Source organism: Glycine soja, chromosome 7 (genome assembly GCF_004193775.1).
Source record: "Glycine soja cultivar W05 chromosome 7, ASM419377v2, whole genome shotgun sequence".
Lineage (NCBI taxonomy): Eukaryota > Viridiplantae > Streptophyta > Magnoliopsida > Fabales > Fabaceae > Glycine > Glycine soja.
The window spans coordinates 42329354-42463739 of NC_041008.1; the positions used below are offsets into that span (position 1 = coordinate 42329354).

The 134386-nt window shown below is 33.0% G+C and overlaps 10 protein-coding genes, 1 long non-coding RNA gene and 2 pseudogenes across 16 annotated transcripts; 8 read left to right on the forward strand and 5 right to left on the reverse strand.

Annotated features, from left to right (window-relative positions):
* Positions 1 to 2394: 2394 nt before the first annotated feature.
* LOC114419821 (glucosidase 2 subunit beta-like) lies at positions 2395 to 13723 on the forward strand. The gene is made up of 18 exons (XM_028385618.1): positions 2395 to 2542; positions 2703 to 2799; positions 2922 to 3038; positions 3154 to 3249; positions 3985 to 4224; positions 5035 to 5261; positions 5750 to 5848; positions 5983 to 6075; positions 11192 to 11531; positions 11628 to 11717; positions 11803 to 11904; positions 12008 to 12065; positions 12197 to 12265; positions 12408 to 12495; positions 12915 to 12976; positions 13084 to 13135; positions 13208 to 13293; positions 13368 to 13723. Exons 2-17 carry the CDS (start codon positions 2706 to 2708, stop codon positions 13268 to 13270), a joined length of 1890 nt encoding a protein of 629 aa, XP_028241419.1. The 5' UTR covers positions 2395 to 2542; positions 2703 to 2705; the 3' UTR covers positions 13271 to 13293; positions 13368 to 13723.
* An 8660-nt stretch (positions 13724 to 22383) lies between these two features.
* On the forward strand, positions 22384 to 28313 carry LOC114419822 (protein FAR1-RELATED SEQUENCE 6-like). 3 transcript variants are annotated; one of them, XR_003668308.1, is made up of 3 exons: positions 22384 to 22518; positions 22734 to 23107; positions 26090 to 28313. XR_003668308.1 is itself a non-coding variant. In XM_028385620.1 (2 exons), the coding sequence occupies exon 2, from the start codon at positions 26636 to 26638 to the stop codon at positions 27413 to 27415; it is 780 nt and encodes a 259-aa protein (XP_028241421.1). In that variant the 5' UTR covers positions 22384 to 22518; positions 26090 to 26635; the 3' UTR covers positions 27416 to 28313. The 3 variants fall into 3 exon arrangements, 1 of the variants encoding a protein (XP_028241421.1); XR_003668309.1 differs by having other exon boundaries at positions 22945 to 23107; XM_028385620.1 differs by lacking the exon at positions 22734 to 23107.
* A 5138-nt stretch (positions 28314 to 33451) lies between these two features.
* LOC114419823 (pyruvate kinase, cytosolic isozyme) lies at positions 33452 to 36877 on the forward strand. Its single transcript, XM_028385621.1, has 4 exons — positions 33452 to 33571; positions 33652 to 33892; positions 34768 to 35229; positions 35740 to 36877. The coding sequence occupies exons 2-4, from the start codon at positions 33662 to 33664 to the stop codon at positions 36550 to 36552; spliced, it is 1506 nt and encodes a 501-aa protein (XP_028241422.1). The 5' UTR covers positions 33452 to 33571; positions 33652 to 33661; the 3' UTR covers positions 36553 to 36877.
* On the reverse strand, positions 35148 to 35796 carry LOC114419824. Its single transcript, XR_003668310.1, has 2 exons — positions 35692 to 35796; positions 35148 to 35278 (listed from the first exon to the last, which is right to left on the reverse strand). It is a non-coding gene; the product is annotated as an uncharacterized LOC114419824 (long non-coding RNA).
* Positions 36878 to 38005: 1128 nt separating the features above from the next.
* On the reverse strand, positions 38006 to 44460 carry LOC114419825. The gene is made up of 5 exons (XM_028385622.1): positions 43933 to 44460; positions 43616 to 43809; positions 41621 to 41939; positions 39560 to 39652; positions 38006 to 38611 (listed from the first exon to the last, which is right to left on the reverse strand). Exons 1-5 carry the CDS (start codon positions 44038 to 44040, stop codon positions 38573 to 38575), a joined length of 753 nt encoding a protein of 250 aa, XP_028241423.1. The 5' UTR covers positions 44041 to 44460; the 3' UTR covers positions 38006 to 38572.
* Positions 44461 to 48879: 4419 nt separating this feature from the next.
* Positions 48880 to 57702, forward strand: LOC114419826 (RGS1-HXK1-interacting protein 1-like). The gene is made up of 8 exons (XM_028385623.1): positions 48880 to 49127; positions 51873 to 51939; positions 54368 to 54445; positions 56072 to 56124; positions 56321 to 56457; positions 56547 to 56611; positions 57228 to 57286; positions 57376 to 57702. The coding sequence occupies exons 1-8, from the start codon at positions 48981 to 48983 to the stop codon at positions 57463 to 57465; spliced, it is 696 nt and encodes a 231-aa protein (XP_028241424.1). The 5' UTR covers positions 48880 to 48980; the 3' UTR covers positions 57466 to 57702.
* A 3156-nt stretch (positions 57703 to 60858) lies between these two features.
* LOC114419827 (transcription factor Pur-alpha 1-like) lies at positions 60859 to 66112 on the forward strand. The gene is made up of 5 exons (XM_028385624.1): positions 60859 to 61531; positions 61618 to 61665; positions 65045 to 65185; positions 65292 to 65534; positions 65628 to 66112. Exons 1-5 carry the CDS (start codon positions 61265 to 61267, stop codon positions 65778 to 65780), a joined length of 852 nt encoding a protein of 283 aa, XP_028241425.1. The 5' UTR covers positions 60859 to 61264; the 3' UTR covers positions 65781 to 66112.
* Positions 66113 to 75486: 9374 nt separating this feature from the next.
* LOC114419828 (L-ascorbate oxidase homolog) lies at positions 75487 to 77644 on the reverse strand. The gene is made up of 3 exons (XM_028385626.1): positions 77192 to 77644; positions 76096 to 77102; positions 75487 to 75996 (listed from the first exon to the last, which is right to left on the reverse strand). The coding sequence occupies exons 1-3, from the start codon at positions 77534 to 77536 to the stop codon at positions 75696 to 75698; spliced, it is 1653 nt and encodes a 550-aa protein (XP_028241427.1). The 5' UTR covers positions 77537 to 77644; the 3' UTR covers positions 75487 to 75695.
* Positions 77645 to 84758: 7114 nt separating this feature from the next.
* On the forward strand, positions 84759 to 87248 carry LOC114419830 (L-ascorbate oxidase homolog). Its single transcript, XM_028385628.1, has 3 exons — positions 84759 to 85052; positions 85450 to 86559; positions 86681 to 87248. The coding sequence occupies exons 1-3, from the start codon at positions 84802 to 84804 to the stop codon at positions 86976 to 86978; spliced, it is 1659 nt and encodes a 552-aa protein (XP_028241429.1). The 5' UTR covers positions 84759 to 84801; the 3' UTR covers positions 86979 to 87248.
* Positions 87249 to 93979: 6731 nt separating this feature from the next.
* On the forward strand, positions 93980 to 98259 carry LOC114419831 (annotated as a pseudogene). Its single transcript, XR_003668311.1, has 9 exons — positions 93980 to 94094; positions 94694 to 94869; positions 95440 to 95746; positions 95881 to 96119; positions 96208 to 96358; positions 96476 to 96597; positions 96692 to 96757; positions 97374 to 97428; positions 97716 to 98259. The product of XR_003668311.1 is annotated as a putative G3BP-like protein (transcript).
* A 2589-nt stretch (positions 98260 to 100848) lies between these two features.
* LOC114419832 (erlin-2-B-like) lies at positions 100849 to 104464 on the reverse strand. Of its 3 annotated transcripts, none has more exons than XR_003668312.1 (9): positions 104241 to 104464; positions 103132 to 103255; positions 102986 to 103053; positions 102838 to 102897; positions 102609 to 102767; positions 102136 to 102282; positions 101615 to 101829; positions 101391 to 101489; positions 100849 to 101316 (listed from the first exon to the last, which is right to left on the reverse strand). XR_003668312.1 is itself a non-coding variant. In XM_028385629.1 (9 exons), the coding sequence occupies exons 1-9, from the start codon at positions 104358 to 104360 to the stop codon at positions 101224 to 101226; spliced, it is 1095 nt and encodes a 364-aa protein (XP_028241430.1). In that variant the 5' UTR covers positions 104361 to 104460; the 3' UTR covers positions 100849 to 101223. The 3 variants fall into 3 exon arrangements, 2 of the variants coding, with proteins under 2 accessions (XP_028241430.1, XP_028241431.1); XM_028385629.1 differs by having other exon boundaries at positions 101391 to 101499; positions 104241 to 104460; XM_028385630.1 differs by lacking the exon at positions 102609 to 102767 and having other exon boundaries at positions 101391 to 101499; positions 104241 to 104460.
* Positions 104465 to 108860: 4396 nt separating this feature from the next.
* Positions 108861 to 114878, forward strand: LOC114417794 (annotated as a pseudogene).
* Positions 114879 to 118840: 3962 nt separating this feature from the next.
* LOC114419834 (PLASMODESMATA CALLOSE-BINDING PROTEIN 4-like) lies at positions 118841 to 121172 on the reverse strand. Its single transcript, XM_028385631.1, has 4 exons — positions 120989 to 121172; positions 120359 to 120598; positions 120226 to 120262; positions 118841 to 119407 (listed from the first exon to the last, which is right to left on the reverse strand). Exons 1-4 carry the CDS (start codon positions 121038 to 121040, stop codon positions 119185 to 119187), a joined length of 552 nt encoding a protein of 183 aa, XP_028241432.1. The 5' UTR covers positions 121041 to 121172; the 3' UTR covers positions 118841 to 119184.
* Positions 121173 to 134386: the final 13214 nt, after the last annotated feature.

Below are 134386 nucleotides of genomic sequence, written 5' to 3' on the forward strand. Positions count from 1 at the left end.
GTGTCATATGTGCTACCAAAGCATGTTCCACAAAGTCTAAGTTTGATGTTTCAAATGGTAATAATGATATGATACAACATTAGAGTTGACATTTAAGATTTTATTTAATATTTTGTGTTTGAGATCTATTTTGCAAAAACATTCTCCTAGAATCTGTCAAATCCTATGAAGAATAAATGAAATCAAGTTTTGAAATTCTTCAATCGCCATCAAAAGAAGAGCTCTACTGCAGAAACTTGTTCTGACACAAAAGGAAGTGGTTTCCTACTGTAGTGTTCAACGCGCCAACAACAAAGAATGATTTCCCAACATAAAGAAGTGTGTGCATTTAATGCACATATTTAATGTCCCAACGACCACATTCTTCATACGCAAGCTTAAGAGAGAAAATATGTCCGATTTAAAGATAACAAATACTTGATTGAAGGAGGCCTATAAATACCAAAGGCTTTGAAGGCATGAAGAAGGAACAAAAACATTCATTATTCAAATTCTTTGTATCACAAACTCTTTGTGTAAATTCTTGTAAAGTTTAGAAAAGCTCTCAAAACACTTTGTGCATTTTGAGAGAGAAGACCAAGTGTTGAATTTGTTTATCCATTTGTAAGACAATAGAGTGTTAGCCATTGTGCAATCAAACCAATAAATCTTCTAATTTGTGTTAAAGCCAACAGTGGTGTGGTAGGACAAATAATATTGATTGTAACAAGCTTGGAGTAAAGCTTGAGTTAAAGAGTCATAAGTGATAGTGGCAAATACATGCAACTTGTTGAAGTTAGTAGAACTTGGTGATTTGCCAAGAACTGAACGTAATCTCGATGGTTGAGACAAACTAGTATAAGTTTCATGTGTCTTATTCTTATTATTTTCTCTTCTGCTATTTGAACTAGCCTAGGATTTGAATTTGATCTTTGCGTTTGAAAAACTTTGTTTTTTTACAAAGATTTTAAACTATCGTCTGATTCACTTTGCAAAAGTCTAATATTTGTTTTCTTAAGTCTTACTTCATCAGACGATAACTTTGTTGTTTATGAAAAGGACTTAAATTTAGTGAAAATCATAATTGAAGCCCATTTCTTGTGATATTTTCCTTTACAATTTGGTATCAGAGCTCGGTCTCTTAAAGGTTGAGCACCTAACAATGTCTAGAGGAAAAGATCATGATGACATATAACAACAACAACAACAACAACAACAACAACAATCAGTTCATTGTTGAGGGAGCATCCCTCACGAGGCCACCAGGTTTCATAGGAGAAGACTATCCTTACTGGTAAGACAAAATGAAATGTACATCAAGTCCAACCACTATAGACTCTAGCTAATCATCACAAATGGAAATATACCTATTCCCAGACCTAAAGCAGAATGGACAGATGTAGACCTTCCCATAATGAAGCTAAACACAAAAACTAGTTATACTCAAACATGCGTTCTATCAAGGAATTAGTACAACAAGATATGCAGACTTAAGACAACCAAAGAGATTTGAGACTCACTAAGCATCAACTATGAAGGAACAAAAGATGTTCAACTTAGAAAGCCTGCAACTCTAACACATCAATATGAAAGTTTCTCCATGAAAGAAGGAGAATATGCGGATGACATGTTTGGAAGAGTTCAAGTGCTTCTGAATGGCCTTAAAGCTCTAGGACACACATTCACCAAAGGTCAAATAAATTTGAAGATTCAAGACAGTTTTCCCAAGGTGTGGAAACCAAAAACAAGTCATCCAGGAAGCTAGAAATATGAAAACTCTAGCATAGGATGAATTGTTAGGTATCCTAAGAGTTCATGAAGTTCACCATCAGAACTAAAATCATCTGCCTAAGAGAGACTATGCTACCCTCAAAACTGGACAAGTCAACTCCAGACAAGAAGAAAAGAAACACTCTTCTAAAGCTCTAAAAATACATATGGCTGAGTCGGATAGCTCAAATAATAGTTTTGAGGGATCCATAAATGATGAAGTGGCTCTCTTGTCCAAAAATTTCAAACAAATTAAATAATGAGCAAAAAGGAAACAACAGTAGTCCATGTGGCCCTCGTTGGCGGCCAATGTATGACGTTTGGAGAGAGAGGTTTAGAGAAGGAGGCATATATGAAAAAAGAAAAATACATGAGATAATGAAAAGTCAGAAAATAAGAATAATATTGTATTTTTACTTTTGTTAGACACAAAATAAAAAGTTGTACGAAATTTGATAAGTTACAAATTTTTTGATATTTTTTCAGTCCATCATTATTTATTTTATATCATTCCTTAGTCATTTTTTAAATCAAACGTTAAACACAAGGAATGCACGTCGGAAGTGAGTCTTGGTGAACCAAAAATACCATTAAGTCACGTACTTGATTTTACTAAAACTTCCCCACGTTAAAATTAAAATTTCCCAACAAAAAGTAAGTTAGTTCGGGTTGGGCTGGCCCGTCTTGAATTAACAGTAGCTTCTCGAATCTCATTTTCACACTAATCATCACGCGTCACTAGCAATCGCTAGTCGGAAAACCGCAAGGTCGCTCCGCTCGCGTCGTTGCACTCGTATGTACATTTACTCACTCCGATCACACTCCACTCCGCATAACGCAATTTTCAATTTTCACAACCACCATTTAACACTTCACAAACTTCACCTTGATCTAACTCCTCACTCATTATTATTCGCGTTTTCAATTTTCAATTCTCTTTCTTCCTCTGCCAGAACATGAAGCTGCTCATTGCTCTGCTTCTGGTGTTGTGCGCGCCGTTTTCATCTTCTTCCAAACCCAAAGACCCGTTCCTCGGAATCTCCCCCGAAGGTACCTCTCCCCTTAGCTCCACGCAACATTTATTATTATCGTTTTTAATTTTGTTTATATCTTTACAGTTTTGTGATTGTTTATATTTCAATTGAAGAAATGCGCGTTGCTATTTCTCGCAGATGACAAGTATTACAAGGCTTCCGATGTAATAAGGTGTAAAGATGGATCCGGAAAATTCACCAAGGCGCAGCTCAACGACGATTTCTGTGATTGCGCTGATGGCACCGATGAACCTGGTTTTTATTTTAATTATTAATTAATTAAGAATATCTTGTTTATTTTATTTGTTTCATATTGGATCATTTGCTGTTCCTGAAATTCTTTGTGTGTGTGTGTGTTTGTTGGGGGCAGGCACATCGGCATGTCCGGGTGGAAAATTTTATTGTCGGAATGCAGGACATTCTCCTGTTTACTTGTTTTCATCTAGAGTGAACGATGGAATTTGTGGTGAGCGCGACATGTTTATCTTTTTAATTTTTATGATTGCATTGTGTAATTCCTATGGTATGGTTAGAATTAGTGGTTAAGCTGAAAAGTTGAAACAACAAAAAAAAGGGGGAAATTGAAAGAAGAAGAATATCCTAACTGGATAGATATACATGGACAAGGTCCTATTAGTACAGATTTAGAAGGATCTGTTGACTATGATTATGCATTTATTTGTTACTTTTCAGTGTTCCATTTGATATATAAGCTAAACATTTTGGATCTGGTGGACATGTTTTGAACTTACAGGAATGCTTTTGTTTTATCTTGTTACTCTCACTGGTATTATTCGTGGAGTTTATGATATAGATATGTGGCATAGTGATTGGAGAAGCTGGTGGAATAATGCTGGCACTTGATCTAGATGGAAATTTTTTTGGACATTGCCATTACAGTTATTCCTTCTATATTTTATAAGTTCAATATGGATTCTAAGTTCTGTTACCATGTAACAAAATTGATGAGTATGGAGAGTGCACTTTATGTTTTGATCCTTTTCACTAACATTGTGCATTTGCACATCATTTCTGAAAGTGATTTCCTTTCTTTTAAATAATGGCATTCAAATTGTCTGTGTTATAAAGTTAAAGTGCTGTTATCCAATAAATTACTTGTCTGTAGTTTGGATTATTGGTAGACTTGTGAGTTTTGTTAGCTCTGAAGTAATTTGTTTTGCTTTCCTGCCATAATTTGTAGATTGCTGTGATGGAACTGATGAATATGATGGTCAAGTAAAGTGTCCAAATACCTGCTGGGAGGCTGGTAAAGTTGCTCGAGATAGACTGGAAAAAAAGATTGCCACTTATCAAGAGGGCGTCAAATTGCGAAAGCTAGAAATGGAACAAGCTAAAGTAGCTATGGAGAAGGATGAGGCAGAACTTTCAAAACTGAAAAAGGAAGAAAGTATACTTAAAGGGATTGTGAAACAGCTAAAGGGTATCACTTTTTGGTTGTCCTGTTCTTGTGAATGTTTTACTTAATATACATAAACTACATGGAACTTTGGTTTAAGGATTTTGATCATAAAAATGGTCATCCACACAAAGACAAAATGGAAAGGCAATGTGTCAAATCTACTTTTGACTAATTTAAACATGCTACTAATAGGTTTATTTTTCATTGGTAAGAGGATCTAGTGAATGCATGGAGAAATCTGGTTAGGGATGCAGGAATGCATTTAGTGTTATGTTCAGTTTGAAGTGTTAGATGCCTTCATTGGTTTTGCAAAAAGCCTTTTTAATGTATAAATTAGGGATTAGGGATGCAGGAATGTGTTTAGTGTTACGTTCAGTTTGAAGTGTTAGATGCCTATACCGGTTTAGCTAAAAACCTTTTGAATATATAAATTGAGTACAAATTGGCAAGTGTGCAAGGTATTCTGAATGGTCTGTTTAATTACACATATGACCACAAGCAACTTCTTGCAGTTGATGAGTGACATATGATGAAGTCAGATCATCATTATCAGCCTATTTAGCATGTGGAAGTTGAAGATTCTTCTTTTGACATTTTTCAAATTGTATAATTGAGGAGGGGACAGCATTTTACATGTTCTGAAAAGCAAACATGATAAAACATGTTTGGCTGTTAAGTTTACAGATTTCATGCTATGTTGTAAAGTATATGGAATTTTGATCAGGGAGAAAAAGGAATATACAATTTTTTTGTAAGTTTTTTGCTTGTGTAGTAATTTTCTATCCTAGCAATGGAATATTCTTTGACAAATTCATTTTGCTTCCATTGCAGATCATAAGGAACAAATAGAGAAGGCAGAGGAGAAGGAGCGTTTACAGAAAGAAAAAGAAGAGAAGCAGAAAAAGGAGTCTGAGGAGAAAGCTAATGAAGCAAAAGATAAAGCTGATGAAGATACAGGGCATAGAAATGAAGCTGAAAAGCATTCAGATGTTGAAGACAATTCTGTAGAAAATAACCATGATAAAATAGAAAATCTAGAGGGTTCTCCTGCCGATCAGGTTTGATTGCAGTTGCCATTAAGGTTGCAGAACTTGACTGTACAATCATAATGCGCCATACTGAAGAATTTTAGTTTAACTTTTGAATGCATGAATCTGGTAAATGGTCAATGTGAGGTGACAATATATGTGTGTGAGAGAGGTTTTCCTGATCTTTCATTAACCCTGTATCATCCTTAGGTTAATTAATGCTAGGATAAAAAGAGTACTACCTTGTCATGTTTCTTGATGCAGTGAAATGCTCTACCAAATAACATGTGAATAATGAATATTTTTTTGCAAGAAAAATTATTTTTTTTTGCTATTAATATGTTTACCTGTACTTGCAAGCACTGGTAGAAAAACAACTAATAATGACTATTTTCCATCCCACTGTGAAGCAGATTGCTTTGTCTTTCCTACACATTATTCCTTCACTTGTGTGTGTACACGACTTCATGTGGTAGTAGTCTAATTCTTCTATTTTAACATTCCATGCTTTCTTACAGGATGAAGCAGGGGACAAATTAGAAGATGTACTTGATAACGATGATGAAGCCAGTGATAGTCCTGGGAGTGAAGGATCTTTGCATAATAAAGTGGAAGAGGTGAATTTTTTATTTTTATTTTTTTGCATTTATCTTCTTTTCTGAATTTTTGTTAGTTGAAATGGCATTTTCTGCCAAACACATAAGATTTAAGACTTGCTTAACATTTTAGTTTGGTTTTTCACGCAATGTAGAATGCAAAAGAAGCTGAGGAAGAACCTATTGTGAAATCTGAAACTGATATAAAGGTCGGAAACAAAGAGTCTTCTGCTGAAATCATCAATAAGGTATCTCTCTAGCCCATACTCAATCTCTCATGGTATGATTGGAGTTTACTCTTATTTTACATTCATGTCATAGTTAAATACTTCAATTGATGTATACTGCTTGTTAAATTCATTATGAATAATAAAAAATAGCATATACTACTAACAAGGCTTATAAAAGCACAAATTCATGATCAATAACTAAAAACATAAATCTAGGAGCATTATTATAACATTAAAAAGCACATCAAAAGTCAAACCATATATATAGTGTGGAAAGAGAAACATGTGTAGTTGTAGACAGTGACCAGAACCCAAAGTAAAATAATGTGGAAAGAGAAACACACAAAGAATGATGGGGGAGAGGCAAAGAAGAGAACAAGAAAAGGCAAAAGAGATGAACATGAAGAATGGACCCACCCTGGGTCTGATTGGAGGGAATTTCTCTCTTTTCCTCTATTTGTTTGGAAAAGAAAACTAGTTTTTAGGGTTTCCAGAATTGGGTCAGGCATGACCTGACCCAGCTAGATGTGTGACTCATTGCAATAGAATCGTGTGATTCAGCCTCAAAACCACATTTCTTGCAATTCAAGCACCAAAACATGTCAGCTTTCAATTTGCATTGCCAGCTGCTTGAATCGTATCGTGAATCGTGTGATACTAATAACAATGCACTCAACTACTTGCAAAAAGGGTCACTTGCAGCTTGCAGCACTTAAAGAATGTCAATAAAGAAGCCGCAACTCTTATAGATGCAAAAGAAGTTGCAGGTACCAAGCTTTCACTTATAGCACCAAGGTTTAGGGCAGCCATTGTTCCAAGACAACTCCCAGGCTCAAGTCTCACATCACAGCAACACAATAGTGGTCACAGGTCTATTAGGTAATGGCTTGGGGCTGGGTTTTCATCCCTGTTCCCCATTCTACCAACTGGGAAATTGGGACCAAGCATCTATAGAAGGATCTCATGATCTCACTCAATCCTGCCAATTTTATTTCAAACATGGGAATATAATGCTTCAGCTTCCGAAACACCTTGACATTGATTGTTATCCTTCTTTTTCTTTCTTCCTCAACAATCCAGTTAATTGGAGGTGGAAAACCATAATGCCTTTTTGAATCTACTTACTACTACCTTCATTGAGATCCCTATCAAATGGCACATGAAATCATTTGGCATAGAAGTACATCAACCACTAAAGTCAACAACAATGGGCATGTTTGGGTAAACTTGTCTATAAGCACTAATAGGAGAAGAAAATAAGAAGAAAAAATGAAATAAGTTGCTAAAATTAGCTTATTCATAAGCTAATTTGTAGAAGCTTTCTCATATTAGCTTCTCCAAAAGTTCATTTTTAACTTGTGCATAAGCAAATTTTAGCTAACAAAGAAGCTTATTTCATTTTTCCTTCTTTTTTCTTCTCCTATAAGTGCCTATGGAGAACTTTATACAAACAAGCCCAATGAGAATAAAGGTCCTTTTTCCTAACTTCCCACTTCTCATGAAACTGATAGTTTAGCTTACCATATACAATCACATAAAAACTTGCAGTTAAGTGAAGTTAGCAACCCACCTGTGAAGCACGGAAGACCTCTTTGGTTTCTTGAGAACTTTATTTGATCCACCATGACTCACCCAATCACGAGCTGTCTCAAAGCCCCACTTAATAACTGAACCACATTTTTGTCTTCTTTGAAGTTTGAGCATCATTCTCCACCTCATTCACTATTTGAGCTCATGAACCAATTGATGGAATCCTAATTCATGGATCTAATTTTTGGCATCAACAAACTGGAGAACCTATTTGAGACTCTCTGAAATTGAATAAAATAAAGGAAAAAAAAATTAGAAAAAAAGATGGAAAGAACAACACCACAATCATAAAAGATTGATCAATTGAGGATGATTCGCCACAAAGAATAAAATTCTTTGATAAAAACCTAAGGTTTTACACAAGAACCGAGACACTCTCTGTGTTTAATCTGAAATTTCATGAAAAACTGTCAACAAAGTGTCTAAGGAGTCTATTGATACTCATACTAATAATCTTAAATTAGGACCAAGACCCAATAACTAATCTAATAACTAAAAGACGTGAAAATAACAATAAAAGGTAACGACAACCCATTACTAGTCCGAAAATAGACCTAAAATACAATTAAAAACGAAAATAAATCCTATCCTAGAAGTTGACTAAAATTCATGAGTTTCGCACTTCTTCTCTTTTTCCCATGAGAGAATTTCAAGCTCTTCTTGAAATCTATTATCCTTACTCTAGTGATCGGTTCATCCTTGTTGAGCCCACCCAAGTCAAACTCTTCCTCGTTAGATAGTCCTCCATCATTCTCTCCTTCTTGGGAAGAATTCGCCATTGAATTGATGTCGTAGGTACCTACATCATAAAGAGTCAAGTCAATAACATTAAAAGTGATGCTCACACCATAGTCAAGTGGTAAATCAATTTTATATGCAGCGTTCCGAAACTTTAAAAGGATCATCTCCCCTTTCTTGAGGTTTAGATGTTCTTTTGGAAGGAAGCTTATTTTTCCTCAAGTAAATCCAAACCCAACCCCCAGTTTGAAAACCATCTTCTTTTTATTCTTATTGGCATATCTAACATATTGTTCAACCTTTTTCTCAATTGGTGCTTTCATCTTTTCATGTAAACTCTTAAAAAAGTTGACTTTAGAAAGTTCATCCCTATTCATCACAGAAAAAGTGTTAGGGAAAGGTAACAAATTAAGAGGGGACAATGGATTAAAATCTTAAACCACTCAAAAGGAGAATAAGAAGTAGTAGAGTTTACTACCCTATTATAAGCAAATTCAGCATGGGTGGGCATTCCTCCCAAGTTTTCAAATTCATACCTACCAAGTACCTTAGGAGTTGAGATAGAGTTTGATTTACCAGGATGACGGGCATAACACATGGACTCAAACTTTCTTTCACCCATCTTTTTTTTGTCAAGCTCTCCACTAGTTTTGGCTCTCTTTTGTCTCTTCCGGATTACTTCTATATGCTGGCCTATTTGGTATGGAAACTTCTGGCATGAAATCAATTTGGTGTTCTATCCCTCTCAAAGGAGGCAACCTATGAGGGGTGTCTTTGGGGAAGACATCCCCAAACTTCTTCAATAATTCTTCCACACTTCCCTACCTAGAGGCAAAGAACTAGCAATAGAAGACAAATAGTAATCATGAGACATTAGTAAATACATAGGTTGTCTAGCTAACATCACTCTCTTCATCTCTTTTTCTCTCATGAACAAGTTCTGTATTTTTTTTTTTCTCCTCTTGATTTTCATCTTTTTTACAGTTTTACTCTTTTTTTATCTCCACTCTGTTCTTTCTTTTCTTTCCTTTCATGTTTCTTTCTCTTTTTATCACTTTTGATTTTTTCTTCTTTTCTCTCTTGTTCTCTTTTCACTCTCATTTATTGTTGATCTTGACAAACCTTACTTGGAGACAAAGGTGTAAGGGTAACCTTTTGTCTTTTATGTACAAATGAAAATTTATTTGTGACACCATTATGGATTACATCCCTGTCATACTGTCAAGGCCTTCCAAGTAAAAGATGATTAGTCTCTATAGGGACATCAAACAATATCTCATTAACATTTTTCAATGGACAAGTATATCAAAACTTGTCTATCTACAGCTAGCTCCCCATTCTCACTCGATCATTGTAGTTTGTAAGACCTAAGGTGAGGGGAAGTTTTCAAAACAAGCTTTTCAATCTAACTTTGGCTAGCTACATTAGTGCAACTACCCCATCAATAATCAAAGAGCATATTTTCCCCGTGACCACGCACCTAGTATGAAAAATGTTCTCCTTTTGAGTTTCATCTCTATCCTTACACACACTATCCATTAACCTCTTCACCATCAACGAGCCGTACATCACATTCACTTTCACTCTCATTAGAAGAACTAGAAGAGCTAGAAGAAGATGCCCTAGTGATATTCCCATTACCCAACACAACCATAGTCCTTTTGTTAGGACATTGGGAGACAATGTGACCCTTTCGCAAACACTTAAAACATTTAGTAGAACTTGTTTTTGAAGAAGTTGGAGTAGGGTTACAATTATTTTTACTAAGTGCAACACCTTTCCAAGGCCCAATAAATTGGGGAACTTAGTTCTAACCAATTGATGGAACCCTAATTTATGGATCTAATTACAAACTGGGAAACCTATCTGAGACTCTCTGAAATTGAAAAAAATAAAGAAGAAAAAAAAAAAGAATTAGAAAAGGAGATGGAAAGAAGAATGTCACAATCTTGGAAGATTGATGAGTTGAGGATGATTCGTCACAAAGAATAAAATTCTTTGATAAGAACCTAAGGTTTTATACAAGAACCAAGAGAGACACCCTCTTAAATGTGTTTAATCTGAAATTTCATGAAAAAACTGCCAACAAAGTGTACAAGGAGTCTATTTATACTCCTACTAATAACCCTAAATTAGACTAAGGCCAAATAACTAATCTAATAATTAAAAGACTTGAAAATAACAATAAAAGATTGTGGCAGCCTGTTACAAGTCCGAAAATAGGCCCAAAATACAATTAAAAAATAAAATAAATCCTATTATAAAAGTTGGCTAAAATTTATGAACTCCGCTTCTTCTCTTTCCTACACGAGAGAATTTAGTCTCTCGCCAATCTCTTCTTGAAATCTCTTACTCCGTGCACTAGTTATTAATTCATGTTGAGTTCACCCAAACCAAAAACTTCCTCCTTGGATAGTCCTCTATCAATGTTACAGGAGTCTGAGTGATTTTGCATCTAGACAATTGTGATGGCGAGAGTTCATGGGTTCAGTTCATGGGTTCTCTGGTATTTAACAATCCTAGCTGTTTGTGTCATTGCACTTATTTTTGTAGTCATTGGCACTGAATACAATCACCATCAGCCTTGAAGGTGGTTATTTCCAACAATATACTGTATGTTATGTGCCCTTTTGAATTCTTCAGGCTTCAGCTCTTACTATATCTCCTGCTCTGATGAGATTGTTTTCTATCTCATACAAACTGATAGTTATGGGTGATATTTTAGCTAAGAAATATCTTCAACTTCGCAGTTTTCTTCCGCTTGTCTTTTCTGTCTGTTATTTTCTCTTTGTTGGCATATCTGTAGGGGAATGATGCATCTGAAAATACCGAGGGATTATCAAGGGAAGAGTTGGGCCGGCTTGTTGCTTCACGCTGGACAGGAGAAAATACTGATAAGTCAAGTGCTGAACCTGATACGACATTAGACAATGAAGATCACGAAGATCTTCCAAAGGGGACAAATAATGAGGAATATGAAGGCTATGCTTCTGAAACTGATGATGACATTGACAGCAACAAATATGATGATGACAGTCACAAATATGACGATGAAGATGAAGTTGATGAAGAGTATCGAGAGGATGAGCATGATGACCTTACTTCCTCCTACAAATCTGATTCTGATAATGAACCAGACTTGTCAGGTTTGTTATAGACATTACATAATCTTTATCCAAGTTTGGTATATAGATGGAGTTGTGATGAGATAATTTAAAAGAGCTCATATGGTACCACAACAGATAATCCTTCTTGGTTAGAGAAAATACAGAGAACTGTGCGGAATATTTTTCAGGCTGTTAATTTATTCCAGGCTCCAGTGAACCAGTCAGGTAGACGTTTAACACTTTATTACCTGTCTTTTATATCCATGTAGGTATAACTTAAGAGTTAAGCCTTTCTCTTTGGGTTCTTTAGATGCTGCTCGTGTTCGCAAGGAATATGATGAATCAAGTGCCAAGTTGTCTAAAATACAGTCTAGAATATCAAGTCTGAAGCAAAAGCTAAAACATGATTTTGGTTAGTATGCTGCTAGTAACATTTGTAACCATTATAGCATGAGTTGTAAAAATAAGTTATGGAATTGACTTGAATAAACTGAAGTAGAACTTAAATATTACAGGTCCAGCAAAGGAGTTTTATTCATTCTATGATCATTGCTTTGAGGGCAAGGAGAACAAGTTACGTTATATCTCCGTACCAGTTTACTTTCTGTTGTATTTGGCTTTCTTCTCTTCTTTTTTTTTCCTTCCGTATCTGCGGTTTGATAGTCCTGTTCATCTCACTTTCTGGTGATGGAAATTTTGTTCAGGTACACTTACAAAGTCTGCCCCTATAAACAGGCTTCTCAGGAGGAGGGCTATTCCAACACCCGTTTGGGGTAAGGTTTTAGTAACTAGTTGATAATTTTTGTTAGGGTGCTTTTCTTCAGTATAAAAAAGTGCAAGCGTCAATTGGTGAAAACAAAGTTCTATTTCCCCCCTCTAAAAAGGCAAATAATTCGATTTCCTTCTTTTTTACAGGAGCTGGGACAAATTTGAGGATTCATACAGAGTAATGGTGTTTTCTAATGGTGATAAATGCTGGAATGGTCCTGATAGGAGTTTGAAGGTTATATTTTTCAAATTTTAAAAATGATATGCTGTCATTTCTTACAATTTTGGCTAGATTATTGTCTCTATTCATTCTATAATGATTAAATAAACTGTCTGGTTAGATGTAGCAAGTGTACTTTCATTAGATGTAGAAGTATAATATAAAATTTAATTTATTCCATAAGAGCATGTTAATAGATAAATAGTGCCTTCTGGGTTTGGGACGGGAAACAGGTGCAATCCAAATCCTAACGCTGCAAGTTTTTCAAACTAAACTAACAATTTATTTTTTATAATAAAAACCATAGTAACCCAGTGGTGGAAATTCTCTGCAGTTGTATTATAGTAGTTGGAGTAGTTGCACGTGGAAATAAGAACTTGAAAGGTTCCAATTTGTCGACCCCCTGTGATTTAATGGCTTTGTGCTTTTAACAGGTCAAGCTAAGATGTGGGTTGAAAAACGAGATTACTGATGTAGATGAACCAAGCCGTTGCGAGTAGGGAGTCTTGTTTTCCTCTGCTGCTACCGCTCTTCTCTTTTTTGTCAAATTTTTCTGTCATACTCTCCATTTTTCTCATTGTTGTCTCACTGGCCTCATGGCAGATATGTAGCAGTATTATCTACCCCAGCCCTTTGTCAAGAGGAAAGGCTGAAGGTACTATAATTACATGATAACAAATGTCGTCCTTTCGATATGGTATTTAATTTTAACCGTGGAACTTTACAGGAGTTACAACACAAGCTAGACTTGTTGAATTCGGAAATACCATCAAACCATGATGAGTTGTGAACAACCGGGATGGAGTTTAACAGGTAATTTTACTAGGCTGTGATTCTTTTTCGCTTAAGACTTGAGTCCTGAGTTGATCAAATTTTATTTTGAACAGGTAGTATGATGGTTATAAAGCAACTGAGGAAGTGGTGCCCTAAGTTTTGTATGCTAGAGCTTACACAAATATAATATTGGGGGAGGTTAGGGAGAGGCTAGAAACTGATTCGACTTGGGATTGATAATCCTTATGGTTGTCCGAGTTTGCAACATTCTAATATGCTTATCCCATTGCACATTTTTCCTTTATTGAACTCAATTACGAAATGGTCTGTGTGCCTCTCCTAGAAATTGTCCATTCCATTACCAAAAGGCGGATATTTATACTATGCAAGATACTGGACAGTCAGAATTTCTTGAGCCAAATTTTTTTGTTAAAATGAGTTCACGTTATTATTGATTTTTAGATGGATATGTGGTGTGTGGAATTTTCATATTTTGTTTGCTTGGCCTCTTGAGGAGACTAAATAGAGATATATGGTTTACCAGACAAAAAATTCACAGGAGAAAGCCCAAAGGAAGGATACATTTGATCTGAAAAAATTGAAAGTTGATCAATCGATAACGAAAAGGGTGATGTTAGGTGCACTCAACATTATTACGAGTGCACCCAACATTTTAAGTGAATGGGCGAAAATGTATCCGTGTGAAAACTTTGTGTATTTACACTGAGACTACCTATCAACTCTTTGATGAGTAAAACCCGAAAGAGCAAATCATCTTTTTACTTTCTAAATCTAAAATTAGACTTGAACTTTTTTTTTAGTTTATGTTTGTGTACCTTGCCTCAAGTAGATGTTTTTATGTATAATGTTAAAGAGATATGGATTTGATTAGTTTTTCAAAGAAAAAATGAAATATTATATTTAAAATAATTTAATATCTCTTTATCTTTATAAAAAAAATATCTCATATCTTTTATTTTAAGAAGCTTCTTATATAAAATAAAAATAATTCACAATTAATTGCATGACTAGTTATGATAATTAATCTCATGATTTGATTCAATAGAATATTACTCTTATTTTATGGACAACTTCCATAGTTATAAAATAATACTTCCTTTTTTATATTAATTATATTTTTGGTACTGGCAAAAAATACAATAATATTTCACTAAAATAATTATTTGATTAAATTAAATTTTTTAATTTAATTATCAAATAAATTATTTTCTTTTGTTAAGATTGGAATACTCATTTGTGTGTGATCATGTGAGTTCAACATGTTAGAGAGAAGTCTTAAATTCAGTTAGTTTTCAGTTAGTTGTGAAAACTGTTTGTGGTTACTATTAGGTGTCTCTTCTTAGTTAGTTAGTATGTTGTGATTCTGTTAGTTACTAACAGAATCAGTCAGTAATTGTTAGAGTCAGAGTTAGGCCTCATTGTGAACTCTGCTCTATATATAGACCTTTGTTGTAATCATCAAATCAATAATGAAAACACAATTATGATTTCTATCAGTTCTCTATCTCTCTCTAAATGTAACATGGTATCAAGAGCCTTCTGATTCTTCCACAAGCGTGGCAAGATCCTCCATTTCTTTCCTCTCTCCTCTGAATCTTCCCTTCTTCAATGGATTCCCAACCTCACACACCTCGTACACCACCAATCTTGGCGACACCCAACTCAACAATCACACCTCTATCTTCTTTCAACTACAAGATTTCTGTCAAATTAGATGCAACAAACTATCTTGTATGGCTGCAACAGATTGAACCAGTCCTAAGGGTTCATCGCCTTCATCGTTTATGTGTCACTCCTGAGATACCTCCTCAATACGCTTCGGAACACGATCGCCTTGCCAATATTGAAAACCCAGCTTTCAGCAACTGGGAATTACAGGACCAGCTCCTCTTAGCATGGCTGCAATCATCTCTTTCCCCTGCCATTCTTCCTTCTGTCATTGGTTGCAAGCACACATTCCAACTCTGGGAAAATATCCACCAATCCTTTCAATCGAAAACCAAGGCTTACGCGCGACAATTGCGAACTCAGCTACGCACCACGAAGAAAGGATCATCTTCAATCTCTGAATTCTTGGCAAAAATCAAACACATTTCAGATTCGTTGACATCAATTGGTGAGTCTGTTTCCCTTCAAGATCAACTTGATGTGATTCTTGAAGGTCTTCCTAATGAATTTGAAAGTCTCGTAACCCTAATCAACTCAAAGATCGAATGGTTCGATTTAGAGGAAATTAGGGCCCTTCTTCTGGCTCATGAGCAGCGATTGGATAAGGCACGTATCACTGAAGAAGCTGCATCCCTCAATTTTACTCAATCTCAGCCAAATTCAAAAACCCCCAATTCTGTGAACCCTAATTCTGCGACAGAAACCCAGATTGCTCCTCAAGCCAATTGGACAACTGGGAACTCAAATTCAGGCAATTACGACTCTCAAAACAACAATTTCAAGAACAACAATCAATCTAGAGGCCGTGGAGGAAGAAATGGCCGTGGCAATCGTGGTGGTCGTGGGGGTCGTTCCACTGTTCAGTGTCAAGTCTGTCATCGCACAGGCCATGATGCTTCCTACTGTTATCACAGGTTTAATGCTGCTTATGGAAGCAATCAACCTTATGTTCATGGCAACCCTTATCAGTATGTAAGGAACACTACACCAAATAACAACAATTGGGCTCAAAGTAACCCTCAGTGGCAGCAAGCAGCACCTCAGGCCAACTTCACTGGATATGCACCTCAGACCAATTTCACTGGTTATGCTATGCACCCTACCATGAACAACAATCTTGACACAGCTGCTACTCAGCATGTTACTCTCATGCAACCTCCTCCAGGCTCTGCTCCTCCTCCTTCTCACCTTGAGCACATATTCCTTGGCAATAATCAAGGTTTGCGTGTCACTGGAATTTCCTCTTATGCTTTTCCTTCACCTTCTCATCCTCATCATACATTGCATTTAAATAATGTTTTGCATGTTCCTAGCATCAACAAAAATCTGATCAGTGTTTCAAAATTTGCATCTGATAATAATGCATACATTCAATTTCATCCATCTCACTTTGTCATGAAATCTCAGGACAATGATCAAATCTTGCTTCAAGGAAAATTGGAAAAGGCTGGACTTTATCCCATTCACTCTCAGTCATCAACTACTTCTAGTCTTTCTTCTAGACACCATTCTGTTCATTCTATTGTAACTAGTCACAATGACTTGTATTTTCAATGGCATCACAGGCTAGGCCATACAAATCTAAACACTATGAATAATGTCTTGAAATCATGTAATATGCCTACATTCAATAAAAACAAAACTGATTTTTGTATCTCTTGTTGTCTGGGCAAGTCACACAGATTGCCTTCCCAACTGTCTCAAAGCACTTATAATTCTCCTCTTGAGTTAATTTATTGTGATTTATGGGGTCCAGCCCCCATGCAGTCCTCTATGGGCTACAAATACTACATCTCATTCATTGATGCTTTTAGCAAATATATTTGGGTCTATTTTCTTCATGACAAATCAGAAACACTTACTATTTTCAAACAATTCAAAGCATTAGCTGAATTACAGCTTAACACTAAGATAAAAGCCATTCAATCTGACTGGGGGGGTGAATTCAGAAGTTTTACATCATATCTCAGTCAGTTAGGAATCATTCATCGCATTATCTGCCCTCACACCCACCATCAGAATGGTGTGGTCGAAAGAAAGCATAGGCACATTGTGGAGATGGGCCTCTCCTTACTCTCCCACTCCTCTCTCCCTTATCATTATTGGGACCATGCTTTTCATACTGCTGTGTACATCATAAACAGACTCCCTGCATCTCATAATCATTGCATTCCCCTCAAAGTTCTATTCAATAATGTTCCTGATTATAACTTCCTCAGAGCCTTTGGTTGTGCTTGTTATCCTCTTCTAACCCCTTACAACAATCCTAAGTTCCAATACAGGTTAAAAGAATGCATCTTTCTGGGCTATTCTACTTCTCACAGGGGTTACAAGTGTCTTGACAATAAGTCTGGCCGCATCTATATCTCCAAGGATGTGTTGTTTAATGAGAAGCACTTCCCTTATCAAATCACTCCACCTACCACCTGCTCTCCTAACCAAACAGTCACATCAGCAGCTCCCCTTGGAGTTGTCAACCATATTCCCCTACAAACTCCTCACACACCAAACAATCTCACACCAAACAACCAACCTACTCCTCACACACCAACTACCTTTCCCAGCCACACATCTTCACCATACATCAGTGCCTCTGCCTCTCCAACTCCAACCTTACCCTCCACAGCTTCCTCCACCATTGATCCTAACTCCACTCCCACTTCCTCTCCTTCACCTACAAGCAACACCCATCATATGCTTACAAGATCCAAAACTGGCCATCTCAAACCTCCTCTCTTTCCCACAATCAATCTAACAACCACTGAACCAACCACTGTGCAGCAAACTCTTTCATCTATCCACCGGACTGAAGCTATGCAACAAGAGTATCAAGCTCTTCAAGCTAACAAAACATGGAGCTTGGTACCTCTTCCTCCTCATAAAAGAGCCATCGGGTGCAAATGGATTTTCAGGATCAAAGAGAACCTGGATGGTACCATAAACAAATATAAAGCACGCTTGGTCGCCAAAGGATTCAACCAGAAATATGGTCAAGATTACAGTGACACCTACTCTCCAGTGGTGAAACCAATCACAGTGAGAACTGTCCTCACCATTGCTCTTACTTCCAAATGGCCCCTTATTCAACTTGATGTCAACAATGCCTTTCTTAATGGGCAACTCCATGAAGATGTCTACATGCAATAGCCTCAAGGCTTTATTCAGGGTGAATCCACTCTTGTATGCAAACTTCACAAGGCAATATATGGTTTAAAACAAGCCCCAAGGGCTTGGTATGAGAGTTTGACAAATACTCTCATCTCCTTTGGTTTTCAAAAATCCAAGTGTGATCCCTCTCTTCTCATATTCAACAAACATGGCTGCTGCCTGCTTATTCTCATTTATGTAGATGATATAATCATCACGGGTTCCTCCAACACTGCTATTAACCTCATTGTGAACAAGTTGAATGCTACCTTTTCTCTTAAGCAGCTTGGCACTCTTGAGTACTTTCTGGGCATAGAATGCAAGCTTACTCCATCTGGTGCTCTTCATTTATCTCAAGCTAAATACATTAGAGATATACTTCACAGAGCAGGCATGGAAGACTGCAAAGGGATTTCCACTCCTTTACCTGCAAATCTTAAGTTGTCCAAAACTGGTGCTGACCCTTTTGACAACCCCACTCTGTACAGAAGCATTGTAGGAGCCCTGCAGTATGCTACAATTACCAGACCTGAACTTGGATACTCAATCAGCAAGGTGTGTCAGTTTTTCGCTCAGCCACTGGTCTCTCATTGGAGTGCAGTCAAAAGGATCTTAAGATACTTAAAGGGCTCCATTGATCATGGTCTCACCCTTCTGCCTGCCACCACCAGTGCCCCTCTCAGCATTAATGCTTTCTGTGATGCAGATTGGGCCTCTGATATTGATGATAGGAGGTCCACTTCAGGTGCTTGTATCTTTTTTGGTCCTAATCTTGTGTCCTGGTGGTCTAAAAAGCAAACTCTGGTTGCTAAATCTAGTGCAGAGGCCGAATACAGGAGCCTAGCACATGCTGCATCTGAAGTTCTATGGCTCCAGTCTCTTCTCCATGAGCTCAAAGTTCCCATCCCTCCTCCAGTTATCTATTGTGACAACCAAAGTGTTGTTGCTATTAGTCACAACCCTGTGCTTCACTCCAGAACGAAACACATGGAATTAGACATTTTTTTTGTGAGGGAAAAGGTTTTGAACAAGTCTTTGGTTGTTTCCTACATTCCTGCACAACTCCAAGTTGCTGACATACTTACCAAATCACTCAGCAAGCATTTGTTCTACAACTTCCGCTCCAAACTCAGAGTACTTAGTACTGCTGAGCTTGTGGGGGGAGTGTTAGAGAGAAGTCTTAAATTCAGTTAGTTTTCAGTTAGTTGTAAAAACTGTTTGTGGTTACTATTAGTTGTCTCTTCTTAGTTAGTTAGTATGCTGTGATTCTGTTAGTTACTAACAGAATCAGTTAGTAATTGTTAGAGTCAGAGTTAGGCCTCATTGTGAACTCTGCTCTATATATAGACCTTTGTTGTAATCATCAAATCAATAATGAAAACACAATTATGATTTCTATCAGTTCTTTATCTCTCTCTAAATGTAACACAACACTAAAGCAATAGTAAATTAATCATAATTAATTTACTAATCAAGGTAGGGATTTAACAAAGCTCCTTAACGTAACATCAATCTTTTCTTTCTTCCAAGAATCAATAGAAGAATAGTAATGTAATATTTCCTTCCATTATTTATAGCTTAAGGTTAACTCTAGAGTATAGTATTATTGTCAAATTCTACTAAGCTAACATATTTAATCAATTAATGACTTAAGAAATTCTTTCCTTCTTTCATTCAATTGGTTTCGCCAAGGTCTTAATTCTATTATCGAGTTCAAACTTATTACTTATAGTTGATGAATTCTTTCTTGATTCATCATTAATTCTACAACTATTTAATCATATCCAATATTCATTCAAGTAATTCCCTAAGACATTAGGTGTCAGAAATTAAAATATAACAAATAACTTGTTAATTATTATGATAATCTCATGTCAAAGGAAATTATTATATTTTTTCTTAAGAACTTCCTATTGACTTAGCAAAGAAATATTAACTATTATAAATCCTCAATTAAGTCACTTCAATGATAACATCCACATATACATCATCTATATATGCAATTTAATAAATGATATCTATTAATCTTTATCCAATAAAGACTATTACATATATATTGATCTATCCGGATTATTGATGACCTATCCATAATAATCTTACAATGAAGAACAATTTAGATTAAAATTATAAAGGACTATTTTTTTTTAAGAACTTCCTATTGACTTAGCAAAGAAATATTAACTATTAGAAATCCTCAATTAAGTCACTTCAATGATGACATCCACATATACATCATCTATATATGCAATTTAATAAATGATATCTATTAATATTTATCCAATAAAGACTATTACATATATATTGATCTATCCGGATTATTGATGACCTATCCACAATAATCCTACAATTAAGAACAATTTAGATTAAAATTATAAAGGACTTGTTTCTCATTATGGTAATTTCTATCATGATAATAAGTCACTAATTTTAATTAAGGACTTGTCAAATTAACAATTTAATAAAACAATAAATATGATAATAAAATAAAGAACAATTCTTTACTAAAATTGATAACATGATGGATTGGATCTTAGACATACATATTTATCCCTAACATATTTAACTCTTTAAGACATAATTTTTTTTAAAATAAAAAATCATAATAAACTTTAATAAGCTTAATATTTTTTATGACAAAAATTGCTCAATTAAAAATATAATCAGTTCCTTCCTCAATTTTAATATAATTATATTTAATATGCTACTTGATATTTTAAAAATTAATATAATTATCTAATAATTTTATTTTAATATAGAAAGTAGAAGTGGACCGCGAGGTCGTGGGTTTCATGTAGGGGTGTTAGTGGTGCGATTTAGTTTTGTTTTTAGACAAAATGTCATTTGAACCAAACATAAAATAAAGATGTGGTTTTCTTTGGTTTAGTTCGATTTCAAGGTCTTTTTTATTTTTTAAATTCATTATCATAATTTAAATCTATGAACTAAACTTACATAATTATAATATATATATATATATATATATATATATATATATATATATATATATATTATCATGATAATTTGTGTATCACTTGATATTTAATAATATTTTTCTACAATATTAGTACATAATTTTTTAACATATGAAAGTAAAATATACATATTGATTATAAAGTAAAGGAAAAATAATAAATTATTTAATATTTATTATTAAATATAACAATAAAAATCAATATAATTATAGTATACAATTTGTTTGGTCTGATTCAATTTTTTATAACAAGGTCTAAAAATCAAACCAAACCACAAAAAAATGCGATTTTTAATTTTTTTTTGTTTTCGTAAGTTTTGATTATTTTGGATTGATTTAGTGGTTTAGAAATGGTTTGAATCAGTTTTGAACACTCTTACTTTTGTGCATCATGATGATCAGTTGTAGAGTTAGACTCTAGGTTTAGTTTCTCACCACCACAAGACTGCACCAACAACCACCATAGATCAAATGAGATAGTGTAAGAGAGCAAGGGAACTAGAGCAATGCCCCACAGGGAGGGGAAGAGGGAGAGCGTGAAGGGAGGGGTAAAAACATAAAAAAAGAATCTATAAACCAATTTTTATTGTTTTTCATGAGGGGTGTAAGACGGTTTTAAAATGATGTAAAAAACCAATCCGGTCTAATTTTTACCAAATACATTTCCATTTCAAAATTATATTTTAAAACATAAAATTGAAAATTGACAATCACTCCAGATGGACCTAAGTTACTCACATGACTGATTTTTATTAAATAACTCATTTACCTTCAATTAAATTAAGGAGAAAATAGTACTTCCACTCTCCATTTATTTATTTATTTTTATACAACTCCTTCTAGTTTCTTAAAGAAATACTTATTATTTAGTTAAGTGACATACATCTCTTATTTTATATTATTATATAAGTTTAATAATCATGCAAATAATATAAAACTTTTTATATTATTAATGTACTTTTTTCTTCTCTTATTATATTTAATCATTTAACTTCTATTAATTTTTTTTATCACATTATTTATTATTTATTATTTTTTTTTCTTTCTTTATTTATTTTTTCTCATTATCTCTCCCTCTCTCTCTTTCTTAAGTAGCATATCTAGAAGTAAGTATCTTTTAAAAATAACAAATGCTAAGTGCTAACCAATGTTTTAGATTAAAAAATTAAAAATTAGCATGAATGCAAATCTACTTTAAAAATTAGAGTGTGTGAATGTGATTCAATATCAACTGAGGTGAGTTAATGGCAAATTTCCCTTAAAATTAAATTACTAATACATATAATAAGTCGAAGTGAAAAAAAAAAAAACATGGTGGCTGTGGGAGTGAGAAGTGATGCCCATGCTTATTTTGCTTTTGCCACCGTCAAGGGGAGTAAGGACTAAGGAGCAGCATTGACCTGTCCACAGCCTACAAGAGTGTGATGCGCGTAATACCCAAACTTTCACCAAAATAGGTATCTTTTCAATTCAACTGCTTATAATGTTTAATGTTCACTCTCTCAATTTTCCTTCACGTGTCTCAATCTCAAATTTCACCCTTGTAAATTGTTTGTTCATATACAATCGAATAATCTTCTTCGGTATGTATGTATATGTAATGTGTGCATCTGCAAAAGCGAAACTACCCGAGTATGGTTTGTTATTATAATAATTGCCCTTGCTTTTACAGGGGAGGCTGTTGTTCTTGTCTTGATTGAAACTTAAAAGGTTGTTTCTCATTCACCAGTGGATTTTTTTTTTTCTTTTTTGAATTTTCTGATGGCTGTACTGTACACTGGGAAAATTAGGATCTAGGTTCACTAATCAAACGGTTTAGGTTTTGATGATAAAATGCAAACATAGGCATAATAAACTTACCACCTTCACTTTTTGACTACAAGTTCCAAATTCTGATGGCTCCTCGCATTGCAAAGGTAGGGGGAAGGTTATTGTACGCGGCCTCCCCCTTGCATATGCAAAGAGACTGCTTCTGGATTCGAACCCATGACCGACCAGTCACAATTGGCAACTTTAGGGTTGCGCTAGGGCTCGCCCTCACACCAGGTATAATAAATTACAGTAAAAAAAAATGTTCATCATGTGTTTTTTTAACCCTTGAAACAGTCACGGTGGTAAGTTGTCATTGCAAGTTAGCTACCAAATACCTGCATTTTGGCTCTTCAGCATAGAATTGTAAACAAAATTGGTTGTATTTTTACTTTTTCAATGTACATTGCAATGAATGAGGTTCCTGCCATTATATAGTAGGAGAGGTTTAGATGTATATAACCTTACCTCATCCCCTTATTTTCCATTGAGTACTCAACATTTGTGTAGTTAATGAGTCTCCTTTATATTTAATGGAGTATTATTCTCTTCTTTTCTTTTGCCAGAAACAAAACCCTTCTTTTCCTCCTGTATGTTTTGCTGATTGTCAAGACATACAATATTGAGATTGGCTAAATCTCTGTCATTGCCCTTCCTTGCAATATTATTGACTTTTCATTCCATCCTATAAAGTGGACACACCATTTTGGTATGTGGTGTGGCATGGCGGACACAATAATTGATAACACATGTTCACCATGCAAGTGACAAGTCCACTTGAAAAGAAAATATTCTGCTCCTACACGGCGAAGACACAGTTGGACACAACCATTAAAAATTAAAAGAAGAAGAAAAAATGGTTTGGTTTGTGTAAAACTTTTAAGAAACTTTAAATAATAGAAAAGAATAAGGCAGGAGTGCCTTTTGCTTTCCCCAACTTTTTTGCTTCATTTTTTCACATATGGCATAAATTAAGATATTTTGAATCTAAAACCTTAAATAAATGATATTATGAACTGTGGAACTTTTTCCTTAAATTTTCAAGGATGCACACAAATATAGAATTTGGAATGTCCCTGTGTTTGTGCCCCATAGGTTCCATCTTATCTCCCTAGATTGTTGGATGAGTTTTGACAATACTATATTATCATGTGGTTACCTTATTTTCACGCTATCTGTATTATATAATTGAAATTTTAGTGGCCAAACATGTCACTGTTATGGCCAATAGCATGTTGTGAAAGCTCTGTATCTGCCTTATTCTGATCTTTGAGATTTTTTTAATTGATAAGTATTGTGTTAGATTTTGTACTGAACCAAAACCAGAAGAAGAGTGATTTTAGCCCTTCCACTTTTGGAAACACGTATGTAGATCTCAGCAATCTTTGTACATGTTTTATTATGCATACACTGGTGTTAGCTTACATGGTTCTGTGTCCTTAAGTGATTAAATTGTAGATTCCCTGTATTTATTTTGCGTGAACTGGATTTATTATACACACTTTGTATCCTCTTAAATCTTCATTATAAAAAAGCCAAAAATAGCACCTACATACATCAATATTATCAATTGCGGATGGCAGTCAATGGCGAAAAGCCAAAAATCCATCATACAACATGGCTGATGACATTGCGGACAAATAGTGGAAGCATGACAGAAGAATTAAAAAAAATATATGTATATGCAATACACATACACACACATATCTGCTAAATAGTATATACAATAAATTATAAAAAATAATAGCATATATGAAGATAAAAAAAATTTAGAAATATATCCTATGAAATAAAATTCATCAAAGTCATAAACTAACAAGAATAGATAAACACTGCACAACTAAAAATGTCCTAGAAGTTGGAGGGAGACGATGAAGTAAAAAAAAGGTGGGTGGATCATGAAAATGAGAAAAACAGAAAAAAGAAGGAAAAAAGATGATGAAAAAGATGGTGACAAAAACAAAGGAAAAAAAGAAACTTGAAGAGACTGAAGAAAAAAGAGCAAATGAAGAATTGAGAAGAAATGAAAAGAAAAACAGAAAAAAGGAAAGAAGAGATTTAACTTTCACAGTGGTTGCCGGAGTTTGGGTTGTTGTAGCTGGAATTGCTGGTGGGTGGTGGAGGGAAAGGATGAGTGACAATTGCCCCAGGAAAGAGTGGGAGAAGATAACACACAGGACAGGAGAGTGAAGGAAGGCTTTAAAAACCCCCTTTGAAACTCTTCAAAATACAACTAAAAAAAGGGTCCATGTCTGCCATGGATGACAGCCGCAAAACATGAAATGGCAGAAGACAGCATCAAGGCAGGTGGCCAATGATGGTTGTTCAGAACTTCCCACTATTCTGTTATGGTGGGGTCATACCACCATTTAACAACTATGACACATGCAACACATATTTGTATGTATGTTAATGGGGAAATATTATTGATTAGGAAACACAAGCAGTGTTCATATCTGAATCCGTGGGTATGCATATATGTGCAATAAGTCAATAGCAAAGAACTGACTCATTCTCTTTGACAAACCGATCAGGAAGTCCCAAAGCTCTCTCTAAGATCAAGTAATTTATTTGAACAGTGATACTTAACAGAATTAATACAAATGACATATTCACAGGTCTCACAATTCCCTTTCTACAATCTACAAGATGTATGTTGTGTGTGGGTCTAGTTTGGAAACATTAGGTCCCTTCATTCTTGTTTTGTCAGGTGCTCATTTTCCTTGAGAACAACCTTTTCAAGGTTTTGGGTGAGCATTGGTTGTGTGTCTGCCATCCTAACTGTATAGTAGTTTCTGATGACTCATTTAAAGATTTTGGTAAAAGATATTAGGCTAAAGTTTGCTGGCAAGATGTAGTTGATACAGTCCTTTTTTCTGGCTGAATGGTTACATTTTTAAGGGTGTCTTTCCTCTTCAACATGTTTGAGGATATGGTTATGCTTTTGTTTCTGGAGTTTTGCTCACAGCTGTTTCAAATGAGGTGTTATTTAGTGTTCAACCTTGTTTTAGTCAAGTTTTTTGTGGTTCCCTATTCTACTTTTTTTTTTTCTTTTTAAGAGGATTTCTTAATTTCCCCTATTTGTACTTTCCCCTGTTGACAGTTTTTCTTTATCAATACAAAAGATTTGTTATGCATTACTTCCAAAGGCTGTATATGGTATAGTAGCAGCCTTTATTGATGTGTTGTTTTCTTTAATTCTTTTAATTTTTCTTTTAGATGGAAGAAGTTTGTCTGAATAGTGAGCCACTTTTTGATGAACGCAATGAGGTTGATGTTGAGGGGAACTCTTCTATCGCAGAACATGATCTTGAATCTTTAAACTCACAAACGAATAACTCTCCACTTCCAACTGTGGGTCTGGAGTTTGATTCCTTTGATGAAGTTTACAACTTCTACAATATCTATGCAAAGGAATAAGGCTTTGGTATCAGAGTGAGCAATTCATGGTTTAGATCGGAAAAAAAAAGAGTGCTATAGAGCAAAACTTAGCTGCAGTAGTGCTGGTTTTAAGAAAAAAAGTGAAGCCAATAATCCAAGACCAAAAACAAGAACTGGTTGTCCTGCAATGATAGTGATTAGAATGGTTGAGTCCAAGAGATGGAGAATAGTGGAAGTTGAGCTTCAACACGACCATCAAGTGAGTCCACAGAGCAAACGGTTTTACAAGTCACATAAGGAAATGATTCTTGAAGCCAGCAAATCACGACCACTGCCAGAGCCTGTAACAGAAGTACACACCATTAGGTTGTATAAACCACTTTCATGGATGTTGATTACAATGGTTACTCAAATTTTGAAGAAAGTCATGACACCAATTTTGATAAATTGAAATATTTGGAACATAGAGAAGGGGATGGCAGAGCTATATATAATTATTTTTGCCGGATGAAGTTGACCGATCCAAATTTATTTTACTTGTTTGATATTGATGATGATGGGCATCTAAAAAATGTTTTCTGGGCTGATTCCAGGCCAAGGATTGCTTATAATTACTTTAATGACACAGTTACAATAGACACAAATTGTTTGGCAAACAAATATGAGATCCCTTTGATGTCATTTGTTGGTATAAACCATCATGGACATTCTGTTCTATTGGGATGTGGCTTCCTTGGACATGAATCAGTGGATTATTTTGTATGGATATTCAAGGCATGGCTTCAGTGTATGCTTGGTCGTCCTCCACATGTTATTACTGACCAGTGCAAGCCATTGCAAATTGCAGTTGCTCGGGTTTTCCCTCATGCTCGTCATTGTTATTCTTTGCAGTATATCATGCAAAGAGTTCCAGAAAAGTTGGGAGGGTTGCAAGGATATGGACCAATCAGAAGAAAGCTGTATAATGCTGTCTATGAGTCATTAAAGATAGTTGAGTTTGAATCTTCTTGGGCTGATATGATTAAATGTCATGGACTGGTAGATAACAAGTGGCTTCAGACATTGTATAAAGATAGGCATCTATGGGTTCCTGTTTATCTAAAAGATGCTTTTTTTATAGGACTGATCCCAACTAAAGAAAACAGGGCCTTACGACGTTTTTGATGGATATGTGCATAAATACACATCCTTTAAGGAATTTCTTGACAAGTATGACTTGGCTCTGCACAGGAAGCACTTGAAAGAAGCCATGGCGGATTTGGAGTCTAGAAAAGTAAGCTTTGAATTGAAAACGAGATGTAATTTTGAGGTCCAGCTTGCAAAGGGGTTTACAAAAGAAATCTTTCAAAAGTTTCAATCTGAGGTTGATGGCATGTACTCTTGCTTCAACACAAGACAGGTAAGTGTCAATGGATCTATAATAACATACATTGTGAAAGAAAGTGTTGAAGTTGAGGGGAATGAGAAGGGAGTTAAAAGTTTTGAAGACTTATACGAGACTACAGAATTGGATATTCGTTGCATTTGCAGTTTGTTCAATTACAAAGGATATCTGTGCAAGCATGCATTGAATGTTCTCAATTATAACAGCATTGAGGAAATCCCATCTCAGTACATCCTGAACCGTTGGAGAAGGGATTTCAAGCAAACGTTTAATCAATTCCATGTCTCTGATAACATTGATACCTACAACCCTGTGGACTTGTATACTCATCTGTTCAACAGTGCTCTTCCAGTGTTAGAAGTAGGGGCACAGTCACGGGAACATTATATGGTTGCTGTATAAGAACTGGAGGAGTTGTTAGGCAAGTTTGATATAGAGGACTATAACTTATTGTAAACAATTAATACAAGATCCCCATCCCCTAGTTATAATGATGTTACTTCTAATTGACTGTTTATAACTCTCCCGTGGTTGGTTTATTCCAAGTTTTTGTGCTACAGGTGATTGTATAAAACGAAATGCCAGTGGCTCAGTGCCAATTACATAACATTTTTCTTTTAAATGATTTGGACTGTGTTGATACTAATACATTTGCAAGAGTTCTAGCTTTTCACCTTCCTTTAAATTGTATCAGGCATTGTTACTATGATTCCATTAAGTGATTCCATTTCAGATTAAAGCTTGCAATGGCCTTTAATGGATAAAATGGTAATCAAAACCAGAATGGCCTTTATGCTGAGCACTATGTTCTGTTTCAAAGTAATTTACCCAACTACTACTATTGCATATTCAGTGAGTTGGTGAAACACTAAGATGTGTTTGAATAACTGTTTGCACACGCGCTTCAATGTATCCAAACGGAAAAACTTCTCTCTGTATGGATTGAAATGAACGGACGCTTGAGGTGTTGGAAAGGAAATCCAAACACACTATAATATGCTCACAAACGTTATACGATCAATGCACCGTTTGAGAAAATGAGATTCACTTTGTTCACAAACGTTATACGGTCAGTGCACTGTTTGAATTTTACTTAAGGAAGTTTACTATTTTTATTTAAATAAAAAAAATTCCTATTAAGATTTTTTTTTATTAAAGTTATGCTAAAATCAAAGTATGTTAAATATTATTATGCTTGAGATTAAAATATCAGAAAAAAGGAAGTTAGTTGACATGTTTGGTCACGGGATAATATGTTATATTATCATTAGAAGAAGAAAAAAAGCTTTTTAACAAAAACAATTCCAAAAAAGAATAATTCTAGCAAGACGCTTATGAGTTATGATTTTTTTTAACACACTTTATTATTAATTAAAATATGTGAGTCCTATTAAATAAAGGATGAGACTCATATAATTTAATTAGAGACTTAAGTTTTACCTAATAATAAAAGAGTTTGTTGGAAGTGTCGTGTCAAAAAGTGTGCAGTGTCTTTTTTTTTTTTTTAACGAAAAAATTGTTAACAATACATCTTTTATCATGGGTTAAAATTTAAAGCAGTCAGTTTTAAGACTTTATACATCTAATCAATTAGAAATCACTAAGTATATTTTTAAAAAATAATAATATAAAAATAAATAACTTTTAATTATATGACAATTTATTATTAGATAACAATTAAAAAATTTACAATGTCAATACATTTTACTAATTAAATTCTTTATCATAGCTACCCTTATATTATAAATTAGAGTCCTCGTTCATGTATAAAATAAATAAATATATTATTCATGAAAAAATGAAATAATTTTTTTTTCCTTAAGCTAAAATTAACTTATGTAAAAGTTAAGAATAAGCATTTTAAGAAAGTTTTGGAGAAGCTAGAATGAGAGTTTTTATAAATTAACTTATAAAAAAGGACTCAAATATGGAAAAGTTATTTTTATTTTCCTTCTTATTTTATTTAATAGGATTCACATATCTTTCGTAAAAAAAAAAAGAATCACAAATCTTAATTAGTATTAAAGTGTGTTAAACAAATTATCATAACTCAAGCATTTGGTTTTATTTTTTTATTGTTTTCAAAAACTATTTCTTAAATCTAACTTAAATTTAAACTTGATATAGATGTTATGTGATTTATGCTTAGATATATTTTTTAATTATAAAAACAAGTTAGCAATAAAACCTAATATATATCTTTCTATCCAATGCAAAAACTAGTTAGTGTGTGTGTTTGGATGGATGGTGGCAAAATTGATTTGGAATATAATTAATTTTCTTTAAAATCGATTTTAAAATAATGCAATTTTATGTTTGGATGCTTTTATTTTAAAATGAAGTTAAAAGTAAAATTCAATATAAAATTTTGAATAACAAAAAAAATTACTCAAAGTTGCTTCCATAGTCAATTTTAAACCCAAAATCAATTTAATTTTTTTCTCCAAATATAAAATCAAACGCATCAAAATTTATTCAAAATCAATTCTGAATACAAGATTAATTGTCCAACATGAAACCAAACATGCACTTAAAGTTGTTTTAACTGAATCAATTTTAGATCCAAAATCAATTCCTCAACTTAAAATTAAACATATGAAAATATATCCAAAATCACATAAATTAATATTTCAACGTGATTTTAGAGAATCAACTAAAAGCATGCTTGGTTACACGTTTGCAACCATAAAACGTGGGTCCCAGCTCATAGTAACGTGATTTGATCAAATTAGAGATATTTGGAAACAAATTTCAGACTTAGTCCAAATGAAAAACGTGAGTTCAACTTGAAGCAAGAAATAGTAGCTTCTGCATCCATTCAGAATTGATTTTGTGTTTAAATATGTTAGGTTCTCATTTTTATCATCCTCTCTCTATACTCTATGTTAGAAAAATAGAGAAAAACACACTAAAAAAACAAAACAAAAGAAAACTGATTGAAAGTTTATTGTGTCCTGGAAATTAATATCCTGAAAGCAAAATCCGACTGAATCTCGTGTTGCAATTCAAATTGTGGACGGTTCTCTAAGATTAACACAACAAGCCTATGAATGGGTGTACTCGTGGCCTTGGACCATGGAAATCACAGAACAAAGGCCAAAATTATTGAGTTGTGAAAAACAGGAAAAATTGAATAGAACAGCAAAACAAATGAACAAATGAGTGTGAAATCGGTTCCCCTTATTTTTCTCTAACACTCTACACTCACCGAATACTACACTTCTTACGGGTAATGCAATGCCCCTATTTGGTTTTTTAATTGCAAATATTAATGCAGTGTGTTATTTTGATCATATCAAACCTTTTTGGTTTTTTTCTTAGTGTTAATAATCAATACGTCTTATTGATTTTAATTAAGTTTCATTTTGTAAATATTTTAATTATTTATTTTACTGTAACAAATATTGCCAACTTAACTATTTATTTTTAAATTATTAATGTATATACTAATAATAATATAATTATTACAATAAAAAAGTTTACCTAAAAACTATATATAAATATTAAAAACCATTTTAGTAATTATAAATCCAAAATCATTTTTTATTGTACGGCATCACGTAATTGTTGTACTTTTATATATTTATAAACTAAATTAAAATTTTCGTTATTTTGAGGAGTTAAATTGTCATCTTCTTGTATATTAAGGATCATATCTTTTAAATATAATTTATTATTATTGACTAAATTTATTAAGAATCATAAAATGGTGAGTCTCACATCCAATTTTAGGAGTTTTACATATCAAATTTAACTTACAAGACTTAAATATATTTTTGTCTATATAAGTTGATTTTTTTTCATTCTTAGTTCCTATAAATTTATAAATTTTTAATTTTAATCCTTTTGAAATTTTAAACTTTTATTTTTATGTTTAGTCCTTATAAATTCACGCTTATCAGGACCAAAATTAAAAAAATGAAAAGTTAGAGGGACTAATTCATGGTATCCTTATTTCAAATAATACTTATAAAAAAATAATAGTAATTATCCAAAATTAGAGAAAAAAGACATATATTTGATTGAAAAGAACGAAATGATCTTGTTTTGTTTGTCAGTTGAAAAGAAATGTCTTGATCAATCCAAGAAGCACTTTTGATAAACAGATTTGATCTTTATTTATATATTAATATTATAATAAAATGAAATAGAAATATATCAAAAGATACTAATTATAAGAAGTTGAAAGTGAAATTATAAAGTTATTAAATGATTATAATATAGATAAAAAAACATATTTGAAATGAGTTTAAATATGTTTTTTATCCATATAAGTTCATTCTTTTTAATTTTGGTCTTGTAATTTGTTTTTCATTTTTATTTTTTTAGGTATACATTTTTTTTTTTACTTTTTGCTTATGTAATATATTTTGTTATTTTTAGTTTCAAGTAAATTTATATTTTTTCAATATTGATCCCTATAAATGTGAACTTATGAGGATCATAAATGAAAAAATTAAAATGTTAAAGAGATTACAATTAAAAAAATTTAAATATGTTTTTGTCTCTAAAAATTAATACTTTTTCATTTTTGGTGTCTTTCAATTCATTTTTTTAATTTTAGTTGTTATAAGTTTATGTTTTTTTTAATTTGATTTCTGTAAGATATTTTGTTTATTTTTAGTTTATGTAAATTTGTGCTTTTTTAATTTTGGTTATGTAAATATAAATTTATGAGGACTATAAATAAAAAATTAAAATCTTAAAACGACTAAAATTAAAAAAATACAAACTTACATATACTAAAAATGAACAAAAACACTGACTTACATGAACCAAAACATATTTCGGTCAATTAAAAAACCACAAACTTATGATAACTAAAAATATAAAAAAAAACAAACAAAAAAAAACTTACACCTCTTGGTTATAAAAAAAAACTTACAAAAATCAAAATTAAAAAAAACGTGAACTTAAAAAAATTAAAATTAGAAAAATAAACTTAAAGAATAACAAATAATAATAAAAATACTAACTTACTATATTAAAAATATTTAAACCTTAAAAAAGTGAGAATCCTATTCCCAAAAAGAGTGAAACGTTCTTTTTTTTAAAAAGTTAGATAGCGACAGTGAATGGCATCGCAGTTATCATAACTAATACGAGCCGCATGACAATTAACAATCTTTTGTATTTGTTTACTTTTTTATTCCCTCAAAATATTTTAGAATGTTAGTTTTAGTATTGATATATCATTTGAAGCATAGTATTGAGTAAAACGAAACTCTATATCTTTTAAGTTAATTTTCGTGTGAGTCACATGCATGAATGAATGAATGAAAAAAAATATGATTAAAAGTAAAATATCATTATAAGTTGAGAGAAAAAAAATATGATTTTTTAGTTTTTATAATTTTTTTATCATTTTTAATTCCTAATTTATTTTTATTTGTCAAAATTAATCTTTCTTACAGACTAATTTTGATCTATTTTTAGTCTTTCATAAACTAATATTAATGAATGAAACTATGTGAGACTAACATTGGTCAAAAAATTTATATGAATTAAAAAAGCAGACATGTAAAATTTTGATTAACCCTATCTCTAATATAACGAGCTTTACATATGAAATTCAACTAATGTGGCACAAAATTTTAATAGCACCAATAAAGAAATGTGTGGATCCTATTCCTAAAATAATGTTAAATCCTCCTATTATATGTTTTATTATCTTTTATGATAAATATTGAATGAAAAGTAAAAATATTTATTATCACAAAAGTATAAAATAGATTTAAAATTTTCCAGAAAAAATAATAGGATGATTTGCAGAAAGATTAAAAATTATTTTTGACACAATTTTTTTTTTATTATTTAAAAAAAAGGTGAATAGGTCAGTGAATGGGCAGAGGCAGAGCATAACAACACAAGAGTCGCATCTCAAGCTTTTGTCTTTCTCTACTTTTCTTCTTCTTTCTGTGTATCGTATCGTATTGGTAGGTTGAAAAACAAAGAGTGTGTGTTGTTGTTGTGTGGTTTGGTTTTCACTTTTGTTCATCGTTTGCGAGACACACAGGAGAGAAGAGATGGCGACGAGGGTGGTGGCGGAACAGAAGCCGAAGACGAAGATTGTGTGCACGCTGGGGCCCGCATCGCGCTCTGTCCCAATGATCGAGAAGCTTCTGCGGGCGGGCATGAACGTGGCTCGCTTCAACTTCTCCCATGGGTCCCACGAGTACCACCAGGAAACCCTCGACAACCTCCGCGCCGCCATGGAGAACACCGGTATTCTCTGCGCCGTCATGCTCGACACCAAGGCACGCCCCACCAGATCTGTTTTTCATATTCTCTCCCCTTTTTGTTTGATTTGTGTTTATATTTATATTCTCATCGCCGATTTTGTTTTCTTTGTTTATAAATCTTATGTTCTAATTGCTAATGTTTATGATTATTTATTGGATTAGGTTATAAGCGGTTGTTATTATTATTATCTAATTAATTCTAACCTAACTATGTTTGTGTGTGTGTGGGAGTGAAATGTTGAAATTTGAGTACTTACTTGTGTGAAGAATCTAATCTTGAATTTGGATGTTGGAGAATCGAGGTTACCTGGTATGATACGCTTGATTTATGTATGTATACATACGGATTTCAATTATGGTATGCGGTTTAGTCGAGATCTTTGATATTGTAGAAAATTGTGAACAAATGTTACTGAGACTTCATATTGTAAAGATAATAAGAAATGAGAATTTTTTGAGGTCACTCTATACCCATCATCATGCCTAGAAATGAAGAGAAATGGGTATTCACCTAATCAATATCTCGAATCAATGATGGATTCCATTTTATGGCTAAACCCTTGGCCTTGTTTTGTTCCTTAAGATGGATTAGACATCGATTTCTTACTAAGATAAACTCTCTTGATTACAAGATGGACTCCTGAAAATGAAAAAAAAATATGCATCATGTAAACATGGTGCTCTATCCAACTGAGCTATTGTCCTCGGGCTTTTGATACGTATTTTATCACAGTATGTATATAATTTCATTTCAAGATGAATATGCATGATCAATTATTTGGATTGATATTGTGTTGGTATTGCTTCTTGGACCATGTGGACCAGTTTTTAAAAACTTCCATACAATTAAGATTATCTTTCATTTTATGTGACTATTTCCATTGCTGTAGGGGCCTGAGATTCGAACTGGGTTTCTCAAGGACAGTAAGCCTATCCAACTGAAACAAGGTAATGAAATAACCATTTCCACTGACTATGACCTAAAGGGTGATGAGAAGACGATTTGTATGAGCTACAAAAAGCTGCCTGAGGATGTGAGGCCTGGGATGGTCATACTCTGCGCGGATGGCACCATATCATTTACAGTTTTATCATGTGACAAACAAGCGGGTTTGGTTCAATGCCGATGCGAGAACTCTGCCACTCTTGGTGAGAGGAAGAATGTTAATTTGCCTGGAGTGATAGTGGATCTCCCAACTTTGACAGACAAAGACAAGGAAGATATCTTGGCCTGGGGAGTTCCCAATAAAATTGACATGATTGCTCTTTCTTTTGTTCGAAAAGGTTCTGACCTGGTGGAAGTCAGGAAAGTTCTGGGAAAACATGCCAAGAACATTATGCTCATGTCTAAGGTATGTCGTGTTGCGTTCTCTTTTATGGAAAAGATAAGTGATTCTGGATCTGGTTAAAAAATGTTAGTGTTCTGAATTAGTTGTGATATCCTTGAGATGCTAACCTTTTACATCTCCACTAGTGCATGTTATAGGATATCATGTAACAAATCTGTGATGTTCTTTTAAGAAACTATCTTGTGTGTTTCTAATAATATTTGCTATCTCTAATATAATGTTATATTTAAGAGGAATGCTGACAACATTATTTAGTCCTATTAAATGTAGTTTTCACTTATTTAAATGATGTATCCTTAATCTATACAACTTTTTAACACACTATTATTGGGTGAAATCAATGTGGGTCCTATTAAATGATGTGGTTTTCACTTCTTATTTAACAGGTCCACTCCTTTATTTACTGGGTCTCAGATTTAAAAGTATTTTGAAAAAAGTGTGTTGCTATCATATCTTTGTATTTACCTGTTTCTGGTCACTTATTCTGTCTGTTACTTCAAATGTATGTGGCAGGTTGAAAACCAAGAAGGGGTTGCAAATTTTGATGAAATCCTTGCAAATTCAGATGCATTTATGGTGGCACGTGGTGACCTTGGAATGGAAATTCCAATAGAGAAGATATTTCTTGCACAGAAAGTGATGATTTACAAGTGCAACATCCAAGGAAAACCAGTTGTCACTGCAACCCAGATGTTGGAGTCAATGATCAAATCTCCCAGGCCAACCAGGGCTGAAGCTACTGATGTTGCCAATGCAGTTCTGGATGGCACAGACTGTGTGATGCTTAGTGGTGAAACCGCTGCTGGAGCCTATCCAGACCTTGCTGTTCGAACAATGGCTAAAATATGCATTGAAGCAGAGAGCACCCTTGACTATGGAGATGTGTTCAAAAGGATTATGGAGCACTCACCAGTACCCATGAGCCCATTGGAGAGTCTAGCTTCTTCTGCTGTTAGAACAGCCAACTCGGCTAGAGCGGCTCTTATCTTGGTTTTAACTAGAGGAGGGAGTACTGCAAAATTGGTGGCTAAATACAGGCCAGGCATGCCAATTCTTTCTGTGGTTGTTCCCGAGCTTAAGACCGATACCTTTGACTGGGCATGCAGTGATGAGGCCCCTGCAAGACATAGCCTTATATTCCGCGGGTTGGTTCCCGTATTGAGTGCAGCTTCTGCTAGAGCTTCTCATGCTGAAACAACAGAAGAAGCAATAGAATTCGCCATGCAACATGCCAAGTCCAAGGGTCTCTGCCACAATGGGGATTCGGTTGTGGCACTTCATCGTGTGGGCACTGCGTCTGTCATCAAGATCTTGACTGTGAAATGATCACCCCATTACAGGGAATTCTTCTGCTGTTTTTGGCAAATTTTTTAGATGGTGCAAAAGAGGTCTCGTTATACCTCTTCATATCTACATTGGATGCAAACTTCAATCAAAAGCATTTATCAGGATGGGTTACCTGTTTTTCACATATCTTATATTACTGTTTTTTTTTGTTACATTTGCCTTATCATTGTGGCGAGCAGCCACCTGCTTTCATTTGTTAAGATTTTGTATGAGGCTTTTGGTGAACCAAAAAACTAGCCACTTCTGGATTTTGAATTCTACGGTCTAAAGTTGTTTTAATTGAGAAGTGTATGCCTTTTCGTAGCATTGGCAAAGCGGGTTATTCCTTTTTTTTTTTTCCTTTTTTCAACCGTGAGTTGATACTAGATAAAGCTAACCCATTCGAATTACGACGGGTCGGGAAATAAACTTATTTTTTAAAAAAATAAAAAATAGAAATTAAACAGGCAAAACAAGAGGGGGAAAAAAAGAAATACACAGGATGAGAAATGATGAGAACTGCTGGCCTCGGGATTTGTCATTGGGGAATAAAATAGGGGTTTTTTCATCTTTTTTTCTATGAAAATTGTTCCAACATACTGCTTTTCAGCCCTCCTTCCTATTTCCCGGTATTCTATATGTGAATGACATGACCTTTTTGAATTCTTATGAATATATATGATGTCAATGATTAGTGGAAAAACTCTTCTGCATCTGCTTTTCTAATTTGCAGCACATTATCTTCGGGGTCTTTAAGTTAAAGGTATTTTTGCAATTAGCATACTTGTTAATTGCATGGGGGATACAAACCAAATTAAACCATGTTAAAGTTCAGTTTGACCAGATATAAATTATATTTTTAGCTTGCGACTCGCGTCATGTAAAGATATGAATTAGTTTTGGTTTCAAATTAAGTTCACGAACCTTTCATTTAAGCTTTATGTAAACCATGTCACGAGGACTAATGAGATAATACAATGAGATAATACGAAACTCATGAACATGTTCAATAACTTCATAAATGTAAAAAACCCTAAAAGATCAATTTAGTAGGAAGGACCTCCTCACTGTTTTTAGCAGCGTAAGGCTTAGATTGTTTTTTGGGTAAAATGTGTAAATTTAATTCTGGTGGATTTTATTGCTAGAACATTTGATTTAGTCTTCAAACCTCAATATTGGAGTCACGAAGCAGCAATAGTAACGGAAAATGTGGATTGAGTACGACCACAGTTACTTTAATACTCATACCCTCAAAGCAGGTTATCATGTGACCTAAGTAATAACTAATAACACAATCATATGTTGAAGCAATGCTCCCGCGAAGTATCAAGTTACAAGGCTTTTGTGTTAGTCAATATAAATTCTACATTTTTGTTTTTTTAGTTCTCGTTGATCGATGTTTTACAGTTCTACTTGATCAGTTAGTGTTGAAGAATCTACAATAGTTCACATGTTGCTCAGTTCAATTACAATATGAACACTAAATGATTTCAAAGCATCTTTAATACCGTATATACTCATGGTCTAGTTTTTTTTTAATAAAAAATTGAAATGGAAAAAATATTTTGCTTGTATTTCCTTAGTAACTGACCTCCTAATCAATCATTGCAAAAGAAAAAACAAAAAGAAAAATAGAACCCTGGAAAAAAGATAATATATCCCCAGGCCTCTTTTCCACCTATAGACTCAACATGCAAAGCTAGAGTGCAGTATGCTAAACTGCTTGCCCATTTGCAGATTTGTGGGTAATGTGAAACCCTAATCTTTTGACTAGTAACCAGAATGGCTTCCTTAGCTCAATTTCAGACATATTCAAGTACTGCTTCAAGGAAAAACAGGATATCATTCTTGTCATATGATGTACCAGTCAATGTGCCTCTCCTTTCCGCCAAGGTTCACAATGAGAAAGTTGTCAACAAATTGCATATGGTACAAGACTCACTCCCATACAGATTGCTGTATAATGAAAAAGAAACTTGTACCAAAACAGGAGTGAGAAGAATGTTTTTGGGGATCTATTTCAAACGATTTCCTTCTTGATGATTAACCCATTCTCTTCCTGCAAGATGATTAGAATTTGAAAGATAACCAGATCATGTTCAAAATAAGGAATTTAAACATCAAATAGATAGTTTGATTTTGGTGGATCAGGAGTAGACATCAAAATGAGAAGCATAAAATCAAAACTCGAGTAAACAAAGAAGCAAATTTAAACATCGCCTCCTTTCTTTGCAGTAAGAAACAAAAATATTGCGGGCAATGAGGTAATTCAATTGAAACTGTATTTGTGTGGAGAAAAAAATATATGCAGTACTGGAAAACAATACTAGAGAGGCTTGAATAAATACTGCTTTAATTGTTCAATTGTAACTTGATTATTCCCTGTTAAGATAAGAAAAATAATATAAGACAAATGCAACAATTGGAGGATGGAACACCAATAAAAGACAGAATGATCAGCTTCAGTATAAGTCTAAGTCTTGAACAACAGTGATCAAGTGGCCAAACCAAGCTCAAGGGAGCTGTTTTAAGTCAGAGTTACAGAGTCTGCACACCAATCCAAACTAATCTAAACTCCCAAAAACAAAACCAGGTGGTTCTCCATACAAACTCCCTCCTATAAAAATCACTGTGCAAGAAGACATTTGTATGTCAAGTTAATGACAATGCAATTGGGATGACAGTTAAATTATTCCTCAGTAAGTATCCTAATAGGCCCTCCTAATCTTACTATATTTACCATAAAAATATCTACACTAAATAAATAAAATCTCTAAACTAACCATTGTTTATGTTCCAAAAACCCAATAAAAACATTACACCCGTCTGCACCATTCTGTATAACACTTACCTGACCGAAATTCTTGGTAAACTGTTTTAAATCTAGTTCCTTGCAACTATGTGATCAGAGTAAATGACTAAATGAGGTTCTAGACAAACTAAATACAAATTGATGATGTTGTAAAAGGTTAATAGACTACAAAAGGACATATAACTAGATACTTACATCCGCTGCCTGGAAAGATCTTCCCATGGTTGACTTGAGAGAAACTTCAGCAGATGATGTTGACTCATTCTGGGTAGTGCCATGATTTTGCATCTACAACCAAATGAAATGAGACAAAAATCTTAATAAGGTTTATCCAAAATGAGAATGAATAGATAACAGAATATGATGATAAGATATGAAATCAAAGTCTTCCCTATAATTAAGGATCCTTCTTATAATTTGGGTTTTAAGACCTAACTCCATCTCAAAAAATCGATTCGTATGGGGAGGACTGCCATTGGGTTTTAAGACCTAACTACATTGGCTATATCTCTAGTCAATGTGAGACTAAACACACCCCCTCACACCTTGCACAATGTAGGAGTTGGAAACTGCAACGAAGGCAACACAAAGAGGCCAAATTAAGGTGACCAAGGGTGAATGCAATTAAGGAGACTTTTCAGCACACCCCTTTGCTCCTAGGGCTATGGACCTGGAGAGTGGCAATGCGGGTGACCTAACAATAGATCTAGGATAGACTTTAATACCATATTAGAATTTGGGATTGCTATTTAACTCAACCCTACAAAATCGGTTTGTAAGGTGACGACTGCCCAAGCTTTATAAGGATTACATTAGCCATATCTCTAGTTGATGTAAGACTAAACAACCCCTCACACCTTGCACAATGAAGGTGCTAGAGGCTACAATGAAGGCAACCCAAAGAGGCCAAAATTAAGTGGACAAGGGGTGACCACAATTAAAGCGACTTTCCAACACACCTGAAAATAAAATCCAAGAGATATCAAACTCTTCCATAGTGAAAACTTAAAACTGTTGGTGGGAGCACAGTGCATCTCTGAAACATGACACAAACTGGACTAGTAACAATAAATGAAGTCCCCTTGTCACAAATCTTACAATAGCGAGGGAAGCACAGAGTTAAAGTATGAAATATTGAAATTTCATCACTTGGATGCATAATATTTGTCTATTTGACCACAAGCTGAGGAATAAATAAAAATTAATTGGTTTGACAAAATGGACACAAACAAAGAAGGCTATTGGGAACACTGAACACCAATGGTTGAACTGCTGTTAAGCTGGTGATAGTTAAATATATTTTTGATATTAAAAAATCTATTAATTATAACTCACAAAGGGGAGCCTAGACCAGTTGACCCTAGATGCAACAGTTAGAGTTGTTGCCAAGTGACTAGGCAGTCACAAGTTCAAGTTGTGGAATCAGGCTCTTGTAAGTGCAAGGTAAAACAGCCTAAAATAGAACTATAATGAGTCCAATCCTTTCCTGGACTCCACCATGGCAGGAGCTTTTTAGCACCAGGTTGCCATTTTTATTAAGTAAAATTAAAATCACAAGAAATCTAGTTAAAATTTTAAATTAATATAAAAGAACAATGTTAACAACAAATAACAATAGGCTATAATATATATAATAGCAATCCACATGTGGACCTTTATTTGTCAATTTTTTTTCAAGCAATTAAAAAATAAAAGAAAAAGGAATTGAAAGCTTTTTTAAAAAATCAAACTGATTTTAGTTGTTTTAGACTAGTGCAATTCAACCGATTTTTGACCATTTTTTTTGCTCCTCTAGTTTGATGAAAATTGTGAACCATGCTGATCTGAACAGTTCTTCAGTTTTCCGCTGGATTGACCAGTCCTATTTTTTTAATCCTTGAAAATATCCATAATTATAAAGTACCAAATGTATCACTCTGCAAGAATTCTGTACTAGGTTAGTTATCTGAACAATTCACAAAAGGACCAAGAATGACTTTGTACACAGATTCTTTTGTATCATAAAAAAAATATAACAAGAATGATATTCTACGTAGTAAAAAAAGTTAACAGTGCCCAAAGTGCACCAGTTCTCTGCCCTGTTGGCAATTTATTGACCATTGAATTGTGCACCAAGATTCAATTCAATAGTAAATAAAGCTGCTAACAATTAGATGACAGGTTGACCTAGTACTGCAGAAGAAAAATTGCACAGTGCCTAATTGATACCGACTCAAAAGTAATCATGGCTATGGTTTTGGGCAAAGTTAAGCCTACCTCAGATGAATATTTGTTTTCTTGACCATCTTCAAATAGGGATGAGTAGTATGATGGATCATAGATAGAGCCTCCAAGAATCTCATTGGAATTAGAGCATTGCCTTACTACTGCAGGTGCCATGGGACTCAAAAAACTAATCCTCGAGTCAGAATCTGCTACTCGAGAAGCTGCGTCCACATAGGAAGCACCCAACCTATAAATTTGAATCCATAACAACGAGGATGATAGCCTCACTGTAAAACCAACAATTTGCATGGCCAGGGTAAGTTTCACTGAAAACGTGAAAAATGCTGTGTAATCCTTGGTAGAAATGGTCCTGCAAACAAACATAATGCTCTTCATCAGATATGAATGAAAAACACAGTCATGATAACATGTTTGATTCTTAAGAGTACAGAAAATTGGTTCATATGAATCTCTTCGCTGCATACAGCAGTGACTTCATATTGTTAAATTGATAAATAATACTAAATGTGGGATGCATGCTGTTGAAATTAGACTTTAGGTAACGAACAAGGGAAAGAGAGAATAAAGACTGAAAATATTCTATTTGATTGATATGATGTGTAATAATGTGATAAATATTAAATCAACGGTTCCATTTATACTAATGATGATTAGGCATTACTAGCACAAGAAACCCACAAATACAATAACACAACTAAGTGATCTAACAATAATTAAATAAGGAAATAAATCAAGAAATTTAATGAAATCCAGAATTAACTCTGAAGATTGCTTCCTCAATTAGATGACATCCACAATATATTCTAAGATGTTGCAAATATATTTTGAAGATTTTTTAAGATACTCCAACTAAAATCAATATCTATATATTCTAACACTCCCCCTCAAATTAAAGTTTACCGAGCTTTAAGCTTGGTACAAATAAACAATTTAAAAATGAAAATAAGCTTGATGCATTCAGCAGCCTCCATGAAACATGGGTGAAATAACAACTCAAGGATGCAGTAGATGTCAAAGAGATGAGCATTGCAGGAAAGATAAGTTAGAAAGACAGATGAAATGATCACAGCCTAAAAGAGTTGGTAGTAACATCAGTGTGACCAAGTAATAGGACACTTCATTGAAAACTTGCTCAATGGAAATTCCCTAGCAAGCAATTATACACTATGGGGACAAAAACCTCTCCAAGTTCAAGAAACATCATCTAAAACATAGGAAATTAAATTCTGGAATAAAATCTAGGGAAAATGGACAAACAAAATGAAACAAAGCAAGCAAGTGGTTTCAAACTCGGCTTTAACAAGAAGTTCAGTCACGTGAAAGAGGCATATCTCATCTCACCCATTATGGGGCAAAAGAATAGTCCATGACAAAACATAAATGCAATTCTATAGGTGCTTTTAGTGTTGTTTTCTTATCAAAATTTGAGTTCCGTCTCAGTAATCCGCATAATAAAAGGTTTTTGCATTAACGATTAACATAGATTACCAAGATGAAACTTCAATTCTGATGGAAAAACAACACCAAAACAAGCACAAAGTAACTGACTGTATGTGTGCAAGTTTTGTCCCAATCCATATTTGCTCTTTATAACTCAAGGTCACATAATACAAAAAAGACAAATGCCATAGTCAATGTCCCCTCCTTAGATGCAGCTCTATAGGCGCTTTTAGTACTCTTTTCCAATCAAAATTAGAGTTTCATCCGCGTAATAAAAGTTTACATTATTGAGGTGAAACTTCAATTCTGATTAAACAACAGCACGAAAAACACCTAAGGAACTGCATGTAAATTTTGTCACAATCCATATTTGCACTTTATATATAACCTTAGGTCACATAATAATACAAAAAAGACAATGTCATAGTCAATTCACCTTCCTTAGGGGCAAGAATCATTACACAAGCAAGCGAAAACTCAATCACTTGGTCTCAACAACATAGTCCATAGCGGTACATGAAAAGTAAATTACAATATATTATATCAAATAAAAAAGAAAGAAACGAAAGAAACTGCTGGACGCACCAAATTTCGTTGGAGAAAAGAATGAACCAAGAAATGTCGAGCAAGATGGCACAGAAGAGAAGAAAAGCGTAGGTGCGGCCAAGGCTCTGACTACTACTCTCAATTGCGACCAAAGCGAACAACGCGATTGCCAGATTTATGAGCGACAAGCCATTGTACGATGCTCCCAGAGATCCAATTAACGCGCATCCAATCTTTGCATCATTTTCCAAATTTTCACATGCACGCACGCACGCATTAATTCAACAATTCAATACAATACAATAATAATGCAAATTAAAATTCATTAACTAACAACAATGCAATTAACAACGAACCTGAAGGTAAATGAGGATGACCGCGAAAGACTGGAGCCTATCGTAGTCGCGAATCCATGGCTGTATTCGATCTCGCAAATTCAAACAGAATGAACCACAAAGCATCATAAAAGCCTCTCGCCGGTGATTAAGCTCTTTTTTTTTTTCTCAATCTGAATCAATCGGAGCAAAAGCGTGTAGTGAAAAATAATGCATCGTCCCCTTCTTCTTCCTCTCTGAGATTTTTTTTCTTTTAAGAGCTGCGATGATGTTGTTGTTGTGTTTTGTCGTTCACATTCACACTCTCGTTTTGCATTTTCTTTTTCTTTTCTTCTGTTTGTTTTTGTGTGTCCTTGCTGGCGACTAGCGAGCAATTGCCATTTTGAGGGAAAATCCGCACAGCGAAAGAAACAGTGCTTTGGTTTGGGGTGGCGATTGTTTGGAACTTTATATTTGTGCCCCCTTTTTCTTTCGCACTCCTGTAATAAACTTTTTTCTCTCTATGCTCTGTCGCTCCGCTCCAATTCAATTATTTCATTTCCCTGCTTTCGATGCATATCAGCAGCATATGTACTGACAAAATGTTTTTGTTGGTAAGAATGAATTTTTAGTTTGGTAATTAGCCGATTTTTTTATTTTTAAATATATAAAAAATATGATAAATTAATCTTATAACTAAATTATAATCTACAAGAATTAATTTAATAATAAATTATAAAATTTAAAAACTAATTTATTATTAAATTATCTGTGAAACTAATAAATCATATTTTTACATATTCAAAAATTTAATTAAAATTTTCATTTTTTTAGTTTTACTACTTTTACTGTTTTAAAGGAGTTTACTTCGATTTTTATATGCCGAACAAATATTAAACGAGGAATTCTTTGTACCTGCTGCGAGAATTAACCCATTTTTCAGCAATTTAATTGTTTGTCTAGGCTTCAATAGGTGCTTGGAGGATGTAGCACCCTTATATGCCAAGGGTAATTTGATTATGGTCACTCTCATGATTAGTTTGGCTACGGAGAAGTACCAGGGAAACTGAGAAAAAAATTTAAAAATAGGATTTAAGATTCACACACCTCTTTTTTTATTTTAATTTAAATATTTCTTATTATTTTTTTTATTTTCTCTTCTCTCCAATCAAATCAACCATTAAGCATGTTTTAACTCATAAAATTGATACAATGATATAAGATTTTATTATATATAGGAGTTTGATTTTTTTGTATGTAAAATTTTCTTAGGATAGTAATAGTCATCAATCGCAAGTGAAATTAATTTATAACCAATATGTTGAAAGACATATCCAATCTCTCTCTCAGGACCAGAAATAGTTGATCGATAGTTAAACTGCATGAACATTGATAAGCAACAAAATAAATTAAATATTGTGTATATATATTATATGAGGTATCTAATTGACCATCTTGTAGTTGAGTGTCAGGTTGCTATTTCAAACCTTTTCGGCGTCATTCTTTTTTTTTTCCTAAAGCAAATCACAATCATCAAGTACCACAAGAGTGTAAGTCCCAAGCACAACACACATGCAAGAGAGAAAATAAAAAGAAAAAGAAAATATAGTAGGGTGGTGGTGGAGGTGATGTTGTCATGATTATTGATGTCATTATGCTCTAGTGCTAAGAATTAGTAAGAATGAGATAATAGAACCTTAGAAGGCAACTAAGATCTAACTAGAGACTAAGACCACCTATGTGTTATAAGAAAGGAGTGTGGGAGGAAGTCTAGATTTAGTCGTCATGTAATAGAAAAAAAAATGAATAGGAGGAAATCGTGAGACCTGTCATGGTTGTTTGCATCCCTTACTGTGGGAAACTTATTTCAAGGTAAAGGGAATGGGTTATCTCCTGTAGGTATGGACTTGAATTTTGGGTAGTGAGATTGGTCTTAGACCCATAGGATTGCATTATGTCTATGATTCTTTAAATTTCTTGAATAGGTTGTGAATACCCAAAACACTTTGTTGATTTTATTAAGTTAGGATGTTTGGTTGTTCATGAGGTTTTACACCTTTTCATGTTCTTGAAAAATTAGGAATTTAGATATTTGGGATTGAATGATGGATTAGCTATTTTGTGTTTAAAATCAATTAGAAACATGTAGGACTTAATATTTAGTTTTTGTGTATTAAAGTTTTGGCCAATTGAGGAGTAATGGAAACCCAAATTATGTATAAAATCACAAAAAACATAATGTTGCCATACCTCTCCAGGCTAAGCATGGGAATTGTCTAGCTTAGCATGAAAAGGGTAGTAAGCACCCTTGCTCTCTGGCTTCTCCAAGTTAGGCATGGGAATTTCTTGGATTAGTGCGTGAAGGGCAGTAAACACTTATGCTCTCTAATCTCTCCAAGTTAAATGTGAAATGACTTGTGCTAAGTGCGGCTTGCTTGGCAAATTATTCATGCTTTTATTAATGTTTTGACCTTGTAATTATGTTATGTTCATGTGCCATGTGCTTTCTTAATTAAACGAAGTTGTAAGTTGTAATTAGGGAACTACATGTTGAAGTTTAACATGAGTTGTTTTCCTCATCGTTAAGTTTACGAAATGTTATGAATGTCAATTTTGTAAAGTTGTACGTGATGGTTATACATATGGAATATGGCTGGAGAGATGCCATGGTACATGAGTAAGCTTTGAAATGTTAAGAGAACCTGGTCCATGTGGGATAGAATTCTCCAGGTGATATGTTAAGTAGAGCCATGTGCATCCTATGTGACCATGCATCATGAATATGCATATATTTTTTTTTCTCAGAATATGGTTTTTTAGCTTAATAGGAGAGTCATGAATGAGTTGAAGTATGACTTTAGCCTTAGTGGTGTTATTCGATTTGGAATCTCCATGTGGCTCATGTTGATTCCATAGGTTGGAGTATCCTTGTAAGGCTAGACAACCCCGATCACTACTAAAAAATAATGATTTAACATCGCACGATTGACATCGGTTTTTTAAAAACCGATGTTAAGAAAAGCACGGTGGCAGTTATTTAAATAACTGATGATATGCAATTCAGGTAACATCGGTTATTTTGAAAAAATCGTTGTTGTTCTTTTCATAAATTAAAACACAAAATGATTTTGGCCCCTCGTGCTCAGACCTTAGCCGTTTCTCCTTTGTCCTCTTTCTTCTTGCTACCACTGCCATTGAAGCTGCGCTGAAGGTACCATTGCCATTGAAGCTGCGACTACCGCAAAGGACTTCATCTCTGCCGCGATTGTCATTGCAACCTGTGTGTCTTTCCATTCACTCTCAGTCATTACGATTGAGGTACGTCTCTGCCACAATTCTTCAAATGTTTGTGTCACTATGTTTTGACCTAAAATATTGTTCACTGTGTTTTGAGAGAATGGTTGCCCACGAAAATGCTGTTAGTTCCGAAAAAAAGTAGCTTTGTTCACGTGGTTACACAGAATGATCACTTTAGAGGGTTTCCATAACACTATTTTATTATTCTATTGTTTTTTTGGCTAGTAATGTGAAACTGTGATGGTAGTGTTTATTTTTACTGCCTTTGATTTTGATTTTGCTTCATTTTTGTTTCTATTTTGAAAACATGTCTGCGATGGAGTGTTTTGATGGTAGTGTGTGTGCGAACGTGAAGGAGGTCTATGCTCTTCATTAGGGAAATCACCTTATCATTCCTGTTAGTGTATAATCAGTTTAACTTTTTAAGGTCTATGAAATGTTTTCATTGCTATTTCACTCTCATAGTGTATTTCGTTCCTTTCATATCCTACTCCTCTAAACCATTCTTCCTCACAAATGGCTACTACCCTTTCTTTTATCAGTTTTGTACCCTTTTGCATGCATTTCTCATTGTGTGTCTCACTAGTCCTGCTTATGTTTCTTCACTCCCTCCTTTATTGAGAAGGCAAGCTTCAATCCTTTTTTCTATGAAGCAACGTTTTATGGCCAAGTCTGATTGTCCAATTGCTTGTTTGGCAGCATTTTTTTGTGCCTAGCCTGGCATATTCCTACAACCCACTAATTGCTTTTAACCCTCTGCTTATTCACACATACTTTATGTTTATTTAGTTTGGTCAATTCTTATTTTCTGCTCCCTTATCTGTTGGCTTGATTCATAAATGTTGCAGTTATTTTTTTTTGGTGCAGTACATTAAAGTTCATAGTCCTCTAAATTTGTTCTCATGAGTCATGACTCCTCTCCCCCCTCCTTTTTTGCAACTTGACTATTATTTTCATTAACTTATTTAGTTTTGGCAGTTGTAACCACTGCTTTTGAGATTGTTTAAATTTTAAACATTTGTAGGTTGTATTAATTATTTATCTTGTATCCTTAATCTTCAATATAACAACCATTTCACTATCCTGCTGTAGCATTTTTGGGGTTGACTGCTTTGTATTGCTATTAAGTTACAACTATGGTTCTATTAAGGAATGCTCCTAAAATAAGAGTATGAAATGAGACAGGATGATAAAATAATACATCATAGCATTAGTGTGCACGAATGATGTCTTCTGCTAGAGTAAAATTTAGATTCCAATGTAAGACAACAATCTGTAAGTCAATGTATATTTCCTCATTTTGTTCTGACTTTTGAAACCCTTATAGACATTGTTTATGTTGCCAATTTCTGTGAGTCAATGTATAGCTCTAAATACCATGTAGAAACACTAAGAATGAGTTTGAATAGAGTAATTTAACTAGATAATATATTAAATAGTTAATAAACATATTATGGATAAAGGGTGTTACATTTATTAGTATTAAATGAATTCTATTCTTCCAACTTTTTAAGATGAACGGCTGATTTGTTTTTAACTTTTTTTTCTTAAACTTCATTAAATCCTTATAAATATTTTTTAAATTTAATTATATGAAAAACAAATATTTATTCTTTTGGTTTTTTTTATACTAATTTTTAGTCAATAAAACAAATATTTATTGCAATACACACTAAATGGACTAAATCACAGCCCAAAGATTCAAAGAATGAAGTTGGTTTGGTAAGGTATTCTGGTTGTTTTTATTCGGGGTCAGCCAACCGAGTGCAGTGCAGTGCAACCATCGGACAATAATGGCAGAGGCAGATTCGTCCTCCTCCTCTTCAGATGGAGAACCCTCGCCATCGCTGGCGTCGATTGCGGAGAATCTTCAGCGTTCCGCCATTCAATCTGCTCGAACTGTGCAACATAGCACTACAAATCATTTCCGTGCCTTTCAGGTTTCCCCATCCTCTTCTCTTCTCATATCTTGATCTTGTATATTATTTGCATTATCCCCTTTTTGCTGGATTTATGTTTTAGTTGGTTAGAAGTTGAATGTGGAATTGGGGATTTCCATTCCTCTGTTGTTCTAATTAGGTGAAAAAATTAATCTATGAAAATTTCGCGGGTTTTCATAATTAATTTTATAATTTTTTTTTGTCGGGGTGCAGTGACCCTTGGATTATTTTGTAGTTCTGCCACTGCCCCATTATATGATACCAATACTATTTTTTTTATCCGCAAATGATAGTGGTTAGTTTTTTGTTAGAAGATAGAACAGAATATTTTAGTGAGAATTTAGAGAATGGGAATGCTGTATTATTCAAGATAATGCAGTAGTTTACAGGTTCTGTATATCATACATACATATCACTGCTGTTGCATCCACGTCTATAGTTCTATATTGTCCCTCTACTAGTGCCAAAATACACCAAGCATGGTAGCCTTTGCCACTGCCACCATCAACCCTGCTTCTCATGTTTGTTGCCACAACCATCAATATTATTTTGACTATCATGGTCTTTGTTGTGTGAATGATATGAACCTTCATTGCACAAAGGCTGACTTAGGATCGTCTAGGATTAAACCTTGATGGAAAATGCGGAAATTGATTAAGGAAAAGATGAAAAATTGACAAGATTTAAGGGTTGGGCAGTGGCTAATTTCGTGGGCCTTAATAAGGTAGTTCTTGGCATAAAATGGAAGAATGAGATGATAAAAAGTAGGTTAAGTGGTGGCTGGACAGAAATATAGAAATGACAATAACTCAAGCTACAGGGCTCCAAATGAGGTGATTCCAAAACGAGGTGAAAGTTCTTGTTTTGAAATTCAATTTAGGCTCAAGAATCACTTAATTTGAGCGCATAAAACGGGAGTTATGGCCCCGAGATAATTCTGGGCAGAAGTGGATTTTCTGGAATTGTGGTTTGAAAGAATAAGGTTGAAGATGAAAGGAATGAAATAATCACTCTTTTCGGCGAGGACAACACACAAAGGATGTGAAAGTCCTTTGATATAGTCAGGGTGTTCTTGAATCACTCAAGAACTTAGGAGAATCACTCTCACTAAGATAAAAGAGATAAACTCTAATTTTCTGAATAAAACTCAACTTGTGTTTATTGATAAAATGACTGATGCCTAGGTTGCCAATTGGGCCCTTATTACAACTTGAACTAAACCAAACTAAAGCCCTTTTAGTTGATTAACCTAAAACATATTTTTGGTCAGCCAACTTTACTAGGATTGGGTCATTATTTAGACAAACTAAACACTCTAAAATTGAGATAAAGTGGTGTCATTGGTGTCATTTAGTCCTCCTCCATTCGGAGGAGGATGCAGTACACCTTTTCTTCAATTGCAGTAAGGTTCTCCCCTTGTGGTGGGAGACACTTTCATGGGTCAAATCAGTGGGTGCTTTCCCGAAAGAACCGAAAGACCACTTCATGCAACACAGCAGAAGGAATGCTACACGAACAAAAGATATGAGATGGAGATGTTGGTGGATAGCCCTCACAAGGACCATATGGCAACATAGAAACAAGTTGGTCTTTGATAACCAAACTTTTAATGCAAGCAAGCTGATGGATGAAGCGCTTTTTCTACTCTGGTCCTGGCTCAAAGCTATTGAAAAAGATTTTGATACACATTTTAATCAGTGGTCTTCCAATTTGACAGATGTCTTTGTGTAATTAGAAAGGGAGGGTAAAGGCTGAGACCTCTTCCAAGAAGTGCAGCATATATGTAATTAAGTTTGGGGTGTAGCTGGGCCATAATAGCTAAATTCTTCTGTACCAGCTATGCTTTAAATTATACCTGTACCTACAGTACCTCTGGTACTATTTTATATATATAATATATATTTTTGCTGAAAAAAAAAACAACTCACAACCTTGAACTTTTCTTCTTGAAACTTGGGCTTGTATTCAAATAGTATGGACAACACTTGTTGAAAAGCTTCCTTGACTTTCCTTGTTCTAGTCCTTGTCATAGGTCCTCCAAGTGGATCTTTGTCCTTGCTCTTGGTCATGTCCTCATCAGTGAACCACGACTGCCACCTTATCTCTGTGTCCATCATAAAAATATTAGTATGTTATTTATATCTATTTAGTTTTAAAATATAGCAACTATATTGTAGAATTGTTTTTTTTAAAACATCTAGATTATTCGCTCAAACATTAGAATTAGACTTGTAATTTCATTTCCTGATTCTTTGTATAGTCATGTGGAAACTTTGAAGCTCTGAACTAATTTGAAGCTTTAATAATGTTATCATATGATTTAACCTGCTAAACCTGTCTAAAGTAATGAAGCATGTTTCTTTTTTTCGATATCATATAAGGCCTGCATCATTAACAATATATAAGAAAATAGTAAACAAAGTCAAATAATTATAAAGATCAAGTCTAAGTTATTTTCATTATATTTTTGAAATATTGTACATAAGCTGAAGACTCTATTTTGCATTTCTTTATTTTCTTTTATAAGAGGTTGGTGGGATATTTTTATATGCTTTCCTACTCTTGTTTATAGAAAATAACCACTCTTCTAATGCCATATCATCTTTTCCCATCCTCTGATTTTTTTTCCACGTTCAATCTTATATGAATTTGGGAAATTCCTGACCATGTGTAATCCCATTTTTATCCCTCGATATAATATGAATGGCTCCAAAGCTCATCTGGTTATGTATGATTCTTTTGCAGAATTTTTTACCAGAAGCAGTACCACAGTATAGAACATATGAGGATGCTTTCGTCAATAAAGTTAAAGGTGATTAAAAATTGATAGTATTGATCTTGTGAGTGTTGGTTGTGTCCTTCAACTTTTATGATCTTTTTGTTGGTATAGTATAAAGGTTTTGGCAAAAGTAAGGTTAAATTTTTATGGCAGTGTGTAACTTATGTGATAATTTTAAAAAATTGGTAGGAAATGCTTGTATTTCTTCAGATTGCTATTTGTACCTATACCTGTTATGTCATAGGTTATGTTTATGGCTTCTATTTGGTGTTCAATTCATAATTGTTTCTTCAAGGATTTTCACTTACTGATTTCGCTAGGAACCCAAAATAGAAAATAGAAGAAAGGAAAGAAAGATGGAATTTCTTGATTGTAAAAGAACAAAAAATAGGAGAGAGAACTCTCCTCCAAGGATTTCCCCTTCACAAAGGATTTATCCTTTCACAAAGAGCTAATGGCTCAATTTACAATGACAATAAATCTCCTTTTCTCCTATCATTCTTCCCCTATTTATATCTAATAAACCCCTCTAACTAACTAACTCACTGACTATCTCATTAATAGTCTAATGATCGTAACTAACTCTCCCTTCTCCTTATATCCTAACAATACACCCCTCCTAAAAATCAACCTTGTCCTCAAGGTTGAAATTTGAAAACTGGAATTGCAAAATGAAACTTCCTCAAGTTTTTTCTGATTACTGGTAGACAATTGCACCCCCTTGTTGCTTAACTGGGAACGACCTACTGCCCCTGCATGCAAACTCAGGTCTGGCAGCTTTGGTGATGTGGGGGGGACAAGGGTGGACTCCATATAACTTTAATCACCATGACTACCTCAGTACATTCCTTATGCCTTAGCTCCGTATCTAAGCTATCAGCCATAGATGCAACAAAGTTTAATGCTAAAGGATCACCCAGCAAGTTGAAATTCCAAGATTTCAATGCCATTGATGTTCCAACCACCTTCATGATCGAATTTGGGTTCAACAGTGATTTCTGTTTCATCATAACAATCTTTTTAAGAAAATCTGGATTTTGAAAATAATAAGTCTAGGTTGCATTGCCCCTTTCAACTTGCATTCTTCACTCTGTTTATGTGTTTCTCCCTCTTCATCGAAGAATCAACTTCCTCCATCATAACTTTTTCAATCTTTGTTTCTCTTGCTAATATTGCTTCATCATTTTCTCCACCATAAAGTGTGTGGTTATTGATTATTGAACCTTCTTTACTTTTATTTTCTGATTTCAAGAATTGGAATGGATCATCATCACACTAAAAAATGCTACCCTTCAAGTTAGTTCCCTGTTTTGTGCTTCCATCAAAGGTTGGTACACCTTTCTTGTCCAAGAGGCTTTTGCTTCACTGCATTCAGACCCACTTCCCTCCATGCTATTTTTTCTTGCTCAGTTGACTGAGGATCAGCCTCTTCATTCAATAACTTGTGCAGCATGTGTTTCAGTTCTAAAATGTTGGTCCTCTCTTTCAAGAACACTATGGAACTCTCCCTTTTTTGGATGTGGGTTTCCGTGTCAATTTGTTCTTCTTGCTTCAAGATACTCAATCTTTTAAAGACTTACCATAGTGATCTCTGAATCTTTTAAAGCTGTGGAAAATGACTCCCAATCTGAATCTGGGTTCTTTTGGCTCCAAATGTAGAACCAATGCATCGCAGCACCCTCCATGCTCATGAATGCATATTGTAGCTTATGGAATGAAGGAATTTCTTGTACCTCTGAATTTTCTGCCGTAGCAATCCAACAAATTGGGTCTTCCCCACAAATGCTGGCAGCTTCCCCTTACCCCAAATTTGTGCTTCCTCCATCTCTAACACTGACTCTCCTTCAAAGATCTGGCAGGTCAGACCAATTGTTAGGAACCCAAATTAGAATATAGAAGAAAGGAAAGAAAGATGAAATTTCTTGATAGTAAAAGAACAAAAATTAGGAGAGATAACTCTCCTCCAAGGGTTTCTCCTTCACAAAGGATTTCTCTTTTCACAGGGAGCTAATGCTCAATTTACAATGACAACAAATCTCCTCTTCTATCTTTCTTCCCCTATTTATATCTAATAAACCCTTCCAACTTACTTACTCATTAATAGTCTAACTATCTTAACTAACTCTCCCTTCTCCTTATATCCTAACAGATTTGCTGAAAGATCTTTCTATATTTGATGAGCGTTTTCATGATTTTATTTTATTTTGTTTTTTTCTTACCCTAGTAGTAAAGGACTCTCGAGTCTTGTCTAGCATGCAGAGGAATGATGATATCTTGCTGAATTTTATTTTTTCCATAAGGAATGAATGTTATCAATCTTTAAAATTCTTTTTCTTAGATGAATTAACACTGAATGTTATCAATCCTCAAAAAAGTTGATGGACATAGAAATAGCAGAGTTGTTTCTGCTTTCTGGTAATCTTTTATATATAGCACTGGTTTATATTCTTACCTTTTACAGATGGATTGATGATTGCAAAGGAGAATCCAGCTTTAAGTGCTGGTTTAGCTGTTTCTGGTGCCCTTCTGGCCATGCGAGGTAAATGTTTTTCGGTATCATTTGCACATACAAGTAACAAATTTTAATTTGGCAGCTCAGTTTTTCTTAAAGGCTCAATTCAATATTTCTGTATGTTAAATTCTCTTGTGATAGGCAATTTAGTTTTAAATATGTTATCATAATACAAATTATTATATCGAGGCCAAACTTTGGAAACTAATGCAGGCTCACTGCTCTTTTTTTTATGTATTCTGAGTTATTTCCTTGTTTTCCTTTTGGTTTTGTTTTTCATGTAGTTTCCCTTGTACTAACTAGTCACTGGTTAGCATTTGAACTTTTAATGACTGGAAAGCTGGGTTTAGATGTGACTAATGTAATTTGGCTTGGACTTGGTAATATGCAATTCACCTGGTATAAATAGCCCTTAGGACTTTGTATTTCATCTTTCATATATATTTTCCCAACTTTTAGCTGTAATTCTGTTACGAAGCTGCTATTTTCTACTTTCCTTGCATCAAATGGTACTAAAGACGTGGTGAGGGAGTAGAATTGGATTTGTCTTGGCATATGCTTGAAGATTTGTCATGTGTAACACACACCTCACAGTGACAAGCATCATGTGGGGAGTCTGCACGGAAAATAAACAAGCCACTTGTAGGCAGTCCGGAAAGTAGTCTAGAGTAAAACATCATTGTATGAGGGACTTCTCCACCAATCTATAATATCCCGATGAATCATAGATCCTCAAAAGGCACTTGATTTACCACATGAAGACTTCAATGAATAAATTGTTTTTTAGTTGATACAATCAAGAAATCACAAAACAAATGGAAGATAATATACCAAATCAAAGATAAAAAATTATTCATAATGTATTCCAGAAAATTTTCCTATTGAAAAAAATTCAATAGTATAATACGAGTTTTTAGGCATCTGAACAATTAGAATTTTCTGTATTAGAAAATATTGATTTATTGAGTCACATATCAATCTATTAATGGTGCTAGTGGAAGGGATCTTAATTGCTCAAATTTGGACGTCAAGCCACAAAATAATTTCATGGTTTTCAAATATTCAAAATATCTATGAATATGGAGTGGAAGACTTCAAGCCCGAGCTAAAAATTGAAGTGAAGGGGAGCTGATGTAAGACAATAGGGGTCAATTATAAGACCTGAGAAAACTGTAGAAGAAACCATTAAAAAATAACTTTGCTTGAATTGGTTTTATATAGCCTAATGGCATTGATTGATCTGTGTCGCTGCCCCTTATAGCAAGGTCAAAATATCTATGAATATGGAGTGGAAGACTTCAAGCCCGAGCTAAAAATTGAAGTGAAGGGGAGCTGATGTAAGACAATAGGGGTCAATTATAAGACCTGAGAAAACTGTAGAAGAAACCATTAAAAAATAACTTTGCTTGAATTGGTTTTATATAGCCCAATGGCATTGATTGATCTGTGTCGCTGCCCCTTATAGCAAGGTCAAGGTATAACATGTATTTGTTTTTGTTGCATATCTTTCATGGAAAATGTGATTAGTCATTATGACTCTTCTGTACTATATTGCTTGTGATTGAAACCAGTTTTTTCTATGCCATTTTCTGTATATCAGGTCTCTACTGAGTTTGTATTTGTTTTAAGCTGAAGTATTTTTTGGTTTTGCAGCTCCAAGAAGGTTTCTGTTTCGTCATACATTGGGTCGATTCCAAAGTGAGGAGGTATTACTCAGTTGAACAATCAAGATGCATCCCTTACCTATGTTCTTACGTACTGCTCCTCTCTATTTGTGATGCATAACCTGCTCTTTCCTTATTTTGTAACTTGATTTCTTAAGATCTTGTATTAAAAGTTGTAATATTTCTCCAGTGCATGTTCTGTTATTTCTTTCACCTTTTCACATGAATGCTTATGAAGGTACGGTATGCTAGAACTGAGAAGAATGTAAAGGACTTGGGCCTTTCGGTGGATTTACTGAAGAAGGAGAGTGTAAAATTGCTTCAAAGGACAGCTCTTGCTGAGAAGGAAATGAAATATGGGCATACCGAACTAGTGTATGTAATTATCAGTTAATGAAAGGATATGACTTATTTGATTACTGCTGAAGTATGCCTGAAGTTTGTTAATTTCAATAAATATATAGGAGCGCTGGAACCCAATTTCAACAGCTGGCAAAATCAGCTTACAAGGTTGAAACCCGAGCTGCTGGTATGCTATCTTTTTTTCTCTGTTTTTCTTTTAAGTAAGTTAATAACAATATCAAATTTAATTAGAATATATTGATAATGTAACTGTCATCCAATCCTGGATCACAAATTTGTTAACTTTTGTAATAATTACTTTAGAGGAGGGATCAAGTTACTCAAAGATTAACTCAAAATGTTACTCTTCATCCTCAACCTTCATTTTCTCTTAAAAGGTAAGTTACTTATTAGAACCGTTAGATTAAAAAAAAATGAAGGGTGGGGATGAGGAACTTGATCCCTCCTCATTACTTTCACAGCCATATCGAAGATAATTTTTAATTGGTTGATAGCGTAAAACTTATTAGCGGATGATATAACAAAATTAAACTCATACACAATTAACAATCTTTTTATCCAAAAACAACAACAAAGCATTATCTTACTAGGGGAGGTTGGTTACATGGATCACACAATAGCATTTGGTTTGGTTAAATTTTTACATTCCATGTTTTGTTTTTTTCTTTTAAAAAAGAAGAAAATCAGGAGCTCCTTTTGTGATTCTCCCTTTCTTATTTGCTTTGGGTATTGTGTGATATATATTGTAACCTTAGAATTTACCCTCTTTTATCATGCTTCAGATTTGCTTGACAAGCTGCGGTATATACCTAGTCGTGAAGCTCTGGTACTTCGAGCTGAGGCAAGCTAACTTTGTCTTACTGCGTGTTTCTCAAAAGTTCAGTAATATTCATTTCTCATTGTTTTCTCTCTTCGTCAAACACGTGACAGGTTGCTTCTATGGCTTCAAATTTGAAGCGTCAGAGATCTTCACTGAACAAACGGATAATGAAGATCAACGAGTTAGGGGTTCCTGTGTGATTGAATTAATGGACAAGTTGTGGACCTTCTCTTGATGCACACCCATCACCCCAGTTTTCCTGAATAAATTCTCCTGTTAAAGTAGATAGCTCTAAGTATAATGCAGACCCATGCCCCGGGGCATCTTTTTTGTTTTTTTCAAATGTTCAGTCTCTTTCATGCAATCTACATTTTTTATATATGTAACTTTCACGCAATATACTATTTTTTAAAACAATCTACTTATGTATTACTTTACATTATTTTTTTTAAAAAAATTCCTATAACTTGTTAGAAAAATAAAGTAAAATAAAAAAATAAATAAAAGAAAATGCAAAGCTTTAAACTAAATAACAAAATAACATTTACAAAGTAACTTAAGAATATAACAGAAAATAGATTAATAATGTAATATAACATACAATAAGTAAAAAAAAAATTAAGGGAGAAATTTTAAATAGCAAAGTGGACAAACGTTATTCTTTAAAGAGAAAACATATGTTACACTCTCGTGGTAGGAAATTTAATTATGCTATTCTCCCAAAAAATGTGAAAGGATCCTTGAATCTTTTGAACATCTCTAAAAAATATTTTTTTTATAAAAAAAGGAAGAGATAAAATTTAGAAAAAAAAGTTAAATTATTTTTCTACTGTGTGTCTTGACTAAAGGAGAAAAGAGATATATATATAAGTGTAAACTCTTTTATGCAAACCGAACATTGGAAACTAACTTGCTGAAAAAAAAACATAATAAACACTTAACAAACCAAATTGACCCAATTTTACATAACAAATTATAAAATAAATATTTTATTTTATAAAAATAGAATTAATATAAATAATATATGTTTTTATAAATTTTAAATTATAAAACAAATATTTACTAACATAACTGTCCTAATTTTGTTTTTTTCATGTCAAATACTTCAAATTCAAATGATGAAATAATTTTGAAAAGGCAAGGGAACAAAAAGGACATAAACTTTTGATTAGAATAAATGTCGGTCAGAGCATATATGTTGTACGCTAGATTTCTCCCTGAAAACATATGATAAAGTCCAGTGTTTCACTTTGGACGCATGATAAATTAAAGTGCATTTTGCGTCCAAATTAAAGTGTCTTATAATACTTAATAAACCTCATTAATTTATCAAATTTTAGTAACTTAATTAACATTAAAACTATAAAAGGGATTAGATATTATCCACGTCTTTGGTTCTAAAATAATAAACCTGACAATAAGTTAAAGGAAGCAAAGGCAATGGAATAAAGTACACCTTATGCTAAAATAAGAGAAAATGTGTTTATGAATGTAGCAATAATGCAGTGACCAACATATAATGCAAAGAGAATGACATGAGGGGAGGCGAACAGGATAAATTCCAAATAATATTCAATCAAACCGATTCTTCCATACCCATAAAACATTTTTTTTCAAACATACCCATAAAACATAAAAAAAAGATAAATAATAAACAAGATACTTATGTGAAAAATTTTGGTTTTATGTGAGTTTAGATTATCAGCCTCGTAATTTGTGAGTCTTGGTTCTGTATGTAAAGCTCAAAACATGTCCCCTATTTTTGTTGAGTCCATAATTCTCTCATTGTATGGTCTCTTGAACACCCTGTGTTATTTGTTTCTTTTTCACTATTTACGTTCATCCACCCACTTCAGCTTGCTTGTGAGGCTTTATCTTTGAATTTTAATTCTATCACTAGCCAAAAAAAATTAAATCTCGTAATTGCCGTGAAGATAGAAACATGAAGTGAACCAACATGATATACAACCCTGCAGATTAAGTGATCTGTTTGATTTACAAACTGAGAAAAATACTAGAATTAAGTGTCAAGTTTTGGAATCCTTATAAAAAAAACACTAGAGTTTCCATAATCTACATACCAAAGGAGCAAGTAAATGCATAAATTTTAAGTGGGGTTGAGTATCTTTTCAGAACAAATGATAGTATTGTAATCCAACTAAACCAATATAAGGAGTGACCCAAGAGATAAATGTCAACTAAGTTATCTACGAACACTAAAAGGTATTGTTTTAAGAGCTTCTCTACTCGAAAAAGTTTTAAACATTTAGTAGAAAACTGTTATGAGTTCCTCTAACTTGTATCTAAACAATCTCTTTGTGTGAATGGCAAATCCCTCTCAAACTGTAAAGGCTGTTTAATTACTACGAAATCATAATTTAAATAAATTAAAAAAAATTGTTAGACAAAGGGACAGGTATAATTGAGTTAAAAACATAAATTAGAAATATTAGATGAAATAAAATGAACTTTAATCTCAATATTTTCCTAATTGAATTAAATCAATTTTCTTGCAGTATTACAAATCTCTTCTTCTCTTTCTTTATTTTTTTCTTTTGTATTTCTTTCTCTTAATATTCAAATAAAGAGTGAGAGTCAAGATTTTTTTTTTATTTCTAATAAATATTTATTATCTATTATAATGATTTTTGATGTAATAGAATAAAATAATAGATTAACATAAATTTAATATCCTAATCTTTTATTTGTGTTTATAAATGTTATGTAATTATTTCACTATGATTGGTTCACTGGTGGAAGATTTGAATAATTTGTATGAAGTATTAGATTTAAAATTCATTTTCACCATTTTTGTATAAAAAAAATCATATAACTCCCTTTTATATTTATTAAAGAATATTACAAAAACTTGTAGAAAAAAGAATATTACAAAAAGGTGTTGTTGTAAAAAAGAAGGGTGTTAATCCCATAAAAGAGCATTAGGTGGGAAAATAATTGGAGAACGTTAAAAAATGATATAAATATACTTACTTTAAGTTTTTTAACTAATGTCTTAGGTTATTTTTTGATAAAACTAATTAAAAAAGTTAGTTAAAAGTTAAAAAAATCAACTACGAAGTTAGATACTAACATATTAAATTATAAATATTTAGTAAAAAAAATAAAAAATAAAAAATAATAGAAAAATAGTAAAATAACAATTTATTTAAAAATGATAACTAAAAAAATGAATAAATATATTAAAAATAAAAATTAAAGAAAATATAAAAAAGTTAGAAACTAAAAGTTAAAAAAATATTACTTCAAATAACATCTTAAAAAATATTAAAAACTATTAAAAAAATACTTGTTTATCTGGTTGTTAAATATTTTATCAAAAATATATTTAAGGATAAGAATAATGGTTATCATTTGCTAAGAAAATAAATCCAGTATTTATTAAATATAAGCACGTTTCTAGGTGGACATGTTTGTGGTGGGGTTTCTAACTTCTAAGTGGATAAGTGAGCCTTTTAATTAATTAATTAATTAAACTACCTCTCATTCACACACGTCACGCGTCCTCTTTTTTTTTTTTTTTGTCATTTATAAAATTCCCTTTTTCTCTTATTTTTTTCATCTTTTTTCTTTGACTTTTGGCTAAATTTGATGAATTTATGATGAGAAACATGCCAATCCAGTAATTTACCAATTGCTACTAATTGACTCGTGCGGTGAAGAATCCCATCACAGATGGATCTGCAAAACCAGAGAACAAGCAGAAGAGTCTTCTTCGTTTAACAACAACATCGGAGAAAGAAACAAACACCTGCGGCGAGCACACACACGTGCGTTGTGAGCACTCTCCAATCTCACACGCATGAGTCCGATGCTGCTGTAACCGTCGACGAAGAAGAAGAAAGAAACCGTTGTTGCTGTGACCTTGAAGTGAAGCAAAATTCGCAAACCAAACCAAACAAACCCTAAATGCGCGGTTACTAGTGAGTGACGATTCAGATCTGTTGCGGGATTATCGAAATTGGTTATTGGCGGAGGGAGATGGAGGGGAACTCCGGCGGAGGAGGCGGCGGAAACGACGTGGAATTGCTCTGCAAGACGCTGCAGGTGGAGCACAAGCTCTTCTACTTCGATCTGAAGGAGAACCCTCGCGGCCGCTACCTTAAGATTTCCGAGAAGACCTCCGCCACCAGGTCCACCATCATCGTCCCCTTCTCTGGCATTTCCTGGTTCCTCGATCTCTTCAATTACTACGTCAATTCCGATGATCAGGACCTCTTCAGCAAGGAATTGCAGCTCGACACCAAGGTAGTAATACCCTAATTTGACTCCCTTTTTTTTTCGCTCTGTAGCATTTGATTTGATTTGATTTTGCTTTTTTTTTTTCTCTTCAGGTTTTCTATTTTGACATTGGTGAGAATCGGAGGGGCCGTTTTTTGAAGGTATTTGGCGCTTGATTCTCTTCTTCTCTTTCTCTTACGCCCGAAATGTTAAATTTAAGGGTGTATGGGTGGAAGATAGGAATACAGGGGGGAAAAGAATAAAGTAACAATTTAGATTTATTCCAGAAGTATCACTCTCACTCTCTCCTAAATAGTGCTTAAACTAATGAAATTATATAAGTATATATCATTTTAGTCCCTGGGTTGATATGTTTTACTAATATTGAGGGACTAATTTGAAGAATTTTCCGATACTTGAGGGGCTATGTAACATGATTTGTAATACTATAGGGACTACTTATATGATTTCATTAGTTTAAGGACTAATTTGGAAGGAGGGTGATACTTCTGGGACCAAATTGATGGTTTGTTCAGGGAAAATAAGTGAAGAGAGAGAAACTGATGGATGTGTGTCTAAGTGGAAGGAAGATAGAAATAGAGGTGGAGATTAACTGAAAGAGAAAAGCTGATAAATGTGACAAATGATGTGGCGAAAATGAAAAGAGAAGAGAGATAGAAAGAAAAAATGGGGGTGGAAGTGAGATGTATAAGAAGCTGAGTGTGTGATAATAATAACCCAGTTTTAATTGCTTGTCTTTGTTTTGATAGGTATAGGTTAATCTTTTAAGTGAATTGTACAACATTTTTTCACCTAATTATATGCTGTTTTGATGTGTGGCTGTAATATTTTTGGTAAAAAATGGTTATTGAGTGTGTTTGGCTGTGTCAAAATAATGGTTCCTTGAATGCTTTACTTGTCAATGAATTAGAATAGGGGGTGTCTGTATATATGTCTGAATTAAGGATAAGTTTTAATATGACTTTTTACCTTGGTTTGTTTATATACTCTGGTTCTGTATGTAGAGAAGCTTTTCTATATTGTCATTGAATGAAGGTCAAAATATCTAGGCATATATGTGTTTTCGTGACAACAACAACAATAACAACAACGCCTTATTCCACTAGGTGGGGTCGGCTACATGGATCAACTTCCGCCATAATGTTCTATCAAGTACCATACTTCTATCCAAATCATTAAGTTCGAGATCCTTTTTGATAACCTCTCTTATAGTCTTTTTGGGTCTTCCTCTGCCTCGAATTGTTTGCCTTCTCTCCATCTGGTCTACTCTCCTCACTACAGAGTCTACCGGTCTTCTCTCTACATGCCCAAACCACCTAAGTCTATTTTCCACCATCTTCTCTACAATAGGCGCTACTCCAACCCTCTCTCTAATAGCTTCGTTTCTAATTTTATCCTGTCGAGTCTTACCACACATCCACCGCAACATCCTCATCTCCGCTACACCTACTTTATTCTCATGTTGGCTCTTGACCGCCCAACATTCTGTTTCGTGACAAATAAGGAAATTTAATGATGACAATGAAGCTGTTAATTAACCCAATCTGTGATCGCATGTACAAAAAAGGTAGAAAATGAGGTCTGCAACCTGAGGAAGAGCTGAGAGCTGAGTGTGTAAGAGGTTGGGGCTTTAATAAGCTTAGGGTTCTGAATGAGGTTTTATTATCAAAATGTAGAAAAGTGAAACTAAATTTTTAATTTGGTTTGTGTGGCAAAGGCTGGGCATTTTGTTAGACATTCCTATTCTTGTTGCTATCAAAGACAGATTCAAAAAAGATAACACCAAAGGTATATTTGAAATTATAAAATATTAAATGTAATGGATGATTAATCTCCTCAAAGGTCCAAACTCCTAACCAATGACCTGGTTTTCCACTCATCCATCTTCTCAACTCCCTTTCATTTGTCTTCCTTATGGCTCCTGAAAACTGCAAAGCACCTTCATATTCAGACGCTGCAGAAAGTTTTTTTTAGAATTTTTCCTCTCTCAATCCCAAATCTCCCACCCAAATCAAATCTTAAGTCAAGCTCGAATCACTGGAAGGTGTGGCAGAATGGAAACTTGGGGACAACAACCTGCTAAAGAGGGGAAATCTGATGGTTCCTTAAGTTCCATCTTTAGCCATAGGTTCATCACTTCTACGAATTGCATAGGGAATTGGCAAGAACAAATTCACGAAACTATGCATACCAACTTTTGGTTTCCAAGGGGGAGGAGTGAATTATGTTTTGCTGGTCTGAAATAATCAAGGAACTCTGCGCATGTTTAGGTTAGATTATTTTTGGGGAAATATTTTTTTTCTTTTCAAAATCTCTTTTAGAATGGTGAAAAAAAAGTGTTTTTACTCCAAAATAAGCTAAATCAAACATGCACTTGTTCCTTTGTTGCCCAGTACACTATGCTTAGACATCAACCTTTTATCTTGTCTGTGTAAAATTTTCCATATTCAGTATTTAAGGGGTATCTTATATGTCCCCTTATATTCTTATTGCCAAATTGTTGTTCATATATAAGACCTGCCCTTGTGTAATTGACTAACTGAAGTGCCTACAACGTGAGTTTGATGGTAGGAAAGGTGTTAAAGACCCGATAAATTTGTATTGGAAGTTTTGGGATGTGAGTATTGTTGGGTTCTGTCTGTTTTTACACGTATTGTTACAAAACCAAAATTGCTGTTTGGATTTTATGTGTAACAGCATTTATTATTCACCCCAAACAATTAAACAAAAGCAAAATTTAAAGTATGCATTGGTGTGGAACATAGGAACAACAGAAAACCAATCTGCACCACTAAAAAGCAGCCTATGCTGTCAACTACTATATTCTGTAATTCCTTTATGGGTTTACTATCTTTGTGGTCCCTAAACTTTTTAGATTTTTGCTTTTAGTCCATAATCTAAATTAATTGATGGCATAACATTGATGTTGACGGCCTAGTGACTTGTCACATTATCAAGAAGTCTAATGGGATAGTCACATGTATTTTTTTGGTAATCTATGTTTTTAATCCCTCATCAACTAGTTTGATGTCATCAATTGTTCTAAAACAAATGATTGATTAAAAACGTAGTTTACCCAAAAAATTACATGTGGTTGCCCCTTCAAACTCTTTGATGACGTGACAAATCATTAGACTGTCAATGTTGTTGCATAATCATTGTTACTTGACAATAGGGACTAAAAGTGATAACGGAAAAAAAATTTAAGGACTTTGACCTGTCAAAATTTAGATTAAGGATTAAAATCATAAATCCCAAAATGTTTAGAGACCAGAAGTCTATAATCTTTTCTTTATCTTCTATAAGCATTTGAATTTGGCAAAAGTGATCCTTAAGTAAAATCTGCACAAAAAATGTTTTAATGAATTGCATGAAGTCCCTCATGAAAAACTGTTACCCTGTTTTTCATCATTTTTGGCTTCCATATCTACATTTATTTTGGAATTTCTTTCTTATGAAGAATATTATCCATATGTATATTTTGTTTCGAGATTATGATTGTTATTTATTATTTTGAAGGTGTCTGAAGCTTCTGTCAGCAGAAACCGTAGCACTATAATTGTTCCTGCTGGAAGCTCCAGGGATGAAGGATGGGCAGCATTCAGGAACGTTTTGGCAGAGATCAATGAAGCCTCAAGGCTTTTCATTCTGCCCAATCAGGTTTCCTTCTTTTGAAATAGACATTTTTCTTCCTGCTTAGCCACAAGAATTGTCAAAGTTGTTGTTTTTTTTTTCATCTTATTTGCTTGTTTGCATTCCACAATAGCAAAATTCTGAATCCTCAGAGCGTCTTGTTGGACTTTCGGATGATGTTGGTGCTGGCTTCATATCTGGTCATAGTACTCAACCTGCCACTTCTTCTGAGTTGAATGTGGACAGGTCTGTTGATTTGCCGCCTCAGGATGAAATTGGGAACTTGGGGGTCTCAAAAGTAATCAGGGCTGATCAGAAAAGATTCTTCTTTGATCTTGGGAGCAATAATAGGGGTCATTTCTTAAGAATATCTGAGGTGTGCTGTTATTATCTCTCTGTCCTTTTTCCTTTGTTTTATATATTGTGGGAAGAGGAATTTCTGCTGTAAATTCTTGTAATTTAATTGCAGGTTGCGGGTTCTGATAGATCCTCCATCATTCTTCCCCTGTCAGGGCTTAAGCAGTTTCATGAGATTGTTGGTCACTTTGTGGAAATCACAAAGGACCGAATTGAGGGAATGACAGTTGCTAATGTTCGCACAGTTGATCCCCCTCAAAGATGAATGCTAACTTGGGGTATTCATGGTTAATAATTAATCCCCCTTCCAAGGTTTCAATGGGATAAGAATGGGTGTTGTCTTTGAGTCTGATTTGTGTATTTTATTTTCCCTCAGCCTCCTTCTCCTTCTCATATTGTTCTTCCATTAATGCTTTTGAAATAATGCAAACTGTGGTTGGTCCGCAGAATAATTTGAATTGCTTGGCAAGGTTAATATGAATAGGAATAATGTATTTGTTTGGATAGTTTGGCACCCAAGCTACAATCTGTAATAATGTTTGATTGTTTATTTTGCGTTCCTTGCGCAGATTTCACATGGATTTAAGTTCTCATGCATGCCGAGGTTTCAACCACCCATGCCTACCATATGTTAGGTTGGTAATTTAACTATTTTGTAGGGTTTGGTTTCCATCTAGCATGAACTTTGCTTTATCGTCGTATAGTTTCATCTGTATAAAACACCCCTTGGAAGGAGAGATGGAGGGAATGCTAAATGCTTTTGGGAATGAAATTAGTTGCATGAAATATCTTGTCAGGATAATATCAAATTGTTCCATGGAAGTCAATGCACTTGAAAATAAGGAGCGTTAGATAGTCTTTATTGTAGTAGATTCGTTAAATATGTTCCCAGCAAAACCTGATTTTGACCTTTGGGTCATTATGTAATATTTTACAATTTGATTCGGCTCTTCCAGGATAAAAAAAGAAAAAATTGATTCGTTTGATGACGTCTAAAGAAGGAAAATAGAGTCTTTTTTTTTGTCATTCTTATTTTTTTTTCTTCAGACTTAAGAGTCTTTGTTAGAACAAAAATATTCAGAAATGTTTTCAAAGAATTGAAGATTATGAATGCATTTAACATTATCTTGTTTGGAAACCTGTGGATATGAAGAGTGAAAATTATGAGAAAATTTATTTTACATTTTTCTTCGAAATTAGAAAGTGAAAGAGAAGAGTCGATTATAAGCTTATAACATTCTAAATTATTCAACAGTCATTCTTCGAGTATAATCTAAATAAAAGTTAAATTATAGATGGCGCACGAAATTTGGCCCATTTAAGCATGACGTTTGTTTTTAAATGTTTTGAAAGAGTTGTAGAAAATAATTGTTTATTTAGCTTGCTTAAACTTTTAAGTGAAGGGTCTAAAATTCTTAAGGTCTGTTTGGGATGGTTGCAAGTTTTTTATTTTTGGTTCACAAATGTAATTTTTAAAATAAAATGTGTTTGGCAAAAATAGAATTGTAATGATTTTTAAATCATTTTCAGAATACTTTTACACATTTTCAAAAGCATGAAAAAATGTCTTATGAATTTGGTTTATAGTTTTAAAAAAATACATATTTTTCATATTTGATAATGATATTTTTTTATCACTTTCATCACCATTGTTACCGTCATAACTAACTATCACTATAACAATCACCAGTAATGTCACTGTTTCGTTAAACTTGTCAAATTTTTAACGTCGTTTCCCTTCTAACGTATGTTTTTTGTTGATTCCACCGTCCCCTTCTATCTTGAGTGGCAATTACATCGCTTGTCCATTAGGTTTGCATGAATATTAACATGTTTCCCTTTCAATTCTTTTTAGTGAAGTCCACTTGTTTCTTTCGCACAGCCTATTGTAAGCTTCAACTGTATCCATTACATCGTGTCAATTAAACCGCATAACGATTAGAGCAGTTAATAGTAACCATTTTGACACACAGCATAAAGTCCTTCTTTTTTGCTGAGGCCAAAACGGACTTGGGGGCCAGTAAATATTCAGGACTAGAGGATACATGTATCAAACTGAGTATCCTCTTGGTCATATACCCACATATTTGGTACAATACGTCTCGGCCTTCAGCAAATACAACTGACGAGTACCATTCGGTCATAATTATCGCTAATAAACCATCTTAAGGGTAATTACCTGATTAGAAATACCTAAGCAAGATTAAGAGGCATATTACCTAACTGGTAATCAAAACATGTAGACTCATATATCCAAGGTCCAGTAAGATTAGTATATAAAGGGGAGAATCCTCTAGGTAAGATGATTGATTATTCTTGAGTACTCACTAGATGTTATTAACAACTCTGAGTCAAACTCTTACTTGAGCGTTAAAATGTCTTTTATAGGTACCCTCCGCTCTTTCAGATTTGCATGCACCAGAGACTTCAACAAGGAACTATCAAAGAAGACCCTTCAACCCTAGAGTGAGTGTTTGGTTCATTTGTTGTGACGGGAACATTAACTATTAAGGCTAATTTGTAGGATGAGCCGTAAGAACAATTTCAACTACATGTAGCAATAGAAATAAAATTAAATTTGAAAAAGAAATTGAAACTGGATTACTCATTGAAACACCAGCAATACAAAATATTACATTCCAAATGAATATGTGTTGGGTATTCGCTCCTCCGATATCTGAGAGAATCAGCAATTGGTGTTTAGCTTTGGCTTTATTAGAGTGGATTGCTATGATGGGTTGATATATGGTGCGTTTTTACCCCTTGGGGATGCGGGGTAAAGATTAGAGATTTGTTAAAAATCAGTATTAAGAGTTTCCATTGTAAAATATGCCTTGTTTTATTTTAAGTTTTTAACAATCGCATTAAAGTTTAAAATGGATGGGGAAGTGGAATGGATAAAAAGAAAAGGCTAAAAGGGAAACGACGTTAAAAATCTGGCAAGTTTAATGAAATAGTGACATGAATTTTCAATTGACGTGTCAATGTTTAATTGGGAGATCACAGGAGATCTCTAGTTTTCAACCGACCTAGAATAGCTTTTTGGGGTTGTGAGAAGAACAGGAAAATGGGATAGAGAATTTCAATTCGGGTGTGGACTCTCTTGTTTTTCTTTTCTTCAATTTTCTCCAAAGTTTCATGCTAGTAGCCAAGCTTTTGTTAAAATCAAGCTCCAACAAGTTTCCGAATTTATTTCTCTTCAATTATTGTAAACACTCCAAGTCTTTAAGCTTCAAGTTTTAAAGATAAATCGCCCAACGAACAAGTCTCCTAAATTTTCAGCTTATCTCTTTTCTTCTTTTTTCAATCATTCACATCCTTCATTCACTTCTCTCTCTATCATTCATCATCCCCAATTTTTCAGCCTATCTCAAACACTAAACAACATCATTCTCTCTTCCTTCATTCACCTTTCATTGAGAAGGAATAGTTCCTTTTACACATAATTCCCACATTGGATAAATCCAACGTGGAATTTTATTTTAAAATTACCTAAATTATATAAAATTTCTGAATTTGAATTATTTCTCAAAGTACTTATTCATATTTATGATTCCACTATTGAAGTTGCAAGTGTGAATAACTGTTGTAACAATAGTTTATGACAAACCGAAAAAATTACTGGCGAAGTTACGGACAATGTCGCTTTCTTTAAGACGTTTCGTGGCACTGCCAAAAATTGTGCAAGCAGACTATCAACCACGATGTCCCCAAGATAAAACAACCCAGATCACTGTATAAGATTCCCACTGCACTAAGGGAACCTTTTCTAGAATTACACCCTCTTGTATGACTTGAAAAATCACTCTAAAGCCACCCGAAAATATGACTTGAAAAGTCACTCTAAAAGACAACTGAAAAATGTGACTTAAAAAGTCACTCTTAAAACCAATAGAAAAATATGACTTACAAAGAAAGAAAGAGGGAGAAGTTTGCCGGAAATGCATCGGCTGAAATATGGGAGGGAGAAAGAAAAGTTGAGGAAATGCTTCTCAACTGGGACAAGGAAAAAAGAAGAAATGAACTCTCTATATATAGGGAGTGAAACACTATTCAAGTATTTATCTTGAGCGATGTGGGACTTGAAGCTTTTTTTTTCTTTTTTTTTTCAAACTTTCATTTGTTCTAACAATAACTAATTATTATAAATAAGCTTAAGAAAAGAGAAAAAATAATATAATAAACGAATTCGTTGATAGGTTTAACAACTATACTTTACATATTTTTTAAATGATAAAATACAAAAATTGTCATTGTCATCTACAACTATTTTTTTTTTTGCTTACAAAAAAAGTTTTAGAAGTCATATATAACATTTCGACTTATATTAATTTAATACCAAAATCATAACTCGTTACTATAACGACTATAACCACTTTGATGTTGAATTAATAGAAAAATTAATTATAAATCATACATGACATATATGACTTTTAATTTTCTTTTTTTTAAAAAAAAAAAACTAAAGTCGTAGCAAGTTTTGTATTTGACTATTAAAAAATGAAACGTAAAAATGAAGTTCACCCTATCAACGATTTTCTTTATTTCATTAGTTTTATTTTCATACTTATTTTATATTTAAAATAATAAGTTGTGTTACTCACATGGTTTTACTTTAAAAGTTGTGTGTGAATAGTCACTTATCCTATTTAAATAATTAATTTATATTTTACATCATTTTGTAATAAGTGGGTATTAATTAGTGTTATAGGCTGTGTGTTTTTTAGAATGATGAGTAGGTTTAGTTCATCTCAAAATTTTAGACTCTTAAAAAATTTACATACGTACGTACACTATGTTTTGGATGTGATTTTGACATAAGTGATATTATTTTGTATTTTACTTGGTTTTGTTTGAGCAATGAAAGAATGTCGGTGTCCCTTTATGCATACAACATGGCATATTGGCAATTTAATTTGTGTTTGTAATAAATGTAGAAATCAAATTCTAGGAGTTAATTAGAGTTTGAAACTATAATAAAGTGTTGCTTAGATAACGCTGTTGCTGTGTTTACATTAGGAAAACGTTATGTTCTTAGACGTTTTAGTATCAATGCAGGAACAGTTTTTTTGGTAAGAGCAATTTTAGTGGGAGATACTTAATTAAATTTTTAGTTTTTAAATTTTTTTAAAATTTGATTTTTAGTTCATAAACAAAAATTTAATATAACGTCCCTAAACATTTTAAAAATTTAACTTTTAGTCCCTGAATAAAAAATTTGACCGATCAAAGTCCTTAAAATTTTAATTTTAGTCTCTAAACATATTTAAAATTTTATTTTTAGTTCCTGAAATCTCATTTTTTTTTATAAGAAATATGAATTTATATTATAATGAAGGGAGCACTAGGAGTACTCCAACCCATTACAAGAATGTCTCAGATGAGATAGTTTCAAACTTTACTACATAGAAAAGGTGAATTCCACCAATCTGAAATATTCGATCCACCTATCCCTCCTACCTTTCCCATGAACCAGGCCCAACATATGTGCTTAATTTGATTGATAGTCTTGTGAATGTCTTTTTCCTCCTCCTTGAAGATGCTATTATTGCGCACCTGCCAAATGATCCACAAAGTAGCCAACCAAAACATAAAGGGCACCTTGTTTCTGCTAGTGTTGTATTTGAGGAGCCTATCATATTCCCAAAAATGTTAAACTCCCCCCACTGCTATAACATCGACAATCCCAATCCAGCTCAAAATTTCTTTCCAAATACATTTAGAAAAATCACAGTGAAAGAATAAGTGTACAACATTTTCATCACAAGAATCACATAGAGAGCACCTACTATTATTAATGACCACATTCCTTCTAATTAAATTATCCTTGGTTGGCAATCGATCCAATAGTAACCGCCAGCAAAACAAAGCTACTTTGGATGGCACATGAACTTTCCAAACTATAGATAGTATATCCAGTATATCGCTATTCATTTGTGTTTGATTTACCAAAGACATGGCAAAAGAATAGCAAGAACTTACAGTGAATAATTTGGAGTTGTGTAAGGACCACTTCCACCTGTCATGAGATTCTGCCACTAGATGCACATCAACCAGAATGGTCTCCAAAGAGTGAAGTGACTCTTCCTCATTCGGATTTAACTGTCTCTTCCAAGTCAAGCCCCACGTCCATTGGTCTCTCCTCCATGAACCTGCGTTTCCTACAGACACCAACTGCTGAGATGAAATTGCAAACAGCTCCGGAAAAGCATCCTTCAACGGCTCGGACCCTAACCATTTATTATACCAAAATAGAATTGATTGTCCATCTCCTACATCACAACTCACTGCTCTTTGAAAAAAATTCTGGTTTTGTGACAAATCTTTCTCCAACAACATCAAAACCCGCCACCATATTGAATCTTTTGTGCCCCATGATCGATCAAGACTACAAGTTTGCTTTGCTATTAAATTACCATATCTAAAAGCTAGCAAATCCCTCCAAAGTGCATTATGATCATGAATACACCTCCACTTCCATTTAGCAAGCAAAGATATGTTGAAAACCTCTAAATTCTTCACACCCAACCCTCCCTCTTTCTTCGGTTTGCAAATGTCTTCCCATGACACCCAACAAATCTTCCTTTCCTCCTCATGTGATCCCCACAAAAAATCTCTCTGAATTTGTGTTAGTTCCTTAATAACCACTTTAGGAGCTTTGAAAAAGGAGAAAAGATATAGAGGTAAACTCGAGAGAACCGAATTAATAAGTGTTACCTTTCCTCCGATGGATAGATCACGTCCCCTCCAACAAGACAATTTAGCCCTCATAGAATCCACCACCGGTTTCCAAGTCGATCTTCACCGCGGGTTGGCACCAACCGGAACACCCAAGAACTTAAAAGGTATTAAAGTCATACAACAAGAGAGAAAGATTGATGCTGACTCTAGAAAACCTTCGTTGATATTCAAACCAATCAACTTACTTTTGTGGAAATTGACCCGAAGACCAGATACTAACTCAAAGCTTCTGAAAATAGTTTTGATGCTCCACAGATTCTTCCAAGACCCCTTACCCAATAAAATTGTGTCATCAGCAAATTGTAATAGAGACAAGTTCAAACCATCTGCCACCTGATAACCATCAAAATTTCCAACCTGAATTGCCTTTTGTACCAAACCAGAAAGTCCCTGTGCCACAATGAGAAATAAAAATGGAGATAGTGGATCTCCTTGTCTTAAACCTTTATGAGCTGTGAATTCATCCGTGGGGCTCCCATTAACCAAGACTGACATAGAACTAGAAAAAACACACGCCTGTATCCACCCAATCCATCTCTTATCAAAACCCATTATGTTCAACATGTAAGTCAAAAAACTCCAGGAAACCGAGTCATATGCCTTCTCAAAGTCTACCTTAAACAACAAACATTCATCCTTTCTACGTTTGGCAAGATCAACTGCCTCATTAATCATCAAGACACCATCTAAAATTTGTCTTCTTGAAATGAAAGCTGACTGACAAGGAGATATAAGTTTAGCTATTACCTTCTTTAATCTAGACGCCAACACCTTGGAGAGAATTTTATATAGGCACCCAATCAGACAAATGGGCCTATATTCCTTTAGATTCTGGGGGTTATTTACCTTTGGAATCAAAGCCAAGAAGGAAGCCGTAATAGCTTTAGGAAGCACACCTGTGATCTGAAATTCTTGTAAAAATTCAACAATATCATCCTTGACAAACTCCCAACATTTTTTTATAAAGCGCAAGTTGAAACCATCCGGACCAGGGCATTTATTACCATCACAACTCCACACTACATCCTTTATCTCCTCCTCTGAAAATGGTGCCACTAAGAAAGAATTTTCTTCCGACCCCAAAGTCTGAAACTCTATCCCCCCCCAACACCGGTCTAGAAAAAGAAGCTTCCTTGAATCCTTCCTCAAAAAATCGACGCACTTCCATCTTCACTTCCCCAACCTGTTCCACACAACGCCCCTCCACTTGTAAGGATAAAATTTGATTCTTTCTCCTCCTATCTTGAAGACAAGAATGAAAGAATTTTGTGTTAGAATCTCCTTCTTTAACCCAACGCAACCTAGATTTCTGTTTCAACAAGCTCTCCTTCATCATTAGTTGTTGCCAAAATAATGCATTTGCTTCTTTCTTCTTCACCACCACATTAAGATTACACCCCTCCTCTATGCCTCTGTCCAACTCATTCATCTCAGCCACTATATTTTCTATATTAAGGTCTAGCCACCCAAACACCTCCTTATTCCACTTTTTCAAACTCTCTCTAATAATTTTTAGCTTCTCCTTTATGACATATGCCTTTCTTCCAGTAATCTGAATCTTCTTCCACTCCTCAACAATAAAAGACTTGAAACCATCATGTTCAAGCCAACAGTTATTAAAACGAAAAGGCTTAGGACCCCAATTAAGATTAGAACATTCCAACCATATGGGGCAATGATCAGAAATGTCTCGTTTACCAACCCTCTACCCCTTTACTTGCCATAGATTCATGATGCCATCCGAAACAAGAAACCTGTCCAGTCTACTAGCAGCAATACCATCAGAGCAGAAATAAGTAAATTTATTCCCATGCAAAGGAGGATCAATAAGATTCATTTCATTCACAAAAGCATTAAAATCCACCATATCAATATACCCCCAATTTTCGCTTCTGCCCGTCCTTTCCTCCCTATTAGATACCGCATTGAAATCCCCCACCAGACACCACTCTCCCGCAGAGCTACCATATTTGAGATTATATAAAGTCTCCCACAATAATCTTCTACCAGCAGTATTACATGGAGCATAAACATTAACGAAGAAGAATAATTTCGACTTAAACTCAACACAAACACCTATGAAGCCATGACCAGAAAAATTAGACTTAACCACCCATAATCCCCTTTTCCACATCATTAACAAACCACCCGACAACCCAGACGAAGGCAGAGCTAGCCAATCAATTAACTGGTTACCCCACATATTTTCAACAACATAATCTTCAATAAATTCTCTCTTAGTTTCTTGGAGACAAACAAGATCAAAATTACCTGAATTGATGATTTTGGCCAACCTCCTCTTTGAATTGTCTCCCAACCCTCTCATGTTCAAAGACATAATATTCATGAGACACCATTGTTGTTCACCCTCTGCTGCTTTGCAACTGCATCTCTGCTCTCACATAAATTAATATGCTGAATGTACATCTCGTCCTTCCTGAAATCTCATTAATTTAAGAACTTAAAATCAAATTTTTGAAAAGTTTAGGAATTTTGTTCGATCAAATTTTTGTCTAAAGAAAAATTAAATTTTAAAAAACATTAAGAGACTAAAAATTTAATTAATTCTATAAACAACTATATATTGCATACTAATTAAACAACTCTTTTATTCATTTAATATTTAGACTCTTGATCTATTTTTATTTGTTTTTCTTATTTCTTGTTTAACATATTGTGCCAATTGACATCTTAAATTTAATAAAGAGCTCGAGCAATAGAATATTATAACATTTTACTTTACCATCAATATCATTTTTTAGGATTCTTCCGGTTAATTTCAATTAGTTAATAAGGGCAGGAAGTGCTTAACCTGGAGTTAAATTTAGGTGTCGCTTAATTTGATTTGAGTATTTTTTTTATTTTTTAAAATAAAAATAAAAAATAAGAGTAAAAATATGTTTGTTTAAAATTTTAAAAATATTTTTAAAAACATACTCAAAATTAAAAATAACAAATTAAATAATAAATCAACATTTTTAGCTTTTTTTTAAAGAAGTGAAAATGTAATAATACTTTAGAATATATTTTTTTCGATACATATTTTTTTAATCTTAAAAACTTTGAAATGAAAATTATTTTTAAAAAAATAAACACCGACACCCAAGTGCCACCTTAGTTTCTATCTGATATAGTTGAAGTTGCATGTATTTTATTATTACTATTTCACGTCAAAAGTAAGTAGAAGAATGAAAGAAGATAGTAGGAAAAGGAGATTATAAAGAAGATACTATAGGAAAAGGAAGGAGACTTTCATATATATATTTATGTGATGTTGATATAGAAAATGAATAGGAAAGGGTTGTACATCAGTGACCACGCAAGAAACATGAGAAATGAACTAGAGCTAATTAATTAACCCCTCGTCTCAATCTCATGATGGAACAATTTTGGAGCTACGACGTGGTGGCACTGATGATGATCGCAGAAGAAAAATCTCTTAACTGGAGTAAGGTGGTGGCTTAGGCATATCCTTGACGATTCCGCAGACAAGCTGGGTCTCTGGGAGGTTGTACTCATCCCTAAGGGACCTGTTGGGAGACAAGACACTCACGTACAATTGCTGTCCCAGGTAACGATTCTCTGCCATCTCCGACCTCAAGTTCCACATTCCAGCGTTGTCAAAAGTCAACATGATTGCGGCCCAAGACTTTGGGAACACCTGGATGGTGTGCCTGCTGACAGCATCAAGAAGGTTGTAGCACTTCCTCTTCTCTGGGCTCCACTGCCCCGGCTCAACCCTACAACGGCATTCATTCATTACAACGACCAAATCAATACATCAATGCAATAATATACATAAGAGGAGATGCTGTTTAGGGTCTTAATTAATGACTTACGCGACGGCAAAGAAAGAGTAGCCATCAAGGTTGTAGGACTGGGTGACCTTGGTGGGGTTCTCGAGGATGACTTCGATGAAGTTGCGGAAGGTGGCGTTGATGACGTTGGGGGCGATGATGGGGTCGCGGGAGGCGATGGCGGCGTCTGGGGCGTCAGAGATGAGGTTGTACTTGAAGACCTTGTCGGCGACACCATAGTACTCGGCGAGCTTGAGAGGGGTTTCGGGGTCGACGTGGGAGACACCGTTGAGTGCGTAACGGAGCTTGCCGCCGATCTTGCTTCGGGTGCCGACCAACTTGATGGTGCGGGTGATGTTAATCTGACCGTAGTGGTATGAGCCCTGAGGGTTGGGCCTTGCAGCGCTGGCGGTAAGGTTCCAACGGAAGGAGCGGAACTGGTTAAGAGACCAGGCCCAGCCTTGGTGGGGTGCAGGGGGAAGAAGAGGGGATGCGGGCCCGACGCCATTCGAGTAACGAATCACGCGCGTGGCAGTTATAACCTTCTTCGTGAAGCGCGTGGAGGCGACCATGAAGTAGTCCCTGGGCTCCTGGTCGGCGGTAACGAGGACGGTGAAGCACTGTCCGACGTGGACGTCGAGGGAGTCATAGGTGTTTTGAACAACGTGGGAGCCTTCGGTCTCAACGAGCTTCATGGGGTGGCCCTGGATCCTGAAGTTGAGGGCTTCCTTGAGCCCAACGTTGCAGATTCTGTACTTATAGGTCTTTCCGGGCTCCATGGTGTAGAGGGCCTCGAGCCCGCCGTTCTTGCCGTTGATGTGGACCCCACTGGGCCTGCCAATGCTGCGTCCGCTGTCCAATGTTTGTTTCAAGGCAGTGTGGCTCTTGCCGAACCAGTCACCGATGAGCACCCAGTACTCATCGGCGGGATCAGCATAGGGCACTGGGATCAACAGACGGCTGAAGATCCTTAAACCCCCGAAGCCACCCACTGCGCGTTGCAAGCCGGTGGTCGGGTAGTAGAAGTAAGTTCCAATTTGATCCTTAACCTGAAGAATAGAATTTTAACATGGACAACTTTGTTATTAAAATATATAAAAAAAGACGATGATGCAAATGGAAGAATATAAGAATATACCTGAAAGCGGTAGGTGTAGTTGGTGCCTGGGGCGATAGGGCACTGGGCACCCAATGTGCCATCTTGCCAAGAGTTCTTCCTCTGTTGGACACCATGCCATGTGAACAAGAGAGGCTCGTCGAGGTTGTTGAAGACATTGATGACCACGTTGTTGTTGCTGGTGGAGTTGATTTCGGGGCCGGGAAACTGACCATTGATGAGGATACCCTGTTGGGGGACACCCAATGGGGCAATGGTGCCGTAGGTCACGTTCCATGTGTAGTAAATGTAAGGGTCCTCGCCCCGAACCGATGATGTCATCAGGCAAAGCAACAATGCTATCATTGAAGTCGAAACCCTGCCCATTTTGTTTTTCTCTTCTTTTTTTGGATTCAATTAACCCTTTCCTATCTCCTTCCTTTTTCTTTTTTTTTTTTTATTTGGAAGAAGATAGTTATTGTCTTCTTCTGCCTCTTTTCTTGACCCGGGACCTTACCCTTTTATACACCATTGTGCCAAAGATTTCCACCGTGAATTCTTCGTTTTCTTTTTTTTTTTCTTTCCGAAGTTGTCTCTCAACCTCACTATGCTTCTTTGGTGCACCTTGCATGTCTCTAATTCGTTTTGCCTCTTTGTCTTTCTGTTTCCCCTTTTATGGTTTAGAATTTTTCTTTGGACCATAATTTTGGGAGTTTGGGTTGGGAAGAAAAATAACAAGCTAGAATTTTTTCCCCCTCTCTCTCGGAAATATAATAGCTGTATAATAGGCACTGTATTGGAGAATTTACCGAACAATCAGGGCACGCAGGCTTCCATGACACCAAAAAAAAAACGCTGATATCACAGTTTTCTTGATAAAGACTGTTATATATATATATATATATATAACAGTGATGATATCACAGTCGTTTTTCAATAATTCTGTAAAAAAAAAACCACTTTAATAATAATTTAACGAACAAGCACATGTATTTACCATAATTGTAAAAACTACAATGGTTTTTCATAAAGTTTTACGATGAAAATATAAGTGGTTTTTGAACACCTGGCTTATTCTCATGTGGTTTTTCATAAATTTTTCAATAAGTGATTTTTAAACCCCTAGACTTATTCTCATGTAGGATAAATAAATACATCCATTTATTTTAATAAAGTCACACGTATAATTTTCTTAGATTTTTTTTTAAAATAGTTTGCCCCTGGGACCTAGATGTGCCACTGTTCACAATTATGATTTAAAATTTTAAAAATTACATATTATAAACTTGCATATTTAAAAAGCTAAGTTATTTTTAATTTTACATGCACCATTCAGTTAAAAAATAAAATATAATGAATTTATCATATAAATTAATTAGTATAGTCATATTTCTTTTATCAGAAATTAAGTTATATGAGACTTCTTTAATTTTTGAAAAATGATATAGAAAAATAACTTGAGTATAGGAAAATTCTAGTACAAATTTATTCTTTTTCACAAAGCTAAACAATCTCTATAACTAAGAAGCTAACCAATAAAATTTGTGTTATGAAAGCTAATGATTTTAAAAAAATTAATTACTATCACAGATAAAAATTCAATTATATAAAATCATGAAAGCAAAAACATATAATTGCTCAAAGATTGATATCGACGGAGAAAAAAAGAACTGTATATGATTAATTAAATGTCTCGGAATGAAATGTACTATATTTATTTATATAAAAAAAAATCTTCAAATTATGATGTGAATATTAGAAGCTTAGCATTTCCTTGCGTCAAGATTCCGTTGAATTTTGAGCTTTTCCACTATAATATGTATATTCTTTAAAAAAAATCACAAATTTTTAAAATGTCGTTGGACTACTATTTACAAATTTAGCAATTTAAACTTTGTTTATTATTCAGATATTATTTAATTTATTAACCAAAAAAGTATTATTTAATTCAAAAAAATTAATAAAAGTAGAAATAAAATTTGTATAATATAACAAGAATTAAAAAAAATTATATATCGTTAACATTATAGATTAGAATAAAGAAGGATTTATGCATGCTTGATATAGTAAGTGAAAACTCTATCACATGTGAGAAATATTTATAAAGTGTGGAATTTGGTTGGTGATTTTTACACGACAAATTACAAAAGTCATGCATATTCCAATATTTTATTTTTAAATTTTGTTTCCATTATTATATATTAAAAATCTATATTTATTGTATTCTTTTTTCTCAATAACAAAAGTTATTATTTGATACAAAATTATATATATATAATTATAGGAGAAATCAAGTTATTTTAAAGGTAATTTTAAATTAAAAAGATACTTTTCATCTTAATATAAACACAATAACAACATTCACGGCGAAGGGAATGAGGGATCCTGGAAGGGTCATCCCCCATCTCTCACCCCTATTTTTTTAAGTCTATTTAAATGAAAATAAAAATAGTTTTATGGCCCTTAATTTTTTTTTAAAAAAAATAAACATATTAAAAATATACATGAAAATTACTATGTTAGTTGATAAGTGAGGAGAGAAAAAAAAATAGAATAGCAGATATAGTAAATAACATGATGTGATAGGAAAAGAAAAATTATAAGTATTTATAGAGTGTTTGTGATGTTGAGATGTCTCCATATAATTAAAAAAAATAAAAAAAAGTTATTCATGTGTCTCAAAGTGAATACAGTTCTGAATTTCGAAAAAAAAAATCAAATTGATTAGTATATTCTTACTTTTTAATGAAATATTCAAATATTAGTTTTAATTTTGTCCTCTAATAAATATTGTTGTCTTAAAAGACTTAATAATATATTTATTGAAATTAGGAGAAAACAAGAATATTAGTAAAATTGTTCCATAATAAATACCAGTTCTCTTCAAATATATACTTTCTTTATTTGTGTGAAAAAATCTTTAAGCATGAGTCATTTTGGAACCTAGGAAGTATTATTTAGTTGATTTCTTTCTTATATAATATTATTTCTTTTCTCATACCTATAAAGAGAAATTATAAGTATTTTTTTATGTATGAATATCAAATATAATGTTAGAAAACATATAATAACTTACACATCTTATTCAACCAACTAAGTTAACCTCCTTAACAATTATAGGTATTAAGGAAATGCGATGTTGAAGTGTCTAGGTATAATTAAAAAAATATCATCCATTTTATTTCTTTTCTCCTAAAATATTATTTTTGTACTCAATATAGTTATATATATATATATATATATATATATATATATATATATATATATGTATGTGTGTGTGTGTAATATTAATTTTTTTTATTAAATTATACTTTTTTTCGTCTATAAACTGAAATTCTGGCTCCGTTCTTGACAACATTACTAAAGCAATATTGTATTATACTAGTTTTAAACATTAACTTTAGAATTTGGTTTCTTTACCAATATTATGCCATACTGTAAGCATAAAATGGCACCAAAATTGTTTCATTGCTCAAACAAAACCAAGCAACGAATTAAAAAGTAGAAACAAATTATAATAATCTCAATCATGTCAAAATCACCTTTGCGTTGCTTTCATCTGATAGGGAGTTGTGTGCTCATTTTGGACATCCTTGGCGTAAGACAAAAGTTAAAGAAATTCTCCTTTTTAATTTGGAATTCAGTGGTTTAATTAATTACTCATTTTGACTCTTGAGAAATAATATAGTTTTGGATTTGATCAAATTAAGTTCGTTCTTGGCGTTGGTTAATGGTTGAGAAAAAGAAAGGGAGCCTTTTTTTTATGGGTGTATAGATCTCTTATCTTGTATTTATGAGTAAAAATAGGTCTAATCATTCGATAGAGGCCCTATGATTTATCTTACATCATGCTTAAATTAGACCTAAAAATTTATTTAGTTAAACAAGCAAAATTTGTCTAAGAAAAATATGAAGGATAAACTAAAATAAAGAACAATAGATTTTATAATAAGTTCACTCAACTTAAGTTGCATCTGATTTTTCTTTAATTTTAAAAGGATTCCATCAATCAAAACTAACTAGATTACAAACAAATATTTTCTGTCACATTTAATTTGATAATTTGGATACATCAAATATTTTGTAAGTCATTGCTAGCAACAAACAAACAATCTCCTCTTGAGATTAAAACCCGAATATTCTTTAATACAAGCCACTGTTAACTTTCATAACCACAAATTAAGACCCGAATATTCTTTAATACAAGCCACTGTTAACTTTCATAACCACAAATTAAGGTGTTTGAGGATTACAAAGAATTAACTCACAACGTAAGAATATAAAAGTTTAGCACAGGTTACAAATATTTTTGCGAAACAAAGGATGAACTGTTTAACTTATAAGTATCATAATAATGTTTCATCCAATGATAGCTTCGATAACTTCTTCTGAATTTTTCTTCATTCTTTATATAAGCTTCAAATTAAAAGTATTCATTGTGTGTTTAGCCCTTTGCATTTCCTCCTGCTATGAGCTTCATTTAGTGCATGGAAAACTTGGCACGTAAATGCTTTTGGGGTGACTATTTTTCATGAGGAGAGAGAAGCAATAGGTGTCTTAGCTTTTCTTTCTTAAAAAGTATGGACACCCTCTGAAGGTCTATACAATTTTTCTGCATCTTCCCACTTCAATTCTTCTCCTTGTCCTGAACCTCGTTGTGTAGCTTTAATTTTGATCAGAGGTTGTGCTTATATTTACAATTTTTTTATTTTCATGTTTGAAATTTAAACATTAGAGCATATTTGAAAAAAACAAAAAGGAATATCAGACTAAGGTTCATACAATGAAGAATGTAAGCACAAATAAACCTTAGCATTCGAACAACATAGAGAAAAGAACTATATCAAGTGTTCATTTTTGGATGAAGAAATCTTAAATGAAAGTATAAAATATTTCCACAAGTTTTGTTAGCGAGTTGGACAAAAAGATGTGTTGGACGCTGATGAATATTTTTATAAAAGATTTTCGGCCAGGTCAATTGTGTAGCGCTTTGGATGCATAAGCTGTTATGAAGTACTGGACGAATCCATATATGCGCATTGGATGCAAGCTTATTCAAAACATTTTTAGCCAATATAAGGTTAGAATTATTGTACTTTTTAAGCAGTGGACACATATAATATCTTGCATAACTCATCAAACTTATTAGTCCATCATCAAAGTTTAATATCTTTTATTATCATTAAAAGTAAGATGTTTTACTTCCATGTCTTTGGTTCCAACAAGAAACAATGTATTATTTATGCAAAAAAAATCAAAATCAATTTTGATGTCACTGTTCAACCACTCTTTTAATGACCAACTGATCCACTTCATTGGTGAGCTGTCAAATTGAATCCATTCCTTAGTAAGAGTTTTAGATCTAAATAGATATGATGAGTACAGTACAACTATTAAGATTGAAACGTGCGTGATAAAAAATATTACAGTCCATGCTAGTAAATTTATTAGAAGTAATAAAGTATTCTTTTTTATGAATACTTAGCAAATACTTCAAAATGAAATTCTATAATATTTAAAAATATAGTTCATAAATCTAGTTTTTTTTTCAAAGTTAAATGATCCGTCAATTTTCTTAAAATTTTATTTAATATTTTTAACTAAATTATATTTATCCTATTTTGAATCATAGGTTGGTTGTTCCTATTCCTTGCTTAATTATGACACGATGTCCAAGTCATAATGATAAAATGAGTCTGAAGGAGAAAAAAAATCATTATAATTTAAATGTTTAGTTGTTGGGGATTTATAATGTAATTTGCAAGACTTTTTTAATATATTTAGAATTCTTAACAATTCATATATTTAAATATGTATATATCTTAAATTATTCAGTTATATATTATAGATACACTAACATGTTTTAACGAGAGAAGTCACTCTTAACTTATATATATATATATTCGTCATTTCTCCCCTTTAGGGATATCACAACACCTTGTATATTAGAATATGTGTAGGTTCTTTATTCATTATTGTGAACACCGAAAATTTTAATTTTATCTCGTGCAATTAATTTAATGTGAATTCAATATGAACTATCTTCCTTCCTTTAGCTTCTTATATTGTGCTATAAAAGTTCTTACACAATATTTTCATATCAAAATCATGTTCACATTTTCTAACATAAGTAACATCTTTTTACAAGATCACATATATACTGTCCTATATAAGATGAAATAAGTTTAAGAAAAAATATTTGCTGATTTTTCTTAAAACACAATTCAATCTCATTTCTTATGTTTCTCTTTGTTTTACGCTAAGCATTACCATAAACAAATAATATAATGTGGAGTCATATAACTATTAATTTTTAAAGAAATATAATATTCGGGTGAGAATTAGATGAGTATATATTCACGATTCAACAAAATTATAGATTATCAAAATAAATAATTAAATATTATATATATATATAAATTTTAAATGATAACCTTTAATCGCAATATAAGTTATATAACTGTCTTGCTGGGACTTGCATAGAATTATTTTTTTTTCCTATCAAACTTTCAACATTATTTCTGCAATTGAATTCAAGTCACTCTAGAAGTTCTAATAATCAATCAATGTCAATCCTGGATAGAAGTGATTGATTCTATCAAGAATAGACTTTTGTTACGTTTGCTAGGGTATGGCGATGACCGATTAAGGAAGAAGTCAATGGTGATGATTTTGAGCAACAATTGCAAAGAGAAACCAAATCCGCAAAAGGAAAGGTAAAATAATAATAATAATAATAATAATGTTCAGCATTACAAATAATATTTTATAAATTTTTTCACTCCATTTTTTATGTTTCTTTTTTTAGTATTATTTATTATTTGGAATTTAATTAAAACCTAATAAATATACACGGGCTTATTTTTATATAACTAAAACTTATAGTAAATAGTAAATAAATATATAAATCATATTAAATTCACAAAAAATAATATTTTTAAACATATAAGTCATATTTAGACTTATAATATATAAATATATTATGATGTAACACAATAAGGGATAAGTCAAACCTTTCTCAAATTGAGAAACAAGAAGATACATGTCGTCCTACCTATTTTGAAATAGAACTAATGTTATAAAAATTTATAATACAGGGTAATTGCTTCAAATTTTGATTTAAAAAAAATGCCTTAAGATTTAAAGAGACGTGTAATTTTTTTTAATCCCAGAAAAAATTGTGTAAGTTTTATAAAATGAAAAAAGACATGTATAATTTTTTAAAATCTCATGGAAAGTTTATGTAATTTACTCTTATATATATATATATATATATATATATATATAAGAAATACACAATTACAAATCGCATTTTTAGAAGAAAAAAATTTAAGCCATGCATATTCAATGGAGTTAACTAGATGGTGGGTGATAAAACCCATAAAAGCGTGACTTTATATATTCAAGATCTGAGCATTCTAACAATAGGCATCGCGAACGGCTTTGACATGGAAATAGCGAAGTGAGAGGAAGTACGCATTCCAAGGAGCATAACCAAAGGGAAATGGTGAGAGACTTTAGCGGAGATTTTGAGTGGTTGAAGAGCAACAAGTGAAATATATATATACAGCAAGTTAGAATTAAGATGGAAGCATATAGTAGTGTTCTATACACACTGTAAGTAAATAAAATCGAAATTTAGACAAGACATCATGGGTGGGGTAACATCGTTACTAATGTTGCTATGTCTCTTCGCAGGGGCTATGTCCCCTGTGAAGGGTGAAGACCCTTACTTCTTTTTCACATGGAATGTCACCTATGGCACCCTTTCTCCAGCCGGTGTGCCCCAGCAGGTTATTCTAATCAACAATGAATTCCCTGGACCCAACATAAATTCCACCAGCAACAATAATATCGTCGTCAATGTCTTCAACAACCTTGACGAGCCCTTGCTTTTCCATTGGTATATATATTAAATATGCATGCATGCAACACTTTTTTATCAATATCCTTTTCCAGCACAAACAACTTCATGATGTCTAATTAGCTCTAGCTAGATTCCAATCTCGACCATGTACATATGTTATAGACATTTGTTACACAAATTACATGCATGTTTTTATCCATAATCATATTCATGACACTAGCTATTGATTCATTCAAAAATCCTTTTTTCATTTTGTGATGGGACTCATACTTGACGAATATATGGTCTCAAAACTATCAATCAGTTTCACCTTTCACCCAAATCCTTATCATGAAAACTAATTAACTAGATGAAATTTTAATTACTATATTTCTTTTTTTGTTATATCATTTATCATATTTATCATTTTCTCTCTTTTCTTGGCCTTTGATAGGGCGGGAGTCCAGCAAAGGAAGAATAGTTGGGAAGATGGTGTTGCCGGCACCAATTGCCCTATCCAACCAGGCACAAACTACACGTACCACTTCCAGGTGAAGGACCAAATCGGTAGCTTCTTCTACTACCCTAGCCTAGGGTTGCAGCGTGCTGCCGGAGGCTTCGGCGGCCTCCGCATCAACAGCCGCCTCCTCATCCCAGTCCCCTATGCTGATCCCGAGGATGACTACACCGTCCTCGCCGGCGACTGGTTCACAAAGAGCCACTCAACCCTCCGCAAGCTGCTCGACGGTGGCCGCTCCCTCGGTCGTCCCCAGGCCGTCCTATTGAACGGCCAGAATGCCAAGGGCGACGGCACCGACAAGCCCCTCTTCACCATGATCCCCGGCAAGACCTACAAGTACAGAATCTGCAACGTGGGCCTCAAGAACACCATCAACTTCAGAATCCAAAACCACCCCATGAAGCTCGTTGAAATGGAAGGGTCCCACACTGTGCAAAACACCTACAACTCCCTCGACGTACACCTGGGCCAATGCTTCGGCGTCCTCGTAACCGCCAACCAGGAACCAAAAGACTACTACATGGTCGCCTCCACACGCTTCACCAAATCCATTCTCACCGGAAAGGGAATCATGCGTTACACCACCGGAAAGGCCCCGCCGAGCCCGGAAATCCCCGAGGCCCCCGTGGGCTGGGCCTGGTCGCTGAACCAGTTCCGCTCCTTCCGCTGGAACCTAACGGCCTCTGCAGCCCGGCCCAACCCACAGGGCTCGTACCATTACGGCCAGGTTAACATCACCCGCACTGTGAAGTTCATTAACTCTGTTAGCAGGGATAGTGGGAAGCTCCGTTACGCTATTAACGGCGTTTCTCATGTTGATGGGGAAACCCCAATTAAGCTCGCTGAGTACTTTGGAGTTCCTGAGAAGGTGTTTAAGTACGACATTATTTCCGATAACCCGTCGCAAGACGTTGGAAAAAATGTTGTTTTGCAGCCCAATGTTATCAGATTCAAACACCGCACCTTCATCGAGATCATCTTCGAGAACCCCGAGAAGAGCGTTCAGTCCTACCATTTGAATGGTTATGCATTCTTCGCAGTCGCGTGAGTATTCTCTCATAAAAAGCATGTGTTATCATACATGTGACTTTGATGATAAGACTACACTTCATTGCATAACATATTTTCTCATTCTTCAAATTCATTAATATTGTGTGTATTATAGGATTGAGCCTGGGACTTGGACTCCAGAGAAGAGGAAAAACTACAACCTTCTTGATGCAGTGAGCAGACACACAATGCCAGTGTTCCCGAAATCGTGGGCGGCGATTCTGTTATCATTCGATAACGTTGGGGTGTGGAACTTGAGGTCCGAGCTTGCTGAGAATCGCTACTTGGGACAACAATTGTACATCAGTGTTCTAACTCCTGAGCGTTCTCTGAGGGACGAGTACAACATCCCGGAGTACGCGTTGCTTTGTGGCGTAGTGAAGGGTCTGCCAAAGCCAGAGCCATATCACTGATGTTGGGCCACTATGAAGGGACTATAGACTATATATATATATATACATATATATATATATGCCATCAGAACGTGGAGTTCTTTGTGTGGTGATCTTTTTTTATATGGAATAGTAGAGAAGAAGAATAATAACGTAGGGCCTTGGGGCATCCAATTTGTTGACCGGATTGTGGTCAACTCGTTTAGAAATATAAGTAATTTGTTCTTGTTTCTTGTTTGTGGGTGCATGAATCCTACAATTTTACATTTAAAAAAATTGTACTACTTTTTTCTTAAACTGTTGTTGATTTTTCATAAAAATTATTCATTTGTTGTCACTCTCTTTCTCTTTGCATTCCTCTTGCTCTTTTACTTGTCTCTTCTGATACTGCAAAAGCTCCAAATAATTGTGCCTACAGTAACGTGATACTGATACATTTTTCATCGGTTCTATAAGAAATTCAATCAATTTTATCAACTTCTTTAGAACGTGTCGAATCACCAGTGTAGTTTAGAATGAGCCTCCTCTGGTGTTCATGAATATGCAGTATCACATGAGTTCTAACAACATATCAAGGTACCCCTATGAATTTTAGGGGGTTTTAAACAATTTAAAAAAAAAAACTATTCTTCCTCTGAAAAAAAAATGTGCCCCATGTTCTCTTTCCTCGAACAACATCTTCTCATTTTAAAATCTGCCATTGACAATGTAATTATATGGAGTTCTTAAATTGATAGTTTCACAACGTTACTGTTTCTGTTTCGTGTTGATCATTGGAGGTGAGCTTTGTTTCGATCCTTGAAACAATATTGGTTGGCCTTTTACCCCCGTATGCTCCACATATTATTTTTTTCAACTTAGCTAACACAATAATCTGAAAGAAAAGTCAAAATCAAAACAAAACACTGTCAAATAAAAGCTTTTTTTGGGCACACTATAAAACCCACATGACTATGAGAATAATAATTTCGTGACACTAGACCGACTTATATAACCAGTCACAAAACACGATATCATCAGAAGGTAGCTGCAGATGAGTACAGCACATTTCTCTAAAGAATAGATGGAATTTAATCCTCTAGAAGGACTCTGTTTCTTCATTAAAAACTGAATGGCAAACAAGCCTTTCGAATATATATCTTTTTGCCAACATTGTACACCAAACAAAAGCAATATTAGCTATATATCTGAAACTTCAAAAGAGTAATGCGTAAATTAATTAAATTATAATTACACTGTTGTTCATGAAAAACACCATAAACTTGTATCGTATCATACAATTAATCTCAAAATCAGTATCTAGTCAAGACTCAAAATGGTTTACAAGCACGTTTGAGGTCAAGCTCGCGGAAGTTCTGGTGTTAGGGGGAGCTCTGGGAACCCAATCCTCCTTACAGATATGATCAAAACCCTTCAGATATAGTAATGGTACCATCAAGCATAACATCTCAAGTAGTTCCAAAATGCTGTCCAATTTCTTGATCAAATATATAGGTACACGGTTTCAAACAATTATGTCTTTTAATGATCTGGATCAGAAAGGATAATGCACTCCGTGTGCTAAAATATGAAAAAGAATCAACAAAAATTGGATTTCCTATGAATCCTTACACTGCCAGCCGATGCCTGATTTGCTGCTCGATTGCTTCCAAAATTCTTCCGATTTGATTCCCTAGCAATTCTTGAACCAAACTACAACAATAAACATATAACAGAAAGACGCATTAATCACTATGCAAGAGTGGTAATTAACCAAGCTACAAATATATGTGCAACTTATAAACAAATTATAGTCATTGCCTGATCTAGTGAAGTTGCATCCTCTGGTTATTATTTCCTTAATACACAAGTTAGTTTCTTAAAGTTAAAAATAAAACAGTTTGTGAGAAAAATATAATAGGTTTTCACTGAACTCATAACAGTTATACATTTTAGTTCTTCAATGCATTCCAGCAATAACAAAACTCTATTGACATCTAACATGAGATCTAAGGAAAAGGCAATATGGTTCCAGTACACAGGTGAACCAGCAGAGTACAAAACACTGTTGTTGAACGAATGGAACAACTGTATTCTGAAAGAGTAGATTAAAACTAATAATAAACCTAGAAGATTTATTTAAAAATTGAAAACCCTCAAATAGCATATTTACTTCCTTTAATGGTTTTGCATAGTTTTAGAACCCCACAGTCCATTTTACATCAAGTAAAATTCAAGTGTAAAGTTTCAGAGATGCACACCAGGATTGCTCGTTTTGGCAGAACTGCTGCTTCATATAAACCAAGCAATTCAGCAACCTTCAAGAAATACATTAACTATGAGATTATTTTTTTATTCTTTTGAACTTGCAACAGAAAAGGTTATAATTTGGTAAAAAAAAAAATTTCATTTGGGGATTCTTTAGAACTTGCAACAGAAAAGGTTATAATTTGGTAAAAAAAAAATTTCATTTGGGGGGGGGGGGGGGTGGGGGGTTCAAATACAATCCCCACTTTTATGTTCCTTCTGTAGACAAAGGATCAAGCTGAATGTTTTGATGATGCCAAAGGATCACATGCTTCTCAAAGCTTTATTCAAGACAAAGAAATTAAAGATATTCAAGATGGATGATCAAGACAGTCTCTATAGTCTTAGGAAGGGTATATTAAATAGGAAGGGAATTCCTAATTGAAGTAGCAAAAGGTTTGGCCAAGAAATTTAAGTTAAAAAGTCTTTTTCAATAGATTTATTCTCTGGTAATCGATTACCAGTGGCCAAAAATGATTTACAACAACTATTAAAATTTGAATTCAAAATTTACACTGTGTAATCGATTACACATATATGGTAATCGATTACCAGCAGTTATTGAACGTTTTAATTCAAATTTTAAAGCTTGTAATCGATTACACACATACTCTAATCGATTACCAGAGGAGATTTTCAGAAAATATTCTCAACAATCACATCTTTTCATTTGGTTCTTGAATGGCCATCAAAGGCCTATATATATGTGACTTGAGACACGAATTTGCTAAGAGTTTTCAAAACAAAAAGGTCTTGTCCTCTTAAAAAGTAAAATCGTTTTATTCTCTTACAAATTCCTTGGCCAAAACACTTGTGATTAAATAAGGAATTATTTGAGTGCTCAAATTGTTCAATCTATCTCTTTCAAGAGAGATTTCTTCTTCTCTTCTTCTTTATTCTGAAAAGGGATTAAGAGACCGAGGGTCTCTTGTTGTAAAGAAATCTGAACACAAAGGAAGGGTTGTCCTTGTGTGGTTCACATCTTGTAATAGGCTTTTACAAGATAGTGGAACTCTCAAGCAGGTTGCTTGGGGACTGGACGTAGGCACAAGGGTGTGACCGAACCAGTATAAATCTGAGTTTACAATCTCTCTTCCCTTAAACTCCTTTAATTGCTTATTATTTATTCTTTCTTTTCAGTAAGTTTATCTTGCATATTTTCTTAAGGGTTTACTGTTAAGGAATCTAGGGTTACAGGTTAAAATCAAAATAGAATTTTTTAATTAGGAAAAGTTTGTGATATCTTAATTCAACCCCCCCTTCTTAAGATATCTGAGGCCACTTGTCCAACACCTTCACTTTATAAAAACTTGTTTTTGAGAGCAAGAACATTGGTGTTCAGAATATTCGGAGATCCTTTCGCTGCGCACGATTGAAACCAATAGGTTGTCGTATATTGGGAGATGAGCACAATCAGATTTTTTTCCTATCAGTGCACTGGGGCGATTTCTCTCTAAGGATAGCGTTTGTGCGCTTCAACCCAGACTAATTATTTTTTCCCCTAATTTATTTTTTTTCTTTGTATTTATTGTATGATATAGTGCGTTGTTGATTCATGTTCTGCCAATTAAAGTTATCTTGTTATTGTTATTTAATTCAAGGCTTTGCATTTTCTTCTTATTTATTTCTTTCATTTTATTTTAATTTTCTAACAATCTTAGAGAGAAAAACTACTTTCTTTTTGCATAGTCTTTTCTACAGTAGCATTCTCTTTTATCAAAAGATGTCTGTCATAGATATGATTGAGTCTTTTTTTAGTAAACATGAAAAATTAATGGACGAAAACACAATGTATTATGCTTTATTAAAAATATTTTTATTATATTATTTCATTTCCTTAAATTTTAAATTAGTGGTAGATTGTTGAAAAATATTTTCTTATAATTTGAAATTTAAAATTAAAATATATTTTCTTTGTCAATTATGTTTTTTAAAGATAAAATGCTTTTAGAATTAGATTTCGTGAAAAACTAAAAGCATCCCACTACTTTCAATCCTATGTTAGGAAGTTATCTTTTACTTGGTCAAATTCTCTTGTGAATGTTACACGTCATTAAAATTAGGACGTTTGTTTGGTATTTTTTTTTAACGTTATTGTTATTGCTATAAGTATTTTGTTTCTACACATTGGTGACTAGTAGCCTCTATATATGTAGCTCCTTGTTAATACAAATAAACATGTGAAAATACCATATGGAAAGCAATAAAAGGAACACTTGGATGAAGCTTTATATTCTGCATGTTGTATTTTTAATATGGTACCTTGTAATTTTTTTTTGAAAAAACCCCTTATGAGCTATGGAGAAAATGAGAACCAAATCTGAAATATCTTAAAGTGTAAGAGTGTCTAGTAAATGTTAACATCCTTATTAATAAGAAAAGAAAATTGGATAAAAAACTATTGATTATGTTTTTGTTGGATATTCTTTGCATAGTACTACTTATAAATTCTTGGTTGTTAAATCTTTATATGGTTTGAAACAAGCTCCAAATCAATGGCACAAAAAGTTTGATCAAATTGTTTTTTAGTTTTCAAATTAAATATAGTGATAAATGTGTGTATGTGAAACAATTTGATGATACTGGATCTGTCATTTTATGTTTATATGTGGATGACATATTGATATTTGATAGTAATATGTATTTCATAAATGATGTGAAGTCTTTCTTGTCTAGAAATTTTGATATGAAGGACCTTGGTCCTGTAAATGTGATTTTGGGTATTATGCTTATAAAGAAAAATGATGACATGATTTTAACCTAATCACACTATGTTGAAAAGCTATTGAAGAAGTTTAATTATTTTGATGTGAAACCTGTTTCTACTCTTTATGACTCATCCATCAAGTTAAAGAAAAATTTGAGTAAATGAATTTTTTCACATAAATATTCTCAAATTATTAGTTTTTGTAGCACTTGACAATCTTCTATAAGCCTGCCTAACATTGCATATGTAGTTGGTAGATTGGAAAGTAATTGAGGGGTTTAGTGATGCAAATTAAATTTCTTATTTTGATGAAACAAAATTGACAAGTGATAATATCTTTACTTTAGCTGATTGTGCAGTATTATGAAAAACTACTAGACAAACTATTATTTCACATGAAAACAAAAATTATTGCGTTAGATGCTGCTACTAGTGAGGTTGAATTTCTTAAAAATTTATTATGCGATTTTTCATTGTTGAATAAGCCTATACTTCCAATTCTAATGCATTGTGATAGTAAAGTTGCTATATCTAAAGTTACTAAAAAAAATTTAATGAAAAAAGAAGACAGTTAAGAGTGAGACATAAGTCTATCAAAAATTTAATTTTCTCATGGTGTCATTTCTCTTGACTTTGTCAAGTCAGAAAACAATATAGCGGATCCGCTTACAAAAGGGTTGACGCGTCAACAAGTACTTGAATCGTCGAGGGGAATGGGACTAGAGCCCATTATTTAGTTATAACAATGGACACTCGTCTTCGTGTGATTAGTGATCCCATGAATGGAGTTCAACGGGTAACAAAGAAATTGTTTGTTGACTAAAGTACACCAAAATAAAATTTGGCAGAATTGTTCCGTTTCTCATTCCTATGACGAGGTGTATTATAAATTGTGACAATATTAAGGTTGAGGTATTTATATATGTGTATTTTTGGTAAAAAAAATACTTCTTAATGAATCCGACGACAATTATTGTAGGGATGAGATCACAAACCACTCTTTGAGGATTCACCTAGTGAGTGTGATGGTGGGGCCGCCATTATGAGATATGGGCTAATCTCTAAGTGACACTCACGAAACAAGATACATGCGCAAGACCGTGTAACGTGCCACTACTGATTAGAACCTAATTGAACGTCAATATTGTAGGAGTTGTGTACTAAAGTCCGGTTAAAGAATGTGTAGTTCAAGTCACTACATTTTTTTTCGGGTGAAAGTTCATAAATACTAGGTATAAGGCTCAAATCCAAAAGGTTCCTTATATTGAAATACAATATCACATGCTCTTTTTTTTATGTTTCTATACAAATTATTTTTTTTAAAAAAATATTTTAAATTTTAAATAATGTGGGAGAATATTAGTAAATATTTGTTTTATAATTTAAAATTTATAAATATATATTACTTATATTAATTTTATTTTATTTTATAAAATATTTATTGTAGAATCTGTTACGTAAAATTAGATTTCTTATATTTTCTAAGATTTTGCTTTAATATGTTAATGCAATTTGTTAAGTTTGTTTTCACATATATTAGTTGTTACATTTATTTTGATATCGGTAAGTTGGATTCGATTCCAAATGTGAGATTGTTGCATAAGAGGGTCTATACATATATATATCTTTCATTCTCTTTAGAAGACACACAAGCAAACAATCTGATTTCTTCACCCCCTGAAGTTTTTATCTTCCCTCTCTTTATAAAACTACTGCACACTATTGAAGTCAACATGTTGTTGTATATTGGGTGGGAGAGAAGCGCAAATTTTACTATCAGTGTGTAGTGAGAGTGTTTTATTTTCAAGAATAGCGTTTGCACGTTTCAACTCAGATTAATTATTTATTCCACTATTTTTTTCTGTTTATTATATGATATGGTGGGTTGTTGATTTTAATTAAAGTTATTTTGCTATGTTATTCTTGTTATTTAGTTCAAGGCTTTTTTTCTTTTTATCTATTTCTTTCATTTTATTTTAATTTTCTAACAAAAACATAGCGGTAAAAAAAGTTGGGCTATATATACTCAATATTTTCGCCTTCGCCATCGACAAAGATCTCACTCAATTCAACCGCCTCCACTCTCACGCAAACCATTTTTCTTTTCTTTCTCTCCCTCTGAGCCTTTCATCGCTGCCTCGGAGGTAGCTACCTCAAAGCCTCTTTCTTTTCTTTTCTTTTCGTTTTAAATAAATTTCTAATTTTTTTCTCTAATTTAAGTTTCAGCATATCGTTTTCTAATTCTTATTTGATCGATTTTTACTTTCTCTCGCTGATTAATCTTTTGCTTGTTTTTCTACCTCTGTCTGTATTGTTTTTATTGTTATACGGTTTCAGTGATGGCTGATTAGGGTTTGTTTGTTAATCTGTTAGGTATGGGATTTAGGGTTTGTTTGTTAATCTGTTAGGTATGGGATTTAGGGTTTTGAAACTAAAAAGGTTCAAATAAATTAAAATAATGTTTTTTTAGTTTATTATTATTATTATTATTATTATTATTATTATTATTATTCTAGATGTTGGGTTGTTTCAAAGGCAAGATTGGGTGTTGGAATGCTTTGTTGACAAATGGCTGGTTATTGAAGGTGTTTGTTTTTATTAAGGGAGGGCTATGGTTTATTGCATTTTGGTTGTGTGTGTATTCTTTCGATGATTGTTTTTGTTTTCTTTAATTGGGTTTTTTGGGAATGACCGTGTATGTGCCGTTATTAAGACTGATTTTTGTGTTGTTGTCGTGTTGCAGAGATGGCAGTGTCGGAAGGATCACCAACCCCTCAGACGGTTGGCAATGCTTTTGTCGAGCAGTATTACTCCATACTGCATCAAAAGCCAGACCAAGTTCACAGATTTTACCACGAGTCTAGCATCCTAAGCCGACCTGAAGAAGATGGTACCATGACTATGGTGACTACTACTTTGGTAAGTACAAGCGACGATGGAGTATTGATTATCACAATGGCATTTGGAGTTATATGATTGCAGATTTAGGTAGTATTAAACGAAGTTTGTTTTGAACTGCTCTTTTAATTTCTCATGTCCTGAATTGTTAATGCTGAGGGTAGCCATTTGCATTTTTTTTTTATTTCTTAAAAAGTGGTTATTGGTTTAAACATGATTCAATTCAAAATATATGGAAATCACCCTGGTTTATGTGCTTTTCATGAGAGAAGGGTGGTGACTTATTTTTGAAATTTTTTAGTATATTATTAATTATTAGTTAATAGCATGCATGGTCAACAGGAAACATTCTTTGGTGAGTGTAACTTACTATTGCCCCCAGTCCAGTGTTAATTTTACATCTTTTCTTGTAAAAGACAACAAGAGTAGCTAACATTCATTCTTTGAAGCATTTGAAATCATGTCTACAGCAATTCCTTTTTTAACTGCTGAAGCTCATGTCTATCTGAGTTTATTTGGGTGCACAAGTCCAAGTCTTTTGTGTTTTATTATCTGCTGAAATCAACGATCTTACCTTTTGCTTTGGTGCAGGAAATTAATAAAAAGATACTCTCTCTGGATTACACAAGCTTTAGGGTGGAAATTCTGAGTGCTGATGCACAGCCTTCTTACAAGGATGGGGTAATTGTTGTAGTGACTGGCTGCTTAACTGGAAGAGACAATCTGAAAAGGAAGTTTACTCAGTCCTTTTTCCTAGCTCCCCAGGACAAAGGCTACTTTGTTTTGAATGATGTTTTCAGATATGTTGATGAGTATAAGTCAGTTGATATTGAGTCTGTGCCTGCAAACGATGCTGCTGATGAAAGTGCTCCAACAGATGCTTTTGTCCCCGAGCCTGGTAAATCTTTACATCTGCTGGTTATATATGATCGTATTCCTGTTGTTTTTCATTTTCTTCCTCTAACATTTTGCTTTTCTTGTTGTAACTTGTAAGTGTGAGTTTTGAAATTTTTACTTTGATTATGAATACAGAGGCCATTCATGTTGCTGAAGATGTTCCCGCTAGTCAAACTGATGTTGTTGATGCTGACATTGGTGTCAGTAAAGAAGTGAGTCAACCACTAGAGAATGGAAATTTATCAGTTACTGAAAAGGTGGTGCCTGTTGATCATGTTAAAGAATGCAGTCATCAGGAACATCATTCACACGCTGAGAAAGCTGCTTCTAATAATTCACTGGAGGATACTCCAAAGAAGTCTTTTGCATCCATTGTAAGTTTTATTCATTTGTTTACATGCCTTCAATGTATTTTTTTTAAGTGTCTGACCATATGTGACTATTTGCATTTATTTGTGTCAGGTGAATGCACTAAAAGAAAATGCTGCTCCCTTCCATGTGAGGGTTTCCCCTGTGAAACTTCTTGAACAACCACGTGTTTCTAGTATACCTGCACCAGAAGCACCAGCTCCTAGCACTGACAGTCCACCAGAAAAGAATAATGAGATTGGAGGTGGGTTCCCATTCTAGTCCCTGGGACTAGAATGGTTAATTATGAACAAAGTTTATTATAAATTGTCTCATTTGATCTGGATGTTTTGTTGTAACTTCAGTAATTTATTTTCCACAGGTAAGGCTTATGCAATATTTGTTGCAAATTTGCCCATGAATGCAACAGTTGAACAGCTGGAACGTGTTTTCCAGAAATTTGGGCCCATTAAACGGGATGGCATTCAAGTTAGAAGTAACAAGGTTAGTCTGTTACAAGCATTTCTGCAATTTTGTTTATATATAATGTACTTTAACAACTTCAAGTATTGATACAATGCTTTTCTCTTCTTTCCAGCAACAACAATCTTGTTTTGGTTTTGTGGAATTTGAATCTGCTACTTCAATGCAAAGTGCACTTGAGGTATTGACATGCCTTATATCTCCCTCTTTGGATTTCTAATTTGATTTTGTTTTCTTTTTGTTCAATCATTTGAGTTTCTCGATGATGATGACATGATGTTGCCTTTTGTGCAGCAATTGTTCATATGGAGGTGTGATACATTGCATATGACTAAATTGTTTTTCTTTTTGAAATTCCTTTGACATTCTGCAATCTTTTAGTTGTTTCTTAGGCAAAAACATCATTACAAGTGTTTTATAGTTCGTCCCATGACCTCTTTCTTCAGTGTTTTTTTTTTTTTGCAATAGTGTTATACTTTGATGAGCTCTCTTCAAGTAATTATAGTGAAATAGATATGGAAAAAATTGTGGGTTTCTAGATGTGGTTTGGTGTCAACAGTCGTGGTAGCTTGGGCCCTATAAATACTAGTGTTGATATGACAACCAATGCTCTTTCCCCCTAATCCTTGGGCTTGGGATGTGTTGCTGTGGTTGCTTTTTCTATAGAAGAATTTTATCGGTTTTCGATATAGCTCATGTGCTTAAACTTTTTGTTGGCTAGTTTTGCATGTTTTTGGTTACTTTTGTTTTATTTGAGTCCTACATTTATCTGCCATTCTGCCATATTTCTATTTCAGGCTTCTCCTCCTGTTACCTTGGATGGACGTAGACTTTCAATTGAAGAGCGACGAGGTAAGTCATATTGTATTGTGAATATAAACTTTTTGAAATTAAGTTGGCAAGTTTTGTTTATTGTTTTCTGCGATTTCAATGTCAAACCAATTTATGCTCCAGATATGCTGTATAACAGTTGCTGGCATCCCGTGTAAATTCTATAAAATAAATGAAAATGTTAGGTAAACTTGCTTGGGAGATAGGTTCTTGTGTGATAATGCAGACATGTCATATGCTCTCGGTGCTCATAACACTTTCTTAGTGTCAAATTTTGGACTGATACAGTGTATTGTTGTTTGTTGCAGCAAATAATGATAGGGGGAGGCATTCATCAGGAAGGGGCAGTTACCGGAATGACAGAAACGATAACTTCAGGGGCCGTGGCAACTTCGGTGGTGGCCATGGTGGCGGTTATGGAAACAGGAAATGATAGTTTCGAGAAGCGAAGCGAGTTCTCTGGCCGGCCTCGTGGTGGCAACAATGGTGGGCGTAGCAATGGAGAAGCTGTTCCAAGGAGTTATCAGAATGGAGGAGCAAAAGTCACTGTCAACCAGTGAAAGTTCAGTAAAGTGATTCATTTTGTTGGGAATTGAGTGACAACGGCATTTTTCTTATAGATAGCGGCATCTAGGGATTCTGGTTTGCAACTGCATTAAGAGTTTTTTTTCTCTATTCCTTTATAGCTGTCATGATCCTTTTGCTTCAGAGTTTTTTTGGTTAAATCACATCATTCCCTATATTCCTTTAAAATCACATTTTGTATCTAATATTCCGGAATAATTGTTTTGGAACTGCCCACAATTATGCCATTTTTTTAGAAGTCATATGCTTCTTGTTTGTCTTTTGCAAGTGGGTTTTGTTTTTTACATCTGTCAATTAGATGTTTATTGGGTGTTGAGAATTGTTACATTGTATTTTTTTTTGGAAATATTTATATATTTTAATACCAAATTTCACTTAACATAGAAATTTAAATATACTAATTTTAATTCACTCCAAAAATTCTTAGTTTTGCACTGGCGTGGTTTGCATAATTTTGTAGATGCATGGTGGACAACTATTGTGAGAATTTTTATTTTGTGAGAATTAAAATGATTAATCTTACCTCTTAAATTAAAATGAAAAACTTTGATTTAAATATTAAGAAATCCAAATTAAAATCTTATGCATGTAAGATAAAAACTTATGTTTTCCTCGTGAAAGTTTTACAAGTATCACGAAAAAAGTATAACATCGTATTGTACATTAATACACTACACTATTGGCCAAGTGGTGAGTGGCAATAAGCTCAGGTCCCTTAAGGGTTTGAATCTGACTGATCTATAAGAGAAATATTTGTTTGGTAATGCATAGTTGACTAGATTAGTTGTTTGTCTTAATTTTGTAGTCAATAATGTCATAGATTTAAGCATTCTACACCGAAATTCACCACTCTAATGTATTAAGGTTGTTAAAGTGGGTACTTAACTTAATTTTGCAGATCTTAAAATGCTTGAAATGTTACTTAAGTTAAATTGTGAGTATGTTCCATTGGAAGCGCTGTTAGAGATATAAAATTTTTGGGTGACTGATTGAATATACTCTTGCCGAAAAAAAGACTACACAATTGTTTTAAATATACTATTTTTTTCTTTTAGTAATAATAGTTAATTAACACTTTAGTGTAAAACTAAGTGAAAAAGATTATGAATATCTTTGAAGTATATTAAAGTATAACTAATTAGATCACAAGTGAAAGAATTGAAGAAAATTTGGAATTGATCCTGCATATTAGGTGTCAACTTGAAAGGGAATCAAATTTTATGACTCTAAATCATTAAGTTGCAAGTCTAAATAGAAATCAAATTAAGCAACTCACCATTACTTTGAGAAATCCAATTAAGCATTCCAACAATGTAACTTAGCTTTCTTATTTTCCAACATCATTAAAGAAATGAGAAATGAGAACTACCATGTGTGGTGGAAAGGATGACATTCTTAAGACCAATTATCAAAATAGTATATGTATGTTCAATATTAAGGATCTCCCCCCTTGCCCCCATTGAATGTTTGCATGTAAGTTACAAAGCTAAGGATGTGTTTGGTTTAAAAGATAGAAATAAAAAAGAAAAATAAAATTTCTTTTTAAAATTGAGTGTAGGAAAATATAGGAGGAATGAGACCCACATAATTTATTCTCTATTTCTCTTCTGTGTTCTCAACCAAACACATCCTAAAAGGTTAGGGGAATAGGTGCTACAACATTACAGGTGCATACATTCTTTTAGATACTTTTAACCAATAAAGTATGAATTACTTCTTTTAATTTTTTAAAAAAGAAAAATTTCCTAAGGAAACTTTACCTTGATGTCCACACAGCTCGTAGGATACCAAGTTGTGAGGCGATTATTTCGGTCCAACCTTTTAGACAAGGCTTAATTTTGACTTAAATTATACAAAACTCCCCTCAATAAAAGAGAAATTAGCCAACATAGTCAAATAGAATCTTCTGCCAAACAAGTAGTTACATATGATTACTAAAGGATAACAAAAGGCTAGCCTCCATCTTGGGATACCTATTAATTTGAGCTTTGTAGTGCTTTTCAAAGCTACTCCTTCACCACCGGCCATATTCAAATGCATGTCCGCTGTGGTACTATCTATTAAAGAAGAAAAGTTGGAATGAGTTCTCACTATTAAAGTAAATGACTGGAGTAATGAAAACATCTTACTTACGCATAATTAGCTTGCATAGTTATAATCATATGGAATATTTATTGGTGGTTTGTGTTGGGTTTGCGCATTTATGAAGTCCTGGTCTCAAAGTTACGACAGTTGATTTAAGTTAGCCTAAAACAATGTTATTCATGCTCATATAAAGTGGTTCTCCTTATGGTTTGCTATTATAGCTATAGTTTAGCGTAATGGAGTGTGAAAAAAACTAGTGACATTTGCAAAAGACTTCAATGCTCAAGTTAGAAAAGGATTTTGGTAAAGTAGCAAAAATGAAAAGGAAGAAGTACTTGCATGGGGGAGAAGTCCCAATTTTTGTAAGGGAAAGCGATTAACCTAAGGGCCCGTGGCTGTACTAACTTTAGTGGGTTGATAGCTATTTATAGCCACATCTTAATGTGAAATGCAGAGGATCGTAGGATATTTGTATTTACATCTAGGATCAACAATCATGGTTGTTGTTAAGTCTACTTAGTGTGACAAGACACAATGAGATATGACAAACAGAGTGCTTAAAACCTTTTGATTGAGGGAACATTGCCTCTTAAATGTGATTAGACTCCCCTTTTAAGTCTATTGCTTGTACAATATAACTCTCAACATTTCAAAACACATCAACACATTCAGTTTTATTTTATTTTTATTAATAATTAACAAAATGCATTTTGTCTCAAATGGAAACACAAACAGTTCCACAAACAAATCCAAATGCACCCTCACCACCTTAAAGCAATCCCAGTTTCTTTGTAAAGTCGTAATTTTGATCTGAAGGTAAATAATTTTTCAACGCATAGCGTTTTATCTAAATCCATTACAAATATAATACGTATAAGAGGAAAATGTAACGACTTAACAAGAAGCTGATATGTTGCGTCCTTTATGCCTAGATGTAACAGTTGATCTCTGATTGTGTAATGAGTGTTCCAGTTTCCACTACATCAAAAGGGACCACCTATTATCTACATGCTCCCCACACAAGGAAATTTGTAAACTTGTTTCATTCTCATTGTGTAAAGATAACTACGAAGATATAACTCCTCCAAAATATTGGTAATGCATTTTGAGTCATCTGAGCTCAGACCTCTGACATCTAAGAATAATTCAGATATCTGCTTTGGCCGTTGTAGTTCTCCCTCTAGAAACATCATGAAGTAAGTTCCCAAGCAGCCTCTGATCCAAAATCATATTAGGAACCTGGAGACCAAGCTGAAATGTCAGGTCTGTGCACAAGGACAGATAAATATTAACATAGGAGAGGAAGGGAATACCTTATCTCCAAAGAAAATCTTCGTATTATTAGCAATGGCCTGAATAAATTTAAGCTGAAGAAATTCAGGGGTGAGCTTCAACCTGTTTGCTTCAGCTTCCTTTATTACACTTGAAATTGCAAAAACAATAAAATCAATCTTTTCTTTTTTCCAAGACCATATATTATAATATCTTATTCGTAAACTTGCATCTAGCAAAGACATTCGGAATAGGAAAATCTCACCGGTAGAAGTCTGCATCTGCCAGGCTCTTTTCACGTGCCAGGTACATTGCATTCTCTATTTCTTCTTGTCGTCTAGCACTATCCTTTTCCAATAATTTTTGCTCCATAAGGATCTTGCTAACATTGGCATTCTTCTCGGCCTCACTAATGGCCATCTTCTTCATAGTCTCTGCCTCCTTCTCGGATACTTTCTGTTTCTCAATAGCTATTAAGACCTATCCCAAAACATCCAAAGCACCTTGCTTAAACATCATTTAGAAAAGAGAAGAACTAAAACTAAAATAAAATGGAGAGTCTAGCACACAAAATCCTGCTAGAAGCATTTATGGGACTCAACAAAAGGCACACATCTCAGAGAAATGACAGTGCAAATCAATCATAAGGGGGAAAAATGCACTGATATGTGCATGTGCTCACCCATGTTTAATAACCCTGGTTCCTTCAAATAAAATTCTCAACTAAGTTTTACATATGTAGCTCCACACATATTAACATGACAGCTCTTCTTAATGGAAATATACCTTAGTACGCTCCTCTTCCATTTGTTCGAAATTGCATCTTATGCTTTCTGGAATAGTTGGCTTTGTGACACGGACACTTAAGATCTCAATTCCTGGAGCATAGCGAGTGCAGTCAACTTGAAGAGCATCTTTCATCTTTTCATCAATCTGCAAGGACCCCAATGATAGCATTGTTAACATATTTATTGAGACAACAAGAAAGGAGAAAAACCAGAAGCCAAAAGATGCATATTGGGGTAAATCATCTGGTACAATGGAGGAAAAGAATCATAAGGTATGAAATGAAACAATAAAAGCTTGTGACTTGCATAAACTCCTTTTCAGTGGATGACAATAGAAGCTAAAAGTTACCAAGCATACATCAAACTGTTTCAAAAAGTCCAACTATCATTTTATTCTTAATAAATGGGAGTTACCAGTATAAAATAAACTATGGCTGCAAAATTGTACTTCAAAAAAATATAAAATATAACCTGATCAAAGACATCAATATAGACTTGTTGCAGAGAATGAGAACTGCAGAACTGATTAATCTCATGATGAATCTTGTCATATATCCATGTCTTATCATAATGTACACCATAGTTGAGCAATGTCTCAAAGACAAATTCCTTATGGAGTTGATTCACAACCTAAAAGAATATTTGCTATTACCTCAATCTTCCCAAAAACTGAGATTACATAAAAAATATTTGCTATTACCTCAATCTTCCCAAAACTGATCATAACACCACCTTTAGTACCACAGGGTATATCTATCACCTGCAATAGTCACCATAATTCAAAAATAAGAATTACGGAGCCAAAAGAAACTGAAATTCCCATCCTGAACTTGCTCTAATGAAGTTACCATATCTGTTTGAAGTGTAACTTGAACAGGTTCATACTGAGTTATAAAAGGCATCTTTAGATGGAAGCCTGGAAAATTAATACGAAGAACATGAAGCAAACGCTTTTGCTTGTATACATTGAAGAAATCAAAGGAGTATTTAGCACCTGGCTCTGTAATTGTTTTCAGAAGGGCACCTCCTCTCCAATATACCCCCACATGGCCTTCAGGGACTTGGTGCAGAATGGATAAGCTATTTTGGAAGGATGGTGACGCTGAAGGAAGCAAAACCTGTAGATGATATCACATGTTTTTAAGCTTCAAAGTTGGAGAAGAATCAATTTAAATATTTGCCAATGGTAAGCACTAGTACAACAACTAAACATTATCTCAGTATGTGGTTCAGCTACATGGATCATTATAAAAAACTAAATTTTTGGAAAGCCTGCTTCAGTATAATTTCCAACATAATCAACATTGATAATCAAGTCAAAGATGAAAATAGTAAGAAGAACACCTTTATTCTATGAACTGATCGTCACAAAAAGTAGTAAGCAAGAATTATTGCCAAAGCAACATCGAATCAAGACCAATACCCTATTCATTATCATATTATTGGCCTTAGGTTCGAGACATGACAAACCCTTAAAAACCAAACCTATTCATTATCCTTTAACTTCAGTAATTTAAAACTTTCCACCATTTCTCAATCTAAAAAGTGTAAGCAGATAATTAAATGCTTATATTCCAAGCATTCACCTCATGTATGTGAAATTCATAACTAATACAAAAAGGTTATCTCAGGTAAGCGAATGTTTGTGATTACTGATCACATTACAAATGAGGCCTATAATCAATTTATCCAAAATTGATCAAAGAAAAGAATTAGAATATCGCATTTCACGTAACAACTGATACAAGTACGTACAACTCCACTTTGCTTGTTTCATTAATATTAATCCACGAAATGAATGCTCGTTACACTTTTAGCAATGACACAAACAAAATAAAAAACGACAAAACAAAAATTTTATAAATATTCCAAACACATTGATACAAGTTAAACAAAACATCACAATCAAAAAACTGAGGCAAGTGATTAATCAATCAATCGATAAAGGATTAAATACACGAATGAGATTCAGCGCAACGCCATTGCAGTTCTACGACACTATCTGTTACCAAACGACACGAAATAACGAAGGTGCAATGAACTGAGGCGTTGTTGTCGTTTATCGAGAAGCGGGAAAAGAAGCCGAGATTGAGGGACAGGTACCAGAGCGACAATGGCGAAGAACGAGAGGAAGGTGAAGAGAATGGAGGTGGAATCGTGGCTTTGTCGCGCCGGCGGCGGCGGCGACAGAGGAGAAGCCGTTGTTCGTTGCTGCAAATCCATGGCGGTGGAGAATTTTTTTTTCTCTTTTTATAAATTTTTTATAGTAGAGTTACGAGTATGTCCTTTATGCTTTGCGGTTTGTTTGGGATACGAAAATGAATTTGGCTTGCAAGACAGTGTAGAGTAATTTTTTTTTGTATTCAGAATCAAAGACGAAGATAGTACAAAAAATTTATAATATAGTAAAAAAATTTATAATATGTAACACATCATATCAACTGATCTAGACTGAATGTAGAATAATCTTACTGTTTCAATGGAAAACCAGATTCTGTACCCGCTGATCGCTCCAGCTTCTAAGACCGGAAATTCGAAAACCAACTTTTGAACTACCACTGTTGAATTAAACATACTGTATCCCATTATAATTTTGTGGAAGAGATTATTTTTCATAACAATTCTCATTTTAGGTTTTTAGTATAATATTATTGAATTTTTTATTTATGTTTCTTGTAATATTAATAATGTTCAATAAAATCTATAAATAAATTAATAATATGATAATTTTATAAAATTATCATTTATTTATTTATTGCTTATTTTTAATGTGTGTAGAATAATTTAGAATAACAATTATTTTGAGATGAAAGGAGTATATGATATAAAATTTAAATATAAGTTATATTTTTCGTTCTATTATAATTGTCGTAATCTTAGGTTATTTTACACGTATTAATACAAACCAATCAATAAATAGAATAACAATTTTATAAAATCAACATTATCATCGTTAAGTTATTTTATTTTATTTTTGTAGCTTAGTTAATTAATATTATAAGAAATATAAGTAAAAAAAAGTAATATTACATTAAAAACCTAAAGTTATAATTAATTTTAAAAAAAAAATTTACAAGATGATTATTACACACGAGCATTTTTTTTTCACACCTTCTCTAATATGTGATAACTTTATTAAACGTTATAATTTATAATAATTATTTTAAATGTTATGTCAAAAATACTTTTATTGGTTGATAATATAAAAAAAGTTATATGGTAATGGGATTTTTATATTGATGATATATTACAATTAAATTCATAAGATATATTTATTAAAATATAAATATAACTAATTTAATTGCGAAATATATAAAAAATATTTTAATTTATAAACTCAACAAAATATAATTGTTTTAAATTCTTTTATCGGAGTAAATTACATTGACTAGTATTGAGGATTTGTCAAATTTCTTTTGATATCCCTTTTTTTTTTCTGCTTTACACTAACTCTTTTTAATTATTTGAAAAATATTATTTTTACACTATTTAATTGTTTAAAAAAATATTAGGTCATGTGATCTTTAAAGGAAAGTTCCAGTAAACAAAATATATTAGGTTGAAATGCAATTTTCGTATTTCTATTTTATTCAATCTATAATATTAGTTCTTTCATTTTAAAAAACATAGTTGGTCACTGTGTTCTAAAAAACCTATGATTTTAGTTTTCATATTTTAAAATAGAGACATTTGGTATTTCTATTTTAAAAAATTCATAAATTTGATCCTCATATTTTTTTAAAAATCAACAATTTTGATTCAATCTTTAATTTTATCTATGTTTCATTTCTTTTATTTCTTATATTATAATTAACTAAATTATTTTTTGATGATACCTTAAATGAATATGTTTGATTTTTTATGATTCAGTTGAATCAAAATAAAAAAAAATATAGAAAAAATTAAAAATATTGTAAAATAGGAGAATTAAATATCTCTATTTTGAAATAATGGACTAAAATCACATATTTTTTAAAACAGAAACCAAAAGTTTCTATTTTTAAATGTTGGCACAAAGTTGTATATATATGGAACAAAATAGGAGATCAAAATTATATTTAAGCAAATATATTAAAATATGGAAAAGGTACTCTAGGGGTTATTTGTCTTTTCCAAAATTTGATCCTATTCTTTTTTACAGCAAAAGTTTGTGTTAAAATAGAAATAAAATAATTTTCTTAACTTGTTCGCCAAGAATCCTACAACTTACTAGATTTTTTCCAAATTAAAATCTTTCTACCATATAATATTTTATTACATATAATATGTAGCTAAAAAATAAAAAAGAGAGGGGGAGGGGATGGGGGAATTTGATTAACCACATTTAATTTCTTAATAAAAAAGACATGAAGTTTTGTAAAATATAAAAAAGTAATAATTTATATGAATAAAAAAATTAAAATTATGAAAAAACTAATCAGGAATCTATTCTTTCTTTCTTTGACGAGTACATTTCCAAAACCTAATTATAATATGATTACTATAATATAAACCCAATATGAAATATGAATTATAAAAGAAAATACTAATTGAACCGATGACAAAAAATTATGTGCAATCTAAAAAAATAATAAGGAGTGTACTTGTAATTTATTCTTTAAATAAATTTTTTGTGTATTATATTTTACATTGAAAAAAATATGTTTAATAAAATTAGTTGATAAGTTAGTTGAAAGTTTATAAGTTACGGTTATGTTTTTTCTTGTCATTTTATATTTTTGAGTTACTTTAACAATTAATTTTATCGAATAATTATAATTTATTATGCTACATTTTCAGCTTTTAAATTTTCAATTTCTGGTTAGCTTAAGCTTTTAGCTAATTTTATCGAAAATATCTTATATAAGCTAATAACTAAAAAAGTTACAAGCTACTACTAGTATGTTTGGTACACAAGCTTATTTTAATAACTTGTTTTTCATAAGCTACTTTAAATAACTTATTTTCATTAACTGCTTTGAAATAACTTATGAAAAATAAGTTATAAGCTACTGGTTTTTTTCTTCTCAATTTTATCTATTTTATTTGAAATTTTATTTTATCATTTCATTCAACTAAAAATCCCTCATCATCTTTTATTTTCTGTCTGGAAAAATGCTCTTATCTTTTATTAGTTTGTTGAATGTCAAACTATTTATTTCAATAAACTATTACATTGTTTATTTTAATTTATAGTTAAAATATTTTGTTACTAAACAAAAGTTTATTTCTAAAAAAAACAAAAGTTGATAAGAAAAATCAAAATTATACGCACTCTGTTGTATAGCAGTGAAACCCCAATAAATAGAGTCTAAATTTTATCAATTATAGTTAGAAGATATGATTTGCATCATATGCTTTGTAATCATGTAAGTGAGAGACATATATATCTAAATTTTTCTTGCATAAATTTTAAAAATGAATGTTTAAGAAAAATTATAAAGGAAAAACAGAATTTATTTTTGTTTTAAAACAATATTATTAATAAAGTATTAAAATGTTAAAAAATTGATTTTAAACAATATAATTCTAATAAAGTTTACTTTTATAAAAAATTATCTTTAAAAAGTGTCCATTGTCTCTAAACAATCTTCTTCTCTTCGAGGTGAGCTTGCATTTGAAGATGTATCCCTTGAAGCATTAAATGCATGTTCATTTCATGTTGAAACATCACTCCTCTTATCTTGGTTGAGTCACACTTCAGTAGAGGTCAAACACTTTTGCTTAGAAAAGGTGTTGTCCACAATAGGTACAACAAACATGTCTTTCAAGAAGAGGAGAACATTGTTCTTTTAAGATTGATAATTTCCCTACTTCATTGGCCTTCGACAAATCCTAGGAAGAATGATTTAAGGCATTCTCTACATAATAAATCTCAAGCCTAAAATATTAATTGAAGTCTTAAATGCTTATCGACTACAAGTTGAACCAAGAGGGAAAATTGAGTCACTTTTAAGCATTTAAGCCACCAGACTCAATGTTGGAAGGGTGGTACACTGTTCAGGATTGGTACCTGGGAAATATCCAACTATAGTGGGAGGACGACTTGTTCTTGTACATCAGGGCTATGGATCCACCACTTGTAGGATCAAGCACTGCCCGGGAGAGGCTTGATGGTATTGGGAAGTCAACGCGACAGCCGACTAACCCTGTAACTGAGAAAGGGAAACGATAGAAAGTATTGTACCAAAAGGCATCCCATGGATGTGGTGAAAGGATCAGAGGATCACCGCGATGTAACATGTCAGACACACACCACCATACAACCTGTACTAAGTATGAGAGGACAAGACTGAATCCACACAATGGTATGGTAAAAAGGGACCAATGAGAGAACTACACATGGAGGACCTGTGTATAAATAGAGGTGAGTTGCATGGCTCATTTCATGCTCATGATTAAACAGAATTAAGGAGAAACTTGATGGTGACTTTTAGCTAGAGTCCTCCGCCCTCTCTCCTTGGTATTCTCCAACGTGAACATGTTTCATCAGAAAATGAAGATACTAGTTAACAACTTTAAATGCACTTTATCACAAGTTCACTACCAGTGTCAAAGCATGAAAGTTTATTACTATTGGAATATTTTGGACTCCATCAGGGAGTGAAGTGAAAGACTCTATTTAGTATTTTACGGTGGTAAACTAAAAAAGGTGCGTGTTAATGTCACGCGAGCAAATTGGCGTCTAAGTTGTTGCTAAAAGTGGCGATGAACATTGAGTGGCACAGTGGCAGTTACCTGGAAGAACATGGGATAGGGCTGAAATATCCACTGTCTCACTCTCACACATGCCACCTTCACCTTAGCCTCTCCCTCTCACTCATCGGTTTCAATTTCAGTTGTTTATTAGAGTTACAATGCTATTACTATTGCCACCTCAGTCTCAGTTAGTTTCACAAACGCGCTTGCCTCTTCCCTTCAGTACCGTCAAACTCAAAGTCAAACTGAAGGTTGTGTCCGAAGCTGATGCCTTCCCTTCATTTCTTCCCAAAGAAGTCCACAGAATTGAAGACCCTTTTGCTCGAAGCCTTGCTATGCGGATTCACAGACTTTCAGTTTCTGTAATACTTACATTATGTTATTGTTATGCATGTGTGGTCCTTCTTATTTACTTCTGCTGTTACTAGTACACTATATAGTTTTTTCTTTAATATAATTTTTCAATTTCATCCAATGGGTTTTTGTGGACTGGGAGTGGAAGCACTCTGGTCTCTTGAAATGCACAGAATTTCTTCATTCATTAGCTTTTTGAGTCTATTTGGATAAATTTATTCAAAAATACTTCTAGGAGAAGAAAAAAATAAGAGTTTTTTCATAAGCTAAATTTAACTTATGCATAAGTTAAAAACCATCTTTTTATATAAGTTATATGAAAAAGTTTCTACTGATAAGCTAATTTATCAGGGCCTGTAGTTAGGTGCATTATGCTAACATGCTGAGTTATCCCCTAATGAAATTGAACCAGGTGTGTTTGGATTAATGGAACGCATTGACATTAATTTGGAATTTTGGATGGCTTAAAATAGGATGGAATGTAATGTAATTTCCTCTCTTTCCATCTAATACCTTTATCTCCTTACCATATGTTCACTTTCTAATCAATGGAAACTTTCCTTCATTTCATTATAAAATATTCAAATAATGGTATGATAATTGCTTACATTTCGTTCTATTTTTCACTCATCATTAGATATCCAAGCATAAGGTCTTGGGCTGAATTAAATTTGAAGACCCAAAGATAGGATTTTTAATTCAATGGGTATTTATCACAATCAAAGATCTTGGAGACCTGAGACTGGTGATGGCTATGTTAGGCCTCCAGTTAAGGTGTACAGTAGGAGAAATAGAATTAGGTCAAATTCATGTGGGCCTGCCCCTGTTAATGAGGTTTTGTAATAGGGAGAATTAGTGATGAAGTTGTTTTATTTTTTTCTTTTGACGGTGAGATGGAAGTTATATACTGCTATGAATAAGGAAGTGAGAGAGTAATAGTCTGTTATAACTTAAGGAGGAGAGACTGAGAGAGAAAGAGTCTATTATAAATAAAGAAGTGGCAGAAAGAAGAGTCAAGGTCTGTTTGAATAAACTTCTCAATCAACACTACTAGAAATTTAGCAAAGGAAAGTAAGAAGAAAAAATGAAAAAAAAAAGCTTATGCATAAGCTAATTTGTAGAAACTCTCTCATAGAAGTGAGGAGAGACCAGGCCTTTAGAAGTTCCTGTAATGTTTGTGTTACCTTTTATCTCACCTTTCTGTTTTCTGTTGGAATTCTCTGTTCCGGAGAAAGAGTGAGGGTGTTATCTTCAATAAAGACTTTTCATTCTTCTAATTTTTGTTATTTTCTAATCCAGCTCTTAACAGGCTACCCATTGTAATATGTTCCTTTAGACGGTTGTTGTTTCTATTTCCCTCCCTACCAACCAACTCTTAAATTGAATAGCAGCAATGATTTTTCTAAATAATTCTTTTTTGTGGATTATTTATTTTCTTTTATGTCTCACATGAGACATAGACAAGTTTATTTCATCATTGGAGAATGTCTTCTTATTTCACATGCTAGGTCTCCAGGATCCTAAGATTTTGTAACCAGTCCTAACTTATTAAACCTGTAGAATTAGATGAAGTTTTGCTTCCTAACACGTATGAACTCTCTTTAATTCTTCTCTGCCTTCAAAATATAGTTTATCTTCCAAATTTCCAAGTGTAGCAGAAAAGTTTGGCAAGTTATTTAGGCTTGTTCAATTGAGAAAATTGCTCAATATTTGAGAAAAACATTTTTGATCCTATAAGTGGTGATCATGGATTCATGGTCACCCCATGGTGATATGTGTAAACCTACTCTACTAATTTTTAAATGCTCATTATTTATTTCCATAATTCCATATGACCCAATCAGGTTAGGTTCTCTGAAAATCCTATCATGAGTAGTTGTGTGAAGCCGTTGATGCAGAACATGGTGAATCCAGTTGTCCTTCTACATGGTTTTGACAGGTGCTCAAAACATGCAAGAGACAGAATTAGTTTGTACATTTTTATGCTCAAGTTACCTTTAGATTTCATTTCACTTCTTCTCATTGTTCAGCTCATGTTTAGAATGGAGATACACATATTCATTGCTTGAGGAAGCTGGTTTTGAGACATGGGCAGTTGACATTCTTGGTTGGGATTTCTCTGATCTAGGTATGCTTTATTACTTCTCCTATGTCATGTTCATTCCTTTCTTTCTTCACTTTAATCATGCATTCTTCTCTTTTTCCTCTTATATCCATCAGAAAAACTTCCTTCTTCATGTGACGCGGTAGCTGTTATCAGGTACTTGAGTTTTAATTAATGCATGTCTTGAATCCTGGGCTTTGTAATGATATTTTTTGTCAGCTTTGTTGCCAGTGTGGCTATTGTAAAGTAGTATAACTCTAAAAAGTAGACTTGTTAAATTGTTATCCTTTTTTTTTCTTCTTCTTCAAACTTTATGAATTGGAGTAAGAAATCATTTATACAATATGCTTTGACTTGTTGTTCATCAGTCTATCTTCTGAAGAAATGGTTTTCTCCGCAGATTGACAAATTTCTTTTGCACCTCTTTTGTTTTACTTCCTATTGTTTCAGTATGTGTTGAGGGTTAATTGGATTTATCTACCAGTTTTGGAAGTCTCACATCAAAGGGGCAATGATATTGGTAGGCCCAAACCTTGACTCTGCAGTTGCCAGTGACTTTGCGGTATCCAGAAGCTGCACGTGCTATACAATAATTTAATTTCTGAATATTTAACCTATTTTGCGAGGAATTTTTTATTAAAAAACAATTCTATCAAGTGATTCTGTTGTGATCTGGTCATTTATATGCCGTTCATTTTTTCAGGTAGAAAAGCTTGTTTTGATTGATGCTAGTGTGTATGCAGAAGGAACAGGAAACCTAGCAACCTTACCCAGAGCTGCAGCCTATGCTGGGGTGAGAAGATATCCAACTTAATAAAGGATTAGACCATGGGCACATATACATGCAATTTTCTAGAAAATCATGTCTCTATCTTTACCAATGTTCTCTAGCCCAAACTGAATAAATTCATGTGTATATTTAATTATCTAGAATATCATTTCATATTCTTTCTAGAGAAATTTATTTGACATAATTCATTTTACCCAACTAAAATGAAATTCAATTTAATTTATTTTTCATTTTATTTTGGTTCTTGGTAAACCTTCAAGTAACTATTTTTGTTCTGCCATCTTGTAAGTCAATATAACATAATGAATTGAGCTTGGATGGCTCTTGACCTCTTTGAGCCATTTCATATTTTGACCTAAAATGAAGAGCTGTTAACTTAATTTCAAATTGAAATATGCTGAAATTATAATCAATCTCAAGGAGGAACTCGTATAGACTAAGTTCTACTCACAGAAATGGAGCCCAATGAATTAAAAATAAGCAAGAAAGTGAATAATCAGATTTGAATAGACAGATTCTACTCTCCTTATCAAATCTGAGGTAGAGGTAGTTGTTTTAGCGGGGATAGCATTGATTGTACTTTGGACACACAGAAGGTTAAGGTTGGGCCTAAAAAAGCCCTACAAGTTTAAACTCATAGGTGGGTGTTTTTTTCTGCACTTTTGGAATTGCTTCCTGCATTCCGGAAGCAATATGAAAAGTGCAGGAAACAATTGCGCATAGGCCTATAGGTAAGTGGAGGAAAGTTAGTTAGAGAGAAAAAAATATTTAGATATGATATACAAAGAAATACTGTGCGTGTGGGGGGAGGGGTAGGACACATTCTTTTATCGGCTTCTTAGCTTATAACTTGGTTGGGAGCAAACATTGCTCTTACATGATTGCAATACTTTTTTTTATATCTACTATCAATACAGATCTCCCTTTTACTAGATAGGAATTGATTAGTAGTTTAGTACCATTATTTGTACATTGTTCATTGATTTTATTTTTACACTCTTTCAAGTTGGAGCATATGAGCTTTATGAACCAACATTCTTGCATATGCCTCTGTAGTGTCTCCAACATCCTTGAATTCTCTTTCAAACTATGGTTTATGGATGTCCTGTTATATTTAGGTTAATTTCTTTGAGAAGTTTTGTCTTTAACAAGCTTTATCTTGAGTGGGCGTTAATATATTATCATTTTTATTTATGTTTAAAATTTGTTACATCAGTCGCTGTTAGATCCAGTTGGAAGTTGTGCTCACCATTGGCTCTATTTTGAATCAGGTATATGTATTGAAGAGCATTCCATTACGCTTATAAGCTAACTATCTGAGCTTCACTAAATTCACTTTTAGTACCAGCCTTGATGGGACTAATGTGAGTTTCCAGATCCTAACATTATCACTTTAGATAATATGGTGTACATGTTCTGTATTTACTTTCAAGTCCATAATACACCACTTGGCACATGCACACTTTGACACCTCAGCATCACAAGCTGAACCATATTATTGTTTATAGGTAGCCAGAGTCCAGACATAATATATTTGTTTTAAAATTGTTAGGAGTATTGTATATGGTTTATTGGATGTAATAGCTATATAAAGTGCATCACACTGAATGGCACCCATACATTGTCATCTTTAGATGTTGTAGAATGAAGTTAGGATAACAGGTCTTTGTATAATCTTATATAGATTGGACGTTTGCATTGTTTATTGCCTTGGTGGGAAGACGCTACAGTTGATTTTATGACTGGTGGTGGTTATAATGTTGCCTCCCAGATAAAAAAGGTATTTCCAGCATTACATGTTGAAAATTGTTATTTTATTATACTGTTTTGAAGGCATCTAAACTATAGATACCCTTTTAATATGGATGAATACTTTGAAATAAGATGCCTATGAAGCATATACGTTTTGATAATTCCATGAGGTACTGCATTCCTTTGACGTACTCTGCGTCTCTTTCCTCCTTCACCCCTTCTGAACTGCTAGTGTGTCTGATAGGAACCTATCCGAACAAATTAAGCCTTTTAAGTTTTATTACACTTGTAGGCATAAAAGGGCAATTGTGCCCTAAGTTAGTTAGAGGAGAGAGATTGGGCGAGTAGGAGTCTGTTATGCTGGGGGGAGTTCTTTTCGTTAGCCTCATGGATGATTTGGAAAAACATTTGGAGTCTAGAGGATATACTCTGATATGGGGGAGCTTGCTCTCATCTTCTACCTGTGTCTTTCTATTATTTTCTTTCTTTTGCAGCATCCATTTGATACAATACGTATCATTGGTGCTTTCGTTGAGAGTTGATGTTGCTGAGTCCAAACATTATAGGTTATCAAATCAGTTCTTAAACCTCATGACCAAGCATTATAGGTACACACTACCCAACTTGGATCTCTGCTTATCCAACTTGACATGCTGGGAAATCTTGATTTTGAAATATGATTCTCTTATATTGCCTGCTAATACTATGACTGCAGTTGACTTATGAACTTTTACTCTTTCAGCGACTGCATTGTGAATTGCCTGATGCCATTATACGCCAAATATCCGATTGTGGTCACCTTCCTCATGTTGAAAGACCCGACTCGGTGGTCAAATTCATTGTTGAATTTGTTCAGAGCAAAACCAAGACAGGAACTGAATGTGTTTAACCAGTATGACAAGGAAGCATGCAGTGTCCATGTTATAGTTGTGTTGGACACTATCCATGTTAGACACTTTAAATATTTCTAGTTGCATTTTTTAATTTTTTTTCACTGTTATTGTTCTCTACTTAATTTACTCCAATACAAAATAGAAATCACAAAAACAGTTATACCATAGCATTTTATTATGTCTTGAATGATTCATGCTCACTTTTGAAACATCAATTCTGTCTTTTGATTTAAGATTTGTGTTTATGTTTATATATATTGTATTATAGACATATTGTATCCTATACTTTTTAAAATATGTTGTATGATGTGTCCGTGGTATCATATCAATAATCAATATCATGTGTTAATAGGAGTAATTTAGTTGGTGATAAATTTTAAAGTTGTGGGAGAATTTGAGTTCAATATCCACATAATACATTTTTAAGAAGGAACAAGGAATTTTATGAGTGATTAAGTTCTGGATTGAAGATTAATTTTATAATCCATTCAAAGAATCAAAACTTATGAAAATATTTTGGGGTCCTGAAGAGTGAGAGACTTTGATTAAGGTGGTTAAAAAAAAGTATAAAAGTTTAACATCTTTTTGTGATTTTCTATCAGAGAAGACAGCAGAACAGTAAAAAGGAGCCATCAATTATATAGCTAAGTATAGAGGGGTAGCCTCATATAGTTTAGTGGTAAGCCTTTGATATGCTGTGCATTCATCGATTCTTTTGAATGTTGATGAGTTTTACTTGTTGACCCAAAATACTAACATATGCCATATTGAAAGAATATCAACTTTCAATGCAAAAGTATTATTCGGAGATAGTTCACATTGAGGAATATCAACTTTCAATTGACACGTATTGTTCGGATTTAATTCTTAATAATTGTTTTTCAAGAGTTTGTTGAGAATGACACTCCCATTTTTTATGTCATTAATTTGGACGAAAGGACCCTCGAAAGCAATCCGTCATTGAGAATATATTTGTGACGATGGCAACATGATTATTGAGATGGGTAACCTAGCAAACTTTACAAATTGCTGTGAATCATGCTTGTCTTGTCTACCTTTAGGGAGTGTTTAGTAGGAAATAAATTTTTTATTTCGTGAAAATCACATGTTTAATATGCATTTTTTTAAAATAATATTTCTAACAAAGGATGTTTTTGAGGAAATTTTATAAATATTTTTTAATCAATTTCTTTTCTAGAAATTTTTTCATGGGAGAGATGAGAATTTTATTCTCTCGAGATGGAAATATGTTTTTTTTTTCTTTTACTGAGTAAAAACATCATATTACTTTTTATTAAATTATATAACATGATAAATAATTAAAAATAATTAATAAAAATATGTGTAACTCTTTGATTTTTAAAAAAATTATCCAGAGATTTTCAATGATCAATTAAACAAATTTTTATTCATTCCTTGAAAATATGATTTTCAAAATTTATGATTTCCAGGTATATGTGTTTCTCTTCTGTAAAATGTTCCCTTAGTTATTTTTTGGCTAGGATGTTAAGTTACATAATATGTGTAATATGTGTTTGGATGAATGTTCATAAAATTAATTTTAATTAAAATTGATTTTAAAGTGATATTGTTTATGTTTGGATGTTTTATTATAAAATTAAGTTATGAGTAAAATTTAATACAAAATTTGAATTTAACGCAAAAATCACTCAAAATTATTTCATTTTAGAATCAATTCTAAATTTTTCTCCAACTTAAAATTAAACATATGAAAATATATCGAAAATTAATTCTAAACTAAGAATCAATTCCTGAAGGCCAAGAATTTTTAGGGAGTGTTTAGTAGGAAATAAATTTTTTATTTCGTGAAAATCACATGTTTAATATGCATTTTTTTAAAATAATATTTCTAACAAAGGATGTTTTTGAGGAAATTTTATAAATATTTTTTAATCAATTTCTTTTCTAGAAATTTTTTCATGGGAGAGATGAGAATTTTATTCTCTCGAGATGGAAATATGTTTTTTTTTTCTTTTACTGAGTAAAAACATCATATTACTTTTTATTAAATTATATAACATGATAAATAATTAAAAATAATTAATAAAAATATGTGTAACTCTTTGATTTTTAAAAAAATTATCCAGAGATTTTCAATGATCAATTAAACAAATTTTTATTCATTCCTTGAAAATATGATTTTCAAAATTTATGATTTCCAGGTATATGTGTTTCTCTTCTGTAAAATGTTCCCTTAGTTATTTTTTGGCTAGGATGTTAAGTTACATAATATGTGTAATATGTGTTTGGATGAATGTTCATAAAATTAATTTTAATTAAAATTGATTTTAAAGTGATATTGTTTATGTTTGGATGTTTTATTATAAAATTAAGTTATGAGTAAAATTTAATACAAAATTTGAATTTAACGCAAAAATCACTCAAAATTATTTCATTTTAGAATCAATTCTAAATTTTTCTCCAACTTAAAATCAAACATATGAAAATATATCGAAAATTAATTCTAAACTAAGAATCAATTCCTGAAGGCCAAGAAAAAACAAACAGGCACATAGTCTCAAACAGGTTGGAAATTCAAAGGAATCATTCTAAGCATAAATAAGTACAAACTCAAATTTATTGGAGGAATCATGCACAGTATCTATAGGGAAAAAAATCATGAAACGATTAGGCTAATGTTTTTTTTAGAAAAAAGTATATTCGTTGATAATATAAACCATTTTCCCATTATCAATCAATAAGAAATTATTATGTCCCTCCTATAACAAAAAAACAAAACAAAAAATTATTGAATTTTATAATAATTATGATTTTTAACCTTGGTACATGAAAATTAAAATCTATTTTCCCATTAATAGACAAAACAAACTAAGTGGACCAAATTTCTGAAATTTTAAGTATCAACTTTTTGGATTAGCTTTTTAACAAAATCGTGAACAAGAAGCAAGCTATGGTTGTTCATTATTTAATTTAAATATTTATTTATTTATTATTTTAGAGACAACATTTAATATTAAGTATATTTTAACAATTCTTCCCTATGTCTTTTGCAATTAAAAAAATGCCGATGAAAGCATGTAAGATTTTTTTTTTTTTTATTTCAGATTTGTCGGCTATGCATGGCATGATGTCAAACTAAAATTATTCTCAGTTTTTATTGACTTTTATAGGCAATTACGTCCAAAGGAAAAATTGTTCCACAGCATGAATGAAACGCCACAGCGGAAAGAGAAAGTGATACAAAATTCACAAGTGACCTTTGAACCACATTTACTTTTCTTTAATGCACTGGTTCTTGTAGCCTCTTAAAGTAAAAAGAGTACCACGGCACCAATTTTTTTTTTTTCCTTAGATATAAAGCTTAATAGTAATTTAAAAATATTAGGCAAGTAAATAATTCATAAATTATTGAAATGAAATATAATATAATAAAGTTTCCCTTTACATTTTGAGGGGGAAATGGCGATTAAGCAAAATACATTGCAACATTCAACGCATATACCACAAAATAACATTAAAAATCATATTAGTGTGTGTTTGAATTAACTTTCAACTCTATCAAAATCAGTTCCAAAATCAAATAAAATTCAATTAATTATTTCTAAAATTCTTCTAAAAACGAAAAATGATAGAATACTTATAATATATATATATATATATTTGTTTGCTGAAGGTCTAAACAACAATAATTGTTTTAACTTTTTTTAATTTTTTACCATATTTTGAAATCAATATTAATTCTAGCATATCCAAACATATATATAATGTGTTTGGATATATAGGAGAATCAATTTTGACCCTCAAAATCATGGTGGAAAATTTTAAAAAAAAATCGAATCAACTATATGCTGCTTTGACCTTCAACTTGATTTTGGAACTGATTTTGCTAGAGTTCAAAGTTAATCCAAACACATTCTGTGAGGTCCTAAATTGCTAAAATGAAACAACTTCAAATAGTATAGCACAAGAGCTTTTAGTTAGTCTTTGCGCACCCAACATGAAATTAAAAAGGACTAAAACTAGAGAAAATGAATGGGAAATAATGAATGAAAAATGGCATCAAATTCAAATCAAGAAGGGAAGAGTTAAAAAAGGGAAAAAAGAAATATTTGAGAGACGTACAGTAGCCAGCTAACATGAAACTGAATGATGAATAAAATAAGAGTATATATATGGGGTAGCCGGATTTCATTAAATTAAAAAATAGTGTCTGTCATAGTCTTAGATGTACAAATGGAGAAAAGCCAAGAGGAAAATGATCAATCAAATTCTACTTCCTCCAAATCCCCCATTAGTATTCATACTCAAAATATATCACCACTAAACAAGAAAACCAAATTCCCTACTCTTTTTTCACAAGGAAGAGGAAAGAAAAACAAAAAACAAAAACGGTTTTGCTTGAATTGTTTGTGGATGATTCCCAGAAGTAAAATTACATGAAAACCCCCGCACGAGTTTTTTTCCTAGTCCAGTGGTGGCACTGTACCTTTTAGTCTAGATCCTGATTGCTAACCAAAGGGTTACAACAAAAAAGAGCAATAGCAACTTAGTATCGTCGGTGCCTTTTGAATTAGCTCCATTGTCATTGTTGATACCAGTTGTAGATGTTGGACTCATTCCAAATGTGGTGGGTGTTGTACTTGTCCCTGGAGTTGTACCACCTGTTGATGGTGTTGTGCCTGGTGGTGAACCAATAGATGGTGTTGTTCCTGTATTGCTGCAAGAAAGCCAAAACAAAAAGATCAATATATGGGAATATAAGGTTGGCTTGGTGGTTGGCAATGAAACTTAAGGGTGAAGGAAGAGGTCGCGGGTTTGAATCCCTCTACTGACATTTCTAAAGCTGTCAAACTAACATTTGCCGATAAAACAATCAATATATGTAATAGGTCTTGAAGAAAATTAGGATGAATAACCAATTTCATTGATTAAATTACATATTATACATAAGTACAGACATAGGAAATGTTTGTGAAACATCCAAATAATGCCAGCTCATATTTCAACAGAATTAGCATGTGTGACATTGCTAGTAATAAGATAACTTCTCTGTAAGAATGTAATTCAGCATTTCCCCTTCAGGAAGGTGAGTACATGAACCCAAATGAAAATGGGGCTTTAGCTTTGTGTATAAAACAAACTAGTTTCAGAGCTACATTGCCAGTTTTGAAATTAAATCAAATGAATCCCAGTTTTTCAAATTTTCGTTTAGATTATGCTAAGTGAAAATTAGACATTAAGTAAAATAGGGTATAATGCTGAAAATTACCAATGCTTTCCATCACCTCAAAGAAAAAAGTGGAAACTTGAAAAAAGACTATAAAAGAATAGAAAAACTGGGTAAAAAATGACATTTACATTTTTGTACAAGAAAAATGATTTATTTGAGGATGGAAGAATAAAATGTCCAGCAGAGAGGAGGAATTTTCCTCAAGATTCCAACCTCACACTCAATAGGCTAAAAATTCATTGAATATGCATAACTAGTAAACCAATACAAAATCAAATAAGACCCATGATAATCAAGAAACATACCTAGGACTTGAGGGGTAGACGCATCCAGATGATGCAGCTGTAGAAAAAAACACACAAGAAAGAGAAGAAGATTAGTAAAAGTGAAATTCTAGAATATGTACCAAAAAATAGATAGGTTTGGAGTTATACTTACTAGGTGGATTTGCATTGGTTGTGGCAGCACCTGCAAAATCACAGGTTCCCGGAGCATTGCCCTTTCTCTGGTAATAGCTATTAACTGCATAGTTACAGTGATCCTTCACAGTGTTGGGTTGGTAACAAGCTCCATTTTGGAGAATAGGGGTACAGTCAGCTCCACTTCCACAAGCATAATCTATTGCTTTCTGAAGGGTTTGATCACTCACACCATCTTTGCATAAACAATAAAGAGCACCTATTGCAAATCAAATCAAATAAACAAGAAACGGAAAAAAAAAATTAGCTAGTTCACACCATAATCCTATCTTATCAGTAAAACAACATGACAAGCATGTTTTTCTATGCAAAAGAGATCAGAATTACATTAAAAAAAACATATATATCATTCAGAATTTCCTTTAAAATCACTATAAAATCTTTCATCTTTCAGCAGAACAGTAGAAAAAGACGACCCTTTATAGAAAAGACCCAAAATTAAAGCATGGAACTAGGAACCACAACTAATCATATGAACCCACCTCAGAAAATTAAAGGGTGAGTTATCATAATTTTAAAAAAGAAAACTTTTTGAATTAAATGTTGAAACTTGAGAGATAAAACACACAAATCAGTGCAGGGTACTTACTTGAATGATCAGTGAGGGCTAGGAAAAGCACAAGATACACCAAAAGAGCCATAACAAGATAAAATTGTTTTATTTTGAGGTAAATTAAATGAGCCTGATGAAACTATTTCTGTCGGAGGCAGAGAGCTGAAAAGAATAAGCGTTAGGAGAATAATGCGTATTTTCTAGGACAAGAAAGGACTAGTCTTTGTCTCTGACTCTATTTAACTCGCTTGTGTTTTACTCCAATATTAAATTAATTTACGTTATTAAATTATATTATATATGCTACAAACATAGGGGGGGCTGTTATGGGGAATTGTGTACATACCACATAAGCTTTTTGGAGTTGTAAGTTGTTGAATGGCCCTGTCTTTGTCATATTTTTTGAACGGTACGATACACGTGTGGTTGAAAGTTAATCGTTGGCTAAGAGGGATGAATTGCGATAAATTGAGATGAAAGTGGGAGGAATGAAATAAGACTAAAGAGAGTAAAAAAGTTAACTTATTTGATTGAAAGGAAACAAAGTGTAAAAGAAATGAAAAATTTAAATTAAAATAGTAGATAAATAATGAAAGAAGTAAAAAAAAAAAGTAGAAATGAAACATATATCATTTTCATTTTATTAAAAGAATGCATGTTTTCTCTTAAAAGATGTTATAATTTTATTTATCTTTTAATTAATTAAACGCTAATAGTTGATTATGCAAATTACATAATTATTTATTCAATTTCATCCAAGATCACATGAAAACAAAATCTGAACTAGTGACCACGTAATCAATTATGTTATAAATATAATCAATTATGTTATCATCATAAGAATCTTTTCAAGATTAATTTCGACAAATATATTAGTATTATAGTGTTCTTTCTCACCATTTTTTACTTTCATTACATTTTGACATGAAAGTTAAAAAAATAAACGAGATCCATTTTTTTTTTTCTTCAAAAGTTTCATCTACCTTTCATTCCCACCAAATATCCTTTTCTATCACACTTTTATCTCAATTCAACTCAAATCATTTTCATTTTAAATTTATTCCCTTAAATCAAACACTACCTAAAGCCAATATTGTTTAAGTTGGCAACGTGGAAGGGGTAATGGCAATGGTAATGTACAGAACAAATGCCATGTGAGACTTATGATCACAAGGGTAGGGCATATTGCATAATATCCTTTCTTCAAGTTGTGCGTTGGCTTGGCTTGGCAACATCACCTCAGCAGCTGTACATTAATCACTCCTAAAATTTCATAAAATCATACAATTTTTTTCTATTCCTTAACATTAACTAAGGATTGATACTGAAATTTTATCAGTCTACCACGAAATATTAATTAAGATCTTCTTATATTTAAGTATTTAAAAATAGATACATAATATCATAAAAAATATATTTTATTTCACTAACAAATAAAATGATTTTAATAAATTTGAAAAATATATATCATTTTTTTATTTAACTTACTCTTATGTTATTGTTTATTCTTTAATTTATATCTCTCAAAGAAATTATATACACATAAATATTTATATATAATGTAGGCATGTCAAAAGGACAAATTAGGGATGGATTTAACTCTCTTGATTCCTGTTTGTACATAAGGTAAGAATATTTTAAAAGAGACGATATTATATTTTTGAAATAAATTTTAATTTTTTTTTCTTTTATAATTTTAATTTTTGTTTGTATTTCTTCAATATGTTAGTATATCATAGAGTTGAAAATTCAATCAATGTGAATCTACAATTGTAAAACTTTAGGAAAATTCATTAAAAGAGTGACACTTTTTAATAACATGCCACATTTAATTTGAATAAAAAATGAGACATAAAATAAATAGCAACTTCAATTTATTTATAAAAAAATATAGAAAAATAATTACAAAACTATAATTTTTAAAAAAAATTGGACCCTTTTTGGTCACTGGCTTAGTGTCATCACACCTTTAGACAACCCTTCAAGCCGACCCTACATTAATTGTAACTCTCTAGAACCAACAATGGTTAACACAAGTATTAAAAACTTGTGTCCTTGAATTTAATATGTTAGGGTTCAAATCTTAACCTTAGGTATAGAAAAATGTCGTGTTTATAGTAAGGCTAATTAGGTCTTTGCCTTAGGCCCAATAATAAAAAAAAGTAATTTATAAGATTTTATAATTACTAATTTAACTATTTGTAATTTCAAAAAGTTAATCCACTAATAAGATTTTATAATTACTAATAATTTTAAAGTTTAAAATTTTAAAAATTCATTATAAATTTTTTTAAATAATTAAATTATTAAATGTAAATTTAATTATTTAATTACAAATTTCCTTCTTTCTTTATATTTTCCAAGTTTAATAGTGTATATATTGAAATTAAATAATTAATAAACAAATGTTAATCATGTTATTTAATCCGATAGAAGATGTATATCAAATTTTATATTGGTTCACTCTCTATTTCTAGAGAAGTTAATCCAGTTATCTAATTTAATTTGAATTAGATTTTTTACTATGCATATAAAATTCTTACCAGCAATCACAAACAATCTCAGTTCTTACCATAAAAAAGAGACTAAGGTACCCAACCCTAGGGTCCTCTGTGAATAAGAGCCTACTAGAAACGTATCCTTAGTTCAAACTAGAAAACCTATTCTAACATTCCTTCAAAAATTCATGTATATACTAACAATGTACATGAAAAATAGAGTTATAGAAAGACACAACCTAATCAATCGTATGCAAGAACCTTGCTTGAACGAATGAGTGTCTTCTTGAACTCAAGAGAAATTTATAACCCATTTTTTCACATTATGATCTTTATAATCAAAGTTTAGAAGTTGTGAGTCACACCGTATCTAAGCGCTTTATCTTTTCTCTTTGTATTACTTACTTCAGCTCATACTAACTTCACACTTTTTGCACACACCAAAGTGAAAACACAAGGCAACTATTTATAGAGAAAATAATTATAACTGCCCTGTCATCGATTAAATATACAATGCAATCGATTATTTCAAAAAAGTAATCAATTATATTATCATTTCAATCGATTAAAGTGTTATTCTCAAAATTTGAAAAACTTTCAAGAACAATGTAACTGATTAGATTCTTGATGTAATTGATTAAAGTGTTCTAGATCACTTTTGAAACACTTTTAAGAGAAAATTAATTACAATCCCCTTTTAATCGATTAAAGCATATACTCCTAAAAAACCAATCATTGTCTCATGTGAACTATGTAATCGACTACGATTACCTTGTAATTGATTAAACCGATACAAGAAACTTTTCTGCAAGCTATAAACACTTGTGTAATCGATTATCATCATGCCTGTAATTGATTAAAACAGTTTTAAACACTGAAATTTTTTTCTAGCTTTAGCACCTTTCTTCTTACTTCTACATGATGATGCATTATACACATATGAAAAAGATGGAGACTAAGATGCAAGGTGGCTCAAGGACTTGAAAGACCTAAAACAAATTTAAGAATGAGACTTTTTATTTACTCATAAAATAGTTTATTAAAATTAATGTGAGAAGAGTAGAAGATAATAGATATAAAAGAAAAACTTTTGAGTTTCTTTAGCTATTAACTATTAAATCTCTTTTTTCTAAACAAAGCTATGATATTGGTGAAGAGTTGTTGCTCATTAATTGTTACTTACGGTATCACTAAAATGATTAAAAATTACTTATAATATTTTAATTAAAATTTATTTTCAAATATAATTTTACAATAATTTTTTTGAGGTATATTAATACTAACAAAAAATTTTGGGACCTTTTTTTGGGGGGGCCTAAAGTCCTTGCTTGGACTGCTTGGGCCTTAAGCCGACCCTGTTAAGATGCAACACATAATATAACAATCAATACAAATGACACTCAAGTGAGGTAGACATGTAAAAGACAAAATTTTTTCAAACTTGACTAGGTCTTCATGTTGCTCCCCATATCTCTAACTATCCCCCATTTAAACATGACTTGTTCTCCTCCTTTATTTTTCATTTTTCATAGAAAATTTGATAGATTTATAGATATAATATATTTGTTCTTATATCTATATCTTAAATAATATTTTGATTAAATATAATTAAATTCTAATTATATGAATTTATACTCAAAAGTTAAAACATCACACTCAAACTAAAAATTTATTAAAAAATTCAAAAACAACAAATTAAAAATTATGAAAAACAGAAAATAATTGATATTAATAATTTTATCCAAATTTAATTTTGAATTAACATAAACAATAAAAATTTGACAGATTTATACATATATATTTGTTCGTATAGGTATATCTTAAAACTAAAAAAATTTACAGATCTTAATCAAAATAATCAATACACTTGACTAATACAATTATCAATAATATTTTTTTAGCCACAATCATTTAATTAATCGGATATTAAAATATATATTAATTAGTTAATTAAATATATATTAAAAAAACATAATTAATTTATTTACTTTCAGTCAAAGTTGGGTTTGATTCAGAACCATAAGATATAGGAATATTTATCATGCCTACTTTCAGTTTATTGAAACTACACAAGGGTGAATTGAGTGTCTTACTTATTCGTCGAGATACCCTTACTCACCCAAATTAACATGGACCAAAGAAATTATCTTTTTGTTTTTTTTTCTTTCAACCTTTTGATATAAGTTTTTAATGATGTGTATGTCATTGTTAGTTGTGTTCAATATTAATGTATTTGCTATGTGTCTATCCATGTATACGATCACGACATAAATCCTAACTAACATGCTTAAAAGTCTTAATTTTTTTTATGTATAAGGATAAAAATATTATACTCCCAATTTTTTTTACGACTCTATTAGTTATTAGCATAAAAAAGTATGATTTACAATATTATTATATAAGCATTCTCTTTTTTCTTTATTCATCATTATTTTTTTATTGTAATTATAAGTTTAAATACCCAAAAATATTTTCTTTACATGATTGAAGATTTGAAGTTAGTCATTTCTATATAATTGATATTTCTTTCCTTTATGATAATAATTTTTAAAAGGAAATGATTACAAAATGAAAATTATTAATACTTTTTATTATAATTAGGTATATATGTAAGTTACATACTAATACACAAATATTATAGTTTCTTAAATAAATATTTATATAAACTAGAATTATATAAGACATGCATAAATATAAAACAATTTGAATATATATATATATATATATATATATATATATATATATATATATCTTAAGAATTCAATAATATAAATAACTTTTGATGTTATAAACTTCACCCATGCAAGAAACATGACACGAAGCTAATGTTATATAAAAGAAGATTTATTCATTTGGCATCACCATATTCATTTTCATTAAATAATACTACCTCATTTCATATCTTTTGATGTTTTAGTTTTCTATTCTTTTTTTTCTTCAAAAAAAAAAATAGATGTTTTAGAATTTCAAAATCTAATTAATGCATTTTTCTCAAATATAACCTTATTTAATACTACTCATTCTTATATCTTTGATATTTTAACTTTCTATTTCTCCCCCAAAACATTTGATGTTTTAAAATTTCAAAGTTTAATTAATGCATTTTTCTCAAATATACCCTTATTTAATATTCATTAGTAATGGTGCAAGTATTAAAAATTAATGTATTAAATAAGGAAATTTTAGTCTAAATATAACAATTTTTAGTTCAATTAAATATTTTTTAATCTATGTGCAAAAATTTTAAACTTCAAAAGAGATGAGAAAGAGGTACTATTCACTACTAGTGGTGTAGATAACAAAGATTAAAGTATTAAATAAGGACATTTTAATCTAAATACACGAAATTTTGGTGTCATTAAATATTAATTTATGTTTAATAACTTTAAACATGAAAATATATGAGTAGCAGGTAGTAGTTAAATTTTTTCATTATAATTAAGGCAATTATTTTAATTATAGTAATCAATCAAGTTTAGAATATTCTAACTAATACAAATTAATTAATAACACAAATATATTTTGTATCTAATTTAAATTTAATTAATACTAATATGTTGTTTTATATTTATTATTATTTTACTATCATGATTTTATTAAATTGTCGTAAATATTTATTTTAATGATAATAATAAAAATGAATTAAATAATATCTTAAATAAATTATAATTTTTTATTAATAATTAAATAAATTGAATAGTTATAATAATATAAAAATTATAAATTGTAAAATTAATAGCCGGCACGGGTTATTTAACTATTTTCTAAGAAAACAAAGTAAAATTTTAAAAACAGCGGCTAACTCATTTGATGAAGTTTCTTTCTTTGCAATTAATTATAATTATTTCATAACTACAAGCAATTTTTTAAGTGTAACTACAAGCAATTAAATATACTAAAAAAGTGAAAGTACAAAAATATACCTTGGCAAACTTGAAAAAAAAAATGCGTTGGCTAGTAAGCTAATGTAAATTGACTCATTTTTTTTCCGATCGAAAATTTTGTGACTTATACTAATATAAATTATACGAATATAAGGCCGGCGCTTCAACCTACGTACCTTATAAGTTGTGTTTTTGACTGGACCTACTACCTTATAAGTTATAACCACTTATAATAATTTGTGTCGTTCTTGGTATAAACTGACCCTCTTTTATTTGCGTTTTGGACTTGGCTTCTGCGTAAAGGTTTGCAAATTCAACTCTTCTTAATTACAGATATAGCTCCTATTATTAAAGAGATTAGAAAAACCCACAAGTTAGATACAGATACAGATATTTCTTTTCTAAGGAATGACACAAATTTAAACGTTAAGCATTCAATTTCCAGTTGAGAAATTCGCAATTTTATTTTAGGAAACGTTAAACGTCCACACCAATTTAAAGGATAGACAGGTGTAAAAGAGAACTGAAAGAAGAAAAAAAAAGAAAGAGAAAAAGTGTGTGAAAGGAGAGAAAAATAAAATGAATATATATTTACATATTTTTGTGAGCACAAAAATGCAGTTGATTATTTGGAATTTGAACTTAACGCAACTAATCCTGAATACTTTCTCAGATTATATTTATATAAGACCTAATTAACTAATTTATGATAATTAAAAATTAATTAATAGTTAATTAGTAGTATTATAATTGTCTTAAATTATATTTTTTTCTTCAAAATTATCCTAATGTTAAAGAGACATATTCTTATTTTGTTTTAAAAAAAATATTATTATTAGTTTTAATTCCTTTAATATCTTTCATTATTAATATATTTGTTGCCTTATTTTTTATTGGCTATGTATGTTAATAATCAAAGCTCAACATGCTTTTTATACAAGACAAAGTTAGACTTCCAAAAAACCTAGACATTAATGTATGTCATCTGTTATTAATTAAACTCAAAAAACTACTTTTAATGGACGGAGTCTTCAAACAACAGATCAGACGAAACATCAAGGTATATGAGGACGACATGGTCATCAAGTCTCAAAGCATACCCCAACATGTGTTAGACCTAAAAGAAGTCTTCGGGGAACTTTGCAAATACGACATGCGTCCTAAAAATGCACTTTCGGGGTAGGCGGAGGCAAGTTCCTTGGCTTTATAATCACTCACCGGGGAATTGAAGCCAACCCCGACAAATGCACTGTCATATTGGAGATGCGAAGCTCGACCAACATCCAAGAAGTTCAGAAGCTGAAAGGTAGACTAGCATCCCTGTCCAGGTTCCTCACAAAGCTTGCCGAAAAGGTGAAGCCATTTTACAAAATGCTCAAGAAGATTGAGGTCTTTTCATGGGACAACACTTGTGAAGAAGCCTTCATGGCTTTCAAAAAGACCATTGCCACACCGCCAGTTTTGAGTTGACCTAGGCTAGGTACACCACTACTTCTGTATCTCTCAGTAGCTAACGAAGCCGTCAGCTCAGTCCTCGTACAAGAGGAAAGGAAACACCAATTCCCTATCTATTTCACCAACTACATACTCTATGATGCCGAGAAGAGCTACCAAATGATAAAAAAGGTGGCACTAGCACTCATCACCTCGGCTTGACAACTTAGGCCCTACTTCTAGAGTCATCAAGTGGTACTAAAGATGAATTACCCCATCAAACAGGCTCCCTCACACACGGGACAAACTTCCTCAACATAGGACAATCTCTTTCAACACTGGACAACCTCTTTTGCCCGCAAGCTAACTTAGAGCTTAGGGGGCTTATGTATTGTCCAGGACCCATAAAACACACGTGGCATCCTACATGGCACTCAAAGACATGTGTCAACGCTCCATGTCAGCCCTGCTACAGGAGTGCCGACGCTTGACCCTTAGCAGTTGGGCTCCCCAACAAATAGGTTATCTCTAACCTATTAATATTCAAATGTATTTGAATATCTTATCTATTGGCAAGTAATTAATTATCCGTAAGGCCACACATTATCTACAAGGTACAATTATCTTCTACCTTTTATATATAGGCAAATGTTTATCTCTAACATTATCTATAAGCACCCGGCTGTTATGTGCAAGCTGAGAATTATCTGCAAAGGCTACAACATCCCCTACAAACAAGGACCAACATGTCACACTCAACTAATATAAAATATAGGTTTCATCAAACCCCTCTACACAATCCCATCACACACTTAACACCCGAGCAACAAGCCTGTGCCTCCTTTTCTCTTTCTCGCTTATATGAGTTTTACTTAAGCATATACTTGCTTTACTTTTCTAACTCATATTCTTACTTGAGTGTTGGTGTGAAGTTTGGGACCCCACTTAACCACATCCACCCTGACGTGTCACGGTTCCAAATGTTGGTAAGAACAATTAATATGAATGATGGATGATGATGTTGAAGTTCCTCTCATTCTTGGAAGGATATTCATGAAGACAACAAGGGACTTAATTGATATGGATGATGTACAATTCAAGATAAGGGTTCAAGATGAAGAAGTTGTTTGTAATGTTTTCAAAGCAGTAAAGCACCTTAATGATGACAAGTCTTGTTTAAGGGTTGATGTCCTTGATGAAATGTATGTAAATTCACTAAAGCAAGTGTCAAATTCATCTTCTCTGGAGAAAGCCTTGATTGATGCATTTGAAGCACTTAATGAGGAGGAAGAAATGGAAATTGAAGATTGCTTGAAAAGTCTTGACACTTTGAAGGAAATTCCTAAAGAAGTGGCAACTCTTGAAGAATTGAGCGGATTATGCAAGAAATCTAAAAAAAATTGCAGCGAAATTTCGCTTAGTGGATGAAATTTGCCTGAGCAAGAACTTAGCAAAAAAAAAGGGTGACAACACTAAAGCCATTTTGCTCAACGGGATCCCATTTCGCTGAGCGAATAGCTCGTGAACGAAAAAGTTGAAAAACTCAACTTTCCAACTTCCCACCTTAATAACGTTCCAACTTTCCATCTTCCCCCCATATACTTTACCCACTGCATCACTTTGAGTAAGACAAGTTCTTTTTTTTCTTTCGTTTTTCGTTCTATTGTGGGTAGATTAAAGGTCTAGAATTAAGGGATTATGCAAATATGTTGAATAAACTGCGTACATTAAGATGTTTAAACCTTAGGTAGAAGATTTACTCGAGAATGGTGTGAGCACAAGATAAATTATTCATTTGTGTTTAGTAAATCTGAATGGGTTTCTGGTTTCCAAAAAAACACCATTTCACTGAGCGAAACAAGCTCATAATAACCTATTTTGAAAAATCCCATTTCGTTGAGTGAAACTTCCAATGCCTGAGCAGAAATCCATTAGTATGTTATAAATTCTAAATGATATTATTAAACCAATTGTACCTTGGAATTCAAATGAATACATGTTTAATTAAGGGGCATGCTTTTGTTACTCTCATCATTGAAATCTCTCTTTGTTCATTATTTTTCAGATGGCACCACCAAGGAAACCCATACACACTATTCCTTTAAGTAAGAAAAGGAAGTGACAAGCTTCCTTTCACCAAGAAATAGAACCCATGCACTAAGATGAGGAACATGACATTCCTCAGGGTGTTCTGGAGCCTTTGGATATGAGACGCTTCATGTCCAGATCCAAACAACAAAGATATGCAGAACTTGAGTCCAGAAGTCTAATCTGTGAGCGAAAAGTGGACCTAAAGGCTAAGGAATATGAAGAATTTCAGGCTACCATCACTAAGAAAAAATGGGACATTTTGGTAGAGCTTGAAATGAAATTCAATGAAGAAATAGTCAAAGAATTATATGTCAATGCCTGACCAATAAAGCAACATGAGATCACTAAGATTTCATGGGTGAGAGGGGTTCGAGTGAAATATGATAGAGATACCATCAATAGGTATCTAGGGGAGCCCACTACACTCCTAAAAGATGGCAGGGACACTTATCAGAGAATGAATAAGTGACATGAATTCAACGATGACAATGTGGCTAACCTTCTCTACATTCTAGGTCATACATATGAAGTAGAAGCATCAGGAAACCCTTTGAGGATTCTTCGTCCTAGCATGAGGACTATCACCCCAATTTCTTGTTGGCTAATGTTATCCCCAAGAACCATGTGTCAAATATCAACATGGACAAGGCCCATTTGATTTGGTGCATAATTCAGGGACTCCAGGTGGACGTTGCATCTATTATATTAGACGAGATGCAAATGATCATCACCTAAACATCATCAGCTACTAGTAGCGCCTCCATACCTTTAGGATATCTTGCACTCATCATTGGACTGTGCAAATTTCATGGTCTGCAGATCCCAACTCATCCAATGAAGAGCATTTGACAACCAATCAACAAGGCCTACATTAAGACACATTGCACAAACCCCTTAGAGGAGGTATAAGGTCCTGTTCCTAGACTACAACCACCTTCCAGAGCACCTGTCACTGAGCTGGCCACCTTTCAAGATTTCACAACTATGCATTTCACCCATATGGAGCAGCAACAAGCAGCGAACCACTGGGCCTACACTTCATTAAATGATTCTTTTTATAGGTTGACCGTACACCATCATCAACATTCCAGAGAACTATTCCCTTGGCCAGCACATAGTTTTCTCAGCATATAGCTTGGTCTACGGACAACCCAATTTTCCTAAGGGGGATGGAAGCTGCTGGTACTGATGCTGATGCAAGGATGGTATTGATGATGATGAAGGAGGTGATGAAGAAGAAGATGAAGAGTTTTTTAAGAATGTGTCTCATCGAGGAGATGACTGATGTTCTCCCAAGAATAATGCAATTTTACATTTCTACTATTTATTTTTCTGCAATTTAATTTCTCGCAATTTACTTTCAAAATGTTTCAGTTATGTAGTTTGACATTTTGATGTTTTAGTTAACATTTTGTTTTTGAGTAACTTGGTTTACAGTGGTTATGGTTCACTTTGATCACTTTTAGTTACTTTATATTTTGTGAATTGATGGATTATTTTGAATGGCGAACTCATTTTGTTGGGTGAGATCAGTTTCATTCTTTGTTATCTATACATGTTGAAAGCCTTTACGGGATGAAATTTTTAAGGTTTGTGACTTTGGATTGAATTGAAACATTTGTTGAACTCATTGTTTAGTATAACTTGAATACCTCTGTGAAATTCGAAGCGTTCAATAAGTGTGGCATGATGTTGTTTTTGCAAGAGAATAATTGAGACCTTAAAATGGGATGAATGTGTTTATTGGATTGCATTGATGAATGAGTGAGTACCACCATTGGAGTAATTACAATGAGTTTCACTTGATTTTGTATTTTGTTGTCTTACACTTATGATTGGGAATGATCAAGGCATGTTTTTTATAAGCCAAATAGCCAACCATTCTTAATTTTATCCCTTGCACCCTTTTTTTTGTGCCTAAATGCGAAAAGTGATTTTCTTCTTGAACCCTTTGAGCCAAAATGAAAAAACAATGACTTTCCCTCACTTTTAGGTAGGAGAGCAATTGTTTATGAAAGGGGTTCCGTTTATGTTGGAGGAAAAACTTATGTGTAAGGGTTGATTTGAATTGGAAAATAATTGGCCATCTTAAAAAGATTGCCACCAATTACAGTTTGTTTTCTCTTCATATGTGAAATAAATACTTGTTGTTAATTTTATTTATTTCCTAAAAAAAAGGAGAAAAAGCAAAAAGCAAAAATACTAGTCAAGTGAGTGAAAAATGATATGAATAAAAAGAGAAGAAGAAAATAGAATCAAGGAATCATGGTGGCAAATGTTGTAATGGAAAAAGTTGATTGAGTTGGGGATGGTTTTCATTAGGGAAAGAGGAGAGTGAGAGATTTTATGTAATTCATGTAACAATTGCTCTCTTGACCTCTTGGTGTTTTGTTGTAATCTAGAAAACCATGTTTCTTTGGAAGCCCAACTATATTACAAGCCGTGAAAGTTCTTAGTGATTTAAATTCTAGGTGCTTGAATTGTGTTGAATGTGAGAAGTATAACAAAACTTATTTGTGTACAACCAATGTGTGATGCAAAGATAAACACTTGAGTGCACCAAAAAGTGAGTGAAACACTTGATTGGTGAGGATTGCATTTTTTCCTGCATCAATAATGGATTTTCATGCTTTTTGTCCTCTTAGAATTGTGAATTTATGTATCCTTGTTATGGTTCCCAATGGAGGGCATCATTGTGGATAATCAAAACATTGTTTGATACCTTGTTGATGAGTTTTATTGGAACAACCATGTCCTAGATATATTAGAATGGGAAGGATCTCAACTCATGTTTAGTTCTGAGTTCAACATTAGTAGTTTAATTTAGATTGTATATTGTAGTTTGTTTACTTTTGTTTAGGCTACATATTGTAACAACTATGTCACAATTCCTTAGGCGCACATTCGTTTTCTATTTATCTTTAGACTTCCACTTTAATCTTAAGTATCAATAATAAAATCACCATGGCTTTTGTCACTAAAATAAATGTGATTAGACCCCAATGAACACCACATTAATACATTCAATGACATAGATCAATATGAATGAGCAACATGAAAATTGTATGCAATGTGATCTCAATCATATTTATTTCCAATTGGTCCAACTTAAGTCTTTAGCAAGATCTTGATCTTAAGTCCTTAAATACAATTTAAATATTGTACATAAATAAACAAGTTTAAACTTGTAACCCATAATCTATTTTAGTAGAAAATCAAATCCATAAAATCTGAATCCAAACATAGAACATAAAAATTCCCACCAAACCAAGGCAACAACTAAAACAACACTATACAAGCACCATTCTGATACTTAAGGGTTAGCTAGCACATTTTATCTTCTTATATATTATGTTAGTATCTTTATTCTCTGATTTTTTTTTAACAACCAAATACTTTATGCCAATAAACTTTCACCTGGTTGAACTTTTGTTGTTGTTGGAGTATAACACTACTAAAGTATTGCCACAATAAATCCTTAATCACCTCTATAGTAACAACAACCAGACTAGTGACAAAACTTTGTA

Coding starts and splice junctions, on each gene's coding strand:
- LOC114419826 (XM_028385623.1), top strand. CDS start 48,981: ATGGCAGAGGCAGATTCGTCCTCCTCCTCTTCAGATGGAGAACCCTCG. Junction 56,125..56,320: donor GTCGATTCCAAAGTGAGGAG/GTATTACTCAGT, acceptor ATGCTTATGAAG/GTACGGTATGCTAGAACTGA. Junction 57,287..57,375: donor CTCTGGTACTTCGAGCTGAG/GCAAGCTAACTT, acceptor AACACGTGACAG/GTTGCTTCTATGGCTTCAAA.
- LOC114419821 (XM_028385618.1), top strand. CDS start 2,706: ATGAAGCTGCTCATTGCTCTGCTTCTGGTGTTGTGCGCGCCGTTTTCA. Junction 11,905..12,007: donor AAAGCTAAAACATGATTTTG/GTTAGTATGCTG, acceptor TAAATATTACAG/GTCCAGCAAAGGAGTTTTAT. Junction 12,496..12,914: donor GTCCTGATAGGAGTTTGAAG/GTTATATTTTTC, acceptor TGCTTTTAACAG/GTCAAGCTAAGATGTGGGTT.
- LOC114419832 (XM_028385629.1), bottom strand. CDS start 104,360: ATGGATTTGCAGCAACGAACAACGGCTTCTCCTCTGTCGCCGCCGCCG. Junction 103,256..104,240: donor TCTTCGCCATTGTCGCTCTG/GTACCTGTCCCT, acceptor TATCATCTACAG/GTTTTGCTTCCTTCAGCGTC. Junction 102,898..102,985: donor TTACACTTCAAACAGATATG/GTAACTTCATTA, acceptor TGACTATTGCAG/GTGATAGATATACCCTGTGG.
- LOC114419827 (XM_028385624.1), top strand. CDS start 61,265: ATGGAGGGGAACTCCGGCGGAGGAGGCGGCGGAAACGACGTGGAATTG. Junction 61,666..65,044: donor GGAGGGGCCGTTTTTTGAAG/GTATTTGGCGCT, acceptor ATTATTTTGAAG/GTGTCTGAAGCTTCTGTCAG. Junction 65,535..65,627: donor ATTTCTTAAGAATATCTGAG/GTGTGCTGTTAT, acceptor ATTTAATTGCAG/GTTGCGGGTTCTGATAGATC.
- LOC114419828 (XM_028385626.1), bottom strand. CDS start 77,536: ATGGGCAGGGTTTCGACTTCAATGATAGCATTGTTGCTTTGCCTGATG. Junction 77,103..77,191: donor ACTACACCTACCGCTTTCAG/GTATATTCTTAT, acceptor TCTATTCTTCAG/GTTAAGGATCAAATTGGAAC. Junction 75,997..76,095: donor TACTCTTTCTTTGCCGTCGC/GTAAGTCATTAA, acceptor ATGCCGTTGTAG/GGTTGAGCCGGGGCAGTGGA.
- LOC114419834 (XM_028385631.1), bottom strand. CDS start 121,040: ATGGCTCTTTTGGTGTATCTTGTGCTTTTCCTAGCCCTCACTGATCAT. Junction 120,263..120,358: donor AACCAATGCAAATCCACCTA/GTAAGTATAACT, acceptor TTTTTTCTACAG/CTGCATCATCTGGATGCGTC. Junction 119,408..120,225: donor GTCTACCCCTCAAGTCCTAG/GTATGTTTCTTG, acceptor GCTTTCTTGCAG/CAATACAGGAACAACACCAT.
- LOC114419822 (XM_028385620.1), top strand. CDS start 26,636: ATGGATGTTGATTACAATGGTTACTCAAATTTTGAAGAAAGTCATGAC.
- LOC114419830 (XM_028385628.1), top strand. CDS start 84,802: ATGGGTGGGGTAACATCGTTACTAATGTTGCTATGTCTCTTCGCAGGG. Junction 85,053..85,449: donor GAGCCCTTGCTTTTCCATTG/GTATATATATTA, acceptor GGCCTTTGATAG/GGCGGGAGTCCAGCAAAGGA. Junction 86,560..86,680: donor TATGCATTCTTCGCAGTCGC/GTGAGTATTCTC, acceptor TGTGTATTATAG/GATTGAGCCTGGGACTTGGA.
- LOC114419823 (XM_028385621.1), top strand. CDS start 33,662: ATGGCGACGAGGGTGGTGGCGGAACAGAAGCCGAAGACGAAGATTGTG. Junction 33,893..34,767: donor CCGTCATGCTCGACACCAAG/GCACGCCCCACC, acceptor CCATTGCTGTAG/GGGCCTGAGATTCGAACTGG. Junction 35,230..35,739: donor ACATTATGCTCATGTCTAAG/GTATGTCGTGTT, acceptor TGTATGTGGCAG/GTTGAAAACCAAGAAGGGGT.
- LOC114419825 (XM_028385622.1), bottom strand. CDS start 44,040: ATGATGCTTTGTGGTTCATTCTGTTTGAATTTGCGAGATCGAATACAG. Junction 43,810..43,932: donor TCATCCTCATTTACCTTCAG/GTTCGTTGTTAA, acceptor AATGATGCAAAG/ATTGGATGCGCGTTAATTGG. Junction 38,612..39,559: donor GATCTTTCCAGGCAGCGGAT/GTAAGTATCTAG, acceptor ATCATCTTGCAG/GAAGAGAATGGGTTAATCAT.